Below are 144,179 nucleotides of genomic sequence, written 5' to 3'. Positions count from 1 at the left end.
TCCCAGTGTTTCCTACTCCATCTATCGTCTATGATTGTTAAGTCCAAGACTGACGAGTGTCCTCTCGCCTCATATGTAGGGGTGCCATCATTTACACAATGACAGCTAATTGCGCCCATCATATCCGTAAGGATCTCACCTCTGCGATTGGTGTATGCGCTCCCTGCTGCAATTGCTTTACTATTGAAATCACCTAGAATAATGACTTTCTTCCTAGCGTTATTTACTACTCCTTGTATTATGTCTAGTCTTCTAGTAAATTCATGTATGTCACAGTTTGGAGACACATAGGCACCAATCGCTAGTGTTAAATCCGACTCCACCGCCAACATGCCTCCAGATCTGGACATCAATCTCCATGCTATCCTGCCACTTACATTAATAATTGCCACGTCACAATTTGTATCCACCATCCAGCCTGATCTAGCAACAAGGTACTTGTTCGACTCCGTGATTATCAGTAAATCAGCCCTCTGCTCTATGTCCAGTTCACTAACCAAATCATGAGACATGGTGCTTCTGTTTACGTTAACCATTATCACCCTAAGCATTTAAATGTGTAAGTCGAGTGGAAGCTTGTGTTGCGGTCGGACGTATTGTTGTGCGCTCTGTCTTATACTGTATTTTTTAACGGTTTTATATCTGATTTTTGGAATTGGGAATCAACGGTGGAAAATTTTCGGAAGTGTTTTAATATAATTTGGTGATTGTTGGTTTCGGACTGACCTTTTTATTGAATTTTTTATCTGAGTAGCCTTATTGCTATTGGCAATAAGGTTCATAGTTGACTGCTGGTCGCAGTGGTTAGTGTGAGTTAGTAGTGGTGTACCATGAGTTGTTTTCAATTCGGGTGTAGCTTATCTGTAGTGGATGGCATAGACAATTGTAACTGGCATCGACTGATAATATTGTTTATTATTATTCAAGTGATAAACTTTTGATATTGGAATTAATTTAAATAATTTCGGTTGTTGTTATCTCTTGATAAGATATACTGCTGTAGCTTAGTTTATCAAGCTATCATTTATATATATATATATATTTTTTTTTGTTTTTATTTTTTTTATTTTTGAGTATCAACGGATGCGGAATTGTCCCCTAAGTACAATTTCGAGACATGCGACGTCGTAGCTCCCTCCCATCTGAGGATACAGCCTCACAAGGGGCTGGACCCTCGAAGGGAGCAACTGGAAGGAGAGAGAGTGGCACAGTGGACACTGAAGGTATGGATACTATGGTGAGCACCCAGGAAAAGTATAAATGGAGGGAAACCGAGGGCAGAGTAGCCAAAAGACCTAGAGCGGGCTCTTCGGAGGAGGAAGAAACCCCTCCTACTCTTGAGGAAATTACCTACAAATTAGGTAATGCAATCACACAACTGAGACACATGACTGGCAAGGGGAGTCAAACTGCAATCAAAGCCCATGAAAGGGAACTTAAAGAAATATATGAAGACTTACAAAGACTGTGTGAAGAGAAAGCGGAGACATGTAATCAGACCACTCAGACTGAAGGTCATTATAACAGCGGGATGTCGGATATTTTGGATGTTGATCTATCAGATGAGCAATTGATAGAGAGACTGCCCTCCAGATGGTCAAGGTGGGTGATGAACAGGATCACTCAGGTTAACGCAGCAAAACCTGGAGAGGGTAGTTGTCACTTTGTAGACTTGAATGGCATAAGACCAAACAGCATATATGCAGGAGCAACGCCTGGTGCAATGTTTCTTCAGGAATCAACGATACTCGAAGACAGTAAGGTCACAACTAGTGGTACACGACACACAGTCATCTATGACTCCAGTTGCGGGGATAAGGAAATGGCGTCACACGTACTTAAGGCACTAAGAAGAGTAGTGGGTAACTCTGAGTCTTCAGTTTTCGTGATACCAAATGGCCCTCCGGGCATTTTGATTAGGAAAATAGTAATATATATTTTAAGGAAGGGGAAGACCTTACCAAGGATGGTCCTCCCCAATCCAAGTGACAATGCGAGACCAAGATCCAGATCGGCGTCTGTAAGACGAGGAACCCCACTGGTCGCCAAGAGTAAAACCATTGTTGTACAAGGACAAGAGAAAACATACGCTGATCTATTAAAAACTATGAAAGAGAAAGTTAAAGTAGAGGAGGCTGGAGAAATTCTTTCTATAAGAAAGGGTAGAGATGAACAGCTAGAAGTTAGGGTAAGTGGAGTACAGAAGGCAGGGGAGTTTTCTGCAATGCTGAAGGATAGAGCAGGGGATCTTCAGGTCGATATACGTAACAAGGGAGACCGTAGAACAGTTGTACACATTAAGGACATGCTTGGAGATACTACGGAAGGTGAGCTAAAAGAGGCAATTGAGAAGGTCCTAGGAACGGGTGAGAGATTTCAAATAACATCTATGAGAGACGCATACGGTAGTACCAAAAATGCTACAGTAATTACTACTCAACGCAGCGCAACAAAGTTAATAACAGCAAGACTGAGAGTAGGCTAGGTTTGCTGTAGGGCATATATCCGCATCGAAAACGAAAAATGTTACCGGTGCTGGAGCATGGGGCACGGTAGAAGAGAATGTAGGGGCCCTGACCGCACCAACTTATGTTTCAACTGTGGTAATACGGGGCATTTCATCAAAGACTGTAGGCAAGCAATGAAGTGTCTCGATTGCAGAAGTACAGAACACAGAACCGGGAGTGTGAGCTGCAATAAACATAATGATTAAAATATTATTAAGTAATAATAATAGAAGCCTACTATCAGGAGACCTGACGCTGGAAATAGCCACAAGATACAATGTCGACTTTCTGGTGTCTACGGAGCCTAATGTGTATTCGGCTGCCAGAGGTCAATGGATACCCGACAGGAATGGGGCTGTGGCCATCAGAAGAATACTCGATAGAGTAGATTTTAACTTGTACAGCAGAGAAGACGGAATAATAGCTATTGAATTAAGTGACACGATTATTGTGGGTACATACATCAGCCCCAATTGCACTATAGAGTTTTATCAAAACCAGATATTTAACCTACAGCAGATCATGACCAGATCGCGGAAAAGAGTGGTAGTGCTTGGAGATTTTAATTGTAAAACTACTGTAGCGGGTGCCAATTCTACAAATGCTAGAGGTAGAATTCTCGAGGACTTGTTGGAAGTTACGGGTGTGTGCTGTATAAATGATGGGGCTCCTACATACAGCGCAAGAGGTCACCAATCAACAATAGACCTCGTAATTGTGGATAGTAGGTTTAGAGCAGATACCGTCGAGTTTGCTGTCCTTACCGAAGAAACTGGTAGTGATCACAAGGCCGTATTGGTTAATATCAGAGATTGTCCAAGGCGGGTAAGGCAGGATAATATTATCTCTAGATTAACGGATTTCCAGATACACCGGGTGTCAAATAATGCGGCAAATAGGATTAGGAACTGTGAAAACATAGAACCGGAGAAATTTCAAGAAATAATCAAAGAGGAAATTGCTAACATACCGCAGTCCGGTAATAGATATCATCCGGTGTACTGGTGGACCAGAGAAATCGAAGACCAAAGGAAAATCATGCAGCGTCACAAAAGAACTGCTCAGAGGTCGCGAGCAAGGAATAGTAATGATGAAGAAAGTCGACGTGCTGCCCAAGACTATAGACAGGCCAGGAAAAAGCTTAACTTTCTCATTAAGCAATCTAAGAGGAATAAATGGCAAGAGTTCTGTAACGAACTTGACACTGACCCTTGGGGGAAAGCTTTTAAGATAACTACCAAAAGGCTAGGTAGACAGGTGCCAACGTTGAGTAAGAAGGAAGCGGAACGACAAGTTAGGATTCTTTTCCCTAGACCTGAAAATCTGAATAGGGAAACAATTGTTTGTGAAGGTGGCAGATTCACAGAACAAGAGGTAATGGAGGCCATTAAAAAGTTGAAAAACCGGAAAAGTCCAGGGCCGGATGGCATACCTGCGGCCATCATCAAGACTATAGCAGGAATAATACCCTGGGAAATTGTGGATCTGGCTAGTTATGGTCTACAAAACTGTAATTTTCCTGGCTGCTTTCCAGCAGCCAGGACGGTTTTTATACCCAAGGCGGGTGTAAATAATGGATATAGGCCGATTACTCTTATTAATAATATGGGAAAGGTACTAGATACTACAGAATCAACTACTAGTTAACAAATATTAGTGGATCTGAAACTGGATTCGAATCTGTATCTATTTTCATCAGATATCCATGCAGAGTTAAAGACTTGGACGTATGTTTTGTTCTTAAAGTTATATAGTAGGTAGTAATACACCGATGGGAATGTCACATATGACATTCGCATCGGCGGCATCCTGACTGAGGCATGAGCAAGACTGAGAGGTGCCTTTTGCCGAGGTTTTGAAGATGACCTCCGGTAAAGCCCGAAAGTCCGAAATCGTCACATGGAGGTGTCTTCTTCTGTGGGGTTAGGAACTACTGAGTTACCCTGATTTTCCATATATATGTACATATAAGTACAAATGAATTCTTAATCCTGTGACAACCAAGAAAACATCTTTAAAAAGTACGATGAAAATGTTCTCAATGAACATCTTTCTTTCTGTAAAAGAAGAAATTAGAAATCTTAAACTTATTTTAACTGAAACTCCAATTATAAAAACATATTGTAAAGCGTCTTGCATAAAAACTGAACAGAAACTTTTCTAAATAATAATTCCCTTCTTGTTTTCTAATATCTGAAGAAAGAAATTAAATTCCGATTCATTAAATGGTATTTGTACTTCAATTTACATTCAATTCAATTCCAGGAAAATGAATCTGAAAACAACCGTTTAACTAAATATTAGGCAAAAGATTCTTTAAGAAAATCTATTAAATACTTCCTACCCTAACAAAATTTAATTTGGCTGACTTACAAGATATTTTCTACTGAAAACTTTGTTACAGAAAAAAGGAATTAATTCTCAATTAAGATTTTAAGTTCATATTTTAATATTACATTTACGAAAAACGTAGCCGAAAATTTTTATTAATATCGGTTAGCCGATAATCAATTTTCTATCAGACGTAAATATCAGCGGAAACATTTAACGAGTTATTGATCTTTCCTTGGCGTTGCGATATAGCTTAAAATTTAACTATAGTGATGAGGTTGAAAGGCTTTCTACCCTCGTTAGTATTACAATATACTTAATGGCATCATTTATTTCGAAATTTACTTGCATATATAATACTTTCAAGCAATGAAAAATAATATGAACAGAAGAAAAATTTAGTAATCGATAAAAAAATCACCAACGGTAAAATTTTCATTACATTAATTTAACAGTTTAGTCCTACTCGCGCGAACAGTAAAATCTCTGAGCTCTTTTTATGACGATTTTTTATATCATAAACGTCGATATGAGCAGTGTCATCCCACTACACCATCAACAATGCAGAACCTGAAATAGCTATCTGTATTCTGAACAGGATCCAGTAGGTGTTTTGCAAAAAGTCATAAAAATCCACTTACAAGAAAAGATAAACAATAAGGAAAAGAAATAAAAGGATAATTAACTTACAAAAGAACCGTGTATCCCACCCGAAAAAGAATTTCAGGTTATCTACTGGGGAGTAGACGTTCATCCATCAATTCCTCGGAACATCAGACTTACCAACAATTTAACATACACCAGTTTAAATGTACAATGCCACAAATTTTTTTACTTCTGCGGCCAGAGTCATCTAAGATCATACGAGGTCTGTTCAGAAAATAACCGAACATTTTTTATTACGCGACAACGAAAATATTCAGTGACGTTCGGTTGGCAGCATTGTGTTCCACATAACCTCCTCTGAAACCACATGTTCTTGGATTGTTGATATCTCGTTTAGTTTTCGTGGTACTGTTATTTAAGTGCAACGTGTTTTAAGTGTTAGTAGCGATTTTTGTAATGTACGATTTTCGGGAACAACAATACAACGTAACATTATTGGTGAAACTGGGAAAACATTCACAGAAACTACGTAAGCTTGTTTTAAAAGTCGATACAAGTTTACGGAGATGATGCTCTGGGTCGTAAACAATGTTACGAATGGTTTTCACGATTTAGAAGTGGTCAGTCAATTGAAGATGACCGTCGACCAGGAAAGCCCTCAACATAACTTATGACACCCACGTTCAGAAAATCAACAATCTTGTGCGTGCAAATCGCCGATTGATTGTTAAAGAACTTGCAGAAGAGCTTAGCATCTCGATTGGATCATGCTATGACATTTTGACTGAAAAATTGAACATGCATATAGTTGCAGCAAGGTTTGTTACTCGTTTGATGACCCGTTTGAAACAGAAAGAACATCGAGTGGGCGTTTGTCGGCAACTTCTAGAACAGGCACATAAGATTAAACATTCATGTAAAGGATCATAACGGGAAACAAAAGCTGGATTAACGGCTACGACATTGAAATAAAAGATCAGTCATCACAATGGACTGGCAAGGGATCTCCACGCCCGAAGAAAGCACGTCAGTCATGATCCAATGTCAAAGTGATGCTCTGTTTTTTTTCGATTTTAATGGGATGTGCGTTTGAATCCTTGCCTCAAAGTGTTTCAGTGAACCGTGCGTACTACCAAGGCGTTTTACAACGATTACGTGAAAAAATTCGCCAAAAAAGACCAGAGTTGTGGCGAGATACAACTCGCCCTCCTTCATGGTGGGGAAATTCCCTCCTTTAACACCTTCGCGGTGAAGGACGCGATAATGCGCCCTTCACCACGACAATGCGTCCACACACTCAGCTTTGTCAATTCGTCAGTTTTGTGCCTAAAATCAGATGACTGTCCTCCCTCAGCCTCCCTACTCGTCAGACGAGTAGGCAGTACCATTTTTCTTATTTCCGAAATTAAAATCAGTGGTGAAAGGACGCCGTTTTGAGGCTATTTAAAACATTAATAAAATTCGTCACGGACCTTAAAGGTCATTTCAAATGAAGTTATCCACGACTGTTTCGCGAAGTGGAAACAGCGCTGGGAAAAATGTGTGAATAGAAGAGGGGAGTACTTTCTAGAGGACAAGACCAATAATTTGAAAAATTAATGATAAGATTAAAAAAAATAAAGTTCGGTTATTTTCTGAACAGACCTCGTATTTACTCATGATAAAAAAGCCTCAAACAATCAAGAAATCTGTATGTCTGTATATTAAATGCCATAACCGTAACACGGCTGCAGGAAACTTGATATGAACCACAAGAACTCCTAAGAATGCGATAATCTTTTAAAATAACAAAGAGTGGGGAATGAAGTTTTCTTTACAAGGGAAAGTGAGAAGTGAAGTGCTTTCTTGTTCCCTTAATCATCAAGCTGAATACACATACGGCTGTATATCAGCCCACCGAAAAGCAGCGATATTAAGTGACATCCTTATTCAGTTATCGCAAGAATTCAATGTATAGCAATCATCACTACTCTTAAAAAACGTAATCCTGATTGTTGCTTCTTGTGCTTTACACGCGACACAGCTACAAGAAAGACGTAGACAGATAGTGTTAAGAAAGAGATTAATAAACACTGTTTTGCAGTGAAAAAAAAACGTTATATTCACTACTACAACTCAATAGGGAAAATATCCGACTGAACCATCATAAAAACCTTTAGCCCCGTCCCCAAAGGAATGTGACAGTTCGCGGTCCTCTGACATCAGAAACGAAATTGCATGCAAGTCAAATTCGAGACGACCATTTTAAAACTCTCGCAACAATAAATACTAACATAATCGGTAATTAAAGATTACAAATCCAATCCTGTGATAAGATAGTGACTACCTACGTAAAACTGTAACTTATCTAAAAACAACTCAGATTACTACATATTTTGAGCTCTTTGAAGAAAACATTTCCTTTTAAACGTTTTTATTTTAATATGCCGTCAATAGTAAATTTGAAAACTATTTAAAAATCTGAAAACGCCATATTTAAAGAAAAAAAAAAACAACATAAGAAATCTGAATATGGTACGTAAGAACAGTGTTTGTGGGTATAATTTATAAAAATAAATTTTTTAGGCTTTGTTTTAAAAAAATACAATAAAAGTTTGTTACAATCTTATTTTATATTTCCCCTATAAGTTATAAAAACTTCCTCATCATATCTCATTAAAAATTTAATACAGTTAGTATGGTAGTAATAAAAAACAATTTCACTGTGGCAAGTTAAAAGTTTCCTAAGATATACAACCAAATAATTACAAAACAATTCTGAAACCAGCTTTTATTAATTAATTTTATTTTTTCAATAGAGTGAAAGTATACATATATTTCGAACAACTAAAAGATGAAATGTCAAATCTATTTTTGTGCAGATGATTAAAAAAAGAAGTAATTGTAAACCATCCATCATTACGTCATAGGCTATAAGGATGCTTAGCAACTCTCCTTTTTTTAACACAATAACACATAATGAACACAATTATTAGTTAACTCATGCAGGGGGAACAGAATGTATAACTCTCCCTAAATTCCAGCGTAATCAGCATTAAGAGATGCAATCATCTCACGACTTAACAGAACACAAGAACTTGGTACATTAAGTGTATGTAATAAAAATAAAATTAAGTAAAGATAGAAATCAACAGACAAATGAAAACTCAGTCAACGCAATTTGCAAAAATACAACGAGAAAAATTAATATATAACGGAATAAATAAATAAATAAAAGCTGGCAACGACTTAGTTGAACTTTATTGGCATTTGTGTATAAAATAAAATTGAATCCCTTTCCGGCGTACAAAAATATTACTTTTGACCAAATTTATCTTCTAATGTGTTTATTACTTTAATTTACCCTATTATCTAAAGAAACCAATTTCTCAATATTTTAAACAACCAGTAATAAATATCCCAACATATTCAACAGTACGTAACGACCGTTTTCAAAAGCAAACAAAAACTTCTGTCAATAACAACTTAAAATAAAATCATTTGTATTATATTTATAATAAATTAAAATTAAAAAAAAATATATATATATTAAACCGAATTAAAAAAAAAAACTCAAGTAAAAATAATATATTTACAAATATACTTTAAATTTCGGATTTTAAATTTCAGTGCTAAATTTGGAGAACACTTCAAAAAGCGTACTTTTTTACCGTTTTCTGATTTTTACAATCCGGTTTGATTATATGTTTTTAACTCCTTCTACGAAGAACAGAAAGTATTGTGATCGCGAAAAATTTCGGTTTTCAGATTTCAACGGAAATATCCATTTTGACCATCCCTGATACCATTTTGACTAGTTTCAGCTGACATCTGTACGTACATACATATCTATCTTGCATAACTCAAAAATGATAGGCCGTAAAATGTTAAAATTCTGGATTTAGGATTGTTGTAACATCTAGTTGTGCACCTTCCCTTTGGATTGCAATCGACTGGACCAAAAGTATCCAAAAAAGCCCAAAATCCAAGAAATTTGGATTTTGGACTTTTTCTTAGCTTAAGTAATAAGTCCTCATTGAGAGCTTTTCAACAATATATCATAAGTGGTACTTATTCTCATTGGTTCCCGAGTTATAGCCAAATAAAATTTTAATTAATGAACTATTTGAATCTCTCAAGAGGAAGGCAGATCGGTTCGAATACAACTAAATCTCCTTTTCTTTAACTTTTCTTTTTTTAATTTAAATACACTATTTACTAATAATTATTAAGTTGTGATTGTAAAAAAACTTTTACGATAAATAGTAATTCAATAATAACAATAAAAAAAGAAAAATATCAGAAGTTATTAGTGAAATAGAATTTTATGTACTTTCCGCTTAAAAAAAGTGTATATGTAATTTAATAGGCGTACAAGAAAGTCATGTGGTGTCCACATCAAATTTTTTAATTAACTTTTTTATTTATATATATTTGATACCGATTTTGAGGTTGAAAAGGTTTTCATAAAGGAGAAGCCTTGATAAACTGTCGAGATAACTAGTAATAAAAGAACGCAAAGAAGTAACTGTTAAAGAAGATGAGAGGTTATTTTTAATACAGTAAAACGTATTATTAATTTTAATTTTTCTAACTCATCTTCTTGAAGTTTCCTGCAATAATAATGTATTACAAAAACTCGAGTTATATTATTACAGTAAAACAAATCGATATTGAATATCATTCAAAACTGAATACAACAAATCGATGCTGATTAATGATGACAAAAAAGAAAATCTTTAACAATAAACCTTTTACAGGATCATCAAAGGAATTTACTCTAATAAATCAAAACAACTGGTGTATAAAACCATGAACTGTACTGTTAACTTTTATAATAAATCCTAGAATTCAAAACAAATGCCACATTTTTCGAAGTCTGTTAAAAAATGCTTAAATTTTAAAATCTAATTCCGAAACCGTATGATAGGGTGATTAGACAAAACAGAAAAAAACAAGTATTGTTTAGAAAAACAATGTTAAAAATCGACAGATGAAACAACAAAAGAGTATAAAATAATTTGTAACTTTTATTTTAAAAAAATTATGGATAAAACTATTGCCACTAATAGTGAAAATGTATCTTTGACGCTTCTAATGAAAATAAACATTCATAAGAGTAGTCAGCAATTACAGTTCATACATAAATATACTTTATTTTCATTTTCATAGTGGAGGAAACGAAAACTGATTGAAAATTCAATCGTGACTTTCTCCACGTTTTTAATTAAAGATAAATTCTGTAATTTAACATTTAAATAACTGGAGTTTCATACTTTTTTTATTCAGAATAAAGAAGATCTTATTTTACTTAATAATTAATAATCTGACTGAAGTAATAGTAAAAGAAATGTAATATGAACGACTTAAAAATTGAAATAACCATTGCTTTGAAATTTTGCATTTAATGTAAAATCACGAGATTTATTTTATTTCATAGAGCATATTGGGATGTTTCATATCCCGTCATTATTAGAAAAAAACATTAATAAGGAGATAAAACTAAGCGTTTTCGGACACACGTTTAAACCTGAAGGTCCTGTGCCCGGATTCTAGTCAAGAGTCTTGGTGTGCGAGTATAATTAGGCATTAATTTGGATTTTGGATTTTAAAAGGACATTAATTAATTCTCTTATGAAAAACGTTTCCTGAAAAAAAAGAAAATGGCTATGACTAACCAAGGGAAAATTTCGATAAAATTTAATTTAGACATTCAACGTACTTTGATCTATCTATATAAAAAAATGTATTTATACCACATAGACGAAAAATATTTTTTGGAATAACTACTTCGATTTAAGCAATAAAAATAGAAAAAAAAAACATACCCGTAAAAAAAACTAACCTCTTAACGAGCTAGATGTAATAAAAAACGAAAGCGCGAATTACAGTGAGACAAAATAATAAAAAAATAAGTAACGTAATCTGTTAGATAGTTTGTTGTTTTGATATGTTGATATGAAATGGTTTTTATAACACTTTGCATTCAGCTACCGGTTAAAAATTTTAACAGAAAACAAATTATAAAATGTTAAAGTATAAACTTAATAATGAAATTGAATTTGGAAAAGATAATAATAATAATAGCAGCGCAATTTAAATTTTAAATTGAATAATGTTAAACTTAAAGAATAACATTTTTATACGCGTCAACTTTATTTGATTTAAACGTTAATAAATGATTATATCCCATTCCGGCGAACGAAGTTGCAGTTGAAAATAGCCTATATCCTTTAAAAAAGATTTCATCTCAAATGAATACAAAATAAAATAGAATACGCATTGACAAATCATTACATTAAAAGCAAAACTTATATCAAAACAGTTTATATCAGTTTATAACATTTTACATCAAAACTTGTCAAAACCTTGTCTAAAAAATGTTTCCTAACAAAATGGCTGATCAAACAGTGATTCAAAAAAAAATCTCTTGAAGAGAATTTAATAACATTCTTTTCCCAGAGTTTCTTGTTTTATTTCAAATTATTGTACAAAAATAGAACGCTGAAACCAGATGACGTATACTTTTTAGAACTCTAATTAATGTTGTTACATGTAACTAATGGCGTTCGAATGAGTAATTTTAATTTATTTGTAATCGGACACTTTTACGCGCTTCAAAGCCCGGGAATGGACTGCGGCTGTTTCTTTACATATCTCGTAACAGTTCTCAGTGGTTCTTCAATTTCCAGAGATAATTACTTGTTGCCGCTCATATTATTTTAGCCTCTCAAGCATAAATTCTTGATGAGCAACTCCTATTCTGAATCATTCCCGATCTCCTGCCATACTTACTCTGAATTGAGTTTATTTCGTGCTGCTTTAACTCACCCACTCACTTCTTTTGCTTGTGACTGATCTCTTTTCCCTATTTTACATTATACCGGTGTAATCCAGTACAGCTAGTCTTCCGGTTATTGATCCATTTAGACTTCATTCACAGCCGTCATCGAATTCTGTACGATACATTTGAATTGAATTCTTAACATTTCATTGGAATTCGTGAAAACATAACAAAACCTGTTGGCTAGTAAACCCGAGCGCTGCAAAGTACGTTCCATATTTCTATGTCAAAGGTCAAAAAATGGATATATTATTATAAGAACTATTTCATTTTCGACGTAATCACAGTCTACTACCTACCTTCAAAGTGTTTGGTGATATTTGGTGATGTAAACTGAATGCTGACTAAGAATGATTACGCTAATTTCCAAAAGTGAAAATTAATAAACGCGACATAATTAAACTGTTTTTACCTATTCTGAAATTTATTTTTCACAATTAAAAATACTAAGAAAACAAATAAATCAGTGCCTCAGAAACAATCTTTATTATTATATTACGATTTTTTATATGATTAAAAAAATGCGGAGGTGAAATTTACGCACAAAAATACATACAAAATACATACAATATACATTTTATACTTGAAGGTAAGTAAAATTTACCTAATATGCATGTAAACCTCCTAATTAAAAAAGCCAATACTGCCTGGCAGTGTTCAATAATAGAATTACCCAACCGGAAAAAGAATGCTCTAATAGAAATACATTAAACAAATATTTAAACAGAAATTTCATAAATTTTAAAGTTTACTTTTCTAAAGATGCATTCAATCACTATTAAACTGAATACACAAAAAATGTTTACAAATTATTATATAACTGTTCAATCAACTAGCCCCTTATTTGTGTTGAATCTGTTATTCATTTAATACAACGGTTAAAAAAGTAATTAAATGCAATAATAACTTTTCACTTCATTAATTCGTTTTTACAACAATTTCTTTCCACAAAAACTGACTTATTTACCATTACAAGTAAAACAATTTGAAAGAGTTTACAACATTAAATTATATAATTTATTATTTCAAGCGAATTAAAAATAACAATATTAATAATTAGTACATAAATAAATCATCAATTTTATTAATATGTAATTTAAACATAAACAAATAAATTAATATAAAAAATAAGATAAATTTCTCGTAAATAAATCAGTTTGTAAATATGCATTACATTTTCAATTATTATAATCTGACTTGCAAGTTCTTAATAATAATATTATTCAGAGAGGGGAAAAAGAAAGCTCTACATCAATATAATATCCCTTCTAAAAACTTATTTTTTAAGATACAAAAATAACAAATAAAAAATAATCATCCAAAACGGGGCTACACAAATTTTACAATGCTAGCAGAATAAAACTATATTGAGCTTAATCGAAATTTCTTAAATATTTGTTAATTTAAAAATCAAAAATCTGTTTATTTTAAAATGAAGGAAGGACATTATTTTTAATATTTTTAGAATAATTTTATTCATTTCACAATTGAGTTTTTATTTCGAGGTTAAAGTATACAAAAAAGAAGTTTTCTTTATTTTTCCTTGATGTTTTTTGTAATTAATTTCAGTAATTAAATAATTTTGGGTTCATAACAGAAAACAGGAGGAATATATATGACCTAGGAGAACATTGGAATGGACTCCAGGAGGGAGGAGGAATCGTGGACGACCACCAAATCGTGTCTACAGTGATGAAAGCGATGAGAAAATAAATTTTGGAGAAGGAAAGTAGGCGGGACAGAACAGTTTGGGAGTTTGTAATGCGAGAGACGGCCTTTATAGCTGTAAATACTCGCCTAGATAACAGGAATATAATTGAGAAATAAAGTAAGATCTGTTTATTTTATAACGTTATTCCCTACAGTTGTCAAACTTTTAACTAATCGCTTAAGACAACGTGACTAAGATATGTCATTTCACCTTCTTTGGGAGGTGAAATTTTAAAGCAGTACGATGAATTAGCGTCATTTTTAGTAATAATGTGGTTGAAATTGACAAACTGAGAGGGTTTGAAGTAAGAAAATGTGAATTAATGGTTATTAAAAAAAAACCATTGCGTCGAGGATGAGGTGAAATTAGTAAATATAAATGTGATAATTTCTTGAGCAGAGAAAAAAGTATCGTTTTACCACGTTGAAAATGGATTTCAACTGCTATTATGTACTACTCAACGTAATAACAAGCCACCCGCTAATATTTTCTTGTGAGAGTTCGTGTACACTGCCCGATCTGGAATGAAATATTTCATTTAGCATTAAATAAGATCAATTATCAGGCAGCTCATAGGAAATATTAATACATTTTTGTTTTGTGAATTTCATAAGAGGGTTAAATTTAATTCGATTAAAATATTAAAATAAAATAATTGTTAAGAAGTGTAGTTTTTCTTCAGCTTTAAAAAAAAAACCGTTTCAATAATGATTTGAAAAATACTTACACGAAAAATGATTAGGAGGTGGGGGGGGGGGTAAATTAAGACCATCCTCGATATTTTACAAGAAAAATTACGAAACAAGTTAAGATTTAAGCATACCAACTAAAACACAGCGAGGCAACTATAGAAAAACGTATTACGGTATTTGTTGTAAAAAAACTATTCTAATACAAAACCTATCAGAGTTGCAAAGATACAATTTATAATGCGCTTTAAAGTAATGAAATTCATGAGATCATATTTAAAAAATAGAATATCTGCAAAAGAGAGATATCTGTAAATCGGAGGCAACCGGAAAAAAACGGTATTTAAGGAAGATTATAAATTGGAGGAGTTATCAATAAATAGCAAAAATAAAGAAAGCAAAGAAGGTGACGAAACAGGAGGTGGAAGAAAGTGAAGAGGAGGGAGGAAAGTGGTATATGGGAATGGAGAAAGAGTAAAAAAAAGGAAAGGAAAAAGAATTAAAAAATGAAACGGAGAATATGAAGAAAGAAAAGTAGGATAATGCAAAAAAAGACGAAGAATGAGCGAAAAAGTTTAAAAACCTAAGTACGAGGGCTTAAAAAGAACTTTTATTCGCAATCTAAACTTTCTTTTAGAAGTAAACTATATTTAAATATCGATCCGAAGGAAACAAAAAATAAAAATCATAACGGATATATTTCATTTTTTTGTGTTTACTGTGTAAATAATGCCTATAAATTATATATTTATGTCAGATAGATCGCACAATCGGATATAAAGGAGTATAAAAAAATAATAAATTGGCGTTTTAAACTTATAATATCTCTTAACTTTGACAGTAATTAATCACACATCAAATAAAACAGTAACTCGTACGGTTTTTTTCTACACGTGTTCAGTGTGTAAGCACCTTTCATCACGCGGCACACATCCAACGGATACGATAGTTCGTCCCATAATTTAACCAGAATGTGTGGAATAATAGAAGCAACAGCTGCTTCAATCCTGACGTACATTTTTACGTACAGAAAAAGAAAAATTCTCAAAAAAATTGATATTGACGTTATTTCATTCCTCAATATCCTGCAAACATTATACTGAAGAGGTTAGAAAAATCCACAATTACACATCGGACATAAATTGATAAAAAATAGTTACTACTTCAATATTAAATTACTATTTCAACAGATGTGTTGACGTGATTTGGTAAAAATACTGACTGTAATGCAGAGGCAAGGGGGGGGCATGGAAGCCATGGTCCCCCAAAGGCCTTGCATGTTGAATACCCAGTTGAAACGAATTGAAACATTTTACCAATACTGTATTGTCAAAATAACGTGAATATATATTTTTTCTCAATAGGAAATTAAGAAAGGCTGACGTCACTTGCTCTAATTCATAACGACATGAAAATTGATATAGATTGCGATATCGATCGGTATGCTAACAAGCGTAATCATAGAGATGAATTTATTTTGTAAATAAATAATTATTGTATGAAATAAATATGTAAAATGTTTGATTTTAATGGATTAATAATAAATATTGAAATGAATGAACAAATAAAAATCAACTTAATTTAAAACTTCACCTTTTATCCCATCTTATTTTATTATAATCTTTATTGTTTGCATAGCAGTTTTGATTAAAGTTGTTAGAACTAAAAAGTCCGACCTTAAAATTAGTTTAGCTACTGGAGTCTCCGTGAGGGTCACTTTGAATAACTTACAGCTTCATTTTTATAAATCCAAATAAAATTGAAAAAACTTAAACACTTTCATAGTTCTGGCGAAACCGTCCCTTTTTGCCTTTTTTGCAGCAATATTAATGATTGGTTAAACGATTTTCCGTGTTTAAAAATAGTTCAGAATATAGTTATTATCCAATAAAAGTGTATGAAATATTATACACCCAACAGAATTTGAAGGGAGTAGGAAAATGTGACTCCTTGTCCCCAATGGCGCCCTCCAAATTCAGTTGCTGGATCCGCCGCTGTAATTTTTTGTAGTCTGCTATGATTAGACATTCTAGACCAATGGTTTCCAAAGCGCCTTAGTGCCCTGGGGAATCAGAACTTCCTCAAACGGGCACCAAGAAATAATAAAAAGTTTTCATAGTTTTTTTCTATTTACCATTTAATATAATAGGACGCGATATCTACCTGAGCTGGAGCAAACCATTTGGTTAATGTTTGAGAAGCCTCAGTAAGTGATAACAAGACAACGGAAAATAGCTGAAATTTCGCAAAGTGTACTCGTTATAAATCGACTAAGAACTCTATGGGAAAAACAGAATTCAGCAGGGCGGTCGAGGATCGAAAAAGTTTGGGAACCACTGCCTTAAATATTATAAATAGATATATTACATCAAAAACTTTCCTTAACCGTTAATAAAATGAAGTGTAACGCATGATTTTAACCAATTTATCAAGGAATGAAACCTTTTAACGATAACAAACAAATCTCATTTATATATTCATTTTGATTTTTTTTTTATACTTCAAAACTCTCATCTTTTTTAGAATACGTTAGTAAAAATATAATATGATTACTTACAACAAATTAAAAAATAAACCTAGGACGTTGGATAACGTTAAAGAGAGTACGAGAATAACAGCCGTACCTGCAACAAAAGAATATAACACAATCATTAGCAACGTGAATATTTTTATCAAAGTACAATTTTATATTACAAATAAATTTAAAAAATGATAATTCATCCAAAAATGAGCCTTTTTAATCACTTTCGTACTTAAGAAGTATTTTGAAATTTTTTCTAAAAATATAAATATAATGAAGTTACTTAATTTTAAAATCAGCCCGGCAGAACACTGCAAATAGACTCATAAGATAGACTTGGAAGTTTTATACAAAATAAGAAGGAATTTAGGAAGATCAATTGTATTAAATATGTAAATCTAATAATACTTCGGATGATAAACAAGCATATAAAATTTTATGTGATGTTTCACGATGTACCTTACATGAAAACTTATTATAAGAATCTAGCTGAACGATTTATAGATCTGTTGGACCTATCTACAGTCATACGATTCATGTATCGTAGGGTTTTTTCTAGAGAAGTTCTTTTCTGGATTGCTCATTATTATATGGAGGAAAATCAATTTGTTGCAGCATGTATTGCAATCGAATAGCAGAAAACCGAACATTAGTTTACTCCTTTTAATACCAGTTTCCTACAATTTAATCTAAAATTCTCGAATATAAAATTACAGACTCTTATTCTAATTTTCATTCGTAAATTATCAATAAATAACTTCGTAACATATAACATGTATATCTAAGAGAAAAAAATAAAACAGTTTATATAAAATAAAAATTTCATTCGTTAAACAATCAGACCTTATAAAGGAAATAATAAAAATAATTGTGAATATAATAACGCTTATATAATACTTTTTGGGTCTCCCTAAAAATTTTGAGCGAAATATTCTTATAAGTTTTATTATATGGTTACGGCTAGATAGTAATTTCAGAAATTTTGTTTAGTTTCTCGTCCTGCATTAGATCACATCGTCCTTTGTTTTTTCCTTGATACTTTCTACCTCGGTTATTATTTTCTGGCTGTTATTCAGTTACTGCAAAACGTTCAATACATCCGCACTTTAGATTTGATCATAAGTACTATGTTGTCTTTGGTATTTGCGGAATTAAGTATAGGAGAAGGGAGCTATGTCTATGGAGATACCAAGGAACCCATTTTCTATCCGTGAGAATAAACGACATCCCATTTTGAGTTCAGATAATTATTAGATAAAGTGGAGACTACTAATCCCGCCTGATAACAATAATTAGCTAAAGAATCTAAGGTAAAAAAAATTCTGGTGGTACAAAGAAATTATTTACATCCTCTTTTGGTCATCGAAGGACATGAAGATATGCGATGACACTTCGTCGTGTTAGAAATAATTTGAAATATTATTTCTTTAATGTCGATACAATAATAATAATATTCCATTATTTCCAATTTCCCCCCAAAAAATGGAAAATAAAAATAAAAACGACTAAAACCTCTAAGATGACGATTTTCATTGAACAGATAAAATATTCCATCGATATATTTAAAATGACACAAAAAAATTAAAAAAGAAAAAACGGGTGTAGTTTATACAATACATCTGGCCAATACATCTGGATAAAAGGCTTATAAAAGTTATTTTGAAATAGAAAAAAATTTAAGTTAAATACAAAGCACAGAAGGATGAATCGGTTATTGAGAAAGAAATCGGCATTAACATTTAAGTATGACATAAATCGTTACACAGACAGCGTTTATGGGATTAAATTGCAAGTAACTACCAGAAACAGTAAACTAAAACATTTTACATCGGCTTCATAATGGTACCTTAGAAACACTGATGTGATTTGTAAGATACAGGGAGAGTTCATAACCAGCTTTTTCTGTTTACCAAACTGAGATGGTGAGATATTAAAATACAAATCACTAGATAAACTAAGCAAAAATCCAAATTACTTTCGCAAGTATGCTACATAATAGGAATGATGTAAGAAGACTGAATTTTCACCGTTTTATGCGAAATATACTAATCTAAACATTTTTATTGATAGTAAACGTTCCAAAATAAAGAATCTGTATTATTTATTAAGTAGATAAATTTTCTATAATTCAAAAATGTCCGTTAGGACTCATTTAATTTATGTTATATTATTTTGTTTTGTTATAAAAATTGTATTCAATGATAATAAAATAGTTACAAAAAAAAGTCGATAGTAAATAATAATCATAGATAAACATAAATTAATTTCATTAAATAGTGAACATCTCGATTCCCTTCCGAGGGGAGAAGAATCTGCCTCGTGGCGTGTCCGGTCGCTACACCACCCCCTTCGTTCATAGCCAGTAGCGGCTATAACGGAAAACATCTTCTCGCCCTCAAACTGATCACATACCACAACGTTGAGTTCAGGACCCGCTGAGATGCCCCGAGGGACATCTGCATCGGTAAATTCACCCCGTGATAGTAGTTTTAGGTTTATGCCTTCAGACGAAGACAACAGACACCTGCAGCTACCACGTTGCCCTCAGGAACTAAGCTAGAAACCTAACCGCGGATTGAAGACCCCGCGCCTAGTTCTAACCATTTAATGAGCTAATTTCATTGAATGTCTCGGATTCGAGGCAAAACTAACCACAACAAAAACTTTCCCACTAAAAGTGTTAATCGCAACGATATTTAGTCCTAGTTCCCTTAGAGAACCCCGCTAACATTAAACTCATCAAGAGTGCAAAGTTAACGCACTCCGGTCCGGTCTACCAGGGAGAGGAGAATGAACGCCTACTCCCGCTCAGCTCCATCGCGGAGTCCCGCGTGACATTCACCTTCTTCCATTAACCGCCGTCGAAACGCCGCTGCATGCCTCCTAAGCGGCATGCAGCGCCGTGATACGCTGCCAAAGCGCCTACCTTCGGCCAGTCAACTGCCCAGGCGGTCCCTAGCCACCCAGGTTCCTATCACCTACTAAATCCCTTCGGCAGTCCTGCACAGGGCGAGGAAGCCAGCAACAAATGTCCACTCACTGCAAGTCCTCCAGTTGACTCGCAGATGCAAGGAGTTAACTCTCTCGAGTTCCCTAGTAACTCTGGTACGCTCAGCTTCGTACCTGGGACAAATGTGTAGGACATGGTCCACAGTGTCATCGACCCTACAGTCCGGACATAAGCCGGAGTCAACCAACCTAAACCTAGCCAATTTTTCCCTAAAGGCACCATGTCCGGAGAGAAACTATGTTGTGTGCCGATTGGGGGATACCCAGCTAACCGCTCGCAAGTCTCTAACATTAGGAAATATTCCATGCGTATAACGACCAGTAGAAGAATCGTTCCACCTATTTTGCCAAGAGTCAAAACCTTGGTCTTCGATCTCACGCATACGCCCTGATGTAAGAAGGCATCCCTTCTTTGCAACATACCGCTGGCTACGTTCCGTAGCCGAAATATCCAGGGGTTTGATGCCTGCGATCACAGCAGTTACTGCCTCTCGCCAGACAGTCCTGTAACCGCCGACAACCGCTAATAAAAGAAGACGCTGGGCTCGTAATAGAATGTCCCTATAACATTGGTACCGCATACGATGAGCCCAGACGGGCGCAGCGTACAACATAATGGCCTCGCAGACTCCTTTGTAAAGAATACGCATGGTAAGGAAATTCAACCCCCAATCTGAATGGACAACTCTACGGACGCCGAAAAAATCATCAATAGCCTTCTTCGCCACATACTGCAAGTGCTCCTTGAAGTGAAGCCTCTCATCAAGGATAACAACGAGATACTTCTGAATAGTGACATACCTAATTAGAAGGCCGTCCATCACAACTCGCGGGTGGCGAGTTGCGGCTAGCCGGCTCTTCAAAAACATCATAGTGGTTTTCTCCGCACTGAAAACCATCTTATGCTGGAGACTCCACATCCCGAGGATCTTACATGCCTGTGCCGCTCTGAGCTCGATCTCAGCACGCGAACCGCCCTCGACCAGCAGTAGCCCATCGTCGGGATAAGCCACGACGCGACAACCGTCGGGCAAACGCAGCCGCATGAGAGAATCAAACTCGACGGTCCAGACGAGAGGACCTAGAACACTGCCCTGTGGACATCCTTTAGACAGGGTCTTTCCTACTTGCGAACTGCCGTCATGAAGGACAACAGTTCTGTCGCTGAAGTAGCTCGAGAGAGTGCTAATCTCATCTCGCGTGCAACCACGCTTCTGTAACTGAAACAAAACAGAGGGCCACCACAAGTTATTGAATGTCCCGAATATGTCCAAGAAGACACCGAGTACATATTTGCACTCGCTGCCTGAAGCCAGGTCCATGACCCTAAGAATCGCGACCTCCGTGCTCTTGCCGGGTCTAAAGCCCATCAGCATGTGATTTGAAGTCAACCTACTATTGATGCGGAGGTAGAGAACCTTCTCGAAAACCTCTCCAACTACTGGCAAGAGCGTCAGAGGACGGAAAGAAGAACTGACGGTGGGGTCCTTGTCGCCACCCTTGAATAATAGCTTCAAGTTACCACGTTTCCAACATGCTGGGAAGTGCCCAGCGAACAAACAGCTATTGAACACCCTAGTCAATGGGCCAAGAATCACAGGCAGGGTGGGAACAAGGAGCTCAACCGTAATACCATCATATCCGGGGGCTTTATTCCTAGCCAGGCTACAAATTACTAGGCGGAATTTTGCCTCAGTAATTTCTGAAAACACAGAGTCAGTGCTGAAACCTACAACCTCCGCTCGAACTCGCCGATGATACGAGGTCTCACCAACCTCGGTATCATCAGGGAGCAGATCGTCCATCAGATGAGAGAGGATACGATTTTTTTCAATTACAATGCCGTCTTGGGTCGAGAGAGCCGACAGAAGACTGTCTTTTTTCCGCTTATGTCCAAGTACTCGATAAACAACACCTCATGGGTCTTTATTTCCCTGCTCTTGAACAAAAGAGCGCCAGGAATCACGCTTCGAAGACCTAATTCTATGAAAATACTCGGTCCTCTTCTGACGATACTCCGCAAACAAGACTGCGCGCCGGTCAAAATCACGCGCACGCTGTGCGGCTCTCCTGAGTCGGCCCACAGCCTGCTTTATCGCAGTCGTCCCGAGTCCACCAACCAGCTACTCTCTCTCGACCCGTGCTCCGGGGTATAGAGAATTCAGCGGCTTCAACCACCGCAGAAGAGAAATTCTCTGCCAGGTTATTTAATGGGACCTCGTCCTGGGCTCAAATATTGAACAATAAGCAACCCCCCCCTCACTGTGGCGGGAGGGGGTTGCTTATAAGATGAGAATGATATGTATGACATGTAAATGAGGTGTAGTCTTGTACAGACTCCAGCCGACTACTCCTGAGAATAGAGAGTGGTTAATTGAACTCCAACCAATGTACACTGTATCTACTGTACAGTATTAAAATTCGTACAAAAGCAACTACCTTTTACAAGGATTTGAATCTCGGAACGTTCGAAAATCAGCTGTTGAACATTTGGCGAGTTAACCAATAGACCAGCCCGGTAGGCTAATAAACATAATTAATAAAAATAAATATATTAATATATGACGATACTGTTTAACAATAAACGCGCACCAGTTTTCAGCATCCAACATTTGGTAAAAATAAACAACTAATAAAAAAACACAATTTAATAAAGACAATATGTTTTTAATGTATTTAATAAATAGTTGTACTCATTGTATAAATAAATAATTATGAAAAATCATATAACAACACAACAGATTAAACATATTACTATGAACAGGGAGAAATCAGATATGATTTTAATCGCACAATGACGAAATGATAGGTAAAACTAGATGAATAATTATATGGCAATTACTAACGATGGTGATAAAAAAATATATATACTTTAATCGCGTCATCCCTCAAATGCATGCAGACAGGTAGGTAGATAGATAGATAGAAAGGTAGTGTTTCACGTGTTGAATATATAGGATGAAAATGAAACTGGAACAATAATTAATCAAGCTTGAGAATGCAATTACGTAGCGATGGTAATGGTGTAGAGGTACAGAAAACTACAGTCAAAGCATTAAATGAATTAATCGATACGAACGTAAAACACAGGTTACAACAGCAGAACTGTCAGTCGATAGGACCAACGTTAGCAGGCAGAACTACATCGGTCCCCCATTACAATACGAATACGGTAGGAAGTGTCCTTTTTACAACTGGATTACAAAACAATAAATAATTCCATTATTTAATCTATATATCGAACTACTACAACAATCGCAAAAACCATTGTACCCTATCATTCCATCATTTTCAAATTGTAATGGCAGATTATTAACGATCAAATGGAGAACGAACGGTTGGCATTATCTATGTTCTGTAATGTCCTGATATTTACATCACATGTCCTTTGTCTATTTCCTCCGGTTGTAACTCACAAACTCCATTAACCGGTTCCGTTTAAAATGGTGACGTTGGTAGATTAATGATAATTCTGCGAATAGTATACCTCGTTCATTTACACTTAATAGATTGAGATTCTCAACGGATTGATTTAACAAAAAATACATAAAAGCAAAACTGACGATCGTAATTGATTATAGAAGGTTAAATGTAAAAAATAATCTATTTCTTACCTTATACCTCAATTTCTAAATATTTACTGTTTATGAGGAGTCAGAAGGAAAAGCGATAAAGATAAACTTTATTCAAAATTAAAATAGAATCAAATATTTAATAGCAGTAGCACTGAGAAGATACGATGCGTACAATAATAGATAACGTCTCTCAGACAAACGTTCGACTTAGAAATGCAATAAAATGTGAAAGTATTTAATGCATACTCGTTGATCTGTCAATAAAAAGAAAATTAAAAACAAAGTATACAAAAAAAAAGTTAATTGTTTCACTAAGAAGAGGAAATTATTATGTAAAAAGTTTAGACTTAGTGTTAAGGAAGAGGGAGATCCTAAATGGTAAGTTCGGAGTATCATATGGTATGGCGAAGTGACGGATGGACGATGATAAGAGAGAGAGAGGAACTGGATTACTGGGTTGAGGCTTCTTAGATGTGTGTATAGAGAAGAATGAAGAACTAAAATGGAAGGATTAAGTGAAGAATGAGAAAGTAATGAACAGGATTAGAGAAGAACAAGTATGCGGAAAAGACACAAAAGAAAAGGAAAGTGCACAGGACATGAAGTTACTGAAAAAGGAATCTTGACAACTGCATTAGAAGGAGAAAAGAAGCGAGGAAGAAGAAGGATGAAGTTAATAGATGAAGTAAATTTGGAAACTACTAAGAGACGCAGAAGGCTTGGGGCATAAATGGATGGTGATAGGGAAGGCACACAGAACCTGCCGCCAGGCAGAATACCAGATGTTGATGTTGATGATGAATTAACAGTGAAATATTTAGTCAGTGTAAAAATAATTTACACATTATCAATATCGTTACGCCCTGTTTCAAAAAACAACGAAAATCATGAAAAAAAAACGAAATTAAATCATGATTGTAAAAACGTATTTTTCACTTTTTTTTTAAGCATATACAGCAGGTGTACAACAAAATTAATATCAATAAAGAAGTATGTACAAAGATTAACCATCAGGGAATACTCCGTGTATGAGAGCCAACAATCGGACATTTTAGCAAACAACTGTATTGGCCGTCATTAAGTGGCCACAAAAAGAAAAATTGTCTAAAAATCCTAAAATATACATTGTTTCGTTAAATAGCAAAAACTTTAGGGCAAAATTTCATAACAAACGGAAAATTGTTTGACCAGACACAAATACAAAGTAAATACCAAAAGATTAAATTAAAACAGAACCGCGCTCCGTCTATTAAAAAATATTGTACAGCAATATTCGAACAAGCTTTCTTATATTAAAAATTTAGTTAAAAACTACCTTAAAAAAAGACAATTTTTAGTACAGTGATTTTTCTACCGTCCAGTTATGATTAACAGACCTACGGAGATCCAAAAAAAAAACGTTTAAATCGGTAAAGTAATTTCAGTAGAATACACAGATTCGTCAACACTGAAAAAAGAGGAAAATTATTCACATTAAAGTGATGGATTCTATGATGCCGAACATTCCGAAAATTTACAAAAAAAATTTAAATCTAATCCTACCCTGTAATGACCAAATTAAAAATTATTACTGCTTGAAGTTAACTCACTCATAATTTTAAATATTTTCTCAAATAAAGGAAAATAACATATGTAAGATAATAATTTAGAAAAATAAACAAAAAAAATCAAATAAAAATAATCAGATACTTAAGACTAATTAAAAATTTAATTTTATCTAAATTTTTTTGAAAAAAATTATGTATGGTGATAATACTAGATTTTAATAATTAAGCTTTTCACGTCAAATTTCATATAAAACCACTAAATTTACCATTTAATTTGGGTCCCAAAAATTACAATGACGCTATTTTACCCAGGGCGCAGAAATCAGGGCCAAATCTTTCGCTAGCCGACATTCGCTAACGTAGTAAATCAGAACGTATGTTTATTATTAACTTGTTTCTTTATTTTACCAGTAGAACAAGATCTAAAGGTTTGCTACATTCTTCTTCGCGAATCACTGAATTATTAAAATCATCGTTTAATTTAATGCCACTATAAGTACAAAAACCATGTGAAAAAGTAAATATTTCCGAATTTCTGCTCAAAGAATATTATAATAATAAAAACAATTACAAAAATTAAAAACACGACTGCCAAAGAATTTAAAAGAAATAAATAAATTGAAAAGGAAAGTACAATAAAGCAAAAATAAATCTATAAATAAATTAATAAATTTTACTACCGTAATTCATTCATTCAATATCGTAGAGAATCTTAAAACAAAACTATTTCCTACACAAATAAACTGATACAGAAAATACTATCGAATATCCATTTAGAATCGTATATATAATTCTTCTGGCGTTGTAGTTACAAATAAACGTACATATATACGTATTTATATATGACACTTCCCGTAACGTAAGCATTCCAACGCAGAGTCAAACATCAACATCGGTTTGGCCCTGAGCTGCTATGGTGGAACAAACATGTATACATACACCCAAAAAACATTACACTCCTTTTTGGGCAGTCGTGTAAAAACATCTGCAAAAGCTTTTAGTATTATTTTTCAAATATCAAGGTATTAAAATTCTACTCTCTATAACATGATAAGGAACGAAAAATTATTTGTGCAGTTGATAATGCCAATTATTAACACTAAAAGTTTTACTATAATACGCTCAACAGTAAAATGCTAATAAGACCCTTAGTTTATGAGTGGAAATTAAACATACCAACCATACATAAGTGTTAAAATCTTTTAAAACTGTTTACACTTTTATAATGCCTAATTTAACGAGAAAAAATAATAAAAAAGTTACGTAGAAATTGGTTGATATAAAATGTTCAAAATACATACGGCAGGAGTTGCCTTTTTAATTTTTTCTGCAGTAAAAAAAAATATTCAATGAAATTATTTTAAGCGAATTTTTTTTTCATAAGGTAAACGAGATTTGAACATTTTGTTTGTCCCTCTTCCAGAGAGTTTAAACACTGTTCCATCCTATCAATAACTCCTACCCGAAAAAATGTAACATAGTTAATCCTCATAATCCATACAAGTCATCATATCAATTTTGATGATTTTAAGTTAAACTATATCTAAAATAATAATAATAAAAAAAATAAATAAATGTAGAAATAGTAGAATACACACGAAATCATGTAATTTATGTTACAAACCTCAAAAACGAAAAAAGTAGAAACATTCAAGAAGTTATTTTATGATTTTTTCCTGAAACTTCTTTTATATTACATGAAATACGGGAAAATGTTACTATCAAATTTTATTGGTATGCTTCTACGAAACCAGTTGTAATAATTCTGTTCTACGAGGCTCAGCTGATAAATTTTGCACATATATGCGTAGCATGGGAATGAAAACAGATATTGGAATGAAATAAAAAATGAATAAAAGTGCAATACCTGAGGTACAAACTGCAGTATTTATTTTTCAATATAATCCCCGTTTACACTGATACACTTTTTCCAACTTGTCACAAGTTTTTGCATTCCGTCACTGAAATATTTTGGCGGTCTTTCTCGGATGAAAATGGCCAGAGCTTGCTTCACCCCATCGTCGGTGGTGTATTGATTACCTTGAGATCCCTCTTGAGATGAAGGAAGAAGTGGAAGTCGCACGGAGCCAAATCCGTCGAGTATGACGGATGCGGCATAGGCTAAAACTTCAGCTTGCTGAGAATCATCAGAAAGTTTGCGCGATACCCATCGTGTACAGATTTTACGGTAACCCATTTGCAGGATAATATGGCTTACTCTTTTATTAGATATGCCTAACTGAATAGCGATGAATTTCTGGGTGATATACCGGTCACTTTGAAGCAAATCGTCCACCTCCTTTCGATGTTTCTTGTCAGTTTAAAAAACTGGTCCCCCGTTGCGAGGTGCGTCCTCAACAGACGCTTTACCAGCTTCACATTCGCGAAATTTCAACGCCCACCTATTCACAGTACTCCTGTCAACAGTTTCACTACCGTAAACCGCTTTTAAACGCTGAAAAGTATTCGTAAGATTCACATTTTATGCTGCAAAAAATTCTATCACTACGCGCTGTTTTAACCATGTTTACATATTGGCCGTACTCGACTCCATTTTAACTGCTACTGAAAACAAACAGGTTTCAACGAATTATCGCAGGTTTGTAGAGGGGGATTTTAGCTATCATGTGCTGCCACGCCAAACTAGATAGTGCCTCCGTGTAGCACGCTACTGTGCAAAATTTATCAGCCGAGCCTCGTACATAAACAAAATTGCCTCTAACTGATTAAGTGGATATATACAAATGTTGTTTTTTTAACAAAAAGAAAAATTCTTTTATTAACTACGGTAATTAAGAATTTAAACAGTAAAAACAAAAAATATTTACTGATGTAAATATTCACCATAACATACAACAGTTTAACAATGAGTAATGGAATTCAGTACTTTAATAAATTTACTAATAGAATCATATGAAGTGAAATAATATTTAGGTTAAACAAATAATACATTGAGAAATAATAAACTAACAAAGAAAATAAATAAATATACTGTTCATAATGTTAATAATAACATATAGAAAAAAAAACATTATTAATAAAAATATAGATTCCAAAAAATTATTTTGGAGAATGAACAAAAATATGTAAAATAAAATAAAAACGACTTCATAAACTCATTACAAGAAACCGACACTATTCAATTCTTTAATTATTAATTAATTATAAATTTATAATTAATATTATATAATAATAAATATTTATTAATTTAATTTCTTTTTAAATATAATTTATAATTGATTGGAAAGTTGAAAATGAACGAACTAAACAAGAATTATTTTTCAATTTTTTCATCCACTTTGTGAAGTAAGTTTAATTTTTTAATTTTTATCTAAATTAAAGTTTAGATTAAAATGTGAACTACAGGCTCGTCCAAAGAACCTTAGTATGAAGAAACGCAAACAGCAAAAACCTTAACGATTAAAATACGATATAAAAAATACAGAAACGACAATATATTACTACTGAGTACGGATCTGAGACTGTCTAAAATGTAGGAATACATTTTTTTTTTAAGTTGAAACATCATTTCTATGTAATTTCATAAGAAAGAACAGGATGTACAAAAAAGGTATGGTGGTTTAAAGCTACTTATACATCTTAAATTTGACTTATAGTAATGAGTTACAAATAAGATGAAAGATAACTTTTACAGGTTATCAAGCGTGTACCTTTTGTCAAGAGGCACACATCCAGCCGAAAAGAGAATTCGTCTCGTACTTTACTCTAACCAACATGTGTGGAATAATGGAAGCGTCAACTGTTTCAATCCTGTGCTCAAATCGGATAGATCAGTAGGTAGCAGAGTCACATACACAATATCCTTTGTAAAACCTCAAAACGAAAAAATTCACATGGAGTAAGGGTAAGTTGGTTTGCTTGGCATTTCTCCCGCCACCACACCCCATTCGATAGACCTAAAGCATAAGACCGAATGTCCGTACCACAAACAGCTACTGAGCCTCGAACAGTTTAGCGACCAGTGTCCTAAATAGCTCCTAGAGCTTACCTAACAGCGTGAGCGGAGTAAGCGCGGTGCCATACACCACCGGCTTACGTATCTCAACCGCTCGCTTGTTATATATTTGCTAATATGGGTAGAACACGTCAACTACAAAAAATATATATGAGATCCATAAATAAATTTATTTCGGGTAAGCAGCAATTCGCTGCCAAGCCTAAGTCGCTGAATTCCAGCAAGTACCTGTCCACCATTTTATAGCGCTTAAAGCCATAATAATTGGTTGGTGGTCGGCCATAATCAGGGTCAGCTTCGCACGGGAATGCGGTAAGAGTCTTTCCTTAAGCAAACTACGGATGCCGGTTGAACAAAGCAACCGTATCTATAAACTCCCACACGGTCCGACAATGCGGCTCTCGCCACATTGACTCGCCGCTTGTGAATAGCCAATTTTTGTTTGACCTCTAAGACAAGGGAGGCCCGGTCTCTGCCCCCCCCCCCCCCAAGAGCAGGGTAGTCAAACATCAGGTATTAATTTGACTGGACCTCCCCGCAGACGCATAGCTCATCAGCTGCCAGGCAGAATCGAAACAGATATTGGTTCAAATTAGCGTGGTTGGTGAGCACCCGGCCACCCGTTGCCTTAAAAACAAGCTCGAGGAATACCAACCCGCCAGATCTTCCCTTAGTCGTGGTGTCCCATTCCAGCTTCCATCGCGAGGCTCTGCAGCCTCTTCCGCAGGCGGGAGATGGGCAACTGAACGAAATTTAGATCCGGTGCATTGTTATTACCACAGTCAGGGTAACCTTGAAGTCCACCGCAAACAAGCTCTGCCATCGGGTCCATGACGTCCGATCCAACGGTTGGGAACACGTCATTCACCCATTCCCGCACACTGATATACTGGTGAGAAGGCAAACCATCTCGTTACCAAATAAATTTTCTGCTCGATCTTGGAGTTCAGGATATTCAAATAAGGTATTAGAATATGATAAGGTCTAGGGTATTCATTATTTCTTCTGCCGATATCTAAATAAGCAACTCCTGCTACGACTTCCTTCAGAGAACGGCCGGTAAACTTACCTTCGGATATTATACAATATATATTTAATCTTGAAAATAAAGATACAGTTACATATTGTTTTATTCCCTCCCCGAACAAAAATTATGTTGGAAAACATTTTTTAGTAATCTATAACAAAGGTGCTTTCATTTGATATTACACTTGTCTAGATTAAAAAAAAAAAAACAGATTTATCCTCTCTCGATAGTAATCTCCAAAACATTTCTGATAGTCGAAAATTGTACATTCTATGTATACAATTCAACATAACATACACGACTTGAATTTTCTGTTAAATATATTTTACAAGAATCATATACTCACAATCTGAAAGACAAAAACCGGCTACAAAAATGATGTTCTAAAGTCGACAAAAATGTAGCGGTGAAAATATTAACTGCAAAAATTTGCTCAAAACATACAAATTTCACTTACTGGTGTTTAATAAAATCAAATATCAGAGTTATACGCAATAAATATATCATTTATTTATTTATTATTATTATTATTATTATTATTATTATTATTATAATTAAATAATGAAAGAAAAAAAGATTGAAAAATTAATTACATAAACTACGATATTTATTTTGTATTTTTTTGGAGAATAATTCATTCTAAAGATTAAACTGCTAAGAAAATAAATAGTTTACTAAGAAATTTACAGTTAACAAAATCACACTTTATTAAATATATTATATTAATATAACTTTCTTCAGATTTTAATTAAGAAAGACTTTGAATTAAAAGCTTAACTAACTTTCACATTAACACCATACTGATTTTAGACATTTTTAAATTGTAAATTTAATAAATGCTTTTACCTAAAATATGCTCCATTTATAAAACTTACTTTTCCTGAACAAAACTCTGTTTATAAATACGATAAACTTTCAAAAATATTTTTTAATCAAAACACCGACCCGAAACAATAAATAAAATTAAAAATTTACTTAAATACGCAATGAGAACGGTAGAATTGAAAATGACAGTCATATATAGTATTAAAACTGAAATTAAAAAATCAACCGTGATGAATGAATAATCTTTTACAACTTACCCACGCGTTTTGGTTTTATAAAAAATATAAGCTAATCGTGCTACATCGCTGACGATGAGTTTGATGTTTGATAATTCGCTTTACTACAACAACGGTAAATAATTCGAGCATAAACTTATTTTATTTAACCCACCGGGTTGGTCTAGTGGTGAACGCGTCTTCCCAAATCAGCTGATTTGGTAGCCGACAGTTCCAGCGTTCAAGTCCTAGTAAAGCCAGTTATTTTTACATGGATTTGAATGCTAGATCGTGGATACCGGTGTTCTTTGGTGGTTGGGTTTCAATTAACCACACATCTCAGGATTGGTCGAACTGAGAATGTACAAGACTACACTTCATTTACACTCATTACATATCATCCTCATTCATCCTCTGAAGTATTATCTAAACGGTAGTTACCGGAGGCTAAACAGACAAAAGAAAGGTCTAAAAACTTATTTTATTTAATTTAGTTTTTAACTTTTGCTATTCTATTTGATTCTAACATTTTTAAAAATAATGAAAGATAAATGGTTTTTGAAATAAATTATAAATCAAGAAACAACCAAAAATAAAATTAATCAAAATCTAAGACTAGACCGCCATTATTGTTAAAGAACCAATATCAGCAGGTCTAAGGAATTAGTATACAAATAAATAATAAAATAATAATTAATTAAAAAATTATTAATACTTATGAAACCCTTCGTAAGTACTCCTCGTATTTCAACCACTCCTGATAAAATGAAAGCAAATGGCAAAAAACAACTGTGACCGATTACTAATCAAATGTCCATCTACTTTTAGATTTTAATTTTTTTTTTTGTAAATAGAATCCAAAAAAATTACAATGAAATTGTAAACCGTACGGTAAGAGTCTCGTAGATATCATTTCTTCCGCTCAAAAAAAACAAAAATTTCTGTAATATAAATAAAACTGTTTTTAACAAAACGATACTGATATCAATTAAACATTTTTTTTTGTCAAAAAAAAAAGCGAGAATATATTAAGGCATTTAAGATTATTTCATTCTACACGATTCATTAAAATCAGTACAGCCGTTCTTGTGTAAATGCCGGCCAAACAAATACAAATTAATACAATGGAAGAATTTATTTATTTAATAGAAAATTAAAATGTATTAAATAAAAACGTATCTAGAGTAGCTGATTTAATTTTATATGTATAGAAGCCAGTAAGAAAAGAATATAGCGATCCAAAAAAAGGTCTCTAAAACATCACCGGTCATTGAAATAATTAACGTTAAATTCATCCAACCATATAGTAGGCTAACATAGATGTATTGTGAATTTTATATACTGATAGAATATATAAACACATAAAATACGTTAATGTAGGCCTAGGTATATTTATAGTCGTTGGCAGCATATCAACATACGATAATCCCTAAGAAAGCAGTCAATTAGACCAAAACGACAAACGGTAGCCAATATTAAAGAAAGAAAACACACACACGCATATATATATATGCGTGTAAAATGTTGAAAAATTAAATGTGGCTGAAAATGGATTACATTTGGTCAGATTGCCAGCCATCGATCAGTTGACCGGAATCCAATAATTAAATAAAACACACAAAATAATTAACCTAATATAGTTCTAAATTTAGAACAAAAATAATTAACTGACAGAATTGTCTAAAATTCAAACAAACTAAAATAAACAATTGTGGTAAAATCTCTTAACATATGTATAGAATTGCCGCCAAATAACTCTGTTTTTTTTTTGTTTTATTTTTTTAATTTAAATATATTAGAAACAAATGTTCAGATTTTTAGATAATAATATGTCTTAAAATGAAATAAATTAATTATTCTAACATTATTTTGGGATACTATATATTATTATTTTATTATAATTATTATTATTATTATTATTACATAATATTGTGCAATAATTATATAGATAGATTTTCAATTTAGGGAGAGCGCTATTAAAAATGGGAACTCAACGAAACAGAACGGAATAAGAGTATACACGGATAACGAAAGATAAAATGTGGGAAAATTGAAAGTAAGATATTTCATGATAAAAAGGACAAAAATAAAAGACTTAAAGTCGATTACAGACCCAATATCTTTTAAGACGTGAGGAATTGTATGTAATATGTGAAAATGTAAATACGAGACATTAAAAACCGGAAATACATTTTAAACGAAACATTTTACAAAAGCAAATTCTCACTTTATATTTAAATGAAATTAAGATTGAAGAACATTGTTCGTCTCTATTTTTAAAGATTTACCTTGGAAGGGTGAGAAATGCAGACGTTACGAATGAATGAGATGAAAATGTTGAAAGATTTGAATTTATGGAAATCAACAGAAAAAATGAAGAAGATAGATAGTTAATTGTAGTATATGAAGCGGTTCATATAAAAGAAATTTTAATGAGTAAGAGTACGGTAAGAATATGGGTGTTTATTTACTGGGTAAATAAACGTCAAAGTCTATTTAAGTGCTATATGATTTTAATGAAATATTTAAAACACAAAAGGAAATTGACAAATAAAGCATAAAAAGTAGTACTACCACAGCAGTATTACTTTTTATGCTTTATTTGAGTTGAATGAGATTTGCTTATGGCAAAAACCTTCATGCGGATGATGATCATGATTAGTTAACGTAATGGTAGATTTTGGATTATGGTACTTAAATATCAGACTTGTTTAATGGCTTGGTATTACACTTTATACCGAAAATTAGTGACAATATAGTTAATGAATAATAAAAAAAGGAGATATTCAGTTTTATAAATTTTATATAAATGCACTAAAATACGTGGAGAAATGAGGGAATAAATAACTTACCTTTCCCCTCCTCTGGGACATCGTTTACGATGATGTTTTGAGTGTCCGATTGCCGCCACATACAGAGATAGCCAATGCAGACGACTTGGCGGATTTGGTTAGCGGTAGGACCGAACAAGAGATACAGAATAGGGGAACTTCGCACTCGCTCTGACAACGGGTTGATGAGGGATCATGAACTGGTGCTGGCACCCTCGAAGTGCCGATTTATTACATTAACTGGAAAGCAGAGGATAGATCCAATCACAATGAGGGTTGGAGATCACTGCATCCACGCCAAGCGGAAGGTAAAATATCTTGGTGTTACCATAGAGTAATCGTGCAGATTCGGCGAACACATATTGGAGTGCTGTGGGAGGGCAGAGGCCTTGACTGCACTTAATCGATTGATGTCATCACACATGGCGCCGAGAGTCTCTAAGCGTAGGACCATAATGACGGCTGTATCTTCCATCATGTTGTACGCTGCGTCAGTCTGAGGGGCTGCTATCGGCGTCCAAAGGAATTTAATAAGATTGAAACGAATATACCGAAGATCCTTGCTGGGTGTGGTTGCGGCTTATAGGATTCATCCTTCGAAGCCGTGTGTTCTGGCAGGGGTTACCCCCATGACCTTCACGTCCAAGAACGTATCGATAGATATGGCGGAGGGGATAAAGGCGAGGTGAGGGCAAGAATTCTGCGGTCTTGGCAGAATAGATGGAGCACGGGAGTGCATGCACCTTGGACGAGGAGGCGGATTCCTAACCTAATAGCATGGTGCAGCAGAGAGCACCGTGACACAAACTTTTATATTACGCAGATGTTAACGCGCCATGGCGTTCTTGAGGCCTATTTACACGGTGTTGGCAGGTTATTTAGAAGCTGTTGGTCACCCGCCTGCATATTCTGCGGTTCCCGTGACACGGCGGAACATACCCTGTTCCGTTATCCTGAGTGGGGGCGAGCAGCGTATACGTGGAGCCCGAAGAATTAAGAGCGAGGCGCGAGCCTGGAGCCAGAAGAATTAAGAGCGTACATGCTCAGTGCCCAACTGGAGAAGAGTAGAAGAATTCTCAAGGATGATACTGCAAGCCAAACAGGTAGAAGAGGGAAGGAAAGGCTTTTAAGACCACCTCATTATGCCGAAGAGATGAAAATAGGCTTCACGGTGGGATTGAGAAGTGAACTTGAATTTCTTTACGTTCTGAAGCATGAGGAATACGAAAAAGTCATTTACTTACTAAAAGGAACGGAATTGCCATATATGAATAATAGGCCAATCTCTAAAATTTGTAGCTCGAAGACCGAAAAAACTATTTCTCAATTATATTGAAATTTAGATATGCTGTAGAAGCGTATCCGACCCGTATGTGAAATTTTATGAAGATCTGTTGAATAGTTTCTGAGTTACGCTCGATTTAAGATCGACAACAGACAAAAAAACCTCAATTTCAGGTTATGTTGACTTTGTGTTGGTGTATTTTTCATACGCGCTTTTACAGCGAGTCACAGTGGTAAGAGAGTTTAAATAAGATGCTTGTGAGCAGAGTCTATCGTTAATCGAACTTATGTAGTACGTTGCACTAGGAAAATCAATGCGTTTCTGACTGCGAAATAGTGAGGGCGTCAGAAACGAAAAGTTGATCGTGCGCAAAACTTTGCAATAGTATTTTTTCCAAACATTAACAATAAGAAATAAACAAAGATTGGATGTACATCAGATAGTGCTTGAGAAAAAATTATTAAATTATGGCACAGCATCATGATACCCAATTTGTTTGTGAGAAGCGCCATTTGTACGGCATACGCTATTTAAACACTAAATAAACTGCACTGATGAGGCAGACCAAATACGTGAATTCTACAACCGACTACAAAGAAATACCCAATGTAATCACAGCCTATCTGTATAAGAATTAAAAATACTCTCCACTTAGTGGGTATTTTGGTCCCAGATACTAAAGGTTTGATACAAAGTATCAGAAAAATTGATGTACCTGTTGCGATTTGGATCAGGAACAGAGAGGATGTGTTTCGACCCATGATTAGTTCATTCTGGCCCCCAGATACTAGTTGGAGACTTATGTTGAACCAGGTGGTGATATTTAGATCTATAAAAGACACCTTCAGACTGTTAATAACAGAAAAAATACATTTATAATGAACATCAAAACCTTCAAAGAAAGTAATATTATTATTTTTTTCTTTTAAATTAGATAAAACGGTGTCTAACACTGTAGTTTTATTACCTTAAAGTAGTTTAAGTTTCCCTCAGGAGATGATACGTACAGTTTGATAGTTATTTGATGGAAATCGATTCAGTCATTTTGCAACCACAGGGCACAAATAAAACAGATCTCACTGAAATAAATTTACCTTCTTCTTGGAACAGTTACGATAAAACGGCAATATTCTTTTGATAATAATTCATATATAAATACTTCATTCGGGTAATTTATTACTACTTAAACTAAGTGAAAACTAACGTCCACAAAATTCAGTCGATTATATTTTCGTAATCATTTAATAATATATACATTTTTAACAAGTTGATTTAAAAATTAGAATAATATTTATCACAAAAAAGAAATTGAGATAAATATTTATAACGATTTGAGAATCATTAGATACTAGAAATAATAAATAAAATAAATATTGTACGAAAGTTAACGAGGAGCTTTAAACAATAATCGGACAAGTGTAAACATTTAAATTATCTTATGAATATTTGAACGAAAACGGTGACGGGGGACTTATGAGGGGGTCGTATTGTAATATTATTAGACCCGCTGGGAACACAATACAAAAGGAGTTTATTTAAAAAGGGTGAAACGGAACCGGGATGTTAGTAGCGGTAAGGGATGATATAGAGACCGGGAGAGGTAGGAGTCGGGTTGTTTCCAGTAAATGATGCATCGGATACTACGCAATATTTATGAGAATATTTTTCACTTAAATGGAAACTCATGAATACACAAGTTGGATGATGCCAGGCAGGTTGTACCCACCCTCTTTTAAACCGTAACATAACCTAACATAATGGTGGTGACAGAAGGGTGTTCATCGATATCGGAAGTACCGTCAAACGTTTTACAAAGCATCAAATGCAAAAAGGCAATTTTGTATTATAATAAATATCACGATATGATACCTTCTAACATATTCAAACAATTTTCCAATTCTAAAAAAGAAAAACAAAATTATATGGATTTATAAAGAAGAAAACAACCATTTAAATAACTATATTTACATTAAAATAAGGAAATGTATTTTTCTTTTATACATTACAGACGAATCTACTACACCTAAAACATTTCATAGTTAAAGAACACATAACACATATACATCATCAAGTGACGTTATTCTCTAATCGATTCGATTCCATACATCCCAGTCATTCTATTCCATTCTAATCCATTCATTCTGTTTAACCTTATAAGTTATGTTTTATACAATTTTTTTTTTTTTGAAGAGGGAGTGAAAAACGCTTTCGCGTTATTATCGCCCGGGTAAAAAATTGACAATAAAGCCTCTTCTAAAATAAATAAGGTTAAAACTAAGATAATAAGATTAAACCTAAAATAATAAATGAAAAGTAACTATTAGGATAAAATATGTAACACGAATAACAAAATAAAACCGAAATTTAAGGTTGGTTATCATTAAATCATTAAAGTATATTGATAGATGTAGCAATACCCGGTCTAGTACATATCTATCATTTCGTAGGATGTGACGAATGTCGCTCGGTCATTTAAATTTGCGACCTAAGGCATACGCAGTCCACAATGAACATACGCAGTCCACAAAAATGGGGTGCACAGTCAAGGGGCAGTCGCATCGTAAAATGATGCACGTTGATGATCGCACGTTCTACTGATGAAAATAAACGAGAAAGTTCATACAAATATACATCCGATTCTTTAGCGAGTGTCGGCTGACGAAAGATTTCACAATTTCTACGCCTTCAATAGAATTAAGCCAGACTGTAATTCTTGGAACACAAATTAAATTTGGTAAATTTGGTGTTTTTTTGTTTTATTTTTATATGAAATATGACCTGAAGAACTGAAAAAAAGTCCCAAAACTGAATTTTTGTTAGTGTTCGAGATTTATGGGTTAAAAAACAAAACCTTGGAGTCGAAAAACACGTTATTTTATGTTTGGCGTAAAATATCATTGTTAAATGAGTAACAGACACGTATAACTTTTAAATAAACCTTGAAAATTTGCGTAAAATGGTATGAATAAAGTTTACATAAACTAAATACAAACATAAGAATTTCATTTAGATTTTAACTCAAACATTTTTCACACCAATGAAATTATTATGTGTCTTTGAAAGTATAACCGTTTTAAATATTACCAGAATAGGGAACAGAATTAAAACTTTCTCTACAATCAGCTTTTTACTACCCCCCCCCCCCCCCCCACAGCCAGAAGCAAAATCATAATTATTCAATATGTTTATTATTAACAGACGCTAGAGGTCACGTTAAGTGTCTAAAACCTCATTTCTAACGCCGACATTAAATATTTGTTTTTCCTTCCTACAAAAGTTGATAGGCTTAATAACAAAAGGAGTTTTCAAACTACTTAAGGCCATATTATTTTTACTTGTCCTCGAAAGTGGTACAAAAAAAAATGGAAATAAGGAAAGCTGAAAGAACTACGGAAAACGGGCACCTATATCTTAAATTTCAGTAATTCTTTGAGCTGACCCGCTTCAGATCAGAGCGACCTACTTTTTTTCACGGTAGAATACATTTTCAAAAAAAAAATTCAAAATGTGGAAATATTTCAATTTGTATAAAACTTTAAGGGGCCCGGAATTGATGACGCTATTGAATTTTTATTAATCGAAAGGAGAACTTAAAAATAAATAAATAATGATTTAAATATTCCCAGTCACATTTTTTTTTATCTAGGAGCTAGGTAGGTTAAAGAGGCCTGAATCATTTTACTTGACCCTGAAGTTAGAATACGTTTTGAAAATCAACAGTTCAATTTTCCCCTTTCGGGTGTTCTTACCAAAACTAACCCATCCCGAAAAACAAACAAGAAATTTCTGTGGGTAAACAATTTTCTTTCGAATTCCGTTTTCATGAATAAAAGTTGTACCAAGAAGGATAATATCAGCAGCAAAAGAAAAATCAAGTAATTCCTTTTAAGTCACTGCCAATCAGAAAGAATTATGGTTTTACATAGTGATGGATTTTTTAATAATGATTGCATACCTCCTAAAATTCCCTGCAGTTTCTTAATCTCAAGTACCAGTATATTTGAATAAATATTACATTTTTCTCTCTGGGTTATAAAAATACAACATCCAATTATACAGACCGATCGGAATATTGAAAATGAATACATTCCCTTTCTCTTATCAGACACGAATTGTTCGTAATGTTCGGACATTTTCTATTTGCTCGCTTCCAATAAAATTCGCACTATTAAATGAAAAAAAAAATTATTTTTACTTAGCCGATTAGCTACTTCTTTGAATTATCTGATCTATCTGTAATGTATTTTCGAACTATACCATAGTCTCTAGTTTAATCAATTCGACCTAAATTGTAATTTATTTCAGTTAATTTCATAAACTGAATCTCATAAATTCCATTATGAGATAAATCTGATTATCCACTGGATCAGATTCAGATTTAAAATATTTTAGGTCTCCAGAATTCATCGCATTTGATTTTCAGTTTCCTTGCAATAAACACCTTATGTTGAACGATAAATTTCAGCACACCGTTTAAATTCCATAGACTTAACCAAACTATTACACGTACATTATTTCAAAAAGTTCTGATCGAAGTCAACAATAAACAAGATTTGATCGTAGTGGATGATATGGCAGCGTGGGAATGGCGCTACCTTGCATCACAATTTTCATTCATTCTTAAGGTAGCCAAGTAGGTACAATCATTTTTAGTTCACTCAGTATATTCAAACAATTTGATCAAAAAAATTACTATTTTACAACCCAGGTAGGTAAATAATTATACAATAATTAAAATAGGACTAATAAAAAGCGCACCTCTGATCGAATATGTTCAGCCTTAATTTAAATGTAAAGTTTTCGACTGTACTTTTATATACTTTTTTTAATTTATTTCAATATTAAAAAAAAAACAAAAAAATTACTTCCACGATTATTATTAACTGCTACTGACGATTTTAGTTAAAATTTTTTTATTTATAATTTTGTCAAATTTTTCTACGCTTAGGCAGAATGAACTTTGTTAGCTGTTTTTACAACGTAATGACGCCAAAAAGATGGTAATAGCAAAATGAAATGAATTAAATAATAAATAGGTGAAAATAGTTGCCGATTATTTTCAATACAAAATTGCCGTAACAACTTTATTATACGTAAAAGTAAATAAATCATATATGCAGAATTAATTATACGTTCATAAAGCTCGTATTATTTCCTCCAATATTAATAAGCAGCTGATAAAGCCTGTTGTTAAGTGCTTCCAGAGTTAACTTGAAAGATCAGCAGCAGAATTAAGTTAAAGGAAAGGCAGGAGGAGTCGCCAAGACTCTCCAAGGCGGAAAATTAGAATCAACTACTCCTACTGCCGAACATTATAAAGCAAACTAAACCGCGTACCTACAACAGTCCTCCAACTTCTCTTGACTTGGATATACACTTTATACTATTAGCCTCTAGATTAAGCTCATCCGAACATTGAATGTACTCAGTAGTAACAAAAAGGAAGACTACAATCACAAGTTTTACTCGGGCGGAAGAAAAATTGAAATGAAATGAAATTAAACTATAGATTTTCTATCCAGATAAATTCGAAAAAAATAAATAGTCACATTTGCAACCAAACAAATATAAATTACAACGATAATGTTATAATTTTCTCTAATTTTTCTTACATTTTATGATTAACTAAGGACAAATATAATTTTTAAGAAAAAAAAATTACAATCGAACATACTGAATCATCCTGGTTTTCACAAAGATAAAACAGCTCGAATACTCGTATTTTCAAAATAGTGTACGATATATTTAAAAACAGTAAGCAAATAAAACCTATTCAATAAACGTAAATTAGTTATTAAATAGCAATTATTAAATTCCTGTAGCGATCTCGTTAAAATTGTATAATTTAAATAAATAAATGCGCTTTATATTTGAATGGCCCTCACATTTATATGACGTTTAGCGAAAGGGTGAAAAATAGACTGTAGAAATACCAGCAAAAACAAACCGTAGAAGTAAGTATTTGAATCTATTTGTAGGAAATAAACATATATTTTGAAAAAAGTCGATTCAGTGGTTACATATTAAGAAAATTTGAAATAAGCTAGTATTTTTATGATAAAAGTACAGGTTAAATTATTTTTTTATCTTCTAATGTGAATATTAGAAATTAAACGTTAATTAGAAATATACACATTTCTAATTAGAAATATTTATTTCTAATGCGTACAATGCAGTCGGTTCAACGTATGAACGATAAACAACACCACAGCTCCAATGAAATTAGAATGATGTAAACGAGTAAATGAAGTGTAGTTGTTGTAGAGACTCAGGCCGACCAATCCCGTGATATGAGGTTAATTGATCGACTACATAAACCGATATTCACTGTCTGTTATTCAATCTACGTAAAAGTAATTTACCTTTATTAGGATTTGAACTTCAGAACCTTCCACTTCAAAACTCAGCTGTTAAACAGTTGAAAAAATTTATATATATATATATATATGTAGGAGGTTGGAAGAAATATGTTGAAGAGACTGGCGTATTATGTAAAATAATGAAGAAAATGCATCAAACCAGTCAAACAAACGGTAACACATAAATCGAAGTTTACTAGCTAAAAATAAAAGTATTTTTTTTTTTGTCAAATAGAAAATCATTATTTACCCGTAATTAGCATTTAATTAACAAAAAATCATCGTTAAAATATCGGTACGATTTTTACCTGAATTGAAGATTTAACATGAAAATTGTTACTACGAGAGTCTCGAATAACGTTTTATGCCGACAAATTAAGTTGTACATATAATAAGTAATAAAATTAACGTGAACGAAGTATTTAACTACAAAACAAAAAGATTTATTTTCTTTATCTCGATGAATAACGGTTTAGAAAGCACAAGAAAGTTTTTGAAATATTTATGATGGGCGTCTTAAAAACTTTAGAAATATAAAGTTATGAATTTAGATAGTACAGCGACAACCTATACGATTTTCAAAAATATGTATAAAATATGAATTAATAAATTCAAAAGAATACAAAGAACCATCATTAAAACTCTATATTTTTTTAAAAACATGGCCGATTTTTGTTCTAGTTCGTTAACGAGTTCCATTAGATCGACTGATTTATAAGTAAACTAATACAGGCAGGCCGTCCCGACCGTTACAAACTCCCGTCACACACAACTTTTGGTGCCACATATATCAAAATGATAAATATGAATCCGCATGAAATGATCACATCTCAATCATTCGTTCAGTTTTACATAAATATGTTATTCGTTAAGACATTGTTTTCAGATTGAAATTTACAACGATTTGCAAAAGTATTTATTATTGACCAAAATTATTTAGTTTAATTTTTACGTCATGTAAGTCGTGTGTTACGTCATCGACCAGCCACAGGAAAGTACGGTTATTAGAAAGAAAAAAACACGTTCGATATTATTATAGTTCTCTTAACATTATTAAGCGACACATTCTCAAAAGTAACAAATATAATCTTACTTGTAGCGCGTCTGATCATAATGCAGTGTGCTATGGAACCACGTCCCTTGCAAGCGACCTTGAATGGCCGAGTAGTGCAACAACTGGCTACAATAGGCAACGAGCGACAGACCCCTCGAATTGGAATTTGCCTCTCGTAGTCGCTAGTATACTACGGTTCGTTCAACCGGTTTTTAACTACACGCCTGTAGTCAAAAGTAAATTTCACTATTTAAACCGTATAGTTATTATTTTAACGTACTGATATTGATAAGTACAGATTGTGAAAAAAACACCTCTATGGAATATGTTAGACAAACGTTATCGTTTTCAGGATATACAACGGATATTACGGGCGGTCAATCTATGGGGGTTCAATAACTTTTTCAACGCCTTAAAAAAAACCTATAATAACCCAAAAAAGAATCTTGTACAGTTCTGAGCAAGAAGACTGACTTTTCGTTATTTCATTTTGTTTCCACGATCCAAATTGCAGCATCATAACGAACCACACTTCTTACTTGACTCGCTCAGATTTTTTTTTTAATCTCACACTGAGCGTAACTCAAGAACGAGTCGATCAATCTTCATCAAATTTTTACATTACAACCTCAGATACGCTACTATAGCATATCTAAATTTCTATGAAATTGATCTAGTAATTTTAAAAATTTTCTAGCCACAGAATTTTACAAATAGGCCTAAAAATAAATAAGGAAACTCCAACTTACGTGCATGGTATTTTGGTACTCCTCATGCCTAAAAAAAAAAAAATTTTCACCCCTTCTTTCATAACGCAACAGAAAGAAAATAATACCTTATTTTACTTCGAAAAATTGGTAAAAAAAAACTACAGACACTTATATTATAAATACTATCTAAGCTTTGTGCAAACGTCAACTGACAATCCCGCTAAACTGGCCTATAAAAGACGACCCTAGTCTTGCGTAGTCGTAGGAATTAAAGTACGTGATTCTGTAGTCGAGTAATTTTGTAGTCCCTCGTATTCTCTTCCAGTGGATGAACGACGATAACGTGTAAATTAGGTCTTATTGTTACCGTATTGCGGTTTTTACTTTCCATAATGGAAGTTGGCGATAATAGTTTGTACGAAATAACTCGTTAAAAAAAAACCTGTGCTCGTAGTTCAAAAATTCTGTTTAGTTCAAAACTTCTAAATAATTTTGAAGATTTCAGATAACCAAGAACCAAGAAGTGGTGTTGAATGGTGGTGGAGTTGACAACTGACTGTCAAATATTTCAGTTATTAAGGTCTGTAAAACTGTTATGTACAGTCCGTTGTTTAAAACTATTATGCATTCTTTATTTCTTGTATTCTTTATTATGTAACTTCTTTATTTTATTTAAAATCTTATACTTTGTAATGCTACTTAATCAAGGTTTTATACGGTTTTCTCTTCATTCTTTAAATTAAATATTGGAGCAGTTAAGCTTTATTACAGGTGAAGTAGGAAAAACCGATGCTGAAGTTATCAACAGAATGTCTGAAGAGTTCCCGAACTAAATTTCTGTAGTCCATAGAAGTAGCGCCATCTCTCCGACAACCAAGGCACTATGTAGTACGATATCTAACGAGCGTGTGTACAAAATTTCATTATTTTTCGTCACTCTAGTCTCGAGTAATATTCGGCCGCGTACGTTGTGTTAATGTGACCTTGTGCGAGCTCGCGACATGGAACAGAGAAGTGCGATAAAATTCTGTGTTCGACTTCAAACTCTTTCGCTGAAACGTATTCTATGATACAGCAAGCATCCGGTGATGAAGCCGCATCTCATACTACAATATACACGTGGTGGAAGCGGTTTAAAGACAGTAGAGAGTTGTTGGGTGACGATGAACGAAGCGGCAGGCCGTCAACAGCTGTTCACGACGAATTCTTCGACTGAAAGGGCCTGATTCATCATGAATTTGTCCCAACTGGTCAAACCGTGAATTCTAAATTCTGTTTGGAAGTCGTGAAACGCCTGATGCGTCGCATTCGTCGAATCCGGCCCGAGTACCGGGATCCGGGCAGTTGGACTCTCTTGCACAACAATGCCCCGGCATACATGGTACAAGTTTTAACACGTTATTACGCCACAAATCAAATCTCACCCATCTTATCCCAGCCGACTTGGCTCCAGCAGAATTTTCTGTTCCCGAAACTCATGTTGATGATGAAAGGCCGCTTCAACGCCATCCAAAGGACTTCCACTGAGCAGTTGAAGGCAATCTACAAAGTGATTTCTCCAGAGCGTTTGACGGGCTCTACCGGCGCTACAACGAGTGTATAACTACAGAAGCGTTCTATGTAGAGAACTGATGTAGTAAATTCGTTTATCTTTAAATCTGTATTTTTATTTAATTTAGTTCGGGAACTTTTCACACATACTGTGTATATAATGTATTATTATAGGGAATGAAGAATTATTTCCTAAAAGCAGTTACAGCATTACATAAATTTAATTTTATGAAATAATTTTTTATTAATTGAATAATAATTTTATTATAAAAATAGAAAACTCTGGCAACAATGTTATGGCACATTCCCGAAAATTGGGGTAAAACTAAAATTTATAACTTCCAACAGAGATATTGCTAAAAATTACCATCAAATACGTAACTAACTAAAAATATACTTTAACTCTTTACTCGTACTAGATCTATATCATATTTCGCTGTTTGTCATTTTAATTGAGATTTATGATACAGAATATCTTATGTTTCTCATTTTTTTAATTTTTTACTTGTTTATCATATATTATTGGCATTTTGTTATTATTTTTCTCTCGTTGAGAAAATCAGTAAGATCAAAGAAACACTGGTCACAAAAAGGTAACTGAACAAATTAAAGTAATTACAATAATAATTAATGGAATGGTTGGGCATGTTGATCGCCGAACATGTTCTCAAGTAGTCGTGGATACATTCGACACAGCTACCCTTATCTACTTCTCCACTTAGATTTTCGCACAAATAAGAAGTCACAAATAGAAATTCTCTGAGTTTTACCATTTAGAAATAGATATTCATTTTCTACTGACATCCAAAATTCAGTTAATTCTATACTGCTAAATTTTGTTTTCAACCTAGTGTAAGATCATATCAATCAGATTCTCTTCTTCTGCAGTAATAAATTGAGATGGGGCAGTGGCATTAAATGGATCTTGAATCCATGCAAATTGATCGAATTATAGTTTTGAATATATTTCTCAAAGCAGGTGATAAGCTATGATAACAGTTCTCTAAAAATGGGTTTCACACCTGCAGAGAAATCAACTCCATTTCAGTTCTAACAAGAGGAAACAATCTTTGCCTCCGTCTTAATTCATTTTTTTCCACACCCTTAACTTTTTTATAAAGGCTACAATTTTTACAATCGACCTAAAAAGGTGCATGTTGCTCCACTGCAGGGAGAGATTCAAATAACATTCAGCTATTCACAAATCTCACATAAATATGCTAGTTTTATGAAAACTACCTCTTTATCTATTCCTCTTTAAGAAAAACATAAATTTCTTTTCGCAGTTCAAACGTATGAGACAATACATACCACGAGATCAGAAAGTGCTGTAGTACAACAAAGACATATGATCGGATCCCACATATCATAGCTATTGAAAAATCTTTTCTTTCAACAACCGAGTTATACAGCGTTTACTACATTCACTACATATTCTAAGTCTTGCTTCAATGTAAGACTACAATGGTCCATGTATGAGATATTTTGACGCGACTGATTTTTGAGAATAACGCATTTGGGTCCACAGTTCTTCACAGAACACAGGATCCCCTGTGAAACTTTAACAAGGTCTTTATTGCTTCAGGGGATTTTCCCTGAAGCAAAAACCTGCGATCCTCCATAACAGCCGGACATAGGAGGAACACTAACAGTACAGAAACCAACGTACTTGGTCCATTTCAAACTTTTTTTCGGATATAGAAGCCTTTGCATTTTTTGGATAAGCTGAGTGGTTGCACTAGTCACTGCTAGTGCAAAGGGTCACCTTACGAATATCAAAGCTTATCGATTACTTGATTTGAATTCACGGTGCACCCACCTGCATTCAAAATGTTAATATCGATAAATTAGGATGGATTCATAATTCACTTAATGCCACTGCTTCGTCTAAATTTAGGTGCTGCATAAGAGAGAATCTGATTGAGTTGTCTAGTGAAAATAGAGTGAATAGAAAGATTAGCAGCATGGAATTAATTTAATTTTAAATACCAGTGAGAGATGAAGAATACCCACTGAAAACGCTAAGTATATTTTTACAGAAGAGAAGGTCTTTTACAATGTTATTGCCATATTTAAACAAACATAAACAATTAAATGAGCATCATTATTATTATTGTCCTCAACCAGCAGCAAGTAAAATTTGTTCTCTTAATCTTTCAATCAATTGATCATCGAGGTCCTTCGCTGTAAGCTTTATTCTGCGGCTGATGGTATTATTGGACAAAGACGCCTTTGAATGTAGCTTTTCAGCAGATTCATCGATCATAGAGTTCACCATATCTGCAGTAACCGGTAGTAGGATGAGTTCTTCTGCAATTGTATGGGGCTTCTATCAATTTGCTATTCTATGTGCTAACTTGTAAGATGGTATTGATGCCTGCTTATAAAAACTATCCTTTTGTTGATTTAACGCTTTTAACTTCCTACTTAAGTGGTCACAAGCTTTACTTACTACACTGGGATGAGCGATTTTTAAAGGACTTTTAACTTATTTTGTAGCACGCACAATGATCCAAAACTCATAAACAGAATACATTGTGGCATCTCTTCCCCACTGACTTCTGTTCACGTAAAACCTAAGTCCAATAGATTTACTAATTACGCTGGGATGAGTGGTTTCTAAATGACGTTTCAACTTACTTGGTAGCTTACACTCTGGTACCGAAACTTACACATACTGAACACATTGTTACCGTCGTTGGTTACTGTCGATGTAAAACCAAATTTCAAATAGCTGTAATTATATTTTCGATTTTTTACGTTTTTTTACACTCCTTCCATTGGTTAACGATAAGAGCCTTCTCCGTTTTCACTCTCACAACGCTTATTGCTGTTTAGGAAAAACAGCAATTTTGAAAATGTACAAAACAATAGAGAAAAAATACATAAAAATACTTCATTTAGCTTGATTACAGTAACATTCTGTTGGTACAATTTCCGAAAACTAATTCAACACTAGACTTATGCGAAACCGAATTTATTTATATACGTACACAAAGTATCAGAAAATCTGAGAAATTACTAAAATAATCCAGAGAGAGAGAGAGAGCGCGAGTGAGTGGGGGTCGCGTCATCTCGTAATAATTTACAGAGGCTTCCGTAAACAGTGAAGCGGTTTGTATCAGCTCCGGTAGATGTCGTGACCGTGGCCACTGATTTGAAAATTGCGTAACATTTCGCGACCCCTCTATAAGAAAATCGCGGCTCTCCAGTGAGAAGCACAGATTTAAACAACTGGATCCACTTTTTTTAAATTTTTAAAAATAATTAATTATTCCTGACTAAATTAACACTAATTTAAAATTCGTAATCTTCTCAAAATATCTAGTCTGTTATGGAGAGAAAAACAGTTCCCAAATTTGAAATTATGGCCATAAAATAATGGGTTTATTAAATTAAAAATACATAATCCAAAAATAAAATAATTTAAAAAATTAACGGAAACTTTCAGTTTTCTGAATATCGGAATTATAAAATTTAATAATGACATTTATAAAAAAAGGAAAATTACAATCGAAAAGAGAATGTAAAGGAATTCTATCTAAAAAAAAAATCTGATGTGGACGCCATATAACTTCCTTGTACGCCTATTAAATTACATATACACATTTTTTTTTTTTAAATGAAAAGTACATAAAAGTTTATTTCATTAATAACTTCTGATATATTTTTTTATTGTTATTATTTAATTATTATCTAGTGTCGAAAAATTTCCTCCTTTATTTCGTACAAGGAAGTAAAAAGAATAAAAATTTGTATATAATCAATTCATATTACAGTATATTAAAACTGGTATAACCTTATTTGAAAAAAATTGAAATTGTCTACTTAATCCTTAACACCAGATCAAATGTACCACTAATTTCCATGGTATTTTAAATTTACACCTTAATACCATACAACATACGCTATACAATGGTTCAGGATGTGGCGATCCGTTACAGGGAAGTCGGTTAGCGGGTACAATGAATTATCAAACATGAGAATCCATGCAGAATTAAAATTTACATTCTAATTAACAACGCCTACTCTTTTAATTCAAGTGTTTTAAGAAACATACATTCGAAACATAAAAAATTAAGACCTGTAAAAAGAAAATACGATAAAAAATAAAACTTACTTTACATTTTACAAGACAACACAAAAAAATTGAAAACATTAACTTACAATTAAAAAGGAATTTAGAATGGTATGTTTTTTTTTGTTTTAAGTACGATTTGAAAAAAACCTTTAAATTTTATTAAAAATATTTATAGGTTTAAGCAAAAACAAAAACAAAACAAAACCTAACCTAACCTAACCTAACCTGAGAAACGTTCGTTCACCGCTAATGAAAACTAGAAGAAACCTGTCTTTTTTAAAAAAAAGAAATGAAACAGGGCAAAAAGAGTCACTACTGAGCATGAACTAAGTCTGCCTAGAGTGAGGGAAGCATTATTTTTACCTTAAATTTCATAATTAATTTTCTAAAATCTTCATTAAAAAAATAACATTTAAACATCAAAATTACATTTGGTTAAATAAATCATTTTACTGTGGTAATAAATTCAATACTAAACAATGATAACAAAAAGTGAAAAATATTTTCAAATCGTTTAAGTACAGAAAGTAATTTTTTGTTTAAATAATCAACGATTTAAATTATCAGCAAAAAAGAGTGTACAATGGGATTATCAGAGAAACTTCAAGATAAAAAAACGATCCATTTGACGATGAGCAAAACTTGAACATTATTCAATAACGAAAAATAAGAAATGATATTTTAACAATTCGACTTTTAAAAGTTGACGCGCCAAATTAAAAAGAACTTTCTTAATTTACCACCGATTTAAAAAATAGTCAAAATTAATAAAAAATTATCACTGTTTTACTTTTTGCGGAATCCGTTTGTTTAGTTTTATACACAAAAAAAGATAGGACAACAAAAAAGGTTATCCGTACGAAAAAGCGGCTCTCAAAAGAAACGGTAAGGGAGAAATCATTTTTATATTAATTCAAGAAAAAGAATGAACAGAAACGACTTAAAGAGACTGCTACCGAAATTAGCAATAGGGAAAAGGTTTAATACTAATGAACACACTAAAACAATGTTAATGAAAAAAAAAAAAAAAAACAAGAATAGAAAAATATCTAAGTCATTTATGAAGACCACTCGATTTCTGTTTAAAATGTTTTCCACTTAAGTTACGTAAGAAAGCGTTAAATCAGAACAACAAAAACTATCTACAAGAAAATAAAATAGAATCATTCAATCAATTTGGTGAACGGTAACGTTTGAACACACATAAAAAAAAATTACTATCGAACTAACTGAGACTTCTTTCGCTGGGGATGGTTAAAATGTTATAATAAGACTGATTAAGTAAAACATTTACGTCTAACTTCGTAAAGAAAACAAAATTTAAATCGGGTACCAAGCTGGCCTCCGTGGCGCGAGTGATAGCGTCTCGGCCTTTTATCTGGGTCCCGGGTTATCTCGGTGGCATGGCATTTTCACACTCGCTACAAATCGTTCATCTCAACCTCTGAAATAATACCTAAAGGTAGTCCTGGAGGTTAAACACAATAAAAAAACCGGGTGTCAAATAGTTATTTAATATTCATGAAATATGGGTTACTGTCAATACTAGAGTTTAAAATGTAGATTAAAAAATATTTCTGAAAATCATGAGTTTATATCTTTTTTATTTTTTAATTTAATGATTTATTCTACATAATTTTGGTAATAACACATTAAAAAAAAAAACAAAATAAATTGATAGATTTATGAAATAAACGAAAGAAAAAGTTTACTTTTCAAAATAAAAATTCAATTGAAAGATTGAGCAAAGTAATACATCGTAATAAAACGATATCAGGGAAAGCAAGGAAAACGATTTACCAGATTATAAATGTTAGAAGAACTGGCACGTTGTCACGACAACAATTTTCCATCTCTACTCCCCAGAACTGTAACAAACTACATCACTAAGACAACAAAAAATATAAAAATCGATCGAGATATTCTGAGACAAAATATAACTTCAGTTTCAATTATGTATTAATATTATTACAAATTCCACGTAGAATTTTTTTCACCAGTTTAAAAAAAGAGATACGTTAAACAACTTTTAAAAATAGGTGAATCTTGTAAAAAATGGAGTTGTACATGACTATACACTTCAATGAACTGAGATCAGACGGAAGTCACAACTGAAAATGGCGTGCGTAGCCACTCTCAATAATAAAATATTATGCAGTCTCATACAGTTAACTACAGAAAATGAGAAATGCAGTAGTTTCCTTTTTCACTGATTCGAAAGTAGAGTTAGACACACAACGCCATGATAGGTCGTGTTTTAGTTGGCTCCGAACGATTATATTTATTTGCGCGGTTTTAGTATTACTTTTGTGAATTTTGTTCATTGCTTGTTAGTAAGGTTGTAATTGTTTGTTTTGTCATTATTTTCGGATGTTATTTTCTGTGTAATTGGTTTTTTCTAGTTTTTGTTGCTTGGATGGTCTTTATAGGCTATCTGGACTATAAGATAGTTGGGTGGTTTAATTTATTTCAGTCACTCTTCTGGGTAGCTTTTCCTTTTGTTTTGGCGTATTCTGTAATAAAATACAATTGTTTTAGCTGTTTGTTTGAATTTAATATAATTCAAGTAAATTTGTTACTTGATCAGTTGAGATTTCGTTTACATTGGCAACTGCTATATTGGTTCTTTGTGATTGTGTTTGGGAGCGGCCATCTTGCGTTGATCTGATTGATCTTTCCTTTGTTTGCATAACCATCTGATTTACTGAACTTATTGACAGTAAATAATTTTAAATTAATTGTTTGTTTTTATTTAGTTAATATTAATTACATCTGATAAAGGGGTGTATGAAAAAGCGCTCCAAATTGGGCAGGGGTACCGGGTATATCTACTCGGGTTAAGGATTTGGTGCAGGATTTAGTTCAAGCGACAGGGCGTGTGGGGAGTTCCCCGCTTGTGAGGGAATTTAATGAGCAATATGAAACGCTTATCCAGTTCTTAGAGAGTTCCAGGAGCAGTTCATCTAAGGTACGCGAAAGGGTTATCCCCGTAATGAGAAACTTCAAAGCAATTGTTTCTGCCATCGTGGAAGGGTATAATAAAATTGTTGAGAGGCGTTCAGAGGTGCTTGAGATGATTGTAACGGAAAAAGGATTCTGTTCCAGTTGTGGTGCCTCAACGTAAGCCGTATTCTCAAATATTGAAGGAGAAACGGGAGGCCGTCTCGAAAGCAGCCTGAGATTGTTTTTCGTTTATTTAAAGGAAGTGGTAAAGGTGAAATCTAGCAAGACAATGGACGAATTTAAGGTAGTCCTTCTTCAAAAGAGGTCGGGCCCGAGAATTCGAAATATACGTGAGATGACGAAGCGGCTAGTTGTCGTTGCCGAAAACAGAGACAATAAAAGTAATTTCTGACTCCCTCGAGAACGGTAAAAGCGACATAAAAGTCGCCTCTAAAAGGAAGAGGCGTCCTAAGCTCATCGCACATGACATTGATCGGCGCCTATCTGAGGAGGAGTTAATGACACTCATACGGGAGCAGAATACTCAGATGGCTGAGGCGGCCTTCAAGGCTGATTGTCAACTTTTATTCAAAACTTAACTCTTTTGTAAGAGTTACAAAAGTTTACTCTCATAACTACACTTATTGTACTGCACTACAATTTTAATTATTTTCCCTATGTTGTTGATTTCGGGAAGCCTCTTGGATACAACGAACAAGTATATGACGCAATTTCTTTTTGGGCACGGCGCTTTTCGGCAAAGACTTCAGAAATTCGGACTGGCGGAGTCTGTTGTGTGTCCGCAATGTGGTTTGTTGGACGATGCTTATCATGTGATATATGAATGTGCTAGGTATGACTTAATGCGCACGGGGACCATTTGTCGGCTTGATGTTATCGGATCGGCACTTGATCTTCCTGTTAATTGGAAAAGCCGGGCCGAATGGTTGATCGTAGAAAGTTTTATTACATATTTGGCGAAAGAAAGGATCGCTGAAGGGGTGTGATGTTCCGCTTGGACTTTCCTTCTTTGTGTTTATGTTTGGGTTTATTGTTATTTTGTTTTATGGTTTGTTAAACTGTTGCTGTTTTTTTTTCTGTTTGATTATAGATTTCATTATTCTTCGTTAGTTATGTTTTATGTTACTGTTATGTTACATTATTTATTTTTATTGTTATGTTTTGTTATTGTTTTTGGGTTGCGGTTTATAATTCGTTGTATGTCGAACTCATTTTTACCTTTCGGATAGGTAGGGTTTCAGTTTCTTTGTTCTTAAAAAGTTACTCAGTCTTGTTTGAGACTTGGTGTTTTTTGTTTTGAGCCTACCTTAGTTAGTAGAACACCGATGGGAATGTCACTTGTGGCATTCGCATCGGTGGCATCCTGGCTAAGGCTTGACTGAAAGATGTCATTGCCGAGGTACTGAAGATAACCTCCGGTAAAGCCCATAAGGGATAGGTACGGAGGGGCGATCGAAACCGTCAAATGGAGGGTGTCTTCTCCTATGGGATCAGAATGATTCGAAATTACTGTTACACTTCACATCAAACCCGCTGAAATACAGCTGATACTTGTCCTACAAGTGATATCTTCATCTTGTTAAGTCGTCCAGTAGAGAGCGATTCAAAAATTTACGGAAATTGTTATAAATACTAATATAAGCAAAAAAAGGTTTCCTATAACACATATCCGTAAAGGCTTTGTTTTTGAGTAACGGCTAGCGATCATTTTCTAATATACGTCTTTAAACAATAACAATAAAAACACAAATTAAAAATAAAATGATAAAAGCAAATGTTTCTCTTAAAGGTTTAAAAGGCAGACGGAAAAATAACTCGCTTTAAAATAGAATTATACTAAACTTTACCAAAAGCGAAAATAAATTGCTATTGTGACAAAAGAAATTCGTATGATTTTTTTGCGTTTTTTTAATGATTATTTTCTTCCGAATACTTATTGATAGGAATCAGTTGATAAGCTAGTACATCGATTCTTACAAATTTTTTTTATTAAAAAAATTATTTAAAATCAATATTTAAATACTTGTTAATTTAAGTGTGAATCTACATGAGCATATGGGCACAAATTATAGCGGCGAACATCCCTTTTAACAGGTTATCTGGTATGTTACTCGCCTAACATTAGTAATAGTTTTACAAGTTGCGGGAACATTCCAAAAATATATGGGTTAAATTGAAAACTTTTTCATATTTGTCAAAAAATCCAAAAAAGACACCACGTAAATTACATTAGTAATTATCATTCGAATATTAATTAAAATTTTATTACAATTTCTTTTTGTTTTACTTAAATTCTTCTTCTTTCAGTCGAATGAAAGATTAAAAGAGAAAAATATCAGGTTTATTTTTGCAAATAAACATTAATTACATGCCCAATAACACATTTCAGCCGCTTCTGTGAAGTACTCATATTAAAAGCGTAACGTTTTATCTATTTACATTCAGATTCGCACCAACACAATTACAACATATTTCGTAATGTTAAAAATATATAAACCGCTATCAAAAACGTTTTTCAGCCTTTTTTTCAAAAAACGCCACAAAATAATTTTCATAAAAAATACGTTCCTATTTTTTGCACAATCACTAGGTAATGATTGTGAAAAAAATTAGGTAATATTTGTAGTTGCAATCCGCTTATATTCATGTTAAATCACCATTTGCTAATTTCTGTATGTCAGAGGCATTAACCGACAGTAAACCAGTTATTCTTGTTAATAAATACTGTCCCTTCATTACAGTAAATTATGCGTTTACTCCGATGAAATCACAGCATTCTAAAAAAGAAACATACATATCTGTGATCGGCGAACAAACCCCGCAGAAATGTATAAATAAGCATGTAACTTACATACTCTCTAATTAAAAATAAAAAAAACCAGAGATGGATATGTTTAAATTCGACATAATAACAAAATCAAAAAAAGAATAGTTATACATTGAAATATAGCAACTACCCCTCTTCTCGTAAGCATTACAGGAATGACTTTTGTATGGCTAACAAAATTCAATCATAAACCACGGATAATGAAAATAGAATGTGTTGAACACAGCACATTCTACCTTAGAGTAATAATTTTCACAAAAACAGAAATATCGTCGTGATCATATATCATTAAAAAATTCTAATAAAACCTGGTTTATCGATAAAATGAAAAACAAAATTTCATGAGGGTTTATAAAAATTAAAAAAAAACAACGAAAAATTCTTCCTTACAAAAAAAAATATAAATTTTCTGTATGGAACTGCGAGAGAAATTCACTTTTTTTTTACCTCTAGCTTTTTATATTTTTTTTTTGACGTGCCATGAACAATTGATAAATTGACTCTTGGTTGGGATCGTTAGGAAAAAATTTCTTAAAATGTTTTTCCCATTATTATTATCATCATCATAAAGTTGATTTTAGAGGTCGTAATTGTTATTGGTTAGTTGATGAAATGGAATGGAAAAGCGGTGTAGTAGGTTGTCGGCTATATATACTCGTATGTGTGTGTGTCTTTTATATATATACGCGCGCACACACCCACACGCGCGCGCGCCAGTATGTTGTAAGGGAATATAAATTAGAAAAAGAAAAGGAAAAGAAAGGTGAAACAGAAAGACAAATGACGTCATAACTTTGCCAGGGCGGGTTACTTATCTCATTCAAGGGAAAAGCTCAGCGCGCTAACCTCGTACTGCATACGACACAAGACTCACGATGCGTCCCTGATAAATAAGTTAGTTTTCTACAAAATACGGAACATTATGATTATTCTATTTTTGTTTTTGACAATCATTCCACGTTTTTCATACTTCCATTTTATTAATTAAACATGTTACACCCTAATAAAATAAATTTTTCGTCCGTTCAATTCATCCATAATGCTTTATATTACTAATCAACAGCTAAACAAAACCCAAAAAAAATGCTGTTTAGTTTTCAGCCAGAATCGAGAGGTAGTATAGCCTGTTCCTGTTCTACGAGAATTATATTCACTGCCATTTGGTATTTAGCAAATTCAGCTGTTATAAAACGCCGAAAAGTTAGCCTATCATCTGATGAACAGTGTAATGTATAGCTTTTCCTTCAAAAGCAAGAATTAAAAGTTAAGACAAGGTTTAAAAAAACGTATTGCCTAAAATTTTACCTATCTAAAGAGGTTCATTGTTCTCAAACAATATTTTTTGGGCAGCCATCAGTCCCTTTTCCCTTATAAACGTATATTACGCTCCATTCATTTATTCATTCATGCATAACCGATACTATGAGCTGCAAAAAAAGCCTGCTAGCAATCCTAATAAAAATAATTTCTATTTTATGTGTATATATATATATATATATATATATATCATAAAATAAAAATTTATTTATATGATTATATATATGATTTTTATATATATATGTTAGTTACCAATGTTGGTCAGTAATGGTTCTACCCCACTTTTTAACAGTGTCCCGAGGGATTTTGTACGGATGAGAAAAGTCTTGTCTTTTTTTCTGGGTAAGGTTATTTGTCTCGTACTGCGATTCCTGCTAAGTAGATCGCCAATATCCACAACCCAATCCTTCTTCCTAAATTTCCGTTTTGTGGATGAAGGTTTGATCACTCTTCATCAGTATTTAAGATGCCGGAATCTATATAGGGAGTACATCTTTAGTGTGATAGTGTCATATCGGAGGGAGAACTTACCTGTAAACCGATCCGGAGATTGTTTCGTACCTGGGTGACTACAAAGTGAGACTAAAGGCTAAAATAGCTATCGGGTTTCCTAAAATAATGCACAAACCATGTTTTCGGATTATTTAAATATAGTTCGAGACCCGCCAACAAAGAAACTGAACCTGCGGTGCAATTCCCCTTTTACAATATACCGCCAGGCGGATTCTTTAGAAAATATGTCTTACATGGTCTGCTACCCTATCAATATTATTTTACATTTTACAATGGCAAAAGTGAAATTACGTTCTATGTTTATTTTGTTCAAAAATATAAAGCGTATTGTGTTAAATATTGTCTCAAATTTGGAAAACACTTTCACCGAGAATTGTTACGTCAAGTTAAGCAGACTAATTTGCACCGGGCAGTATTGGTTTAATAGTTTCAAATTCAGGACAATGAAACATCTAGATGGACGTCAACTTCGATTGACGACGATTAAAGGTGAGCTGATATCAATAGAAATTGCAGATTGACTCCCACTAACGTGTCAGAAGTGGAAATTTGTAAAATTTATTTTACTTACGTCTATAGAAAAACTGAACCAGCATGGGAAATACATCATGAAAATATTTGTGCTACGTTGCTGACCGAGGAACATAAAAGAAATGTTCGTTTTTAGTGGAAAACTTGACAAGTGCTCAGTGAAGTGCTGACAAACCTTTTGAAAAAAAAATCACAACGGATAAAATGAAACCGTAGGTGTACGGTTACGATATGATAACCAAACACCGGTCATTGCAACGAATAGGAAAATCATCACGCTAGGTTAAACAAACAATAAAGCAGCAAGATGGATAGTCAATAAATAATTCTTTCAAAGATTGCAAAGTAATGCAGCATTTGAGAGGGGCAGTAAAAGAGCAATTACAAATACCCTCATCGTTCCTTAACAAGCAGTTTTTAAGAAATGGTATTTCTCAGTTGCTGTAGTTTCTATAGACTATAGAGACTGATATTTGGTTTTTAAAATCTCAGTTTTAGTCTTAAAAAAAAACTGAAACCTAAGTTGAAAGGCCGGCTTTTTCTAACAACTATGGATTAAGGATTTTTACTCGATACTAAGGATGTAACAGGAAGATCCTAAGAAGTTACACTGGTTGATTACTAAGAAGTGTAGGATTAATTCAACTTTGTTTTTACACAATTAATTTTCAGTCCACTGGTAGAAATTGAAGTTTTATTTAGGTAGCTCTTTCAGACAAAAAAATAGTTACATAGTACTATTTTTTGTAAAAGATAAAAGAAGAGGATATACAGAGACAAAGGAACACGTTGTCAGATACAAGCAGAGAATGGTAATAATAGTGTGGATCTGCCCCTACGCAGAATACTATATAAGGAAACGATTCGGTTCAAATAATTATATATATATATATTTATCTTATATTCGTGCTTTAACACCAATTAACATTTAAGCGCTTAATTTAAATCTGGAATGTTAATTATTCTCTTGCGTAAAATCGTAATTCTTTGAAGTTAGCAGACTCTTCAAAGAACTTTGGAAAAAACAGAGAATCAACTGACGTTAGAGTAAAAAAGAAACCTAAATTTAGTTAAATAACACAATCGGTATTCCATTCAAAAGTTAATTACTTTCAGTCAACTATTACGAACAACTTACAAATCCTTAAAAAAAAAAAAAAGAAAAAAAAGGAATAATAATTGTATTCGCAAAAAAACGTTTTATGTCTTTTAACTTTTAAAAAACATTTGCATTGTACGATTATAATTCAAAATAAATGGGAATCAAGTAGAAAAAAATAATTCATTCATTTTCTTTAAGCTACTGTCCTTAAACAATTCTACTAACAAATCAAATAAAAGTAACAAAATTAAAACTGAATCCAACAAGCAGATCTTTGTCACGCTCACTTTTATTTAACTTCTTTTTTTGCTATTTCATTTAATCTTTTAATTAAATTAACGTATACCGAGTAAAAGCGAAATGAAAACGATTTTATAATAAAAAGAAAATGTCATAACACTGCTACTGAAGTTAATTAAAAAAATAATGCAAAAATAAACATTGTAAAAGAAAAAAATGCAAAGAAAAGCAAAATTGTAGAAAACCACACCTAATAATAAGCACAGAATGTACAAATGAAAAGATCACAAACAGTAGACAATTTTTCTTTATATACGTAACATTAAAAATGTAAGTAACTTATTTTTATTAAATTACATTTAATATATATAAAATAAAAAATAAAAAAATAAAAATAACTGTCACTGAACATTTTATTCATTCGTAGCAATTAATATATATTACATTTACAGTTTCAAACTTACCTATTTAATCCTCTTTACTCTTCCTATATTTTCAGTGAACGTTTTGTAATATTGTGTTTAACACAATAATCAAGATAATGACTAAAGATACACTGTACTTCACAAAAGATTACAAATACTGATAACGTAAAAAGTTAAAAAAATATTCCTCCAACAGACCTCACAGCGGAGCTCTGTTCCTTCTAATTCTAATTCCTAAACCATCAAAGATGAAAACCACTCGGTGAAAATAAAAAAAAAAAAACATTATTTATACTACTAGTAATAATAATATTTGAAATGTCAGATCAAGCTTTTAATCAAATTGCACCTTTTCACCAAAACGGATCTATTTCGAGATATTGTTTATGGATTACAGGTTAACCATCTTAACGCGCAAACCTATTACGAACAATAAATAATTAATCATACAACAGTACCTTATACACAGACGTCGCTAAATCAAAATCATGAGTACAAGACACCCGTTCCAGAGATATTAAGCAACAACATACACCCATACATAAAAAATTACGACCTATTTTTTTTTAAATTTTATTTTTGTTTCAAGAGAATATAATTTAAAAAATGAACAAACCCGAATGTTATGTTCAAAACAATGAGCCATTACGATACACTTCTTGAGTAATATATAATGTAAAAGCCGAGTGAGTAAAAAGTTAAGGTAAATTAGCAAAAATTCACAATCATGTTCTAATTTAAGTATAAAAAGCTGTATCATAACATTTCAAATTACTACGCTTTAGGCTAATTGAACCAATTTTACATTCCAAGTCCAACCAGCTAATGTTCCTTAAAAAACCACATCTTATTTATTAGCCGGAAGAAAAACCTCAGTCAAAATTCTAAAAAACGGTATTCTATAGAAATGTTTAAAAATGTATTTAGTTCTTAACCCTCTTGAAATCTATTACTAAAATTCATCATCAGGGTGAACTACAGAAAGTATACCCGATCCCCGTAACACAAAGGAAATCTGAAATAAAAGTTGTTCAGAGTTATCTTTGCATATATTTTTATCATTTCAATTCTTCTTTGTTTACAAAAACGACTGTCAATTACTAAAAAAAAAAATCATTATCATTTTGTGGTTATCTGTCCTGAGACAGATTTTTTACAACACGTTTGTCTCTTTCCCAAATCAAGTTTTAAGTATCCGATAGCTTTTATTCCCTTTTAATTGTATATAATTTTTACTCTTATTCGGCCTCTTTTTTTTGCATCTTCTACTGATCCTTTTAGCTGAATATTCCATTCTGAATTGCGTTTAAGCTTTTAATCTCATCCATTCTTCTTATAACTTCATTTTTCACTTAGTCTGTCCAATTAATCTTCTCTGTGCTTATATTTAAACTGCTTCCAATGTTTACTTGACGATTTTTCTTGTGAATCCATGTTTTACATTTAAACTGAATAAACTAACCAAATATAACGTTTCACAAACTCTTCTTCAAGTTTAACTCCATTCTTCTATAGCAACTGTTTTTCCTCCTATTAAATGCTTCCTTAGTCACGAACCTAATAATAAATTCAAATAAAAATATATAATAAAGGTTTATTGAAATAAAATTGTTAATAGGTAACCGTAAAAACATCAATACTGAGGAATCAATAAAAAACAAAACACCTAATAAAAATGATAATGATAAAGTAATAATTTACTAAATAAAAAATATTTGCGAAACATTACAAAAGTACAAAATTATTTTTACTTTTATTTTTGTTAACTTAGGGTTTTTTATATTTTTCTTGATATTACCTTTTGAATGGTTTAAAAATTTTCAATAAATGTTATTTGAAAAAAAAAAATTTACTGCGATATTATAAACCGAATTTCCTCTACAAAATAAAAAAAAAATCAACATCGAAATCAATAGTTTTGGTATTCGAGCATCTCTTGAATAAAAAAAAAATGAATTGCCTCCTCCTCTAAGTTTGAATCTTAAAATAAAATAAAACAAAAGCTTCCTAACACGATTTTAACAGTGTAAGTAAATAGTTCCTGAGATACGAAATAAACTGTACACCACAAACTTCACGTATCACTACATACATACATAATTATTTAAATCAATATTTTAAATTTTTTAGATTTTGAGGATCTCAATCTACTCATTACGTCACTCCAGGGGAAAATAAAAAATCGGAATTAAAGGTACAACATAATTTAAAGGAATAAATAAAGTAAAACAAAACTAATCAATATCCGGATACAATTCTCAGCAAAAGAATAAATTTACTACTTACAACTTTGTTAGAAACAATATATAATGATTTTTACGTCAAAAACAGTAATTTACCTGTTACAAAACATCAAATAATAGAACACTGAACACCTATTAAACAAATATATCACAAAACTTTAAAAATTAAATATAACACACACACACACACACACACACACACACATATATATATATAAAATTATTAAACAGATACTAAGGTATACAGTAACAGAAAATAAACTTGAAACGGACTTATTTAAAATATGAGTAGAAATAAAAAAAATTCTGTCTATAAGAAAAAACCCTTTCATAAGAAATGCCAAGGCGAGAAATGTACAACTTGAATAATTATAATAATGAAAAGAAATGATGTTAAATTTACTAGCAATCGTGAGCAATGCTTGTCGAAGGTACGGATAAATTTATTTTTTTTAACTTTAAATTTTCCGACAACTTTCTTAAAGTATCTTGAATACTGTATCTTAAATATAAGGTAACGATTTACCCTGTAACAATTCTACACGAACCATGATGATATATACTTTTAAATCGCTAAAAAAGTTTATTCTAAAGTTATCTGGAATAATAAATAAAGTATTAACAGGAAAACGTTCTTCTACAAAAATTAAAAAAAAAATGTATAATAGAAATCAATACTTTTAATCACGACGAACTACAACTACAAAACAGAGAGGAAATAAGGTATAAATGAAAAGCAGACAATTAAGGATAGCTTTCGTGAAGGAAAGATTTTGCTACTATCAAATACGAATCAAAAAATTACATACATTTTCAATAATGAACGCCATAAAGTAAAGTGCATGTTTTATCTGATGACGGAACCTGTCAATTTATTATTAGGGCAACAAAATCACACGCAAGATAAAAATATTTTAATTTTTTTATTTAAAACGGTGACAGTTTTTCTAGGTACGATTTCACGCCGTAAATACATTTGAATATTTCTCTCTGTAGTATATGTAATTGATAATCGTATCTTCACAAAAGAATAAAAAATTTAATTCATAGTGGTAACGCAAATTGAAAGACGATCAATGTAAAAAGTAAATTTGAAGCATGCACTCGAAGGTATTAATTTTCTGTAGAGATATAAAGAGATAAAACAGATACAGTATAATTAAAGGCTGATGAATTCTGAATTCTGCATATAAACTACAGTACAACTATACTGACTGAAGTAATGATTACAGAAAGCGCTGTTGTAGCAGTTACAGTGAACCTCCATAAGCAGAAAAAGCCGCAGCTATAATAGCTTTCAGATCTTCGAAATGAATGATTTCCCTCTGTTCCTTTTTATCCTTTGTTTCATCAAGATTACATGAGTGTCGGCAACTTCTTCTTCAGCAAAAAAAAAAAAAGACTTTTTTCATCCAACAAGAATATTGTCGTAGGAGAAAATTCGATCTGAATCAATAAAAAGAACAGATTAAATGAGAAAAAAGGGACAGAAAGTAAGAAAAAGGAAAAATAATAAGGGAAACGAAGGAATAAAATTCCACTCAACAGTCACTTTTCTGCCTATCCAATACGGTTATAATAATTCATACTCTTCTTTCTTTTCATCTCTTTCTTTCTAATCATATCAACGAGTGCAGCCTACACTAAAGATTTATTTTTTTCCAAAAGACAAGAACTTTTAATTCTATTTTTAATTACAAGAACCGAGAATTTTAGAAAAATTAAAATACATCTAGTGTTATAAATAAACTTTCTAACTTAAAAAAAAAATATCGACTTGAAAGTCGGCACAAATAAATTAAACGTTAACTGGTTTAAAGGTATAAATAAAAATAAAAAAGTATAATTTTATTCTTACTTGGTTTCATAAAATCACTGTTTCGTATGTATTTTTATTTAAAATATATATGAAAAGAACGTCATCCGTATGAAAAAAATGCTTTCACAAGAAACCCAAGCGGAAAAAATCTGATGAGGCGAGGAAGAAACTTGAGACCTTTTTCTCACTTTTATCAGGACAAAAATAAGAAAAACGACCATAAATAACTACAACTCCTTCCTTAATAGTTCTGAGAGTGAGTTACGGTTGTCTGGGGAGTGCATATATAAGTTTACGCAACAACATTCCAATATATACTGAAACAATAAACAAATACAGGTAAATAAACAAATATACAGATCGTCAACTCTTCTATGTAATTCTTTTTTAAAAAATCTTCCGCTTAATTTATCTGGATTAAAGTTAAAACGGAAGTACTTCAGAAACTTCCTTCTCAAAATAAAATATACTAAGGTAGTAAGATGTTTTAGCGGTTCCAGGAAGAGTGGTAGCCAGGGGTGGCGGTTTAGTCGGTAGTGCGCAGGTTTACATACGCATATTAATAACATCGTGCAGCACCTGTTAGCGAGCCCGACACTGCTTACGCGTCCGTAAATGGGATTCCCCACCTCTTAAAAAAAAAAAAAGGGTAGTAAGATAAGTTCTAGGCCTGAAACAGAGATGGCGCAACTATGACCAAGTAAATAGAATATTCATCTAGAATTCCGTATTCATTAAAAATATCCATTATTCAAGTATGATCTTTTAGATGGTATTTTGCAAAGTTTCAGACGCGTTGCTTGTTTGTAGCGATCGAATAAAGCAAATAAGATATGACAATTTCCGAAAAATGGATAAAGCAAGTTCGAACTGTGACAAATTACTTTGTTTTAAAAGGTTTAACACCGACGGACATAAAAAAAGGATTAGTTTCCATTTTAAAAGATTCTTCTCCTTCGTGTTCAACGGTAAAAAGGTGGGCTCCTGAATACATGATCGTCCATCTGTTCAAGCTGATGAACACTAGGGACGCCCAAAAACCGCTACGACCAACGAAATCATCACAAAAATCCACAATCCCGTATTAAATGATCGTTGAAAGAAGGTACGCGAGCTTGTTGACATAGCTAACATCTCGACAGACCGTGTCCACTACATTTTACACGACATTTTTTTTAAGAAAAATCTTTCCGCTCGTTAGGTTCCGCGTTTTATAGTCGTACAGAAAAACATTTTATTGAACACTTTTTTGAGTGTATTTAAATTTATTTAAACGCTATTTCGTTCAGTTTCTTCGACGTTTTATTTCAGTAGATGAAACATAGATTCACCATTATACGACAGAGACCAAAGAGCAGCCCAAATAGTTGATGGGAGCAAGTGAAATTGCACCAAAAAAGTGATACTGTTCCACTGGTAGGAAGTCATGACAACGGTTTTTTTTTGGATTCTCGTAAAAGCTAAAGGACTATCAACAAGGAGTAATACGCTTAACTGCTGGACCGATTGAAGGTATAGGAATTTCGCAACCGTGCAATATTCACCGTCAAATCAGTTAGGTTTAGGAGATGCTATATACTGATGAATCGTCTGTATACAGCGGTAGTATCGAAATCTTGAGGTAGAATGACCATGATGATAAAGGGACTGGTCGCCGTCTGTTCATTACGGATGATTTTCTGCGTCATATTGATTAATTTATTATATCGGCGTGTCAAATTGATGAACTTAATGAACATTTTTCATTTGTTTCTTCCACTATTATCTACTTAATTGTCTCTATTAGTCTTACGTTGAGAAAGGTTTTTTCAGAGTGGATTCCTAGCAGGCTTTTTAATGAAGACAAATATCCATATGGGTTGTCGTAAAAATTAAGGGGGTGAAATTTTCGATTATTCAGCCTGCAGACGCGTACTGACTTCTAATTATATTCCGTTTATTAAACCGCAGGTTTTTTTGGGAGGTATTCGTTACAAGTGATGAAGACTTGATGAAAACCTCTTCTCAATGAAACCGCGAGGAAGAAATACGATACAGAAATGCAAAATAAATATAATGCGGAAATACTCTTAAGACGGTACGATAGATGCTTAAATATAATTTGTAATTATGTAGAAAAGTATCTTGCAATATATGTTAAAAGAACTCTTTTAAAAAAATTTGCCGTTTATTTTCGTTGTCTTAAAACTGATGTTTCCTTCCGGACGATAATAACATAAGAAAAAAAACTATTTTTTTTTATAAACAATTAAAATTTTATAGAAATCTCAGAATGGTGATTTTTAGAGATTCAGCTATGAATTAAACAATATTGTTAGTGCTACACTAAATCGCGTTATCGTAGCCTATGAATTTGATACTTAATAGTTTAGCTCATAATTCTAGTAAAAATATAGTAATTTAAAAAAAAAAAATCATTATTTCATAATAATTATTTTTTAACCAACACAATTTGATTCTATAATTGATATTCACCATGAAAAAACTGCAGAAAGTTACCCTTTTATGAATACTTTTAAACCTAACTAGACTAAATCCGAGTAAAGAGTTAAAGTTTTTACTTGTACGAAGAAAAGGAAGTATTGTAATCGCAAAAAAAAAAACGGTTTTCAGATTTCAACGGAAATATCCATTTTGACCATTCCTGAATCCATTTGAACTAGTTTCGGCGTGACATCTGTACGTACGTCCATATCTATCTCGCGTAACTCAAAACGATAAGCCGTAGAACGTTAAAATTCTGGATTTAGGACTGCTGTAACATCTAGTTATGCACCTCCCCTTAGAATTGCAATTGACTGGACTAAAATTGTCCAAAAAACCCCAAAAAATTGGATTTTGGAATTTTCTTAACTGCAGTAATAAGTCCTCATTGAGAACTTTTCAACGATATGTGGTACTTATTTTCACTGGTTCCAGAGTTACAGCCAAATAAAATTTTAATTAATGACATATTTGGATCTTACAAGGGGAAGACACATCGGTTCGAACCCGATTTCATTTCCTTCTTTTTTTTAAATTTAAATATATTGATTTATTAATAATTATTAACCTCTGATTGTAAAAAAAAGTTTTACAATAAATAATAATTTAATAACAATAAAAAAAATGAAAATATCAGAAGTAATTAGTGAAATAAAATTTTTGTACTTTTTATTTTAATTCAACAATTTTTAGAGGTTAATAATTATTAATAAAACAATATATTTAAATTAAAAAAAATATATATATATATGAAGTCGGATTCGAACCGACGGAAGCGACACGTTCTCACTTACACTACGTAACTACTTGAGCGACGTAAAACAAAATTAATATACAAAATAAAATGCTATAAATTAAAATAAAATGTTGATACGGACACCAAAAAAAAAGGTGATGCAATATGGTGTCCACCACAATACAATTGTGTAACTGTCCACTTTATTAAAGAATTGGAGGATCGCATCTCACTTTCAAACGAAATAAGTTTAAATGAAATGCAGAAAAAATGTGTACATGTATTTAATAGGCGTAAAAGAAAGTAATGTGGTTTCCACATCAGATTTGTTTAAAATATTCCCCATTAACTGTCTAATAACTAATTTTTCACATCCATGGTAGAGGAAATAAAATACAATATTTTCTTTTTATAGAAAGAGATCTGATGTGGAAACCACATGACTTCCTTGTACGCCTATTAAGTTACATAAACATATTTTTTTAAATGAAAAGTACAACAAATTTTATTTAATTAATTTTTACATTTTTTTATTGTTATTGTTGAATTATTATTTATCGTAAAACTTTTTTACAATCAGAGGTTAATAATTATTAATAAATTGTATATTTAAATTAAAAAACCAAAGTTAAAAAAAAAAAAGAGATGAAGTCTGTTAAGAACCAATTACCCTTGTAAGATCTAAATATTTCATTAATTACAATTGTATTTGGATATAACTGTGGAACCAACGAAAATAAGTACCACTTATGATATATCGTTGAAAAGCTCTCATTGAGAGCTTATTACTGCATTTAAGAAAAAGTCCAAAATCCAATGTTTTTGGATTTTAGGCTTTTTTGGATACTTTTGGTTCAGTCGATTGCAATCGAAAAGGGAGGTGCACAACTAGATGTTATAAGTCCTAAATCCAAAATTTCAACATCCTACCACCAATCGTTTTTGAATACATACGTCAAGCCGAAACTAGTCAAAATGGATATGTCCGTTGAAATCTGAAAATCGAAATTTTTCGCGATCACAATACTTCCTTTATTCGTACAAGGAAGTAAAAATATAAAACCAAGTGATAAGTTTTTTAAAGGAATTTGCAGTTCCTTTCTTCTTACTGATTAACTGTTATATTTTAAAATTATAAATTTTTCCAAAACTTTTTAAAAGTCGTTTATCTTGTTCTATATTTATCAACAATAGATGAATAATCTATAAAATAATAATTAATGCACCGCCATCCATGAAAATTAAGTTTTTAACAACTAAAAAAACGTTACTGACTAAGATAAATATAACTTGAATAAATAACCGATAAGTGGAATACCTTCGTTCAAAACCATCTAAATTCGAAGAGAAAAATGACAAAAGATTGGTTTTGTAAGGCAGTTAAAAGGCAAACTTGTTTTTAGAACATTCTTTGTACGTTTATTACGGGAGCCCTAATGTCGAGTTAGATTGAAAAGCAGTAAAAACGGGGTACTACTTTTGTATTATTTTCCAGTTTTTGTAAGAAAAATTTGAATAATTAAACGAAATTGCATACGGTAAAAGAAAATTAATTGGCGAATAAAATAACAATAACACCCTTAGTTTTTACCGTTACTGTAGCAAGTTATTAGGCTTCGAGATCAACGCCTGAGGTATAAATAAAAGATTTACAGGATTATAGTAAACATATTAGAAGATATAGTGTTTGAAGAGCTTTCAAAAAACATTGGTCTTATGAACATAATGTTGCCAAATGAATTTTCATAATTTGTTATTTTTATTACGCACGTGCGCTATTATATCCAACGGTAGGACTGACATATATACTTTGTAAATAAGGTGCGTTACTTTACAACCTGAGCTATCTAGGTGATCATTTAATGAGGGGGTTGATATAGTGAGAGAGAAAATAATAACTTTGGCAACAGCGGATATACGGTATATTACTTTATAAAACAGAGCTTATATTGAAGCTTTGCACGTACTATATAGTACGTATGGTACATTCGTCATAATTATTTTTCTTTTTTAAACAAAATATGTGAAGGTAAATGCCAAGAATAATTCTGTTTTTTTCTTCAAGGATGTAGGACTTATTCTACATAATTTTTTACGTAACTCGAAGCTTACCGGGTATATCTTTTCACTAATTTTGTTATCATTTAAACGGTTAAAATAATATTTTAATATTCTTTAAAACCAGAAAGTGATATTAGTTTGGTTTAACATAAAACACCTCTATTGTTGGAAAAAAGCAGGTGGCAAAAATTGTACGGTTGGGACATCGTGAGATTGAAGGACCTAGTGGTTGAATTTCAGATATTTTAAAGAATGTCTCACAAGAGGAAAAGAAAGTGTCAAATAAGAACACTAAGTATATTCACTACATAAGAAATACTACAATCAATGAAATAATAATAATAATAATAATAATAATAATAATAATAATAAAAATAATAACTTATAATAAATTATAAGGAAGGATTCCTTAAAAATTTTGATATATTGTTTAACATAAACAACTTTTAAAAATTTTTTTGTAAATCTAATGTTCTTCCATGAACCTAGAACAATGAAAACAATAAACGGGAAGCTATTTGTACAACCGCACTTCCTGAATGCTTCTGTTGTATAGTAACGTACGAGTGGATTTTAAACGTACATAATAAATAATGAATGTGTTGTAAAAAGAAACCGCCTGAGTGTTTGTTAATTCATATTCATTTATTTTTAGAATCTTTGTATATAAAATTTAAGTTAATTAATCTTTTTTTACTTTCTTGTACGAAGTAAAAGAAGTATTGTGATCACGAAATATTTCGGTTTCCAGATTTCAACGGAATTATCCATTTTGACCATCCCTGAATCCATTTTGACTAGTTTCGGCGTGACGTCTGTGCGTGAACGTATGTATGTATCTCACATAACTCAAAAACGGGTAACCGTACGATGTTGAAATTTTGGATTTAGGACTGTTGTAACATCTAGTTATGCACCTCCCCTTTTGATTGCAATAGACCTAACCAAAAATGCCCAAAAAAGCTCAAAATCCCCAAAAATTTGGATTTTGAACCTTTTCTTAACTGCAGTAATAAGCCCTCATTGAGAGCTTTTCAACGATACATCATAAGTGGTACTTACTTTCATTCGTTCCAGAATTATAGTCAAATAAAATTTTAATTAATGAAGCATTTGGATCTTCCGGGAAGGCACATCGGTTAGAATTAAACTTCATTTCCTTTTTTTATTTTTTATTTGAATGTATTGAATTATTAACAACTATTAACCTTCATTGTAAAAAACATTTACGATGAATAATAATTCAATAATAATAAAAATTAAAAAAAATATCATTAGTTGTTAATGAAATAAAATTTTATGTACTTTTCATCTAAAAAAAATATGTGAAAATATAATTTAATAGGCGTACAAGGAAGTCATGTGTTATCCACACCTTATTTTTTAAAGTTAATTATCAGAAGCATGAAGATTTATGCGTTGAAAAAATTATACTAAATTGAATTTTTTAAGTTGAGAACAATACCAAGTAATATCGGGAATAAAATCCAAAATCTTCCGGGTTTGGTAGGTACATGTAAGATAGTTGGAGTTTCATAGAATTTGTTTAGAAAGGAGTTGGTGGTCGCTCTTGAATAGTTTTGTAATAATTTAAGCGATTAAAATAGTGTTTTAATGTTTTTTTTCACAAATAAATTCTGTCTGATAAATTGAAAGGTTTCACGAAGTGTTAAGATGTTATCACTATTGATTCAGTTGAAAAGTTTAACACAAGAAAATTTTATTTGAGGTTACTAGAGTGAGTAACTGATTACAATTCTATATAAACTGGCTGAAGTCACGGATTATGGTTTGGTTTAAGAAGCATTATTTTCTTTGAACGGTATGTACTAGTTATTTTGTTATTAATGGCATCGCCTTCTTATATCTTTTGTTCCTGCCACACTGAGTATAGACGTTTTAACACATTCAACTTATGGCTTCTAAATCGTTGAATCGTTTTTGTTATGGGTTCTAAAGCAGTAATACTGTATAAACTGTCGCTAACTTTATTCTATATTTGACTTGCTATAAGTGTTTTCTGTTTAAATAATAATTAATAATAATGTCTTCGTTTTATAAATAATATACCTATGTTTGCATTTTATTTTAGGAATTAATATTTACAGTATATTTTTTCTAACCGTTTTATAACTACTTTTCTTTTTATAAAAAGGCAGAGTACGATCACTCTCCTCATGCGAAATTTAAAAACTGTATAAAGAATGATATCGAGCAGAAAATAAGAAATAAGATTAATAATTTAGCAGAAAATTGTTGATAAAGAGGTCGAGAACAACGAGCTCAGTAACGCTGTAGAACGTTTACGTATTTTTATCGGGAATGTAGACAAAACGTTTTGGTCTTCCACGGGATTGAAGAGCTAGAAAATGAAATTTTTTTAATCCTAACAGATGGAAAACCGGATATAATTTGAAGATTAATAAAGGTTAAGTTAGTAGAAACTGAGCTCAATTAAAACAACGACTCCAGATTTAGTAAAATATCTCTTGTACCGATGTCATTTACATCGAATAATAGAAGATTGCAAGTACTTCAAAACGTAGAAAACTTAAAGGATCATAATACGGACGGTAGGAGTATTCGAAAAAAATATGATTAAAATTAGCAGAAAATTGAATACAAAAGAGTATAATGAAAAGGATAAAACGGATGTTTGTGTAAAGGGAAGCGTACGGGATGACTGAAGGTATCTGAAAAAATGATGACTGGATCAGGAAGTCTTTCTGCGTAATCCTAAAAAAAAATATGTTAGGAAGACCAGCCGCGAAACAACAGCGTCCGTGATAACATTATGCAACGTTTTAAGCAAACGCTTACATATGCGTCCATGCCGTTTACAGCTGTTAAAGGCTTTGATGCCTACAGATTATGCGGTGCACACCGATTTCGCAATCAAAATTTGCAGCATGAAGATGACGATTTTTTTTATGTATTATGTTTTGTAATGAGTCAACATTTCATCTTACGAAAAAAGTTAACACCCTTAATGTCGTACCTGGGGGGGTCAGAAAATCCCCATAAACTTTTACAATGCGAAAGGAACTATCAAAAATGAAATGTTTTCTATGCAGTACCTCGAAGGAAAATTCAGGGCTGTTCTTTTTCTTCTCTGAAGCAATTTGAAGAGCTGCTTATTTAGATATGCAAAATACACGGCCTTTTCCGGAATTGATTGAATGAATGAAGTTTTTCCAAACCGCTGGATTGGTCGATGACAGAGCTTATTTGCAGGTCATCCGATCTGACCCAATAAAACAAATTTTGGCGGAATCGGGTAAATAGTCACAGATTATCCTCTATAAATACCTCAATTTGTATTCAGATTATGTGTACAGTGAAAATAATAATGTTTTAATAAACTGGTTTTTAAAGGTTCCAGTTAAATTAATACATCTGAATAAAGAGGTGTACTCTTACACGTTTTCGTCTAGAGTCTAGACTCTAGACTGTGTAACTGTAGCACGAAGAAGTATATTGCTCATTTTGTATGTACTTTCTCGGTGTTTATTATTTAGGTTACGGTATTTAAAGAAACCTATATTAAGTTTAAATGATACAGTTAGGTAGATTTCATAAGGATCCTACCTGTTATAATGGGTACCATGATTCAACTTCCGGAAAATTTCGACATATCTTCGCGTTTCACATCCCCAGACCTCAAAACCACCATCAGTTCAAAAGTTTATATATATTATATATTTTTTTTCTTGTGGATACGGTAACTGCCATAATCTTGCGCCAATCACTTTCACACTGATACATAATATATAACTACCCAAAATCTCGGTCGAGTTCATTAATGGGAAAAATCGGACCATGGAGGTGGAAATGGGAGGGCTTTTTCGAAAAAACAAAACATCGCTGTAACTATCTTATTGTAAAATATCTAATTCGTTTAAAGTTCCTACTATCCTTTGGATAAGGGCCCAAACTTATCTAAGTAAAGTTTCTTGATATCACCAACCACTGGCCCGGGGGTAGAAAAATGGGGTTTCGAAGAGAAAAAAAAATCATACCTCCCTTAATAGATACAGTATCAAATCGGTTTAAAGTGGTCATTAGTTTTCTAATCACTAAACTTTAAACTTCTGTCTGAAACAATTTTTGATATGACCAACCCTTACGGCGAGGGATGACCAAAATGTTGCTGGAATTGCTGAAAAGAAGATGAAGCTTGTCGTATGACAAGCACGTGAAACCTTTTTCATATGCAGCCATTGTCGTATTGAGTAAATTTGATGTTTTTCTTAACTTTAAGGTGGAAATCTTATTTATTCCCTACTTAGCACCGGTGAAATCTACCTCCGCCTTCCGGCGTGCCGAAAGGGATTTTTTTAAACGGAAAAATTCGGTCTATATTAAATAGATACTGTATAAACGGTCGGCAATGTAGATACAACTAAATAAACGAATTTAACTGCTGGATATGAATAGGATAGTTATAGATTTTACATATACAATCTGAGAGATATAAGATGCTACATAATATTTTTCATGGAACTGTTTGTTTTATGCTGATGAAATTCATCAACAGTTATCGTATTGGAATTATATCAGTGTTAATCTTGCATTAACGTTGATTTTACAGAGTGCAAAATTTGTCCTTTAATTCGTGATGCAATTAATTGTTTTTCCTTTTTGCTTATATTTTTAAGAGTTTACATTCCACTTTTCTTTCTTGCTAAAAAAGCCGGTAATTCACTTTTGAAAAATTTTAATTAGAAAGCTTTTTCAATTTCATCATTTTAACCTCTATTTGTATCTTCCTTTTTATAAAAATAATCCCTTTTAATTTAGAAATAAAGAAAATTATTTCCAAAATCATGAATTCCTTCCGCAACGTATGAATGTGTTGCAAAATATCAATCAAAATGTTCAGCTTCAGTTATTTCTTCAACGACACATAAAAAAAAATACAATTATCGAAATAGATTTTAATAATACTGATTTTTTTCTAATATAAATTTAATTGCTTGATTATAATTAAATACGATACATTTATATCTATATAAAAATACAATATCATATATAAATATGATACATTTTAATCTAATTTTTTTAAACCAAGAACCTCAACAGAAAAGCAATAACCAAAATGTTATAAGTATTTTAGCATCACAATTTCGAAAAATATGTTTTAACGTTTTGAAAATTTGGGGACACATGCATCAGGAGGCTTTTTTACTATTTAAAATAGTGACTAAAATTGATTTTAAATAAATTTTTTTTAAATTTTAAATTTTTTTTAAAGTCCCCCATCAAGGGAAGTCACGATTTTAATGGCTTCATTCAATAAAATATGTTTTGCTCATTAAAAATTTGAAATTGCGAATTTCTTTTTTTTCATTTTGGGGGCTCAAGCGGAAACATTTGAATAAAATTAAGTTTTTTGAAAAAAAGAGCCCTAAGGGGTGAAAATAAATTTAAAAAAATAACTTTTTAAAATTCAAAGATACAGCCATAATTCTAAATTAACAAATTTGTAATTTTCTTGGAAGAGGGTGAAAAGCTACGAGTAATTTTTTTTTCAAGAAATACTGAAGCGTAAGGGCTATCCAAAGATTAAGATTTTTACTTTTTAAACGGAATAAGTAATTTACGAGTAAAATGCATCTCGTAAATTTCTTATTTCAATGTAGAATAGATTTTTAAAAATGTATAAAAAATGTAAAAAAAATATTTTTTATTACCACGGAGTGGGGAATACTGTGTTATCATTGGATTGGGATAGGCAAAAGATTTTATAATGGTTTGAAGGCCTATTAATGTAAAAAGTATAGATGCAAGAAACTACCTTTAACTCCTTTTCCGAAGAAAGAAACAGTTAAAAAAAGAAAAATATATTAAGTCCTTTTCGGAGAGGGGGTGAATATTAATCTTTTTTTTTTGTTAATTTAAGATCCCAATAAAAAAAATACTTCAACTTTTGTAAGAAAAATTCTTTGCTAAAGTGGTCCAGTAAAGATCTGATTTTCTATTTCGGCCAAAACAACCCCCTTTTTCTCATTTTTTCAAAAATTTAATACAATCTTTCTCCAAAAGTAGAACCTATCTGTCTTTTTCTGTTTAGCCTCCGGAACCACTGGAAAGTATTACTTCAGAGGATGATATGTATGAATGTAAATGAAGTGTAGTCTTGTACAGTCTCAGGTCGACCGTGTGGCTGATAGAAACCCGATCACCAAAGACATCGGTATCCACGATCTAGTTTCAAATCCGTATTAAAGTAATTGATTTTACTAGGATTTGAACCTTAGAACTCTCGACTTCGAAATCAGCTAATTACCGATGACGAATTCACCACTAGTTCAACCCGATAGGTTAGGCAGAATCTGCCTACCAAGTTTGAAGAAAATCGGTAAACGGAGAAGACCAAATACTGGCCAACTAACTACGTACACACGCACAAAAGTCTGTCTGACAAAAATATTTTTTTGGATTTGATGTATCCAGCATTGGAACGTTTTTTCGTAGATTATTTACAATTTATTTAAATTTATTTTTTGGGGTAAAAAATTTTTTTTTAATTTTTCCTTAAGGCAGAAAGCTTACAAAAAGGACAGTTTTTTCTATATTTCTGTTTTGACCGATCTGTATACTTTCATCTTATAGATAAAACTGCTATAGCGATGTGCATTTATTGCTTTCGCCGAGGAAATAAAAATATGTTACCCTGACGTTACGATATTATATTTACTAATCATAAACTTTCCCACTTTATACTTCGGCACTGCGTATCTATAATTTTTTTTATTGTATAAAGTATTTCGTGAATAAGGACAACGTATAAGAGATATAATTTGTATTTATTGGTGTACTATTTTTACTTTCCCGGCTGTAGCGCTAATGTTGCTGCAGCAGCATGGTTAAAAAACAGAAACTGCAGCAGCGATCAGCCAAGATTTTGGATATCGCGGTTGTCCAAAAAACACAAAAAAATTACTCGAGTGTTGGCCAGTATTTATGTCCGTACTGGCTCAACAAAAATCCTTGGAAAGTGATTAAAAAGTTTTTATGCATGGGGTATTAATGGCACTAAATTTTGGACAAAATTAAAAAAAGGGGAGGGAGAAGTTTTCGCAAATTTGTATATTTCTATAAATTATACTTGATGTAGGATAAATGTTCAAAAATAGCAGAAGACATGCACATTCATTGCCATAGAAATGCGTACGGGAAGCCAAACCACCAGTAACAATTAACGAACGTTTAGATATGTTTTTTGTTATTTTATAAAATAGGTTTATTATAATATAATAATATAATGGATAAAAATTAAAATATAAAAAGTTAAAATTAAAAACGGAAGGAAAGCACTTAACAAGGCAGGATGACGTAAAACGGAGGTGCACTACGTATAGAAGTACAGTACTATAATACCGTATACTGTAATTAGGGGTAAATGTAAAGAGCAAATGAACCGAGGAACACAGGAGGAAAATGAACAACAGTTTTGGTGGTAGGAGTAACCAGAACGATGTTTCACCGCCTAGTCCCATATTAAGTAGGTTACAAGTATCATCCAGGACTCAATCCACCGAGACTACATTCGCAACGCAACGGAACACAATACCCCTTCCTAAAACATATTCGTCTCCGTACATTCCCTTTGAAACAATAAATTTCTCATAATTTATAAACATATCACAGTTATGTATGTATACAAGTATAATTACACAACACTATTTATACTAACTTTTATAAGATAACTTTTAAATCGCTTAAAGATTAACTTAAGAATAAAAAATTGTTATTTTATTCAAATCTGTCTTTGCATTAAGAGATAGTGACAAAATGTCTGCTTTCCTAGTTTGTCGATCTCGAAGAAAACACATCAATCCATATAAAAAAAAAAAACAATTAAAAAAACATAAACATAATTAAAATATCTACATTACGGTGAATCTATTCACTGTAATGTGAAAAATTTCTTCTTAGAAATGTGAATTTCTTTTCTTATTAGAAAAGAAAGGGCAGTAGATATGATGTATCCGAAGATGAAGAACATTACATAATACAAATTGAGGATAAGGATGGTAATATGCTGCATGCGGAGAAAGATGAAAGGGATACGCGGAGAACCTGTACATGAAAAGAGAGAAACTCGAGTAACTAAACATAGAAAAGGAACGGGAGGTAGCTGAGGTGGATAAAAGGACTAACGATATTAAAATGTGAAGTACAGAAAGCAGTTAAAGAAATGAAGAATAAAAAATCGACGGCGTAGATGAATCGCCAATAAAATTTTATAAATGCTCGATTCCGAAGGAAATGTACAGAACAAAGAACAATAATAGCCCACGCCAGCTAAAATATTTGTAACATTTATATATTGTAAATATTATCTTTGTAAACATTTGTAGAGTCCTAAACCGGAGGTTGATAAAAATAACGGAAAAGAATGCAGGGGAGAAACAATTTGGCTTCAGGAAAAGAAAAAGGCTTCAGAGATGCCATCGGGCTAGTAAGAATGGTTGGAGATATTTACAGAGAAGAAAAGGAATGAGTATGTGTTTCACAGGTTTAGAAACGCGCTGGAAAGTTAAATACTTAAAAATAATGGAGATTCATAAAGAAAAAAAGTAGAATGGAAAGACAAAAAATTAATTAAAGAATTATACACGAGACAAACAGGAGCAATAAAAGTAAATAAGAATACGACTGTCTGACTGGTTCTAAGACGAGGTGTTAGGCAAGGATGCTGCCTTTCACTGATAATATTTAGCATTCACACTGAAGATATAAGGAATACATTATAAGAATGATAAGAATGACTAAGTAATAGATGAAAAGTAAAATGTAAAAGGTTTGATGGTGATATGGTAATTCTAGGTGAGTGGAAACACGCGCTTCAAAGATTGTTAACAGTCCTGGAGAAAGGAATAAGGAGTATGGAATGAAAATAAACATAGGGAAAACTAAAATAGTGACAGTAAACAACAAAGAAGATTTAGTAGTAAGATAAGTGAAGGTAGAGTAGAAAAAGCAAAATATTACAGATATTTGGGCCTATGATGAGAGAGGACTGGAAGAGGGCAATGGAAATAAAAAGAAGAATAGTGAAAGCGAAGGAAGCCTTTTCTAGAAAGAGGGAATTATTGTGTAGTAAGTAACTTTTACTAGTTAAGGAACAACATAGGAGTTAGCCAAATGCCACGTATAAAGCGTCTTGTTGTATGGAAATGAAGCATGGGCGGTAAGGAAAAGGGAGATAAACTTTATTTTTTGGGCGAAAAACGCTTTCGGGTTATCTCCCGGGTCAAAATAATAACAATAGGCTCCCTCTCCGATACTAAAATATTAGTAAAATAGATTTAAAATTATGATGAAAACTAAGAAAATGATAGGAATCAGGTTGAAATAGTAAGAAACGCAACACATAGGATAATACATGTAACGCGAATAATAAAATAATATCAAAATTTACGACGGGAAAAATCTTATTAAGTATATTAATTCTTCTTAGAAGTAAAAATACCCGGTTTTGTACATTATTGTCATTTCCTAGGACGCGCCTATGTCCCTCGAAAATTTAAAATTGCGACGTAAGGTCACATAACAGACGCAGTCTACAAGAATGTGGCTCATAGCAAGCGACAGTCGCATCGGACGTACAGTGGTGCGTTCTCCGCTGACATCAGGAATCCCTGAGTAGCTCTGGTATGTCCTATCGCAATCGGCACAGGACTACTTCCTCTCGGCGAATCTTCCAGCATGAAGAGTCCCATTTTAGCACCGTATCTTTGATGTGTCGGAGTTGTATTATCCGCGTAGCAGTCCAGTCACCTTACCTTCTAGTTCAAAGTGTATATTTATTAATAGAATTAATAAAATCGGTAGTTTAAAATCGAGCCGTAATATATATAGCATAATCATCAACAAACAGAGAACATGAAACAGGTCGTTGCACGCATTTAGTAATACTGTTGATGGCTATAGTAAACAAGGTGACACTACTTGACACAGAATCTCCAACATGAACACGGAATGAACGGTTATTTAAGAACCGCTAAAAAAAGGCAAGCATGTTGCCACGACTCCTCATTCTTTAAGGGTATTTAGAATATCTCATCGCCAGACTGTGTTGTACGCCAACCTGATGCCAAAAATAGCGACGAGTTGCTAGCGGAACAGAAAATCATTTTGGATAGCTGTTCCTAGTGATACCAGACGATCAATGGAAGAACGTCCTGTGCGGAAACCACATCGTTCTGGAGATATCAGAGTGTGCTTCTCAAAATACCACGTGAGCCTTCGGTTCACCATTCTATCACTTTGCACAAAACACTCGTCAAGGAGATAGTTCGGTTGTCTGAGGAGCGTGCTTTGTCTACCAGATTTAAGGACTGGTAAAACAATTCCTTCCGTCTAAATGGGTGGGAAGATTCGCGTAAACAAGCCATTATTTATTTATATTTATATATATATATATATATATATAAATACATATGCAGTAGGTGATGAAGGGCCTAATTGGGAAGGTTTGAAAGCATATTGAGACGGATGTTCTGTTTAAGGGTGTTTTTTAATGCACGCGACAACTCGTTGAATGTAAAGGAATCATTTAATTCGTCGACCGAATCACCAATTTTTAATGGTATTATTTCCATTCGTATTTTATATCTCTGAAATTCATTAGTAAATGATGAAGTTTGGTACATCGAACGAAACTCGTCAGCTAGATTAGTTGCGACTGCAGAAGATGACATAAGGAGTTCATGAATAAGGCCGTGATAAACTGTTTATAGGATCCACAAATTGCACGAAGTTTTCTTCACACAGCAGACGTAAAAGTAGTGCGTGAGGTGGTGTCAACATAATTCATCCATGAATTTCTCCTTAACTTCCTGGGAGAGGAACTAGGTTGACGGTTTTGAAATGTGGGTATGGAGAATATAAAAGATGGACGGATAAAGTGAGAAATAAAAAAGTAATGAACAGCATTAAAGTAAGAGCACTTATGCGGGAAGTACACAAAAGAAAAGAAAACTGGTTAGGACATGTGGTTAGAGAAATGTCTCGTATAACTAACGAAAATAATGCACTAAGCCATTGTGATGTCATAATTTTTTCGGTCCAGTTATCCCAAAACTCAGTTAAAGTGCAAAATATAACGCGTAAGCGAACTATAGGGTGTAAACACACCCAATAAAACCGAAAAACAAATAATTTTTATCATGAGATAAGAGGGAGATGAAAACCGTTTATGATTAAACATTAAAAAGGTGATTCATCAATAATACGAGTGAAAATAATCGAAATAACTGATTTTATTATTATTTTTTAATTATGCAATAATTAAATAAATAACTAATTTAATAATTTAACTAATAAATTAATTTGAAAAGATATTTAAATTGAGTCCCTGAAAAGTCTTACAAATGTACTTAAAATGAAAGTTAGTTGGTAAAATGTTTTTAATTAAATTAATAAATACGGTCTGAATTTTAATTTCATAATAAATATACAAGCAAACGTTATCCTACCCTACTAAAGGGCATTTGTAATGAGTCACCGTGTGTGTGTGTGTGTGTGTGTGTATGTGCGCGCGCGTGTCCGTCCCCCCTTTCTTAGCACCGGAATGTACCGATCACTAACGGAAAATCCCGATTCGCTAGTACATGTCTCGTGGTGGTCAAGTGTATATTTGTTATATTATTATATATCAATACATATGCGAAATATATATTAACAATGGTTTTTTAGTTTCTTATACGAAGTAAAGGAATTATTGCGATCGCGAAAAGTTTCGGTTTACAGATTACGGAAATATCCATTTTGACTAGTTTCGACTTAACGTCTGTACACACTTATGTACGTATGTATCTCGCATAACTCAAAAACGATTAGCCGTAGGATGTTGAAATTTTGCATTTAAGACTGTTGTAATATCTACTTGTGCACCTCCCATTTTGATTTTTTTATTGCAATCGACTGAACCAAAGGTGTCCAAAAAAAGTTAAAAATCCCCAAAACATTGGATTTTGGACTTCTTCTTATCTGAAGTAATAAGCCCTCATTGACAGCTTTTAAACGATATGTGGCACTTATTTCATTGGTTCCAGAGTTATAGCCAAATAAAATTTGAATTAATGAAATATTTGAATCTTACAAGGGGAGGCACATCGGTTCGAATCAGATTTCATCACCTTTTTTTAACATTTTTTTAATTTAAAATATTGATTTATTAATAATCATCATTAACCTCTGACTGTAAAAAAATGTTTACGATAAATAATAATTCAACGGTAGCAATAAATATATATATATATATATATATATATATATATGAAAAAATATCAGAGGTTATTAATAAAATAAAATTTTATGTACTGTTCATTTTAAAAAAATGTGTATATGTAATTTAATACAAGGAAGTAATGTGATATCCGCATCAGATTTTTTATTTATGTGATAGCTTTTCTTCATAAAATAATGAACTGTAACCAAAAAGTAGGCACCGGAATGCACCGATCACTAGCGGAAAATCCAGCTTCGTTAGTTTCAATTACTAGAGTTAAATTCTAATTTAACTTTCGTTAAAGCAATTTTCATCATTAAAAAAAAATTAGTTTTACACAAGAGATAATCAATTTTGGACACCTAATAATCCCATTCTGAGACGCCGCTCGCCTGGACAACCCGCCTGAAGTGCCTAGCTGCGGAGGGCGGCACGCCCTCCGCAGCTAGGCACTTAGGCACATAGGCACTATGGCACACCTCTGCAGTAGTATAGCAAATAAATAAATAAATGTGTTTCATTAATTTAAGCTACATGTTATTTTTTCCTGTAATAATTTTAACCTATTTCTTTAAACAATCTCAGTTTCTATGATTTTTTCACGTTCATTCTGTTAATAGATTCGGCTAGGATGAATGTAATCTTGAAAATGGCTATACCATTTTCAAGAACGATATTTATCTCATGTTATATCTCCTGCAATCTTTTAGATTATGGCATCTAATTTACACATCTACTTATTTGTTTATTATGTAACTTTTGCATGTATATTTATTGTGAAAATAATATTAAACCGTAGTTATTAATTTAATTAAAAACCTTTTCAAACTAATTTTCATTTTCAAGTACACTTTTGAGACTTTTCAGGGACTCAATTTAAATATCTTTCAAATTAATTTATTAGATGCATAATTAAAAAATAATAATAAAATCAGTTATTTCGATTATTTTCACTCGTATTATTGATGAATCACCTTTTTAACGTTTAATCATAAACGGTTTTCATCTCCCTCTTATCTCATGATAAAAATTATTTATTTTTCTGTTTTATTGGGTGTGTTTACACCCAATAGTTCGCTTACGCGTTATATTTTGCATTTACCTTAAATCATTAGAAGGATTGAGATGTATCGACGGGATAAAAGTTTCAAGAAAATCGGTACAGCTGATTTTAATATATACAGAAGGAGGACACGCACAAATAGACCAGCTTAATACCGGAATACGTTACTGCCGTAGTAGGATTAAAAATAATAATCTTATAAAACTATAAATTAAGCATCGTTATAATTTAAGCGGAAAAACAGATTAAATAAAAAAGAATGACATTAAAGAAATGTTTAAGTAGAACACATTCATTTTAATTACCTACTTTCTAAAAACAAAAAGAAAATTAACAAATAGGAATCCTATAAAAGAAAATTTCGTAAAAGGTTCATCCTGAGAGAGAAAAACTGACTTGAAGGGTTTTATTTAATAAAATTAAAAAGATAAGAAAGAATTCACGAATTTTAAATGATAATTAGATTTGCATTTTAAAGTTAATTAATTATAATAATATTAATCCCAATTAATCATAGTATACCTTGATATTTTAATCTGGATTGAAAACTAAAACGTAAAAAATATTAAAAGATTAATTAAAACAAAAAAAAAATAAAGTCTATGTTTATATAAAGGACTTAAAGATAATCTTCTTCATCCATAAGATGCAACAGGCTATCATCCGCTGTAGTAAAGCTCGAGTCTGGATTTTAATTCTAAGTTTCACAGACAGACAAAAACCCTACGTCCATGATTAAAATCCGCTGTGAATAAATAACAACAAAATCATTTGAGTTTGTCCTAAATACGGCTAAATTAAAAAAGTATATATATACACACACGCGCGCGCGCGTGTGTGTATGTAGAAAAAATATTTTTTTTTGTAGCCGAGTTCAAAAAAAGTAGGATCCACGGTATTTGTTCTTATGCATGTTCAAGAATTATTTTCATCCAGTGCGTTGATTTTGATTACATCCTCTTTTCTTATTATAATCTTTTTTCACTTTCCCGTCTAGCGCTATAGCAGAGTATGTAGCTTTAGAAGAGAAAGTATTGTAATCGGTCCAATTTGGGCACATGCGGTTTTCACTGGATTTTCACGTTTTGACATCTAAGGAACCCAAAAAACCGAAAACCCGGATGAAAATTTTCCGGATGTTCGTCTGTACATGTCAATGTTCGGTGTCGCCCTCTAAATCATCTTATATCTCCAGAAATATTCAATCGATTTTTACCAAATATGGTCTGATTACTTCTATAAATGGGGCATTGATGCCATTAAATTTTAAACTTAAAAGGTAAAGGGGTTGAAGTTGAAGAGCAAGGTCACCCTCAGTATCTCGGGATTTCGCCTAATTAAGGTCTTATTTTTCTTAGACACATTTGTTAACAATTAAAAAAATAATATTTCAAAAAAAAACTTTTGAAAAATCGCACCCCACCCCTAAAAATGTTGTATATAAACTAGTAACTAAGTGGACATACTGCGTCAATAGTACCCCCTCTAGGAGAGCTACTGTAACACAGACGTATAGCTGCTGTAATCGTCTGCTATGTAGTGATGTCACAGGTGAGAGGTAGAATTAAATAAATAAATAATATTTAAAATGTAAAAAGGTATTTTAAGTTGCCGCTAGTATCACCAAACCTGCTTGGATGAAATCCGTATACGTGCGCCCTTTAGTTAGAATAATTGAATTTAATAAACCAAAAATATTATATTTAAATAAAATTTAAACATTTTAAATGAAGTTTTGTGTGTGTGTGTGTGTGTGTACTCGCACACACACGCGCGCGCGCGCGTGTGTCTAAGCCGTAGATCAGAAAAAAACCCCGAGGCGGGGAAGTCTTACAATTGTGTTGTCATTTATTTATTTCTTTTTTTTTAAATAAAATTTCCCCGAAGGTATCTTAACAAATTTCTCGTAATATAAGAGGTAGAAGAAAAGATTCTCGAATATATAGAAAGGATTTCAGGAGATGCTCTAAAAGTGGAAATAATGAATAAGATAATACAAATACGGAAACGCTTCGTTTTCCGAGCTACAGGTTAATTTTTTACAGCCAGATTTCAACATATTTACAATACTAAAACGATTCTAGTTTTGATTTAAAAGTATAATAAAATATTTTTCTGTCAGAAATCGAGCTGTTTTTTCCTTTTTAATAAAAGCTAAATTTCTTAAAAACTTAATTGTGTTTAGTTCATGTTATTAACATAATTATTCTACGAATTAAATTTTCTACACATTTTGTTTTAACAATTTTATTGATTACTGGCAATTTAATCAAGTAGATCAAACTGAAAAATGTATGTTTAACAGAGATTTTCTAAAGAAATTACTACAGGCAGAGCTTTGGAATCTATTTCATTCAATTTTTCAGGTTAAAAGCCACATGAAATCATTAAATTTACTCTTATGTTTCAAGAATTTCAGTGTGGCTTTATTTTACCCTTAGATTAGAAATCACGGCGAAATTTTTCAAAAACTAAAAAAAAAAATTTTTTTTCTTGTATTCAGAAATCCAGACAAAAGTTTTGCTCACGTACGGCAGCAGTCTCTTTACGTCTTTCTCTGAATTCTTTTTGATATTTTTTCCAAAACGCAGATTTTCCGTCTTAGCATTTGTTATAAAGGATTTTTTAAAATATATATATAAAAAACAAAAAAAATTAAATAAAAAGTATATTAATGACTTAAAAAAACACAATTTTTGTTTTAAAAAGTAAAATATTTTAAAAATTTTCAAATTAAATCGTAGTAAAATCATAAAGACAACGGTTAAATTTTTTACATTTTTTTTATTTGCGAATTTATTATTTTTTTTAAATTTCTTGTTATTTTTTAATCGGTTCGGAAGATTAATTTCATGCACTTGTAGTTTATCTCTTGTTATTCAGTTTAAATCTTAACCGTAACATTAACTTATTATTTAATACGTATTCCATTTCAGTTATTTGTTTTACTTCCATTTTTTAACTTACCATAGTAATTACCATATCATAACAACTACCTTGCAATAAAAATTCCTAGCTTTACTAACCATAATATGTTAACGTTAAAAGTCAGGATTTCAGAAAAGGGAAGGAGGTTAGGCTAAATGTTGTTTGGAACGACAAATATTTATTATGCGCTTTTCAGATATAAAAAAAAGGTTAATGCAAAATTATAGAAGCTTTGCAAATGTAAGTATAACGGAAGGTGATATCGATCAAGGAATCAAGCAGAGTAAAGAAAGGATAACGTCTAATAAAGATTAGAGGGAGAAAAGTCTGATTAACAATATCATTAGTACAAAAAATAACCTGGAAACGATGGTGTCGAAATTTACCAGTTTCTACTTACCGCTTTATTCGGATTCCTTCCCCAAGTAAACGGTTTTATGGTATTTAAAACTTATTAATTTTAATTTTTTACTTTTACTTTAAAATACTTTTATTTATTAGTATTAGTTTTTAATTAAAACTTTTTATTTTCAAGTTTCAGGACCTTGAAAAACGTAATTAATTATACAAAACCTACGAAAATATACAGATTAAAATGAGATTTATGTCAAATTAAAAAAAAAGCACAAAAACTTATTTGAGGAATTATTTAATTTAAATAGAAAATTTCTTGATGAAAAAGATTAAAACGTTTAGTACAAACAGGTACGACGTGTTTTTCCCCCTGATGACGGCGTAATGCCGAAAACTGTGAAGCGTTTCATTATTATAAAGTTAATATAAGTTGTAATATATATTTTTTATTTAATCAAAACTAATAAATCACTGACATTTTTAATAAAATTTAACTAAAAATAATTATAAATTTCTTTAATTAAACGAGATCCGAACCAAAGTCTTTCGGAATCAACCGACTTTCATAACTAAATAATTGTAACAGTTGATAAAAATTACAATTTATTTTATAAAGTTTTATTTAAAAGAGATATAATGTACGAGTGTTTATTAATGGTAAATTTATAACCTAATTCGAAACAACAAAGATATACATCGTTATGAACACGGCTTGTCTACTGAGGACTATCGACTTAACTAATAATACCACTTCAATTTTCTGGGCCACTGACTGCTTCACAGTGTGATGGAACGCTTTGAGAGATACCCCTTATCGACCGATCGATTTGTATTAACTCGTAAGGCATGGAGTAAAAAGACTTAAAATCATTGAAAGCTTTCTACCTAATATCGTCAATATTTCTCATTAATCAATTAAAATATACTCAAACATAATTCTATAAAAAAGCATACAAGAGACACATATAAATTTCTACATAATTGGCGAAAAAGAAGTCTCATTTCATCATTCCATAATATTTTTTTAAAATATATTTCATCAAATAAAATTTATATTCACATCTAAAGGTTCTTACCGACGTAAAGGTAGCTTTCAACAAAAACTAGGACTTTTATTATTATATTCTAATCCGGCTAAGCTTAATGCAATAAAACAGACGAAATTCAAATGGACCGTTTTGTTCATAATCTAACGGTACGAGTCTTCTTAGTTCAAAAACTACCAGCCAGTAATTATTTCAGCAACAGACAAAATCCAACAGTTCTACAACCGGTGATGAAAAAGAATTCTGTACTACTTACTACAACATAGATTAAAAGTTTTGATACGACTAAAAAATATAAACCTTTGAAATTTTTAAAATTTGGTTCAGTTCATCTAGAAGTAATCATTTTATGATTCTTTTTTATCGCCGACCGTCAATGAATACAATAAACAGTACTGTAAAATACATACTGTTAACGAAAATAATGACAAAAGACTCAATTAAAATTTAACTTAATAGTTTAAACTTCCATACAAAAATTGGCAGTTCAATATTTCCATGCGGCACACCGTTCTGAGAACAAACGAGTTACATACAAAGAAACCTAAGAAGCCTCATACACTTACAATTTTTGGAGCGAGTTCAATTTTACGTTCTATTCAAACGCCGGAAAATTTCAGCGTCTGGTTTAATATCATTACGTTACAAAAATCTAATACAAAGCAATAAAAAAATTTCAAAAAAATAAGAACAGTCAAATAGAATTGGTCAAATAAAAAATATATTTAAATCGTCAACAAGATCATGCAATTTTTCATTAAAAAAATATTCCTCTCTATATGGAAGATACTTACTAGCAGACTTCCAGATTGAACTTTCTTTAAAAAAAAATAAACCAAAGAACGATTCAAGTTTATAAATTCTGTGAAATATTAAGGCTTGAAGATACAAAAAATATTTCTTATAGAAAGCTAATTTTATTTATTATTACATTCTTGATTTTGTTAATTTTTCATTTCCAACTTCTGTTTAAAATTTCAACTGCAACTGATATTTCAACTTTCTGTTAAACACTTTTTTCTTATGGCAATAATATTGTCTAATCCTTAACGCTGAGAGTTAAAATGAAATTATGAGCTATTTCATGTAATAATTTCTACATTAAAATGTATAGAAACTTAAAAATACTACGACACCGAGAACAAGATTCCGATATACGAATCAATTCGAAGAACTGACTCGAGGAAATTGTCTGAATTTTATTAATACCCAACGTATTACTTTTTCATACCTGATGATAACTTACTAAAAAATTTAAACATTGAAGAAATAAATTAATTTTGGATTACCACTGAAATACGATACTGAAAATTTTCACAGCAATCGTATACCAAATATTGCTATCGCTACTGTAAGTATGAACTTATACGATACTTGGCGAGGCGAAACCGGGTAAGTTAAGAGACGTTAAAAGTAACACGTACAATGAAGATAACAAACAACGATTATTCCGGTTATATTAGCGGGTTTAGTATTCTATTAAAATAGATATTACAGAACAATTAAATATTAAGTTTCCTTAATATCATCGATAAATGATTAATTACAACAACAAGAAGACCGTACAACTTTTACGGATTTCAAAGCCACAGTATCCAGCAAAACGTATCACCTATAAACAAGGGTATACGTTCAAAAGGACATTAAGCTTCAGTAACCAACTATTTGCTTCGGTTAACGAAGTATTTACGAACAATTTGTCGTAGATGACTCCAGAACTAAACCGACTGATATATATGCGTATCAGCATTAACAGCCGGAGAACAAAGTCAACCCTAAACCTCAACTTAAATAAATGAGTTAACAAAATACTAATAATATTAACAAGAACTACAGCTAAAATGTTTTGTAATATAAAATATACATCCCTATATTAAACCTATTTAAAATATGACAAGTAATATATTTTTAAATAACTAAATCGTTCGTACAAATTTAAGGTGAAATCAATGCCTTTTAATATAGTATATGCATGTAAAGTACCGATATAAAACAAAAAATGTTTCCACAAGGATTTTGATAAAGCTCTATTTTATGTCACCTGAGTTCAAAGTATTAAAATCTTAATTAAAAAATTCTGTACGCTACCTGTATGTATGTGTGCGCACACACATGTTTTCATACAACTTTGTAATGCTACTTTGCGTTTATCTTACGAATAGTTATAAACCAAAAGTCCGTTGAAATTTTAGTACTGTTTGTATATTAGGAACACTAATTTAATAAATTTACGAAAAAATGGATACTGGAGTGGCATAATATGATCGGACACTACATGTAAACACTTATGAAATATTTACTATGTGTTACTTTGGTTACGAAAAAAATAATATCAAGGATACCATCGGAGATAAATGAAGCATCACGTAAACGACTAAAATCGAATTTTTTTTACAACTTCAACCAATTTATATAAAATTAATTTTATTATCAGTCTCTAAATGAGGGTTTATCAGATAACAACAGTTAAAAAAATCTCTTCAACAACCATAAAAACAAACTTTTATAAATTTTCATATGTTCCACTTTTACTTTTCCGTTTAACGCTATAACAGAGCTATAATTTTAAAAGGGAAAAGTATTGTAATCGGTCCAATTTGGGCATATGCGGTTTTCATCGGATCTTTACATTTTGACACCTAAGAAACACAAAAATCGGATGGCAATTTTCCGGATGTTCGTATGTACGGTGTCATTTAGTGAATCATGTGTATGGCAATTCTTTCTATTTTATAATTTTGTTAAACATCGTGGGACAGCAACAGAAAAGTTTTTAATCCTTTTATCTATAATTAAAAAAGAATATCTAATTTGCAAAAGTAATCTCAAAGGTAACGCTTATTTACATATAAACAAGAATATCTGTTTTAAGTAAAGAAAAGTTCTTAATAATTTTATAAACTGTATGATAATAAACATTCTTTGCTACTATAAAAATAACAAAGTATGATACGAGGGTTTTTTTCAAGGTCCGATCGGTCACGAAATAAAAACCCGCGCAAAAATCGGATGAACCTTTGCGCATATGTGTTGCGTAGCGTCTCTAGTATGGCCTTCAATCACGCTGCGTCACTTCGTTTAGTTCTGAACACGCAGCTAGCACGTAAACATGTCTAAAACAATAGCATCTTCCACCAAGTGTAAAGTGCGTGCGGTAATTAGATTTCTTCAGGCTGAGGGTGTAATGCGGCTGAAATTCATCGACGAATAAGTAATGTGTACGGTGAAACTTCAATGAGTGACAGCAAAGTGCGACAATAGTGCAGGAACTTTAAAGCAGGACATACAGATGTTCATGATGCAGACGTTCAGGGAAGGAAGCGGGTGTCAACCGATGATCTCGTTGAGCGAGTGGATGAGGCAATTCGAGAAAATCGTCGGTTCACAATTTCTGTATTGAGTGATTCGTTTCCTGAAATTTCAAGGTCAGCTCTCTACACCATTGTGAGTCTTTGTGAGTCTTCAGTACCGCAAACTGTGTGCGAGATGGGTTCCCAAGATGCTTGGGAACACAGGCGGTTCCGTTCTATGACTAGGGTATTGGAAAGTTGGTACCACGCTACAACAAATGTCTAAATCGGAGTGGCGACTATGTAGAGAAATAGCGTAACTATGTAAGTACTTGTTACAAATAAAAAGTTTTTATTTTCACTGTGGGTTTAATTTCGTGACCGATCTGACCTTGAAGAAAAAATAACTCTTGTAAAAGTATAATAAATAAATAAAGAATAAAGTAGTTCAATTGGTAGTATTAATTATATACATTTTACCAGAATTTTTGAAAACTGTTACCCATGTTTTTATTTTCTTTAAATACCAACTTATCACGTAAGATACAACTATTTATCTATAATTACATAAAACGGAGTGGATTTGCGTGTATGTGCGTCTGTGTGAGAGAGAATAATGGTAAAATATATAATACTATATATCTCAATACGAAAGTTAAAATTCTTATTAGGTCTAATCTCCCTTCACCGGTGTGGATCTGGCTAAATCGTTTTAAAAACCAATTTTTTTTTTTAATTTGGATTTATTATTAACATTTTATTTAGGTTGTTGGCAATTTAATTAAGCTCGTTTATTCAAAAAATAATGTTATTTGGCAGTTAATAAATGAATATTATTAAACAGTTTATCGTATAATAATGGACATACTGTTTTCGAATTAAAGTTTTAAAATTACTGAAGTCAAATTATAGTTCGTTATGCCACAAAATCCCTCCCCACCGTAGTTTATATCTACAGAAAGGCAGTATAGTATGAATCTGTATTTAAAAAAAAAAAAAAAATTGGATAAAGACTTTTAGCAGCCTCCTACAAGTAAAGAGCAAAATGTTAAGACTTATTTATATGAAATGTTTCCTTTATTTTGACCTACAAAATGAGTTTTTTAACTACGTGTTTCTACAATACACAGTTAATAAGCTTCTCTGTACAGTACTACTACGACAGTATTACGGCTCTGTCACGGTAAGAGTAAATTTTTTACTCTTATTTTGAATGAAATAATGTCGGGGAGGGCTCTTGACGTCACCGGTTATATAAAAAATGAACGTATGATGACAAACGTAATGGACAGTAAAATCAGTTTTCAAAGTGATATATACACACACATATATATATATATATATATATATACAATTAATATAATACAATTTATATACAATTAATATAATCCATCTTACCAGCACGTTAATATGTCCTCTAGATCTTTCGGCTTACTTGGAAGCCACCATCAGGTGTTAAAATTAATGCATTAAAGTTAAGGTTTAAAAAAAATCATAGTTAAAATTTAAACAGTCATGACTGTCCCAGTCCTACTAGCATACTAAACTTATATATATATATAGTACATATAGGGAGTACATCGCGCAGCACTCTTTCATAATGGTATCTTTTCATAAGATGAGAAAATGAGAATCATTCCAAATTTCATTACGACATTTATGATAAAGGTTTCAAGGTTTCCTTGTCCTAGACACTGGTGATCCAAACAGCAGTAGCTATTTTTCACCCATCCCAGATATTTTAACTACCTACAATAACTGAGAGTATCCACAAATCCGCCAATTCAAGAAGCGACCAAATAGATAATCAGTAATTCCACTATTATATGGATGAATATAGATATGGAGATGATGACGCTAGCATCGGCTGTAGCGCCAACGAGAAAACAAGTAGCTTTTTCTGATGAATTAGTGTAGTATAAAGTAGAAATTTCATAAATTAAAAAAATTTCTTCATTCAATATTTTCATAAAATCAGACGATTAATTTAAGTGATGTATGTTATTACTGTATTAGTAAAAAAAATTATAATTTCGTAAAAATTACTTTAGTTGATGGAAAAAACATTGTACTTCACAAAGAATTTTTTAATCAAAACCACGGGAAGACGTTTTTACGGTTTGCAATTTATCAGAACAATAATAAATTCTACTTTCGAACTAACAGTAATTTTTTCTAAAGTTTAAAAACGTTCTTGCAGTAGAAAATTAAAAAAAGGAATAAATTTAAATTGTAAATTCTTGTAATTCGTAATTACTATTGTTATTAAGTAAAATGCTCATGCGTTACATGTAAATATCAATGTTGAACACGCGTGTACTGTTGCGTATCTTTAATATAAGAACTCAAAGCAAAATAATTACGCAGATTATTACATTGCACTTTAAAAAAAAATATATTAATTAAATAATAATGGGTACATATTAAACAGTTTATGTAAAAAAACTATATTATAACTTGCGAATTGCTAATTACATACAGAAAAGGTGATGATTATTTTAATTCTAGACGCCTTCTAAATTCTGTTCTTTGTTGTAAAAGAACTGAATGCAGACGCTACTGTTTAAAAACCAGTAATAGTTAAAAAAATCTGGAAAGAATACTACTGAACTGTTCCAATATTTGCCATTTTTATGAGCTTAAATCAAGTACTACACTTTGTTTAATATTATTATTATATTACTCTAATATTTAAATCATTATATTTAAATATATATATTTATTTCAGTTAAAAAGAAGATTATGAAAAGAGTAAAATGACCTAAAAAAAACTAAAAAGTAAAAACAGCAAACTTTTTTTTTTTATTATATTTTATTCCCACTAAATTTAAATATAGTCCGCATCATATTAAAAACAAACAACTTAGTAAGCCTTTAATTAGGGATCCTGCTTCAAAAGTTTAACTATTAAAGAAGAATTGAAAATGAGGTTATGTAGTCTGTTTACTGTCATTCGTACTCAACTTTATTAAATTTCACATTTTTTACTTTTATATTTGAATAAAATATGATTCTATTTATAAAAAAATATGCTGTTCGTATAAAAAAAGGCCATTCCTAAGAAACGAAAAATCTGTATTTTGATTAAAAAAATCTTATGTGGACACCACATGACTTCCTTGTACGCCTATTAAGTTACATCACATATTTTTTTTTAAATGAAAAGTGCATGAAATTTTATTTCATTAATAACTTCTGATATTTTTTCATATTATTATTTTTTTTTATTGTTATTACTGAATTATTATTTATTGTAAATTTTTTTTTACAATCAGAGAGCTTAATCCTACCCTACTAAACTGCATTTACATGTTAACTGTGTGTGCGTCCCCCCCCCCCCCCAGCTTAGCACCGAAATGTACCGATCACTAGCGGAAAATTCCGATTCATTAGTATCAATTTCAATAGCTAAATCTCTAATTTAACTTTCGTTATATCAATCTTCATCATTCAAAAAAATATTTTTTTTCACAAGATGTAATCGATTTTGGACCCAATAATTCTATTCCGAGACGCCGCCTGCTAGGGCAACCCGCTCAGAAGGCCTACAGCTATTTATTAATAAATCAATATATTTAAATTAAAAAAAAAAAAACGTTAAAAAAAAATTGAACCGATGTGCCTTCCCCTTGTAGGATCCAAATACTTCATTAATTAAATTTTTATTTGGCTATAACTCTGGAAGCAATGAAAATAAGTACCATATATCGTTGGAAAGTTCTCAATTTCGGCTTATTACTGCAGTTAAGAAAAAGTCCAAAATCCAAATATTTTGATTTTGGGCTTTTTTTGACACTTCTGGTTCAGTAGATTGTAATCAAAAGGGGAGGTGCACAACTAGATGTTACACCAATTTTAAATCTAAAATTTCAACATCCTACGGCAAAATGTTTTTGAGTTATGCGAGATACACACGTATATACGTCCGTACGTACAGATGTCACGCCGGAACTAGTCAAAGTGGATTCAGGCACGGTCAAAATAGATATCTATTGAAATCTGAAAACCGAAATTTTTCGCGTACTCCCTTTACTTCGTGACATCGATCAAAAATACGAAGATTAAGACTTGACCTTAAAAACTAACTGCATACGGGTCAAATAGAGACCTTTTTTTTGAACTATTAAAAATAATTTATTAAAATGTTAAACCAGGTGTTTAAATGGTAACCCTTAGCACAAACTCAACTTTGTTTTCCTAAGGTAGACTGCTCTATCTTAGTGTATGTGTTATTTCGTGCAATAGTGTTCGTATATATATATATATATACATATATAAGAACACACACAGGTACACAAACAAACACAAAAGTAGTTAAAAAACCTAAAATTATAATATTAAGCATTATTTGTGTAAAAAAATAGTTTTATAAACATTTAAAAGCCGGAAACTACGTTTCCGGTTGACCCAGGGGCAACACCTCTCCACCAGATAGCTTTATAAATACAGACTACTGACTCCACTGCACCTCAGCACCTTTGTATAGACCTAGCCGCGTCAGGTTTCTATCCACAGAATCCAAAACGGGGACGGGATGAAGGATAAGCAAACGAGACGAGTGGTGTGAACGAGAAAAACTTACCTAGGAAAGCGTTGAAGGCCTTTCAGGCTGTGGGAATTCATTCCGTTCACAATCCTTCGGAAGATCCAGAAGTTTTTATCCGAAATGGAAGGAATATATTACTGATCACCGATTTTACGCTGACATAGTTAAATACATGCTGCAACGAAAATTGCTCATTTCCCAGAAATTAACGAGTAAGCCAAAAAAAGGTAAAGGAAGAACTTTGCTAATTCCACGGATCTACGTGGCTTGTGGAAAGTATTCAATCGCATTATAAATATGCATTCAATTGCATTTAGCCATATGCTCTGTTCAAGATAGTACGTTCGTAATATCTTGGTAGAGTATTAAATGATAGAAACAACATAGCTGAATGGAATGCAATTGTAGCGTCTGACGTAATGACACTCAGTCACAGGCGCCTTCGTCTCTAAAGTATATAAACTTCAGTTATCGCTTAAGTTACTTCCGAACGATAAGAGGTTGATCAAAGTGATTTTCAGCGAGAAGCCAGTTTCCATATTTTTGCACATCTCATCCTTGACGTAAAGCAGGGTGACTCATGGAACTATTATTGAATTTCATCAAGTTTAATTTTTTTTTTAATAAAAAAAAAAAAAAAATCTTAAAACGTTTCTCTTTAATTTGGCGCTTATTTCATCTCACTATCATTTCTAAGTTATATAAATTTATATCTACACCAAGACTTTACGGACACGGCAAACAACAACAGCCGAGAAAATAAAAACGTAGATAAAATTGGAATGCGTAATTAAAGATAAGGGACTCAATGCTGTTTTCTTTTAACTATAAAAAAATTAAGTAAATTTAACACACCGCTGTATAACATTTATTTAAATTTCCCTAAGATATTGCACCTTAAATATCATCACATGTGGTTTTTGAAGCACATAAATCATACAAATTATTCAGAATAAATTAACGCACATTCATGGTCATAAGTTTTCGGTTGGACGCTATACAAACAAATGTTACAAACAGGCCATCTCTTTTTTAATTCATATGCAAATTCGTTATCAAATATTTCAGTTAAATGTAAACAATGGATTTTTTTAAACAAAGAAAGTCTTAACAATAACGGAGTATTTAACTGATCGAAATTAAAACTCGTAATTTTTTAATTGTTATTATTAAAGCAAAGATTTTTCTTTATTATTATTAAAGTACAGATCTTTTCATTTTAATCTGATATAATATAACATGATTCAAATTAAATAATAGCACTATAAAGAATTCATTTTAATTTTCTCGCTAACTGACCTAAAATTAAGTAAATGAATTACATTCCTTTTTTGTTACTGTATTTACTTTTTTTGTATTTTATTTTGTAAACGAAAATCTAAAAATAGGATTTGTAGAAAATTAGATTCAAAATAAATAATTCTTCTACATGTAATCTTAATAAACACGAAGTAAACCAATGGACGTAGTAAAATTAAAAGTCAATATGGTCTTTAATTTGATGAATTGAAGGTCAAGTATTGTATATTTTATCTCATAACTTGTTTTCTCTTTCTAATGCTGTTTTATATTACCGCTTTTGTACGAAAATACTGCACGGTAGCGGTAGAGCCTCGCCGAAACGACCGAATTGGAACCTGGAGAGCGGTCATAAATCGAACCCTTAGGATTGTAAGGCCATATTGTTGCAGAGTACAAGAAGATTCTGTTCAGTATATTTTTTAGTTGAAATTAAGTTACATTTTAATTAAAAAATTGGATTATGGGACGTCCTAAATTACACAAATTCTGCTAAGGAATTAAAATTAGGAAAATATTTTTATTTTGACAGTGTATATTCGCGATGGCATAAGTTTTCAAACAAAGGGTGTTTATCGAAACTGAACGTCAAACGAGCATAATCTTCTTGTCTATTGTAATGCGTTATGACAGTCTACGGGGGCTGAAATAACTACACTTGCACCCTCACCCAATTCAACGTTGTGTAATTCAATCCCTTTTCTAAATAAAAAGAAACTCATCGTTTGGTAATATAGGACACATTTCTTCACTACACACGGCTGTTACTTTAACGGTTTAGATATTTTTTGTCAATGCCTTTTGAAGAATCTGTTAAAACCATTTTAGTGGGGAGGGGGCTGGACGAGTAAAGTTTTCAGCGATTTTTCTTTGATTTTACTATTTTTGATAGTTTTGTCCTTTTCTTCTAAGTTCATTAACAAAATTTGTAAAAAAAAATAAACTAAAATTAAATGGTCCATGGTAAATGTAAATGGTTTATGTATACAGATTGAAAGAGAATACCCAGACTCAAACTACATATATTTCAGTAATATAAAATAATAGAAACATTTTAACAATTTGAAGATTATACAATTTTCATTCGGTTCACGTTTTGTCTCACCGGTTGCACTACTTTACAATCTTAAAAAGAATTAACTTCCTGCTTCTTTTACAGTTACGTTGTTTTCATTTTTCACAAGTGTTTGCTTACAAATTTAGTTCAGTTTATTATAATTACTTCAAATAGTATTATTTTAAAATGCTGCATAACTTAATTATCGAATTAGAATATAAGTATTAATTTTGCGGTAATATTATATTACAATTTAGTATCAGTAATTTTAAAGATCTGCACACGTCATAAAATTATTTTCGAAAGTGACGAATCATTGAGGTTGCATTAGTAGAAAGAAAGGATAGGAATCTTAATTTTATTCAATTAATTTCAAATGTAATCAGAGAAGAATAGATATATCGCCATAGCCGAGGGGTAGTACTTTAGGAAAATGTTAACTAAAAAGAAAAAAGCTGGCAGTAAAGTTCTTACACTTTCCTGGCGTTAGTTCATCCATATATACTGAAAAAATAAAGATAAAGAAAAAAGTATAAAAAATCAATATTTTTAAACTTTGATCGGATCCTCCATCCCCAATATTGCTATATTATTTATATATCTTCCTAGGGAGGAAGATATATAAATAATTCGGTTAAAAGATATGCAATAAATAAAAAGACAGTTTTTTCGATTTTTGGAGAAGGGAAGAATTTGACGGCAAATTTTTTTTTTAATAATGTAAACTTGTACTGAGCTTAATATAAAGTGGAGTTATGTTTGCAAAATTTTAAGAAAATTGACCCCCAAGACACTATCTAACCCACATCCTACTCTCTGGAAATATTGAACCAAACTTTTACCAAACAATTGTTCTACATACAACAATCTGTGCCAAATTTCATGAAAATCGGTTTATCCAGTCAATAGCTATTAAGCTTCAAATACGCCAACTCACAATTTCCTTATTTTATAAACACTAAAAAGTAAAAAAAATGAGCTGTAACAGCCTGGAGACACTTCGTAAATGCGTAATTATTTTTTTCCAAGGTGCAGAAAATCTTCTTTTAGTAGTATCAATATCCGCATAAAATGACGTTTAGCAGAAAACGTAACAGAAAATATAAAATTACAATATTAAAAAGAAAAACTTAGTTATTAAAAATTAATACCGTACTTTAGAGATGCAAGTTAAAAAAAAAATACAACAGAGAATTTTGTTATCCATATTTTAGTATTTTCGAATCAATGGATTAAGAATAAAAAATCCGGGAAATACAGAAATCCGGGTAGAGGTTATTTGCCATAAATAAGTAATATTTTCTCACTGCTATAAATTGTAAGAAGGGATTAATTGAGGGTAAATTTAACTAACTTTCCACCTGGTAAAAGCCTAAAATAAAAACAGGTATGCAAATCATTTTAATTCTAACGAACTACTCATCACAAATAACAACTCGGTGTATGCAAACTACTCACTACTCAATTTATTCAGAGTTCATTCTAAATTCTGAGATTACTGCACTGATATAATACTATTAAGTAATAGGCATCCCACTATAATGGGATACTATACGTACATGTGAGGTGTGTGTGTGCGTATATATATATATATATATATACGCACACACACACACACCTCACATGTGGTGTGTGAGGTATATATATATATATATATATATATATAGTTTCCACCAAATAGCATTTAATAATTTACATACAAATTAAGAGAAAGATCAGTAGAAAAAAGAACATGTTAACCTATGAAAGATATGGGCCTATGCATTATAATTAAATTCAATCCAAACTCAAAACTATACCAATGGACAAGCATATATTTTGTGCAATTAACTATTTTTTATTATAATTGTTAAAAATTATGTTAAATAAATCACTATGAAACACTAAAGCATCAAGCCGACACGCTGCGTAACGCTCTCCCACGATATTTTATAACTACTGCTACTTTTAAAAGTTTACGTTAAAAAGAAAGTAAGATTCAGAATACAGTCTGAATGCAGTAGTTCACGCTTTATCATTACTAATGGGTTTGAAAATAGATAGTTTTATAATTATGGTAGAAAACAAATAATAGTCATATATATATATATATATATATATATATATTATTCTCCAAACATCTTTTGTTAATCTAAGCAATTCCATGTCATTAGTAAAATTTTTATTCAAAAACTAAAGCGTACTTTATATTTACGACTTTTTTTGGGTTGGGGGGGGGGGTTTCTTCCTTCACCGTGGGATCTGCTTTGAAATGAATAGAGCATACAAGGGAGATTCAGGAGGAATTCCTAACTCCTGCACTTCTTCAGCCATCTTTGCCTGGATAATTTTAACCAACATCGGGACATTTGCGAGCCTTGATCTGCAGCGAAGTCCTAATGATATTCTCCGGGGTAAACACGTAGAATTCTCTCCGGCACGCATCCTTATGCTGCAGGTATATGATGCCTCCGCATCCGCCTTACCTGCATCCCTGTACATTTCCTCCCTCTTCCGAAAGAGGAGATTCACGGGTGCAAGACCGACATTATTTACGAACCTAATTCCTAATAATATAGTGGAAGAAATAATATTGCGACAGAACATCCATCCATCTAGCAATCCATCCCTATCCAGCGTGTCAATCGAGTCTTCTAAACTTTGATGGAAAATAAATCTGTATTAACAAAAATAAATAGATATAAAATAGATTCATTATACCTTTGCCAGATACATTTATAGTTATATAATTTACTTAAAAATATGTTAAAAACCACGAAAGGTCCTCGCTTTAATATTTCAATCATTTTTTTTTCTACTACCTCGAAGTTAAAATAAAATATCCTATGAAAAATACAAAGTAAAAAATAAAGACTAAAGGAAATAACCTTTCTGAAGCATTTCAAATAATTAAAGCTTATTTCATAAAATCATAAATACTCGTACTTATTTTCTATTAACAAATTACTTTTCATAAAAGATGAGGTAGTGTGTATAATGTAAAGTCAAGAAACCTAATAAATTATCTACAGCATTATACAGTTAACAAAATATAATTTCAGGTATTTTCATCAAGTTTATTGAAATATTATATTTTCTTAAAACGTTCAATTTATTTAATTCTTTGTTCTTTTTTTTACCATTTCCCAAGTGTTAAAAATGTAACCTTTTTTGTCTCTTTATTTTTATTTACAATTGGTTCCGCTTATAATGTACCATACGTAAATTTAATAAAAATATTCATATGAAGCGAGGTACTTAACGAGACCCCTTAATAAAATATACACAAGTTAAACGGTTTCCATATACAAAAGCATATAAAAAACTTTTAAAAATGTTAGGTCTAATAACAAAGCAAGAAAACCAAGTTATATCACAATAAAAAGAAAGAAAAAGTAAAACAAGCTACATTAACATATCAAAGAGAAAATAATGACACTAGGCTCCCCGTGAAGTAATCTAGCGACGTTCACCATTCGAAGATCTAACCTAAGAATCACGTAGGCTCTCACGGATCCAGCAAATGAAGGAGTTTCAGACGCCTGACATCTTCAGATTGAAGAGAAGGTTTAGTGCTTGGTAGTTCTTATGATTTATTGAGATTGGTATTACCACATAACCTTGAAGGTTGTGCGTGGGGTACGGAAATGGAATTTTGTAGCGTATAAAAAATGCCATGCCTGACCGGGATTCGGATCCAGGATCTCCGGATGAAAGGCCGAGACGGTACCATTCCGCCACGGAGATCAGCGTTGTTTAATCTCTGTTTATATTTAGAACTGAACCTTTGGATTTCTTCCCGAACATAAGGTAATCCCAGATACTCATGAATTCCTTTGTTTCTAGTAAATCACGGCGCCTCCGATATGGTTTTCGCTGACTTACTCTGGAACCGGTGTATAATTTCGATTGCTGCTGATCATTATGCCCCGTGTTTGGATGTGTTTTGAACAATTCTGTGTATTAACAATTTGTTGGATAACGATAACGATAACTGCCGACTCTTACCTAGCTCCATAAATTTTACGATCAGCGGTTTCATTTTTTCCCATCACGTGAATCTTCCATGTCAGGCGACGATCAAGATAAAGCCCGAGGTATCGTGCACGGTCCGTGTGTGAAATGAAAATGTCATCTAGGTGGACTCGTGGAAAGTCACCTCTCCTCATCGCAAATTAAACATGACTCGATGTGATCTGATTCACTTTCATTCTCAATTTAATCAGCCACGCTCCGATTAGGTCCAATACAGATTGAAGCTTAGCCGATGTTTGCCTTGGATCTCCATATTCAGCCAGGATCACCGTGTCAGCAAACGAGGCGAAAATGACGTCGTCCAGAGCCGGAAGGTCCGCAGTGAAAACTGTACAAAACGGATCCCAAAACAGGGTATTGGGGAACCCCCGACTTAATATCAAAATCCAGACAACTAGTGATTGCACTTAACCTGGAAAAAGCATCCACCCAGGAAGCTGCACAGAACTAAATAGAAGGCTATATTTAGTTTATAAAGCAGACTAGACAGCCACACCTTGCCAAAGGCCTGCTGAAACTCCAAAAAGGCCGCGTAGCAGAACCTCTTCTTCTCTAGCCATTTGATAATGATATTAACAGCTTATGAGTTCATTCGTTGGTGAATGTCCACTTTTGAAGCCAAACCGATGTCTGGAATAATTTTTCCTTGCTCTAAAAGAGGCCATAGTCTAAAATTAAAAATGAGTAATAAAAAGTATTGCTACGAGTCAAAAATTAATCCCACCGTTATTATTTTTATTTTTCTATGATCTAAGGTCTTAAAATTATTACAAAAAAATCTGGGGAAAACGTATATGTATACTTGTTTTCGGGAGTATTAATCAATGTTTAGGGAATAGATACAAAAAGGAAATTTTTCTAATATAAAATCATGAAATATGGTTGGTAGCCTGTGAGAATTGATTCTATTAATCAAAGAAAGAATCTGATGATAAAAGATGGGGAAGTACTGAATATGCCGAGAAGTATTTTTTTTCTCTAGATGAAACATTATTTGTTAAAAAAAATTTTCTCAAACAAAATCAGAGGTAATCACGATCCCGATAAACAGAATCTCTGTATGCATTATAACTTTTTAACAAATGAAAAAACTTAGTATTTTTAAATATTTTTTTGGTAAACTGACTGTCAAAGTGAGAAAAGTTTTAAAACCTTATAGAGTGCTTCAAAAAATATAAAGATAACATTCTTAAGGTAAAACTTTTAAATAGAAGTAGTTTAATAGTAAGTTAAAAGCTAAAATTATCCGTTTTCTGTTGATTACCAATTTTTAATTTTATTTTTTTTTTAAGAAAAATTGAGGAGGAATAATCCTTCTGGTATATATTTTTTTAATGTATTTTCAAGATTTAACATTTTTTTACAAAGTATATTGAACTCAATCTTCATGTTTTATTTTTTTATAGGAACCTCATTGATAATAGCGATACATTTTAATAATAGTGTACATTTTTTCCAGATAACAAGTGAAAAAATGTTTTTCAAACAAAATACAAATTGTCCACGATTTTAAGGAAATTTCTTGGTTTCCGTTGCTTACTATTGAAGTATAATAGCGTAACAATATAAAATATGATTTTCATTATTTATTAAAAATATTCTAGGGCGCTAATTCAAGATAGCTAACTGAAGTTATATAACCAGAGCTTTAGTTCACAGTTAGTAGTAAGTTTCTGCGATCACGTTTCTAATTATTTATTATATACAAATCGCAGATTTGTTTCCTTCGGTTTCTTGCAAACGTTTTAATTCGTTAACACGTAACATTTTTTTTAGGACTGTCATAATAAAACAAATTTAAAAGAAAATAAAGTAATTTAAAAAAGCCCGTCCCAAAATTCGAAACTAATACTTTTTTCAATTCTTCTTTTAATACAAAGTTTTAAAAGAATGTTGGCGACAAATTAAGGATTAAGTTATTAAGGTTGTATAAGTTATTAAGATTAAGTTAAGGTATCTGATTTGTTAAAAAAAAAAAAAAAATAAAAACTGAAAACTACTTTTATTTACATTTTATTGTTTGTTTTTGTTTTTTGTAATAATTTCTTTTTTTTTAAAGTCAATTTTCCGAGTATAAATTTATTTTTTCTTTAACTGATGCTTTAGATGAAGGGAAAAGTTTTTTTAGATAATTACAGACTAATATTACACTGTTAACAGTGGGAGTCGTTATAAAATTTTACTCATCAATCTTATTGAATTGAAAAGAAGTTCCTTCAAATTAAACAATATTAGAGCATAAATATGTTAAAACTTTTAAGAGAGATAACTGTTAATTTATTAAAATTAATTTTTTGATCAAATGGCATAGTCATTTGAAGCATTCTTTTTTACCTTTAAGACAAAGCATCCAAACACAGGACTGAGTAAATTATTTGTTACGATTCGAAAATTTTGAAAGAAACCTAAGGTGGACGAAAATAACTTAACATTATTTGAAGTGCGTTAAATTTTTCTTTGTATACAAAAGCTGGAAAAGTTCAGCACCGGTCGGTGAATTTACTGAGGCAGTTATTTTTACCCCGACAGTTGTCCGCTAGGCCGGGTGTAGGTTTTTTGATCAGAAAGTGCGATCTTTATTACTCAGTAATTTTTCCATGAATTAACCAATTTCAATGCGGTTTGTTATTCCCTAAACAGCTGCATTACGGTTGAAATGTTATTCCCTAAGGAAGATTTTAACTATTTAAAAATATTCGAAATTGTATATGGCTTTCATTTGAATGAAAATTACCTATGTGAACTTGATGTTCAGCAAGCATTTTTTCACGGTTGCGGAAACTATGACACTGACGACGTTTTATTACCTTTCTTTTTCATGCGACCGATTTTGATGAGGTCCCTGAGCAAACAGGTGCTCAGGGAAATGCTCGCTGGCAACTTTTGTTGCCAGCGAGCATTTCTTTTGTACATGTACGTAAACCAACTAGATATTAACAGTATTGGCGTTAAGGGTATAAAACATGTTTTACTTTGTTACTTTTCTTGTTATTTACATTCTTTATTTCTTAACTTTATTAGCAATTTCTTAAATGAATGTGTTTTACTTATAAAACCGAAATGATAATAATAATATTTATAATACGAAAATAAAAAGTAATAAATATTTACTTGTCGGTCTTGTATAAACTAGATAGATACAGAGCTCTATATAATTGTTACGGTTGTGCAGATTTAACGAGCTGTATTTTAATTGCTTAAATAATATTGCAGCAAAGTAATTTAAGATTTATTCTACCGTAGTATAGCAGGAATTGCTGGCTATTATAATTTTAAAATGTTTAATTCTAAACGTTTTATATCGTTTAGTAAAGTCATGTCATTATTATCTTGGTCTGTAATAGTACTATTATTACACAAGTACATACGGTTTCACCGCAACGCAATATGACTACGACTCGTACAACGTTGGTAAAATTGAAACTGGAATTATTCTGTTGAATTTAAATACTTGTAAGACCTTACTAAGAAAGTTTTTAATAAAGCCTTCTTGTATTTCTTAAGTAAGTACAAGGCTTATTATATCAAATAACAAACAACAAAAGCTGCCTGGTAAAAGTCAGCTTTCCATAAATCTATTCAATTATTAAATACATTATTTCTTTTATTAAACGGTCTAATAAATTTAAAAGTAAGACTAACGGAAAGAAAATACTTTTCCTTCCTAACATGACGAAATTCACAACCCACCCACACACAAATAAAATTCTAATTTAGAAAAATTTAAATAAACCTAAAGCGTAAACAAAACTCGCAGACTGGTAAATAAGCATTTACATTTCTCACACAACATTAACTTAATATCAGATAATTCATTTTCAACAAATATTTTTTATTAATTTAAAGTGAAATCATTTTAGTTTTTCCAAGTAAACAATCACACGCTAAACAATTCCGCGGATCGGTAAATTTGTTACTTAAAGAACGATGTACGTAATCTCAGATGGTACTTAAATTTCTGGATGAGAAAATAATTTGTAGCATAGATTGAAGATGTTCAATCCAAAATTGTTGCATTCGTAAAATTCAGCTTCTATCCTAAGTAAAAATGCTCCATTTTCCGAGCGATTTTAGCAGAGTAGGCGTCTGATGTCAATAAGGGTTCTTGAGAATTCCTCCGAGTAGGAGACTGTTTTTCTCCTGTTGCGCTTTCAATGCGTGAAAATCGTTTTTTCATTACCCAATCCTTTCATCATCCTCGATTCCATCTTCCCATTTTAGGTTCTTGTATAGACAGTAAATTACGAAATTCATGCCGAGAATGAATCCACAGAGCCTGTACATCCTCAGAATAATACTGTTAAACGTGCTACTGTAGATCGATTGAAGGACTATGTTCCTGTCGAGTATTTGGATGATAAACCAGACAAAAATAATATTATAGGGTAAAGCCAGATATTTAAAACAAAACGGTATGAAGTACTACTACAGTCATTATTCAGTAATAAATGCCAACAATAACCAAGAAAACTGCATTCGGTGTAGTTTAACTACGGTGATCGGTTTATTAAACTTATATATTATTAAAAGTTAGCTTTTCATGTTCTAGCTGTTACGAAGCCATCTGGTTGTACGAATGCAATACACTTACTCCGTAGCTCTCACCCAAACAATTACTACATTACGATTGTATTCCTAGCAGAAAATTGTCTCTTTGCGGGATGGTGAGGGGAAGTCATAACGCCGGTTTATGCATTTGTACTTGACGAGCTGTATCTTAGTGATGCGTTTGCAGCTTAGTAACTCGTTTCATAATAACAGTAAAACCATCGGGGATGATTTTATTTTATTCGCTCATCACTTTACAATTAACCTACCCATTTTCATTTAGAAAAAGTAAAAAAATGCCTTTATTTACTAATTTTTTCCTTAGGAGATTTACATTCTTGTCAATAAGACAAAATTATTTCTAAAGATATGCTCTATTAACTGCCTACTCTTTTCACTATGTTTGCGCCGAACGTGAGCATTTTTAGATCAATGGCTTTCCCAATTTTCAGCTATGTCTTTTTTCAAGAAACAGCTATTTGTCCACTAATACAGTATGTTTGTTGTGATAAGCTAAATAGAAAAAATGTACAGAAATGTACTACACGAATTACGTTAACAGACTAACAGACTGTGAGCCACTACACTTTAGAAGAAGCGGCTGGCTAATTTTATTTTAGCGAGATTTAGTTACTACCATAATGATCCACTGGGAGCTTGCCCGTTCCAGCCACTTCAAGCAACATTTCCATACCATTCACTTTCTGTCAAATTCATACTTTATTTTAAATGAAGGTATCAACTCGATCCGACTACCATCCATATGTCATCTGTAGAAGCAATTAAATTTACAAATATTTTATTATAGTCAGCGAATCTGAAATATACCTTAAAAAAAATTTAATTTTCACAAAAAAAAATTACTGTTTTAATATTTAATTAATTTAAGTGTATATAGCTTTTAATTCTGTAATGAAAAACTATCTTACATCTTACATGCATTTTTATGTATACATTTATTATAAGTAAAGCCACGAAACAGTAATCTATATTTTATAAGGCTCCAGGTTTACGGGCAACTGCACACTAATTCAACACCCTTTTGAATTAAGTGTGAGTTAACGGCCTAAGCATAACTGTGATATACTCAAAAAAGTTTTAATTCATTAATTCCACCTTAAATAAAATATTTTATTTAAAAGGTTTATCGAAAAAAGAAATGTAATTCGAATTGAAATCTTATGATAAAAAAAGGTCTGTAAACATTTTGACTTTAAATGTTTTATCGATCCCGTACAAGCCAAATCCCATTCACGTAGTGCGGATTTACACCAACGGAATAAAAAAGAAAAAAATAAGGAATGCTGGATACAAATCTGTCGAGAAATAATCCAAGAAAATGGAAATTTTATTACATTAGACGTACCATGCCTTTACGGATCAGTTTGAAACTTATTAACTCAGATCATAGTAAAAACAAAAAATAGAAACCTGTATATTATTTTAACTCCTGATCACTTTTCTGTTAATCTATGAAATTTCACTTCGTTACTGAATTATCATGAAAAATATAAAAAACTGATCATTCCTTATTGAAATGACTATTTCTATAAAAATAGTCAATAAGTGGAAAAAATTTCTAAAAATCAAAACTGGGCAAGGAGAATAAGAAAATATTAGCTGTTAAGAAGTTAATAGGGCGTATTTTGAGAATTTTTTTTAAGAGTTACACGCATAAAATTACACAGAACATATATTAAAAGAAAAGAGATAGTAGGTAAAATAAGACCATCCTCAATTTTTTACCTTAATTACGAAGCGAGATATTATTCTTCAAACTAATCGGCAAAGATTGAACACAGAAGGTATAGTGTGATTAAAAATTGATAAAATTTATATCCGTAATGTAAATTTAGATATATTTTTTATTAAAAGAATTCTTGTATACTTACGTATTTACACATTACATACATATATATATATATATATATGTATGTATGTATGTATGTCTGTATGATATGTATCATATGTATGTATGTGTATATATATATATATATATATATATATATATATATATATATATATATGTATGTATGTCGTGAGTGATTCGTAATCAACGTCCAGCAAAACTTACTGAAGATAAATTGATGAAAATCGATCTATACGTTGTTCTTACGGTGTTAAGTGCACACTAAGAAAGGATTTTTTGAAATTCCAAGATTAAAGAGTTAAATGAAGTAAAACAATGACATTTTTTTCATTTTAACAAAGATGATATCAGTTTGATTTTTGGTGAGTGTTATCTTCATGTGAATATGTAAAAATCAATTTCTAAAATTTTCGAAATTCAATCTTGAAAGGGGAGAACAAAGGAAAAACATTTTCAACAGCGATTGCAAATTTTCCCCATTTCAAACGACAATAAATGAGATATTCACTCGATTTTGTATAGCAGATGCTCTTAAAATATGTCTCAGTTTACTAAAAAACATAAAATAAAAAAAATGGCGGCGATTGAAAACACAAGTAACCGTACAGCGCGGACGAAGCCGTGACGGAGATGTTAGGAATGCTCTCTCTCTTTCTATGTATATATATATATATATATATATATATATATATATCAAATTACTTTGTATTTTTGAATAACTATTCATTTTTTGTAATTAAAAAAAAAACGGCACTGAGGAATTAATAAATTTTGTATTCATGTTCAAATTCTGATTACGTATTTCGTGAGCGAAGCCGCAACGAGAAATTTTAGTATATATATATATATATACTTCATACTTTCAATGAAGAGAAAAATAAAATTAAAAACTTGTCAAATGTTAGTAGAATTTTTCCTTAGAAAAAAGTGTATTTAAATTATTTGAAAAACTTATAACGGCGATACCAGAAGTTTTTCCTACAAAAAAAAGAAGAATAATGGAAACCGGTAAACTTGGTGAAGAGCATAAAAAATTACACACGGATTGAACTGAGAACTTATTAATTTACTGAAACCGGTTAATAACTGTAACAAATAAGCCGTGCCCCATTGAAGTGAAGTAAATTGCAATATTCTAGAAGGACAGCACACACATGAATTTTTCTAAGACTCCCTAATGCATTGATTGTTTTAAAATCAATTTTAAACCGTAGGAAAAAAACAATCTTCGGCATTTGTTCAATTATAATAGAAATTTATGAATGATATGTGTACACCAGGAATTACACACCCTATTAATGACCTATAGGGACGAATAGTATAATGTTATAATTATATAAGCATTCAATTACAGTTAATAAAATATTTAATTATCCTTTGATTTATTTATTAGTAGTACGTAATTAAATTTTCGGTATAAAAATAACACTCAGATTAAATTATCAATAAGCAATATCAACCACATTATCGATATAAAAATAGACAATCTTCGTTGAAAGAAAGTTTGAAAGATGATAGATAATTTCGTATTATATAATTGAAAAATGTAATATCGCTAATGGAAATCTAAAGTCGAGTACAAAAACTTTCACGACCAAAAAATCAATATTAATTTACCTGAATCAATGATCATGCTGGTCACTTTATACAAATCATAAAATATTTTTAAAAAAGGTACAATACATAAATCAAAACCAAAAGGAAGAATGAAATAAGATAATAAAACAGTTCATTAAAATAACTACAATAAAGAATTTAATCTTTTAAAGCAACATTCGAAAATAATTTTAAATGGGACAAGTAGCATACGGATGCAGAAGGCGTTACGAGAAAAAATATTTTACATTCAATTTGTAGAAATTGTACCGTTCCTTCATATAGTACCGATGACTAATTTGGTAATATATAAAACTAAACATTCTATCTACTATAGCGTGTCAACGTTGCCGAAGAACATCAAATTTATAAAATTTGTAAGCTTCTTCTATGTACGGACGGACAACTAGAACCTTTTATAAAATTTTACAAACTTTCTAATGAGTAACTGGAAACATTGAACAATTTTTAAAGAGAAAAAGTTATACAGTAAATCTTTATTCGATCAAGTTAGTCACATTTTTGCTTTTGGGAAAGCAGGATTTAAAAATCAAATATATATTTTAAATAATTTATGAAACGAATTAATGCAAATATCAACTGATCGTAATACGTTTTCATTTGCCGTAAGAGACCATTATTTTTATTATAATATTCACGGCTGTTAGAAAACCATAACCAAGAAAAATCATATTAACAGTACTTGACCATTTTTTTTCAACAAAACGGTTTACGTGGCATAAAAATTGGTAGCGATTTAAAACAATACATTATATATATAGTATTAAAAATGTATCACGAAATAACTAATAACTATAATACTATAGGAACGTGCTCCAGTGAAATCAAGAAAACGAATTCTTAAAAAGTCTAAAATCTGTTTGTTTTTTAGTTACGAAAACCGAATGATTTTTCCAAAATTTTAGCATTAACAAGAAACTGTTAATTAAAATTGTAATAACCTTTAACTCTAACAAAAGTTTACGATTAAAAATATTAATCGTAAGGTAGTCCAAAAGCATAGAATTTTAATATTTGTTTGATTAACAAATTCAAGTTCGTATAAAAAAACAAAAAAATATTTTTTTTATTTTACAAGACCTATACATAAAATGTATCCCGATGTTCTACCGGGACTTTCATAACCTATTCTACTCATGAAAATAATGGAACATCCGTTAAACATATTGTCCTAAAATCTGTTTTATTCGACTTATCTTACATGAATTTGTTCAAATTTTCAACAAACTTTGTTACAGCTTTATGTGTTTATTACCTATTTAACGAAGTTATTGTACATCAAACATAAAAAATGGGTTTTTACCCCCAATTATCGGTTTTTACCCAAAATTTCTCAAAAACTACTGCAGATTCGGTTCGGTGACCTATTTTATTAGATTTTTCACGTAAAAAACCATAAATAAATCACTAACTGTGCCCCTTAATTAACGTCGTAAATATTTCAGTACGACCTCATTTCACAAGGGTAGCTGAAATCCGAGCGAAATCTTTCATTAGCCGCAACTCGCAAACGAAGGATTTTAGGGCATATATTTATACGAAATTTTTCCAATATTTTTACGTGTATACAGTAGAGTATGCAAGTCCCGAGAGAACTTCGTGATACACTCTGTATATTTTTACACACGCACGTACGGGCACACATATATATGTATGTGTATATATATAAAGCAGAAAGTTTTTTTGTTTGTCTGTATGTCTATTTTTGAAGCACGCGAGAACGAACTGACCGATAGTTTCTCAAATTTACAGGCTACATTAGAGTTATCACAGGAAAGGTTTTAAGCCATAGACCGAGGCCTAGACCGCTTGGGGTGAAGTTGTCAATTAAAAGAAAAAAATTAATTAATAATTTAAAATTAATTTCTATCACTAGAGCAACAAAAATAAGCTGTGAATCTTTCGTCGTCAAAGGTTTTTTTATTACTACTATCTTTTGTAATTTAGTTTTTTTCGTGATTATTCTCACTGCACTGTAACGAACACTGCAGGGATCCTGGATTGACGGGAATAGTGAACGAAGCGAGCTTTGCGGTCCTGGGGTCGGTTCCGTAGCCCCGGCGTAGTCCCTGGGGAGCCCTTGGGTTGGCTTCGGGGCTTGCCTGCGCCTACGTGGGTCACAGGTGGTCCTAGCCAGTACATGCATATATACTATCTGCACATATATACTAATATATAAATATATATATATTAATGTACCAATTCTTTTTATACCAGAAATTATTTAATTTTTTTACTTAAGACGGTAAAATCATAAAGAATGGAGAATGTAAGTTAAATATTAAAAGGAGAAGGAAGGTGAACCTTTAGGCAAAAACGAAAGTCTACTCTTATAAATAGCTTATCAATCCTAAATTTAAGAGATAAAAAAAAAGTTTTAATGAATATTTAATTAGAGTGTAGTTTTATATAACTGCGAAATACGGACAATAGGAAACTCAAAAAGCGAGTGTTTTGTGTAAAAGAACACTGAAAGTTAACAGGCACTGACAAAGATCGAAATATATAGGATTTCACACAAATCCAGTATAAAAAAGAAACCGGTGATAATTCTTAAAATAAGAATTAGACAAATCATATAATAAGGCGACCAGGGTTAATAATTCATAAATAGAAGAAAGTGGAGAATATAATAATTATATGGGGCGAAAACATAAAGTAAAATATTAAAGAGGTACACCACAACAAATATATTTCAATTAAAACATTAGCTCAGAACAGAGTATGTTAAATCAGTAACCGATGACGGAAAACACTATAATGTAGTAATATTAAAGAAGACAACAGCAAGCTTAAAAATTCAGTGATTTAAATGAAAATAAAAACCACAAATCACAAGAATAACTAATACAAATAAAATACAATAATTATAATAACTGTTGAAGTACCAGAAAAAAATAATTAAAATTTTTTTAAATATAGAATTTTTTAATTCTAAAATTATATCCAAAAACAACTACCAAATGTAAGAAAAAAAAAAAAGTGAACAACAATTTAAATAACGATAGTATGTTATTTATTTAGAAAAATATAAATAATATTTAGAAAAAATTCAATACAGCTTCTACAAAAGAAAAATATTTTAATAAAACGGATTAAATTACATTTTTAATCTGTCCAGAAAGCTGCCGGAACATACCGAAGGATCTCTGTGCCAATTTTCAAGTTATAAAAGCTATAGTAAAATTATTTTTTTACGTTGTATCAGATGTATAAGGGAACTAAGAAAGATAATTTACATCCTTCTCTTTCTTTTTTACAATATTGTTCAAAAATAAATTTTAAAAAGTTCCAATTAACATAAATAGAATAAATATAATTAAAATTTTTAATATGCTTTTTATTTTGAATTCACTATAATATATGAGTGACAAATGAATAAAAACGTTTACGATTATTATAATTATTTTTTATATTAATTTGAGAAACTAACAAATAGATACAAATTTAGTTAATGCAAAGTATCACAACGTTGATAAATTTTTGACGAAGACAAATGATGCGCAGAGATACAAAAGAAAACTTAAAATTTTCGGTTGGTACACGCTATTAAACAGTAAAAGAAAATTATGACTAATCACTATTTAGTTCTAGCTAGAGTTAGAGCACTAAATTCTCTGACTGGAGACCTTTTGTCTGAATATAGTAACAGGGGTAAAAATATGGGATTCCGTGTAAGATCAAACACGAATGTCTGACAGAATTTCAGTATATCAACGCAAACCACGGACACAAAGTTTAATCTCCTCACCAGATCATCCGATCAGTGAAAATTTCCAATGCTGGATGCATTTCGCTTTTGATTAAGTTATTTTTTAAAACGACAATTGGATGTTATTAATTTGCCATGTCACTATTAAAATAATTAAATACTTGAAATAAATATATTTTAACAATAGTAACATACATAAATGAAGAAAAAACATTATATATATATATATATATATATATATATATATATATATGTGTGTGTGTGTGTGTGTGTGTGTGTGTGTAGGCGCCCCCCCCCCCCATCGGTATACAAAAAAGGATATCAGGGGGGTTATTTGTTAATGTAAAGCTAGAATCAAAAGCACAAACGACCGTTTTAGTCGCGCTCATGGCCGTAGATTGATTACCTATCTTTCCGCTTGACAACACCACTAGCAAAGATGTCTACACCTAAACAGAAAGCCTTCTGGATTTTCCAGTTTGCTAAATGTTAATCTGTACAGTTCAACGTGAGTTCCGTAAAAAGTTGAATTGTGATGAACAGAGTGACAACATCGACGATACATAATCGATTTGAAACGACCGGATGTACGTATAAGGGGAAGAGTATACGGGACGACCGAGGATGTCTGAAAAAATCGGCAGGGGCTGTGTTGGAGTCACGCCCACAAAAGTTTAGAACGTAAAATATTTCACGAGTGGGGTAGAGCAGCTAATGTGCTATAAAGGAAAGTGAACGATGACATTTAGTTTATTAAAGTACAACATTTTATTGATATTGACAATATCATCACGCGGGTTAAGACGGTTGGTTCAAGAAAGACTTCATTTATAACTGATTTATGATACGAGAAGTTGCTGATATATGGCAAGAGATTGACGGTGATGTTTCTGGCACTGGTCATTTTATGCTTTTTGGATTTTCCATGATTTGTTTCACTCTCCCGTAGACGTTTGCGACCATTACCTTTTACAACTTTAATTTAAGATTATTTAGACCTTTTAACAATAATATCGCTATTATGAAACATTACATAGACATTATTCGAAGAGACAATTTTCAGTGACATTTTACTCAATGACACAATGATACTTTATCACATTGAAGTTCAGAGATATACTAATTTTAGTGCGGACCGAGCGGGACAAAACGAGCTACTTCCCCCCCCCCTCCACTAATCACGTACTGGTTGATGCAATGGAGTGCTCATGTTGTGCCATTTATAACCTTTGTTTCTTCATTTGTAAAAGGATATATCGTATTACCGTGAATTTTGTTTAGAGGATGTTGCAATTTCAAACTTTAAATGAAAACGTAACGCTTGATTTCTCTAGTGGGGGAGTCTACTACCGGCCTGAAAGGTAAGACCAGCCAAGAACTCACGTTGCCGATGTGGAATGCTTTAAACAAAAGCTTACAAAAGAGCTGTAACAGGTTACAGATTATGCTGTGCGTCCCGACTCCGCGATCGAAATGTTACAACATGAAAATGATTTTTCTTGATCGTATAGCGTTTTGTGATGTCAATATTTCATTCATCTTGACTTTATGCGTAAAAGTTAACAAACATAATGCCCGTATCTGGAGGTCAGAAAATCCCCGTGAACCATTACAATGCGAAATGTTCTTCGCAAAAATAAATGTTTCCTGAGCAATTATCCGACGTAATGTTTACGGACCGTTCTTATTCGTTGAAGCAAGCATAACAGGAGTTGCTTTTTCCTCAAGATTTTTACAACACGATTGTGCGCCTCTTCACTGGCATATTTCTGCATGGGATTGGTTGAATGATGTTTTCCCCGACGACTGGATCGGTTGGCACGGACCCAATGACAGTTTGTTTGGGGGGTGGCCTCCAAGATCACCCGATCTAACTCCATGTGATTTTATAACCTCACAGGGTTTTATAAAGATCTTGTTTATGTGCCTTCGCATCCTAATGATCTAACTCTTTTAACAAATGGATGCGTTCCCTGCAACGGAAGATGCTCATACTGAACACTTGTACGGAAAACTGAGTTACCTATTTCATTTTATTTGTGAATCATTACTGTACATCGAAGTTAATATATATTAAACAGCTTTATAACCCGATATATTTTTTTGTATATTGTATGTTTTTAAAGTCATTCTGACATACTGAAAATGATTTTAAAATATTCATAATTTTATTGAATTTTATAAATTATATTATAAATTATAATATGAAATTTATAAAACAAACAGTTTTATAAATTTTTACTTAATATAGAATGTGCCCAGTTTTTCAAAAATTTTCTTTTGCAAAAAGTTCCTTTTAATTAAATCGCACAAACATAACGTATTTTATTCATATCTATGTTTGAATTATTTAAAATAACAGAAAGATGAATTGTTTTACATCGTCAACAGACTTTTAGGCACTCCCATGCGCGTATCGAAAGAAAGATTAAGTACACGTGAACAAAACGTCTCGTAGGCAGTGCCGTGCGCGCATACTCTACTCGTTCATCAAACAGTGTCGAAGGATACTGTGCGTCCAGTACGCTCAATTTCCGGGACTAGAACAAGCGGCGTAAAATTTTTATAAACGATTGTTACACGATCAACGTTTGTATACTCGTGTTCTGTGTGTTAACGGGAACGGGTCATTTTCTATATGATTAGGCGTACGTACCTCCCTGAGTTCAACATAAGGAGAGAACTAAGAAAAATAAACTACAATAATTCTGTGTACTTGAAAACTTTTCATATTTTATCGAATTTAACTTTAATTTAAATTCAGGTGTACGACAAAACAGAATTATTTAAGTGAAATCAGAGCTGGTTGTGAAAATGTTTACCAATATCGAAAACAATCTGTATTAGCATTATCAAGTACTGATTCTAGGGACACCGAACATCATTGGCTGATAATTTTCGAGGAGGTACTTCCACTAGATCCCTATCTTTTATATGGCCTGGAAATGTACAGTTCGCTATTAGGAAAGTTTTATGCAATATGATTACAAGTATGCCGTTCCGCCTAATAACAAGGAACTTTCTTGAAAAACTTATCGAGAATTGGAAAACGCCAATTTAACGTCAGGTCTTTAATACCTCAAAAATGTACAAACTGACGAAGTTCCATTAAAAGGTGGAATTAAAACAGGATGTTTCGTCCCATGGTCGATTAAAAGAAAAAAATGTTTACTCAACAAGTAAGTTAAATCGTGCTAAAAATTAAAAACTAGAATGCGAATTCAAAATCCCACCAGAAGAGTGTCTTGAGATGAAATTGTGTCTTTTGAGAAAATTTGGGTCCTGCAGGAATGCAGCAGAAAAAAATGTTTAGAATGAATAATGTCTACTCAGAGAAAAACCGTTAATACTCATACACATACATAAAATGTAGAGTTGATCGATAAAATATAATTAAATTATAAAATGTAGAGTATAAGATCGCAGTAAAAATCATTTTCTGCAAATTTTATTTCCGGTTAAATGTTAATAAACTCGTACCTACCGGTAAAAAAAGTAAAGATAAGGCAGGAAAAATATTTCATAATACACGAATAAACAAAAACGCCATAAAGTAATAAATAGTACAGGAAAGTAGAAATTACATATTAATTAATAACTACTTGCTGATCCCAGATTACATTTACGTTATCAGAGATGCATATTTTATTTTTAATATATGAAAAATTGCAAGCCTGATCCGAGATTCGAGCTTAGAACCTTCTGGAAAGGCCGAGTCATTAATCCGATATGCAAAATGTAGACAAAAATAAGAAACCATTAATCAAATATTAAAAATTATAAGAATTAATTAATTTCATTGTTAATGCGAACAACTTCGAAAACAAACAAAATTATTTTTTTTTATTTTCAATTAAATTAAAAAAATTAATTTAATTTCCCGACAAAATTGAAAGATACAAAAGTACATTTTAAGCACAATGGATAAGGAAATTTCAATTTTATACACATGTAGATAAGTGAAAAGACAATTCTCTCTACCTCAAACTTTTCTCTCTGATCTCTCTTCGTTTACAATTGTTTACTATTTATTTGCGAAAATAATTATAACTAACAACCGGAAAAAGATTTTCAAAATAATGTTAGAAATGAATCGGTAAAGAATAAGAAAAACTATATTAGTATGTGATATTCAATCGCCCACAAAAAAGATTTAGAAAAAAAATTAATTCCAAAGAGAAAAAATTTAAGTTAAGTAATCACTGCTAAGCTCAGTACGAAGATTATCGGACATAAAAAGATACAGTAAATAAATGTTAGAAAACATTATCGAGCGTTTTACTTTTTTTAATATCAATATATGTTAATAATTTTAAGAATTATGTGTTCATTATTTTCTTACTTTAGAATAACGAGTGCTATTTTTTAATAGTGGCAAAAGCAAGTGGTTTGCCAATTCAGTAATTATGGAATCAGAGCAAATTTGGCTGATAGTCAAGATAGTTTACTTAAACTAATCTAGACTATACAACCAGATCAGAGCCAAAGCTTTGTTAAAACTTTAAGCCAATGATATATTACAATTAAATAAAATTTTTATGAAAAAACCTCATTATATTACCGATCTTTCCTTTGTTTTATAATTTACCTTAGTTTTGTAAAAAAAAAAAAAATTCTAGAGCAGGGCTGAAGAGTAACCAATTTTTGGTATTTCACACTGAAATAAAATCACAACGATAAAAAAACTGATTATAATGTTGCTGTACTTTCTTAATATTTGTATGAAATTTAAAATATATTTCTTAACAGGAAAACAAAAATTATATATAATATTAATTATATATTATTAATAATATTATTATTCGTACGACGTTACTTATTTAATTTTTTATTTATTTACTAATTTCCTATTATTATTTATTTTTTTCAACATTAGCATATATACTAATAATGTTCCTTTGCGAAGGTACTATTGTATGTGTTATAAAATGAAATGGTTTAATATTAAACACAGGAATTGTATGCTTGAATCTTCTACAAAGGAATAAAACTCTTCCCGTCCAGATATTATGTTGTTTAAAGTTGAAACAGTCAAAAGTACGAAAAAAAGAAGTTTTATGATTAAAAAAATGTAAATAATTAATGTCAATTCAATTTTAATGATAATATTATTACTTTTTGACAAGGTAAATATATTTTGAATAACTTTTCCATTAATTCCAACATTATTTTATAAATACTAGATATCCTAGTCCATCAATCAATTTCTAACCATGTACTATTTTAATTTGATAAATTTAACAGAATCAATTCCCTTAATATGGAAGTTATCGCAATACATTTCTTAATTATTGTTATCCATTCCCGAGACATAAAGCCAAATATGTGCCGACAGATATTATGCATAAATACAAGATTTTGCAACCTAGTTTAGCGCTTACATAATTTGATGAACAGCATGACGGGAACATTGTAACACTTTAAAATTATTAAAAATTGTAAACGACCATATTGAAATTGCATGGAAATTGTTCTGCCAGAGGAATTCTTTGGGATAATTATATATTTCCTTTTGACTGGGGTTACCGAGGTGATATGTTTTAAAAAATTAAGGAAACTCTTTTAATGTATCATCGGATAATATACCGAATGATTCACGAATAACATACTTTCAAGACGTGTTCTACTGGTGAAATAAAGATCAAAGTTTATAAAAACATAGGTTCGGATACGCTTCTTAAGCGAGTATTGGATGGCGAAAGATTTCGCTCTGATTTTTGCGCCTTCGGTAAAATTTTGCCTGACTGCAATTCTTAGGACCCAAAATTAGGGGGTAAATTTAGTGGTTTATATGAAATCTGAATTGAAAAATTGAAAAAAAAGGTACCAAATTTTGATATATTTTGTTTGTAATAACTTCGAAATTCTTACGTTTGTAATTAGTTTCTAGAGGCTTTACTCTTATTATTTTACTCAGAATTAAATTCTTTACAAGTTTTGTTTTAAATTTTTATGTTATTCATTTAACAATGTTACTTTACGACAAACATACAATGTGGTTTTCGACCCCAATCTTTTGTCTTTTACCCCAGATTCCTTGAAAACTACTAAAAATACCGTTCTAGAACCTATTTTTCCTAAAAAGAGCTGTCATATAAAACGAATAAATTTACAGCTTAATTTGGGCCCTAAGAATTAGTCTCTTTTTTTATTTATTTTTTCCTGTTTAGCCTCCGGGAAACACCGTCAGGTATTATTTCAGAGAATAAATGAGTGTAAGTGAAGTGTAGTCTTATACAGTGTCAGGTCGACCATTTCTGAGACGTGTGGTTAATTGAAACCTAATAACGTAACTGCCTTTACTAGGATTTGAACATTGTAACTCTCGACTTCGAAATCAGCTAATTTACGAAGACGCGTTCAGCACTACACCAACCCGGTGGGTAAGAATTTCAGTTTGGCTTAAATTTATCGAAGGCGAAGAAATCGGGGCGAAATCTTTCGCCAGCCGAGATTTGCTAATGAAGCGTTTCCGAAACTATGTTTACATAGAGTTTCTTCTTTATTTTCACCAGTAGAACGTGTTCTGAAAGTTATATTCTTCGTAAATCACTCTGTATATTTGTTGTATCTTTTGTCTCATTTAATATGCCGTTTTTGTATAATACAGGGTAATCATAAAAGAATGGTGCTGTTTCAGTAATTCATAGGAAGATTGTAGGGAAATTTCCCTACGGTAAATTTCCCTAAGCTTCCAACCCAAAAGTTTGTTTATCAGCAGTTGTAACCACAACGTCAGTTCTTGTATTGTTGCGGTGAGTTTAGTGAGTTACGTTCTCAGATAAAGATAAAGACAAAGCAAAGTGTGTTTTATTGATGGCTGAATTAAAATCCGTAATTTTAGTTCAACGTGCATTTCGAGGTGAATTCGGAAGAGATCCACCACACAAAAATAACATAACACGTTGGTTCAAACAATTCGAAGAAACTGGATCAGTTAAGAAACAGAAATCAACCGGCAGACCAAGTGTACCAGACGAAACGGTTGAACTAATTAGACGATCGGCAATTAGAAGTCCTGGGAAGTCCATCCTCCGTCGAAGCGTCGAATTAGGTATTCCAAAATCAACAGTTCACAAAGTTTTACATAAAAAACTGAAATTACACGCTTATAAAATCCAGATACTGCAGGAATTGAAACCCGCGATGATGGTATAAAACGTTACAATTTCGCTGTTGAAATGTTGGACAGAGTAAGTGAAAACGAATCATTTTTAGATGATATACTTTTTACAGACGAAGCTACATTCCATGTGAATGGATGTGTTAACAGACACAATTCACGAATATGGGGATCTGAAAACCCACACGCAATTATTGAGAAACAACGGGATTCGCCTAAAGTTAATATTTGGTGTGGTGTGATGAAAAATCGTGTAATAGGGCCTTTCTTCTTTGCTGAAAAAACAATTAATGGAGTTGTGTATCTTGACATGTTAACCGATTATTGCTTTCCTCAGCTGGATGGACTCGAAAACATTCATCAACTTCATTTCCAACAAGATGGTGCTCCCTTTTTTGACCAATGCATTGGTCACGGACGCTTTGAACGAAAAATTTGGAGGTCGATGAATAGGCCAGCAAGGACCCATACTTTGGCTTCCAAGGAGTCCAAACCAGACACCTTGCGATTTTTTTTGTGGGGGTACATCAAAAGCGTTGTTTATACACAAAAAATTCGCGACCTAAACCACTTAAAAAACAGGATTAATGAAGCAATGACAACCATTAACGAAGAAATGTTAACTAATGTTTGCAGAGAAGTTGAGTATCGTTTGGACATTTGTCGAGCGACTAAGGGCGCACATACTGAAATTTATTAATTATGTAAAAAAATGTTTGAGACGACAAATTTGAAAAATAAAAAACATAAACTGTAAGTAATTCTGTTTTAATTTAAACCATGTTCAAAATCGCACCATTCTTTTATGATAACTCTGTATATAGGAGTTGAAATCTCGGTTTTTATATGGCTATACGGATAAAGTTGCATATTTATGTAACTTGGTTTAAAAATTTGATTCTAATATCGGAAGCTCTGCCTGTATGTGTATTCTTGCATATTGTGGGTGAATACGCGAGCAGTTTGTCTGATGAAATCTACTTTTAATTTTTTTAACTACTTATTACGATTGGTGACTTCAGGCGATAAAGAAACTATTCCCATAAATTGTATAGCCGTAATAATCAACAACAAAAAGTACTCCATGCCATATTCGCTTATTACGGATAAATGGGAAGTAAAGTGGATCACCTATTGTCATTTCAAGTCAAATTACACATTTAAACAACAAAATGCCTAGAAAACTCCGAAAGTCACGTAACAATCAGACCTAAAAACGTCATTACTACTTTGTTTACGACAGGACTGATTGTACAGGGTGGAGCAGAGGAAACGCATGTTTTTTAAACCGCTAGTACTAAGCGGCGAGTTGGCCTTCAGCGACCTCTGGCGGACAGCTGAGATTACGTAGTTTCAGTTGCTATGGAGTGTAGAACATCGTGTGTTTGCTGTCGAGCAGTTTTTTAGAAACAATGATTCTGTGGTCACGGTTTAACATCCTTTCCGTCGCAATTTTAATGCCGAACGTCGAGGTGCAGTTCTAGAACGAAACACCGTATTCCGATGGGTTGACGCATTTAGAAGTACTGGATCTGTAATGAAGAAAAAACCACCTGGCCTTCCGCGTTCAGTCCGAACTCTGAAAAACGTAAACAGAGTGAGAAGGGCAGTTCTTGCTAGTCCGAAACGATCCGCTAGGCGACAGGCTGTAGCGCTGGGTATGTCACGTCGTCGTTCGCTTCATCGCATCTTAAACGGTGATCTCAAATTTCACCAAAATAATGATCGTTCAGCAGCTAACTGAAAGGGATTTTGTGCGACGCAAAGAAGTTTGTGGCATAATGAACGCCGTTCTTAAGGAAGATGCAAAAGCCCTAATAATGATGAGTAATGAAGCCCATTTCCATCTGGATGGCTATGTTAACGTACAGAACTGTCGGTACTGGATGTCAGAGAACCCACGTGAACTACAGTAAAAACCTCTCCACAGCTCAAAAGTAATAGTGCGGTGCGGTGTTACCAAGATAGGGACTGTCAATCCTTACTTTTTTGAAGAGCGGGTAACCGCAGTTACAGTGACAACAGCGCGCTACATCAACATATTAAATAACTTCCTGCGTCTAGAACTGGAAAGGCATCGGGTGAACATGAGAAAAATATGGTTCCAACAGGATGGTGCGACAGCTCACACGGCGAGAGCATCGATTGAAGTGGTTCGACATCGACAAATGTTTCCTGGACATGTCATTTCACATTCGGCGATATTTCTTGCCTCCCGCTCTATCGATTGCGACTCTTTTTGTGAGGCTACCTGAAATCATCAGTGTATACGATGAACAAGCCACACACAATCGAAGACCTGAAAATTTCCATTCGTCAAGAAACTGAAGTTGTGCCGAATGAAATATTGGAGAAAGCCGTGCAGAGCTTTAAGGAAAGGCTCCGAATTTGCGATCGACAAAAAGGACATCATATTACTGACATAATTTTTCGAACCTAATTTAGGTATATTGATTTCAAAAATGCAATAAAAATATTATTTAATGTAAAACATTTTTTTCCATAATTAAAGCAACCGAAATTATTCAGTAGCGAAAACATGCGTTTCCTCTGCTCCTTCCTTTGCAATGAACATCATCACTCTAAGAAAAAGGAAATCTGGTAGGTAATTCTTCAATCATATATTTTATTTGCGTCACAGATTGACACAATTAAGATTAGAATAGATGAAGTAAAGCAAAAAATTTTAGTACTAAGCCTACAACTTGCCGCAATATTATATTTTTTTATAAACAGAAATATAATAAATAAATGTAAAAATTTCTTCCTAAAAAAACCAAAGCAATAATTAAAAAAAAAAGAAAAATATAAATAAAAAAATTAATTTTTTTCAATGATATTTACTTAAATAATTTCGTAGTTAAATGTATTTGATTATAATAAAATAAACATATCGAAAATTTTCATTTAAAGGAGATTATATTTGTCTGATATCCTACCACAAAAACGTGGCTAATTTTCAGTCGGAGGTTATCTAAAGGATAGAAAGGGCAGCAGATTCATCGAACAAATTGGGTATCGGCGAAATAAATGTGTTTTGAGATTACAAGTCCGTTCGTTTACTCCACTAAATTAACTAACAAACATTCTACACATATGCGCGTATATCACAATTTCCTATATCCTTCTTTTATCTAATCAATATCAAACATTATATATATATATATATATATATATATTTTACGTATATCATAAAAAAGCTAAAACAAATTTAAAAAAAAACCATAAAAGTAAATATTAGTTTCAATTCTTTAAATTTCGTCTTTTTTAAACTGACTTCTGATTCTATCTAATAATCCCCAATCTGGTCCCAACTTCAAAAGTGGAATTGAAATACCTTTAATTGGTTTTTTAATTTTTCTATTTACGTTTTTTACTTTTACTATATGAAAAGAGTAATCTACAAAAGGTGCTGCGCGTTTATCAAACCTTTACAAGAAACCTGGATTTTAGAAAATTAAAAAATTCTGCGTAGAAAAAACGGTAACCAACTTCAAACAAGTATGATCTAAAGCTCTTTTGAGTGGGGGAGTACGTATAATAATATTTTTAGTTCTCAAATTTTCCTACTAATTTTCGCATAAAAATAATTTGGATATCAATATGTGAAAGTAATATGATCGATCGCTTTATCTCCTAATTTTGTACTGAATTTAAAACAATCTTAATTAATAGAGGAAATGTTAGATAGTACCAAAACAATCACAAGGTATTCAGTCGTAAGCACTGTTTCCACGGGGAGGGAATGTGATCGACTGATAACTGTCGAGGAAAAATTTCCACAATATACCTATGTTATATTAAAAGGTGTGGTGTGCTAGCCGCTATTAATCAAAGTAAATGTTATGAAAAGTCACTGCAAGTATGTCGTTTCGCCTAATAGCAGGGAAAAATCTTATGAAAAATCAAAAACGCGTTTGGCCGTAACCGCGTCACATAAACAATAACTAAATGTCACAAAGTGCAGTTGAAACAGGACCTCGTTTTACTCGGTCAAAAATCTAATAGTAAGCAATGATGATAATAGTAAACGCCAAAAATTTTCAAATCGTCTATATAGATAATTTAATCTTTGTCTAGCATTTTAAGTTTCTTATCAGAAGTCAAACCTGAAAAAAAGAATGATGCATCTATTAAATAAGGTAATTAAAAAAAAAAAACAAAATGTTTCATCCCACAAAAACATCATTTTCTATTAACAAATAAACAAGCTTCATACAATACAACCGATTATTTTTTTAATTACCTATTTAAAAAATTTTCTTAATACTTTAAAAAAATACTCCGCTTATAACAACTGATCGAAGTGGAAATTCGACACCTGTTTCAGAAAATCGCAACAGACTTCTGAATCGTTTCGAAGATGGCAAGAGTAGCTTTTGAATGATCGTACAACTGCAGCGTTTTATGATGTAATTTTATATTCTCCTACGTATGTCCAAAACAAATTTCAAAGAGTTACACATTAATTAAATTTGTCACTAAATGAAAAACTAATAAAATAATTATTATTTTTCACTAAAATAAATATATACTTTCATATTCTGGCCTCTAATCAAATATTATGTTTACAAAATAATTTATCAATAAACGACGTTTTATATTTTATATTAGTGAAAAGGAAAACGGGTCTGACTTTTCTTCGTTTCGGAATCGGAGCGTAGAAACACCACAACAATTTCCGGTTAACTTGGTTATACGAATTCGAATTTGACTAACTAATATGTGTGATATTGTTTAGAAAAAAGTGTGCTTTGTTTTTAACAGAATAAAAAAATCGATTGAACTAATCAAAAGAATTACAGCGATTTTAATGATATTAAAAAATACTGAATATTAGTAGAATATTTCAGTCGGATATTCCTTTCATGAGAATATAATTTCTATTTAAAAATCACGAAAAGGCGAAGGATAGAAAACAAACGATTTTCGGAAATACATCTGTTTATTTTTTCATATTTCAATCGCAAACGCATAATCAACTAAATATTTTATTGGATTTCGGACTACAATCAGACAGAAATTACATAAAATAAGTGGAAATTTACCAAATCAAGATTTAAAAATAAAATATAAAAACTCGGTCAGATTCTCCGTAAATTGCTAAAAATACTATTAAACGCCTCGCTATAATGTAATCAAAACAACGTATAGAATACAAAATTAAAAATATAGTAATTAAACTCACTAATTATAGATGCCACCTGTAATTTAATACTCCTCTGACGTGCCCGACCGAATAATATAAACTCTTACCGTATGAACAAATTTACTCTTTCTTCCCAATCCAATTGATACTCTCGGAATTTGAAAAATTCTTATCTGCCTTATATCCTCCAAATATATAGGTGAATGACATCAGCCCACAATATTCCAACCTATGCTATTCATCATCCAACCCGAGCCGCGAAATTCTAACTTTTATAATAATATTCAAAAACCTTCTGTTATAATTGTTACATATAAAAAAATTAACTACAGTTCCAACTAATTCGCATATAACAAACCACTGAACCACTATTCGATCCACGTATTCTTTACTTCACTTCTAATCTTCTCCTACATCTCACCATCACTGGTGACCACGACCATCACCGTCATTTAATACGGTTTAATTTAATTATTAGTAAATCTAATTTTAAGTTTAAAATCTATGGTATTTTAAATTAAAATTTATAAGTTTTGGAATGCTGTTTTGTACAAATAGTGTTTATTATAAGTGACCGACCGACAAACCGAAACAATCAAATAGCGATTTTATTTATAAATGAATTTCTTATAACCGATTATTTATAAATTATTTATAGATGTTTATTATGTAAACTGTAATGATTTAGACTTAGAATAAACAAATATTCTCTTATACACGCGCACGCTCACGTTACTTCGATTACGGAAAACTTCACGTCACCGATAATTTTGTTTTCTAGAAAACAATAATGAACACTGAAAACTAAAATAATTAATCTTAAAATGATAAGAGAAAAACAAAATAAATTTGCTGCACTTACACGGCCATATCGATACGTATAATAATGCAATCTGTTTAAATCTATTTAATGCAGTAGACATTTATTTGCGTTATCGGATTGCCGATTTTCTCACAGCGAATGAGATCGGTTAAGTAAATTGAATGCATCAGATGAGTGGAAAAGATTAAAGTGGTGGTAACGGTATATCATATAGCAAGTGCAAGGAGACAATTTAACAAGTAAAGCGCACAATAATATAATAGTATTTGTATTTGTATGGAAAAAAAAAGAACAGTAGTTGGCACTGAAACGACCAAGATACAGGCCTAAGAATACCTAGAACGAACCTGCGGCGGCACAGCATAAATAGTAATCAATATTTGGCCTGCCTAACCTACTACAGTTCACTTCCCTTACCACGCAGTTCCACGTCAGCAAAATTTTTATTCTTCCGTAGACAATAATACCTCCTTGTCCCCCCCCCAAAAATCTTTTTACACGAATTCTATCACCTAATTTGTTTAAATCTTTCTTTATAAAACTTTAAAATTATATTACGACAAAAGCTTTCAAAATTATAATTTATATAAATTAAATTGAAGATTCTATAGAACCGCCAAAGATTTCCACAATCTTAAAGATTTAATTGAATTAATTTTCCGATTAACTGATTTTCGATGTTCCACGTATAGAAAATATGCAATAGAATAGTTTACAGACAAATTCAATGATGTGTAAATGGTAAATATACTATACGAAGACCAATTCTGTTTCAGAAGGAGCATGAGCTCAAAGTAGGCTCCGTTCGAATTCAGACTAATTTTATAAAGCACGTTAGGAAGGATAAAGCAACTTCTTAGAAAACTCAAGTTTTCAACAAAAAAATGGAATAAAATATTTAAAATTTTACGTTCGATTTGCTAATTTCAAATTGTATGTTATATCTGTTACTTTAATAGCATTTATTCAAGAATTATTCACACTAAAAGTCACGAAGAGAGACAAGCTCTGATTCAGAAACGAGTATGAAAAAAGGTTATCGCCTATCTTCATTGCCTTTCAACTTGTACGTAGGAAATGCAATACCTATAGGAATCGCAGGATAAATATGGAAGGAAATAAAAAAGATGTTAAGATTTGTCAATAGGGTAGTCATTTTGATCTAAATTAAAACCGAGTTAGAGGAAATAGTGAATGGCATGGGTTTATTATTAGAAGAATAATTACGTCAGAAAAAAATAAAAGATGATAATTAGATGTGACCCCAACATTTATTTCATAATTTCGTCATGATGAAGAAGGATTAAACAATAAGTCAGGAAGTTGAAAAAAAAATGAAAGATTAAAAACACAACTGTAAAAGTAAGAAAGATCTTTCATGCAGAAATGAAGTCGGCTACAATCAAATATTTATTAGGATTAAAAAAACTAAACAAAATTCTTGAAAATACTTCTTCGGAGGCTAATTGTAACGAAACACGAGCAGTGTGAAAACCAGAAAAGAAAAGTATTTAAAATCTTTGTATTTAAACGTAGTATTAGGAAGAAGTAAAGGAACGTGTATAAGGAAGAAACGTAGTAGTAGGAAGATGTTTGACAAGATACCAAATGAAGAGGTATTAAAAATATACAAGATAGAGGTTTGTGTTTTTAAAGAGACGATTAGATTGGTAGATCAAATGAATGTTAACACATCTAGGTTTATTAGATTTAGTAATAGAGGGATATGTAGGGAACAAAAACTGTAGAGTAAATAAAAATAAAAATGTATAAAAAAGATAGCCGAAGATGCAGGATGAAGTAAATGTCGGTTAAAAAAAGATTGATTAGCATAATTTAAAAAAATATCAACAAAAATCAGTGTTTTTTTTTGGAAAAAAAAACATAAAATCATCATGGGACGATTCGAGAATAAGTTAAGACAGATTTAGTGAGAACAAAAATAGATAAAATGAGTAGTAGTTTATGAAGCGAAAGAAAAAGTATTTTAAGGCCAGAAACAGGATATAATTACTACAGACCAGAATAATTAATTATAAATCGTAAGGATGGGAAGGGGAAAACAGTTGATCGGAGGGGGTGATGATGAAAAACAATGAACTCGAGTAGTTGGATTTGATGTGCTATATCCTTGCCGGTGAATTAAATACTTAAAGCAATAGCTTCATAACATGCTAAAAAATTGTGAGTGGTCTTATTTTACCCCCTCCAAGACTTTTCTGTTAACCTACACAGTATCATTTCAAAAATGAAATTTTTATTTAAAAGTTGAAGAAAGACAAGAGAATAATGTATACTTTACGCCCGCATTAAACGCGCCAAAAGAATTATACAAATGCTACTATTCGCTGAGTAAAGAGTAAACTAAATAAATGAGAATACGTAAAACGTTTTGGTTAACGATTTTCAGCTACTTTCTAGAAAAATTGAGTTTTCAGTCACATTTATTTATTATAAAAGCTAAAATAAAATAAAAAATCGTTGTTTGTTTTGATAAGCTAAAGAAGAAAATGTGTACAATAATAAAACATAATCATTAATAACGGTACATGCATTATTTATTTTTGTTTAAATAATTGCTGCAGAAAGAAAAATGGTTTAAACACCTTCGTTATAGGTAGTATTTGTAACTGTTTGTGTTGCGCTGCTGCTCGTAAGATAAAGCGCCGCCTTATAATTTTCTTGGAAGAGTTGCTGAACATGCCCGAAAGTTACTCTGGCACGAAGTATTTGGTAATATTTTTATTTACAAATGTTATTCCATCCAGGCAATAGTAACGACAGGGGTTTTAGCAACTATTCACGTTTTCTTATTCCACTTATGAGAAAGACCATATCAGTTTTTCTTACTTTAACTTTTATAAAAAAAAGAAGTATTTCTATACGAAATATCTACTGCTTGAAAAGCGATCGATAACCGGAAAACAGTAGGTCCACAAAAGCCCAAATTATGTTTCTCTTTGGTCGGCTGGGAAAGAAATCTTTTGCTTGGTACAAATTTTTAGAATTGCTCTCTTCTTTAAAACTTGGGCAAACTCAAGATCGAGCTAAATGTGTTCTCCCACAGTTTGCACATTTTTCTTCCTCCTGACAGTCAATGTTCTTGCCGCTTTTTTTTTGCACCCCTAGCATATATTGCAGTGTTCGGGCAAGAAGTTGTGGTAAGGCCGTACTTTTGACATTGGAAATACCGGCGTGGGTTAGGAATAAATGCTCGTACTATAACCCAATAGGTGTCCTACTTTAATTTTCTCAGACGGTGTGAGAAGGTTGAAGGTTAAAATAAGAGCGGGAACTCCTGTGTGAAATATCCTTAAACATAATAGGCCAGAGATTAATAAAATAACGCAAAAGGCACTTAGATATAAATTATCTTAAATTAATTTTAGTTGAATTATAATTTTAAATTAATTAAATTTTTAAATTGTTTTAATGATATTTAAATTATTTTCTGTGGGTTTACCTTCCAGGATGTTATGGAATAGTTTATGGATCAAGTAGCTCCAGAAATCACATAAATAAAAAATACATATAAGTACCAAAAACAAAGCAGTAAAAAGCAATTGGGGAAAGATAATGAGGCCGTCAACTTGCCCCGATCGGGAATGTAAAAAATCTTCGATTTTTATAGTAGGATTAACAAGAATAAGATATAAATAAATTGTGATTGTGAAAAGCATATTGGCTAACTAAGGTAATCATGTAGAGCAAAGAATAACCAAATATCTTACCTGTTAAGTCTTGTCTGTCCTGTTAGTCATGAAAATTACAACACGTCGGACAGAATACACGAACATCATCAAACAAGCAACGAAATGGCGGCAGCGGCTTCATTGTGCGAGGTTTTAGTGTCTAACAGTGTGGAGCGCTAATAGTATCCGTAAGGTGGTATGTAGTATGAACTTAGTAGTATGAACTTAAATTAAGTCATTCGTTATCTTGTCGCGCTCGTCAACACGCCCGGTCTCCCCTAAATAATATTAAATCTACTTCACGAAGAGAATGAATATGAGGAATTCTAGTGAGATATGAGGAAGTAATGCAATAGTAAGACAAACTTACGTATTCAACGACAATTCATACGTAAGGGCAGTGCAACGTAGCCGGTAAACCCAGGGGACGGAGCTAAAGAAATGATTTGGAGATTATAATTTAAAACAACAAAAATTAATTATTTTAACTGAGAACTTTGATTATATTGTGGATGTTAGGGTATATTCTGATTCAGTTAGCCGCCTAATTAAATGTGGAGTGTATAGCTATACAAAAAAAAACTACTTGTATGAACACGCAAGGTAAATATATATTACCTGCAAAACAGAACAACCTATATTCATGTTTTATTGAAGGTGTATACCATCTGTTATATAAATAAATGCGATTAATAAGAAACGTAGCGTCTAACACGTAGCAACAGGTGATTATCGCTCACTATTGACACGATCCTGGAATAAAAATTATGAAGTACTTTTACATGTTTTCTTTACAGAAATTATATATCTCTATGAATTATATATATCTTTACCTACTAAGTTAAATATTTATATTAATAAAAATACCTGTAGGCCTGATAATATAAAAACAATATGAATAAACAGTCTAAATATTCAGACACAATATTATTTTCAACCACAAAAATCGAATTATTGGTAATTATAGAAGTTATAGTAATTATAGAAGTAAAAATAATTGTTCAAAAATAAATTAAAAAAGTTTTTTAATCGTATCGTTATTTTCAATCAGGATTCATAGTTTTCTTTTAGTTTTCCACTTTTTTTTTATAAACGATGATTTTCCACAAGAGATTTTTATCTTTCAAATAATATCATCGGATCTATCCGTAGTAAAGAAATAAACAAAATTATTATGAAGGAAGAAACCTTACAATTTTTGATGGGGCTTTTCTCTGGCCCATAATAAACGTAAATTTTACGCCAACACTATACCTTATTTACTACGTTTTTCATCCGTTGTTTTAACATTTTTTTTATTGCCAAATTTCAAAACGTTTATAAGGGGCAGACCAACAGTTTGGTATATGATATTTCATTCAATAAAAAATTCAAATATTTTTTTATCGTTCTACAATCGATAATCAAATTGTATTTTTAATTTTGCTATCTTATTATTTTAATTAATAATAACGTATGGTTTTTTCCTATTATTTTTTTTTTTCATTACCGATTTCGAAATACGAAAATCAAAAAATATTCCATGAACCTTTTTAAAAAAAAATTTACCTTGATTTAGAGTATGTTGTTTGCTGAGATGTGAGATCTTGCTTAATTTGCATTCTGTTTATCCGGAAATGAGAAGAAAAATACAAGTCATTCGAAAAAGATGCCGTTACACAGAACGATAACTTAAAAAGGTTTAATTTAAAAAAAAGAAGCTAACAATGATCCAAGCTTAAAATTCCTCAACCCTTCAAGCGTTTTAAATGGTCAATTTAAAAACTAATATATTAGTATGATTATAATCTTATCGTATTTTCTTGAATGTCAGATGACAGTACCGTGACGGTTGTAGGTGACCTTTAGATATACGTTATAAATCGCTTTAGAAAAATATCGAAGCTATTCCCAAGAATCCCGTGCCCGTGATCGCTAGGAAACGTGAAGAATGAAGTAGCTTCCCGTAATTTTTTCACTCAGACGAATTTACAATCGCTAAAGTCAATTACAGATGTACAAACTTTCAGGACGTATTCTACTGGTGAAAATAAAGAGAAAGTCCATATAAACATAGTTCGGAAACGCTGCGTTACAATGCGTCAGCTAGCGAAAGATTTCCCCATTATTTCTGCGCCTTTGATAAAAAAGTACGAATCATTCTGTAATTCTTGGGATCCAAATTAAGGAGTTAATTTTGCGGTTTTATATGAAATCTGACTTGAAGAATTGAAAAAAATAATAGGTCCTAAAATGGTATTTTTAGTCATTTTTTTTACATATCTAGGGTAAAAGACTGGGGTCTTTTGGGGACTGGGGAAAGATTGGGGTCGAAAACACGCTTTTTTATGTTTCACGTATCCCCAGAGAAAGAAATCACATGGCGTGAGGTGTGGTGATCTTGGTGGCCACAGCATTATCATAAAATAACCTTAGATATCACTTAAATTCCACTTTTTTGTAAACAAGTGTATTGGTCGGGGCAGATCTACCAACTGGTCGGTCACTCAAGTCGCCGGACTTAACACCTCAGGACTACTACCTTGTGGACTACTACCTTGAAGCCACTTGAAATCATTGGTATTGAACAAATGTGTAATAAAAGAGAAGAGAGTTAATTATTACAATTCTAAGTATGGTAGAACTAATACAAAACAACACTGTTAAGAAATGAAAATCAACCAAAAACATTATTCTTTGGCAGAGTGCTGTATCGACTGTGGCGGAAAACATTTTCAGCAGTTTAATTATTTGTAAGCTGTTGTTTTGGTTGTATCTGTTATTTTTCTAAAATATTTAATTCTTTTCTTCTATAATATTGGAAATTCTGTTTCGTTTAATACATAGTTAAAATCTGCAACATTTTTATAAGTTTTGTTTTTAATAAACTTCGAAATTCTTATTGGTACTTAGTTTCTATGAACTTTCTTTATTCATATCATTTAACTCTGAATCAAATTTTTTGAAAGTTTTGTTTAAAACATCTATTCGTTTAGTAAACCATTTAACCAAGTTATTAACGCCAAAGATAAAGCAGTGTTTTTTAAACTCTAATCTTCTGTCTTTATCACAGATTTCTCGAAAAGTAATAAAAATGCAGTTCTGGGACCTATTTTTTTCAATTCTTCAGGTCCGATTTCATATGAAATCACAAAATTGACCGCCTTAATTTGGGTCCAAAGAATTAGTCTGGCTTAATTTTATCGAACATGCAGAAAATCAGGCCGAAATCTTTCGCCAGACGACACTCCGTAACGAAGCGTTTCCGAACGTTTACATGAACTTTCTTCTTTATTCCCACTATTATAACATGTCCTGAAAGTTTGTTACATTCTTCCCCAAGCACTCTGTATAAAATAATAATAAAATGTTACAAACTCGAATAAAAAAGAAAAATCATTCATTTGTTTATACCACATTCAAGATAGTAAATTAAAACGTTTCTTATACATAAAGTTAAATTGAAAACACATACACTCACACACACACACACACACACACACACACACACACACACACACACACACACACACACACACACACACACACACACACACACACACACACACACACACACACATACACACACATACACACACACACACACACACATATATATATATATATACACACACACACATACACACACACACACACACACACACACACACACTCCTACGAGTTTGTAAAATATTTTTTAATCTAGATATTAATATTTTTTTAATTCAGAGAACTCAGTACGTAGATAAATAATTAAGTCCGATGAAGTATTGTAATTTTTGACCCAGAGTAATGATTTGTTAAATACTATAACAGACTGTAATTTTAAAAAAAGTATAGAATGAATATTTTAAAAAGAGTTAACTCAAACCGTATCATAAATAAAACAGAAGGGCAGTAAAACGCCACACTAATTTTATTTGTAGGTACAGTTTATTCATAGCTTACATTCAACAGAATTGGAACAAAATAAAATACACATTATCACTGCCGTCAATTATTAATGGAAACAACAAAATGCGTAGTATCTCATAAAGAGAAAAGATGGACTAAAAGGAAGTAATAGTTGTCGAGGCAGAAAGCCAAGCCTGCGTTTAACAGCTGTGCTTTCTGCCAATTTTCAAAACTAGGTTCCCCAATCTTTACCTACTACTGTAGCAAACCTCTATCGGTAGACACAACTCGTCCACTACCACTACAAACCAACAAGAGATAAACTGAAAACTTCTCTTTACTCCTTCATCCGATGTTAATACCGACACAAAAAAGATTAAATAAAAATCAACAGCCACAAATCAATAAATTTACGATGACGTACATAAATATCCGTTGGTAATATAAATGATTTTATTTTTTTATACTGTTAGTACAATAACACTATAAGACAAACAAATTTAACACATCAGTAAAGCCAATAAAAATATAAGATAAATCAATATTTTTATAAAATTACGTACAATTAAATTATCATTATTTATTTAATAATACACAGTCTAATAAATTACTAAACATATATATACAAATAAACTTTTAAAAAAATGACAATAATTTTTTAAGTTGTAAAAAAAGTACCAAAAAAAATAAAAGAAACAATATGTTGTACAATCAATTTTTGTAAGACTGCACAAATTGAAAACAACTTCTAACAAATTTTTTAACCCTAAATTTGGTTTTAAAAAATCAAGCAATCATAAATCCTTACTTTTACAATTCTTACTGTTTTTATTAAAACAATTTTAAAGAAAGAAAAAGACAATTGTAAATTTTTTTTGGTTTATTTTTATTTAAAACTAGAAAGGCCGATAAAAAATATGCCGATATAAAAAAAGCCGTTCGCAAGAAACGTAAAAAACGGGGAACCTGCATCTCGATAAAAATTAGAAAACGAGGTTGTTTTGATTGCTATCGTGCATGAGCCAATGCGAACAAAGAGTATGCATATATGTATATACTCTAAAATCTATAACAAAGAAATAACGTAATTAGGATGCTACCAAGCGTTAAGTCTAAAATACCATTCATCATTATTTACTTTCAATTTTTCAATTCATTTTCTTGAATAAAATCAGAAAAAAGTTATTATGCTATAACAATCCGAAGAAAACAGTGAAAAATAATATATTTCTCTTATTCTTTATCAGGAGTAAGGGGAAACTGATTCTAGAGCTTGAAATAAGGAAAAAGGTTCATCAAACATATATCCGAAACGCTTTATTATCGAGTTGGTAAAAGAGTTTGCCCGAATTTCTGTTCCCCGGTGAAATGAGGTCATATTGAAATTTTTAAGGCGTTATATAAGGGGTAAATTTATGGTTTCTTATGTTTTTTGACCTGAAAAATCGAATAAAACAGGACCCAGAGCTGTATCTCCCGTAGTTTTTATGATATCCTACGTAAAATACAAAACTTCGGCAACAAAAAACACATTTTTTTAAGTTAGAAGTACAATAACTTCGTTAAATGTAAAATAACATCGTACATTTTATTATCAAAACTTGTATAGAAGTTAAATTCTGAGAAAAATTATGTAGTAAAGTCGATGAAAAAAAAATCAGCCTTTATTATTAAAAACAAACAGAATAAAATTTAACAGAAAAATGTTATGAATTTATAAAAATTAAAAACAGCTGTTTTTAGTATAGTTATCATTTTAGACTTTTGAAAAATTTGAATATATTTAAAAAAATACTCACTGTGGTTTATACTATACTAATTTACAATAAATGTTCGAAAATTCTATTCATGACGTCGATGAAGTTTTCAACTCGTTATCTTACATTTTCTTTCCCCAACATAATTAATATCTTCGCGTATCTCGATGAGGGCAACCGCATTATGAATGCCAGCGACCAGTTCATCATGTGTGTCTAGATTTTTCTTGTATACCTCGCACTTCATCCATCTCCTTATTAAATAATGTAAGGGAGTAAGGTCCGGTGATCTAGGTGGCCAATTTACCGGCCGTTTACGTTCAATTCATTTACTAGTAAATTTTTCAACAAAAAATTGTCTTACTTCATTCGTGAAATGTGTTTGTGCTCCATCAAGTTGATAGTACATTTCAATTAGTTTCGCTAGTGACTAATTTCAAGCACTTTAAGAAATTCATTTTTTTAAAATACCAAATAATTTCTCCCCGTGACACGTTGTTGTAGCCTATTAATTGGTTGTCGATCATGCCAAACCAAACGATAACCGAAAATCGTTGCTGGAAATTTGATTCAACTACAGTATGTAGGTTTCTTCAGACCACCGAAGTGAACTCCGTGTGTTGTTTATGCCATTATGGGTAATAATAGCTTCATCTGAAAATGGTATGAACGGAATTAAGTAATAATTACTGTTAACCCATTGACAAATATATAGTCGTCCGGCACGGTCACCGAGTTGGAAGTGTTGAACTTTCTGAACATGATAAGGACATATTTAATGAGCAAATAATGTCCTCCACAATTATTTTTTGGAATGTTAGTCGTGTAAAAATTATTTGCTACCTCTTTCTAGGACTAAGGCTGTACCACCTTTATTTTTTTTTGGATTGTTTTACCTCCGGGTCCGCAGTCAAGCGATTCATTCCGCAGAGGATGAGATGAATGTTTTGTAGCGTGTGTGAAAAATGCCATGCCTGACCGAGATTCGAACCTAGGACCTTCGGGTGAAAGGGCGAGACACTACCATTCGAGCCACGGAGGCCGGCAAGCTGTACCGCCTGAAGAATGTTTTCAATTTTATCACCATACACCGGCTGACGTTCAGATGAAACATGAGCGCTGGGAAATGTACCATTCTCACGAAGATTATGAAAAATTATACCAAATACTTTACGGTTTTTGAAATACTTGTCCAGCATACCTACCTCGATATTCTTCTATCGTGGCTGGAACACTTCCCTCGCAAAATCCGTATACAAAAATCATATCAGTATATTCTGGATGACTGAAGATACGCGGCGTTTTTGAAAACAAAGAATTCAAATCGGAATTTCATTTTTTAAATTCAGATTCAATTGGAAAAATGTAGGTACAGTTTAGCGTACAGGAACACAAAAATAATTCATATCTTGATTCTCAAAAATAATTAAACAAATCAAAATTAAGTCAAAAACAATTAAACCGCTTAATGTTTATTATAAACAAGGTATACATTTATTGTACTGAAAACAGTTGTTTTTAACTTTTACAAATTCACAACATTTTTCTGTTAAGTTTTGTTCTGTTGTATTGTTCATAATTAAAGTATATTTTCTTTTTGTTTTTCAGACGTTATTGCATCAGTTTTTTTCAGAATTAAATTCTATACAGTTTTGATAATAAATATTACGTTTTATTAGTCATTTAACAAAGCTATTGTATTCAAACTGAATTGTTTTTTGTCACCGAATTTTTATTGCTTCACGTTAGATATCATGAAAATTAAGATATAAAATACTGGGATCTATTTTATTCGATTTTTCAGATCATAATTATAAGAAGCCATCAAGTTTACATTTATAAAACGACTTAAAAATTTTAATATGACCTCATTTCACTGGGAGAACTGAAATCCGAGCGAAATCTTTCGCTAGCCATAATTCGATAACAAAGCGTTTTCGGTCGTAAGTTTGTTTACGACCGAAAATTGTAATGTGGTAATGTGGTAAACATTGTAATGTGGTAATGTTTCGTAAACATTACCATTATTTCAACCTGTAGAACAGTTCCCAGATTATTTCCCTTTCCTCCTGAATAATCATGTATAAAATTTTTTAATCCTCCATTTGAAGATGTAATTTTTCGTTAAAATTCTTCCACTAACTTGTTAGGAAGAAATTTTTCACTTGACCATCAGAAGTGCTAAAACAAAAAATTTAAAACCATCAAAATCGGTAAATTTGTAAAAACGTAAGACATAAAAGTGCAGAAAGAAAAAACTTTATCCACTGGAAATCCACTTTTTTTAAGGGTATTAAAAATTGTATTTTATATTCAACTTGCGATTTCTTTTTGGTATTTATAGCAAATAGCATAAATGATACAATTACAAATTTACCCGACTAATTTGCAGTTTATATTAACATTTCTCCACAGTTGATATTAAAAAAAACCACGTTTAACGCAGCTTATAAAAAAAAACGAATTAAATATTTATTACAAAACATGCGTAGAAGAAAATTTTGGTTCTCATCTTATAAAATCAGTATTCTTTGAAACCATATTTTATCTAAAAACTGATAGCAAAATATATAAAAAAGGAAATGTTAATGTTTGAGTGGCTGTCTGGTTGTATACCTGTAAAAACAGTTGCACTGTGTTTTAAGAGATAATTAATAAATGATTTATCTCATCTGTCTCACTAACCCACCGGGCTAGTCTAGTGGTTAAACTCATCATCGCGAAATCAGCTGATTTTCGAAATCGAGAATTCTAAGGTTCGAGTCCTTATAAAGACAGTGGCTTTTATATGGATTTAAATGCTAATCTTAGGAAACCGGTTTTCTTTGGTGGTAGGGTTTCAATTAACCACCTTGGGAAGGCAATGGCAAACCACCGTAAAACTTGCCAAGAAAATTCCAATTGGAATCGCCAAGGTACTAACACTACTGAATGGCTAATAATAATAATTATTTGTTTTTATCTCAGTCACACATACTGATGTATTTAAGGCAGTTTCAAGAAAATAAAATGGCAGGCTAGATGCATTTTCTTCAATCAGTTAGAAAAATAGATAAAATAAACCAACAAAACCAAACGCTCAAGATTACCATACACAAAAGATTTAGAACTAGATGTCCATTTCGATTGCTAGTCCTAAAAAATAAAACACCCACCCAAAGATAACATTATCTTTTTTTTCTTTTAGTAAAAAAGGTTTTCCTTTGTTATTTTACTACAATAATCATTTACAATAGATAGCTCATTTTTGTGAGGTACATATGAAAATTAATAATAATAGATTTAATTGATGGAAACGATTTAGAAGAAACCTTACTATAAATTATACTAATAAAAATACTAGACCAGTTTGGTCTAGTGGTGAACGCGTTTTCGCAAATCAGCTGATTTCGAATCGAGAGTTCCAACGTTCAAATCCTAGAAAAGGCAGTTATTTTTTCACGGATTTGAATACTAGATCGTAGATACCGGTGTTCTTTGGTGGTTGGGTTTCAATTAACCACACATCTCAGAAATGGTCGACCTAAGACTGTACACGACTACACTAAATTTATACATATCATTCTCTGAAGTAATACCTGACGGCGATTCCCGGAGGCTAAACAGGAAAAAATAAAGAAAATAAAAATGATTATTAACGACCTAATCTTCAACGAATTTTGTATTTTTATGAACACTGAATAAAAATATAAATTACGTGTGACTGATTATATAATGACTAACATCTCGTACAAAACAATCTGAAAAAAAAATTAAAACAATATTTAGTACTGTCAAACACCTATACTTTTTTCTGCATAATTAACGGATAGATTTAATTTTGGTGATTTAGTAGTTTTTACAGACTTCTAAGTACAATAATAATTAAAATAAGTTGTAAAATAAGTAGTTTACAATAATTTTCGCTTTTTAAAATTTAAATCTATTATTTTAAATAAAAATAATAATTATCCATAATAAATAATAAACTTACATAAATTGTTTTTATTGTTAACATCGGACAGGAAGATACATCCAGCTATGTACATGAAAAGATAGGTGAAAAAACAACAGAGTCAAGAATCAAACTCGGGACTGACTGAACTCGAAGCTAGTACGCTAAACATTACACCAGATTCCGGCTAATATTGATTAGAACAATATTTCAAAAATAATAATTATTAATATTAAAAACTATATAAATGATATAAACAGTATTAAGTTATTTCTATAACATAAGTTGAACGTAATAATTAATCTTTATATTAAATTTCAATTTTTTTTTCATTCCTCATTTTTAAGAATACTTTCAATTATTTTCATGGTTTCCTGGACTAAACGATAATTTTTAATGGTTTTATAATAATCTTGCTGCCTAACAAAAAATGATAAGACAAGATATTAAAAAAAAAAAGAAAAGTCGCCAGTATTTCCTTCAACAGAAATGTATATTTCAGAACGGATCGAGCTTCTTTCAAAAAAATTTGACCATATTTTTTACACTCTCTATAAATATTCTCCATAAATAAATAGATATGTTAACGTTATAATCGTTAATTTCTAAACGGTACATCTTAATTTTTCGCTTTACGTTAGCTCAAGAACTATTAGCATTTGGAAGTACTTGTTTATTAGACTAAAATTTAAGGGGTCACAGTGAACATAATAATACGGTTTTTTTTCTTTAAATGGGTCTTCAAATAGCAAATTAGGATGGAAAATGTTCAACAGAGTCTATACTCAGATTATAAAATAATTTCTTACCAGTTTTCATTAAAAACTGCCTCTTCCAGTATATGATAAATATTAATAATTAATCTATAATTGATATATTACTCATATAAAAAAAAAACAATCGGTGATGTTTGACAAAAACTCTGCAGACAATACAAATTTAATTATTGCTGAAAAACAAAATTTACTAGTTATCTAAAAATACAACAGAAAAAAACGACATTAAATACGTAAGAGATTTCTAACGTTTCATTTTCCAATTAATCAAATGAAATAATAGAAGTTGCTGTTCAATATGTACTCTTCCCAGTTACGTCAACGCACACTCGGCCTGGACTGACCGCTGAAATTCGATCACGGTTCAAATAGTCCAGGTATTACTCCAACCTGTTCAGAACAATTAGTTACCTTAGCTCTCAATTCATCCGGAGTGTATATCAATGCAGCATACACCTTGCTCTTAAAATGCCCCTGTAGTTAAAATTCAATGCGTTTAAATGCGATGGACAGGGACGCAAGGCATGGACCACTACGCTCGATCGACTACACGACAAAACGAATATTCAGGAACACCTGATAAAAAAACAAGTTCGTACATCGTGTACGAACTACATCTATTGTACAATAACAGAGGAATATATATCGTCTGATTCAAAATATCATGAAATCGATATGTTTTTCCGGTCAACCAGTCTTTCTTTTTCTGTTTAGCCTCCGGAACCACCGTAAGGTGTTACTTGAGAGGATGATATGTATGAATGTAAATTAAATTTAATCTTGTACAGTTTCAGGTCGATTATTCCAGTCAACAGTCCGGGCCGATCAAATGTAACCAAAAATATCTGATCAAACATTACAGAAAACCAATGCGGATGTTCCTTTGGCGCAAAAACGGCATGTGGATTTTCTTCTGCTCCGGAATGGTTGTTACAAAAACAATTTATTTCATCCCGAGGAAATTATGCCTCATCCGATAAATAAAGTATTAGGTAAAAACATAAGAGTTACAAAGGCACCCTGCTTCATTAGCCGTTGGAATAAGTCAATACGGATACAGCAAGTGATTATTATTACAATTATCGGAGAGGATATGGACATCGGTTCATCATAATTATTTTTTAATAGCTTAAATGTGGCGCACGCGCACTCACACGAACCGCAAGTGAATTTTGATAAACATGTTAGTGGAAGGGCTTCACGATAAAAGTGGCCAGCTTCTGCAACAGATATAATTGTTTTTGCCAACATAAAATCTATATCGGCCGTTTAACGACCCTATACGGATTTTCAAAGTTCCATTGAAATCCAACATTTAAAAAATAATCACTTGATATAAAATACACATTACACAATAATCGAAACTATGTATAGTGATCGTTCAAAACACTAAGATCGACTGTCGTTTTAATTTCTTAAAGATTGCCAAGGAAATTTACAAAACAGATGATTGAAATATTTTTTCTTATTATTTAATGGGTATTTTTGGCTAATTGGAAGAGAAAAAACTACCGATTTAATGATAATTAAGCAATATAAGTAATCTGAGTAGTACTCAATAGTGTCCGGCATATAAACCTGACGATTTTTGAGGGATAATAATTAAACTGTGTTTCGTACTATTAAAACATTTAATACATCAAATTAATATCAATTTTTCCAATTTATAGTGAATTAATTACATAGATTTTTTTATTTGAATATTATGTCGTCCAACTGTTTTCCATTACTTCTCACACACTCACTTAACCTCAATTTGACATTGCTCGCTCAATCATCACTTGTGGAACTGCTTCAATTTCTCGTTGAATGGCCTGCTTCAGTTCAGCAAATGACTGTGGTTGACTACTAAAGACTTTATGTTTGAGATACACCCACAGAAAAAAATCACAAACAGCCAGATCAGGTGAACGCGCTGGCCAAGGAATGTCGCCAAATCGGGATATCAAACGTCCAGGAAAGGTTTCTCGCAGAACATCCATTGCGATTCTCGCCGTATGGGCGGTGGCACTTCCTGTTGAAACCAAATTTCATGTCCTTGAAAGGTCATTCAGTTTCAGTCGCAGAAATTAATTCAACGTGTTAACGTATCGATGAGATGTTACTGTTACTCTGCGATTTAACTCCTCAAAAAAATATGGGCCAATTATGCCGAACTTTGAAACCGCACACCACACTGTAACATATTGAATGTGAAGTGGTTTTTCAAGAATTTGCCGAGAATATGCGAAGCCCGATAACGGTAATTTTGTTTATTCACAAATCCTGACAGATGAATATGTGACTCCTCACTTAAAAGAATAATGGCATCCTGGTGGACATTTTCGAGGATGACCTCGCAAGCTGCTTTGCGATACGCCCAATCATTTGCATTAAGTTGCTGCACTAACATCATCTTATACGGATGGAATTTCAGGTCGGCATGAAGAATTCGTCGTACACTTCGATCAGAAATGGCTAGCGCAGCAACATGTCTCACTGCTAAACGCCGCGTAACAGTTAATCTTACAGCGTTAATGTTTTCAGGCGTTCTCACAGTCCGTTTTCATCCCGTTGGTTTCATTTTTAAACCAGACGACGTGTTGCTAAAATTCTTCACCCACAACAATATCGTATTCCTACTAGGAACAGACGCGTGTCGATTTAAATTGAAATGTCTGCGAAATAAATGTAGTGTTACAATAACCGAGTCATTTTTAAAATAGGCTTCAATCACAAACACTCGTTGTTCACCCGACCACATACTGGCTACTGAAATAGCATGAATAGACCTGTCGATGTACAACACTACCGCCTTCTCATTGACAGTGGTGCCAACATAACAATTTCTACAAAATCGTCAGATTTATAAGCCGGACCCTGTATAACACTTTCACTGAAGGAGATAAAAACCGGCACGAGATTATTTTATAATTTTGAGCAGACATCAACATTTTTCCATTATAACTAGGCGGCTAATTGAAATCAATTTGAAAAAAAAAATCAGATTTTTCATAATTTCACCCTAAAGTTTAGATAATAAGAAATAACTGTCTAATACTAATATTTTTTTGAGCTTTCGTAGACTAAAAAGTTAAGATGGCCACCATTTTGAAATTTATCAAAGTAAAATTTCCACATTTATTTACTTATTCTGTATACAAATATTATCATAAAAAGATACAACAATCATATTTAATAAAATAGCTCAATCTTTTCTGGAAATAAAAAATTTCTATTAAAAAATAAAATGACCTACACACGATTAAAATGGCGATGAACATTTCTATAAAAAATAAAAATTTTTATTTAATATCTTATTGTTGTGTTTCAAACGATTATGGGTTTTTGTTTTGGAAAAAATAGGGAATACGCTTAGCAATTTCTAAGTTTCATAAATTAGTATTAAGTGACAAATAATTTTATTTATTTAAATATTTTATTCTTTAAAATCTCATGTAAAAATTATACATCTTTACTTGAAAAATCAGCAAAAATTATTAAAATAATTTTTTGTCTTTTCGTTACAAGGAGTGATAGCGTCTTGAAATTTCATTCGGAAGATTTTGGGTTTAAGCCCGATCAGGCTTCACATTTTTCATACGATACAAAATTAATTTCTCATTTTTATCATAAAAAAAAACTCTGATGTAGACACATGACTTCATTGTACGCCTACTAAATTACATAGACACGTTTTTTTTTTTTTTTTAAATGAAAAGTACATAAAATTTTATTTCATTAACTTCTGATATTTTCTCATATTTTATTTTTATTGTTATTATTGAATTATCAATTATCGTAAAAATTTCTTTACAGTCAGAGGTTAATAATTGTTAATAAATCAATATATTTAAATTAAAAAGAAAGTTAAAAAAAAGGAGATGAAGTCGTGATTCGAACCGATGTGTTTTGTAAGATCCAAATATTTCATTAATTAAACTTTTATTTGGCTATAATTCTGGAACCAATGAAAATAAGTACCACTTATGACATATTGTTGAAAAGCTCTCAATGAGCGCTTATTACTGCAGTTAAGAAATCGTTCAATATTTGATTTTGGGCTTTTTTGAACTTTTGGTTCAGTCGATTGCAATCAAAAGAGGAAGTGCACAACTAGATGTTACAACAGTTCTAAATTCAAAATATTAACATCCTACGGCTAATTGTTTTCGAGTCACATACTCGCATAATTGTATGCGAGATACATAAGTACATACGTAAGTACAGACGTCACGCCGAAACTAGTTAAAATGGATTCAGGGACGGTCAAAATGGATATAACCGAAATTGAAAATGGACCGTTGAAACCTGAAACCGAAATTTTTCGCGATCACAATACTTCCTTTACTTCATATAAGGAAGTAATAATAATAATAACAGGAACTGCAATCGGTTTGTAGTTTTTATGATTAAATACATAAATAAATTACATAATAGTATATTTTCTATTGTAAAGACTGCATCGAATCAAGAACAAATAAAAGGTAGTAAAATTAAGACTTCATGTAACGATTCCAGAAAAGGGGTACAAGTAAAAAAATTTATCTTCCCCTAGGGGTAGATGGAAAACATAATAATAATAATAATAATAATCCCTACATAACTAATTTAATTAATATACGAATACTGGGTAAAAAATCTAAAGTTAAATTTAGAAGTAAATCTGCATTTCTATACAAAAACAATTCAATCTAAACCAGAGACTTTCAAACAGGAGTAATTACTGATTCGTATCTCGGAAATGAAATAATAAAATTCTCTTCCTTGATTTTAATAGCAATAATTTAAAATACAAAAAGGATTTTATATTTTTGTTTTTGTTCTTGTTAGATTATGGAAATAGGTTACCCTTGTATTCTAAGTTATATTTTTGATGTTTACTGTTGATTTCAAAAATAGGAAAATGTAATACGGTTCAAACTTAGGTGAAAAAATGCGTTGAATTTTTTACTTAATCAAATTACCACGTCTTCCTTTAGGCAAAACA

Source organism: Lycorma delicatula, chromosome 1 (assembly GCF_047948215.1).
Source record: "Lycorma delicatula isolate Av1 chromosome 1, ASM4794821v1, whole genome shotgun sequence".
Lineage (NCBI taxonomy): Eukaryota > Metazoa > Arthropoda > Insecta > Hemiptera > Fulgoridae > Lycorma > Lycorma delicatula.
This window is presented reverse-complemented; position numbering follows the sequence as displayed.